The sequence below is a fragment of the Impatiens glandulifera genome, chromosome 3 (assembly GCF_907164915.1).
Source record: "Impatiens glandulifera chromosome 3, dImpGla2.1, whole genome shotgun sequence".
NCBI classification, from domain to species: Eukaryota; Viridiplantae; Streptophyta; class Magnoliopsida; order Ericales; family Balsaminaceae; genus Impatiens; species Impatiens glandulifera.
The window spans coordinates 60903065-61039861 of record NC_061864.1 but is presented as its reverse complement, the minus strand read 5'-3'; the positions used below and the strand labels follow the sequence as shown (position 1 = coordinate 61039861).

At 30.8% G+C, this 136797-nt stretch overlaps 10 protein-coding genes across 14 annotated transcripts; 6 read left to right on the top strand and 4 right to left on the bottom strand.

Annotated features, from left to right (window-relative positions):
• Positions 1 to 10366: 10366 nt before the first annotated feature.
• LOC124931136 lies at positions 10367 to 14322 on the bottom strand. Of its 3 annotated transcripts, none has more exons than XM_047471532.1 (5): positions 14141 to 14322; positions 11973 to 12229; positions 10997 to 11084; positions 10851 to 10917; positions 10367 to 10779 (listed from the first exon to the last, which is right to left on the bottom strand). In XM_047471532.1, exons 1-5 carry the CDS (start codon positions 14152 to 14154, stop codon positions 10726 to 10728), a joined length of 480 nt encoding a protein of 159 aa, XP_047327488.1. In that variant the 5' UTR covers positions 14155 to 14322; the 3' UTR covers positions 10367 to 10725. The 3 variants fall into 3 exon arrangements, with proteins under 3 accessions (XP_047327488.1, XP_047327487.1, XP_047327486.1); XM_047471531.1 differs by lacking the exon at positions 14141 to 14322 and adding an exon at positions 13754 to 13913 and having other exon boundaries at positions 11973 to 12234; XM_047471530.1 differs by lacking the exon at positions 14141 to 14322 and adding an exon at positions 13754 to 13913.
• Positions 14323 to 37099: 22777 nt separating this feature from the next.
• Positions 37100 to 39655, top strand: LOC124930879 (SPX domain-containing protein 2-like). The gene is made up of 3 exons (XM_047471247.1): positions 37100 to 37540; positions 37647 to 37773; positions 39121 to 39655. The coding sequence occupies exons 1-3, from the start codon at positions 37220 to 37222 to the stop codon at positions 39507 to 39509; spliced, it is 837 nt and encodes a 278-aa protein (XP_047327203.1). The 5' UTR covers positions 37100 to 37219; the 3' UTR covers positions 39510 to 39655.
• Positions 39656 to 41609: 1954 nt separating this feature from the next.
• Positions 41610 to 45864, top strand: LOC124929366 (DEAD-box ATP-dependent RNA helicase 15). Of its 2 annotated transcripts, XM_047469709.1 has the most exons (12): positions 41610 to 41729; positions 41833 to 41950; positions 42269 to 42369; positions 42717 to 42889; positions 42988 to 43219; positions 43595 to 43713; positions 44137 to 44193; positions 44423 to 44607; positions 44864 to 45008; positions 45096 to 45179; positions 45431 to 45494; positions 45671 to 45864. In XM_047469709.1, exons 2-12 carry the CDS (start codon positions 41835 to 41837, stop codon positions 45679 to 45681), a joined length of 1287 nt encoding a protein of 428 aa, XP_047325665.1. In that variant the 5' UTR covers positions 41610 to 41729; positions 41833 to 41834; the 3' UTR covers positions 45682 to 45864. The 2 variants fall into 2 exon arrangements, with proteins under 2 accessions (XP_047325665.1, XP_047325666.1); XM_047469710.1 differs by lacking the exon at positions 41610 to 41729 and having other exon boundaries at positions 41915 to 41950; positions 42608 to 42889.
• A 12296-nt stretch (positions 45865 to 58160) lies between these two features.
• LOC124932383 (adenine nucleotide transporter BT1, chloroplastic/mitochondrial) lies at positions 58161 to 61069 on the top strand. Its single transcript, XM_047473000.1, has 3 exons — positions 58161 to 59048; positions 60080 to 60241; positions 60430 to 61069. Exons 1-3 carry the CDS (start codon positions 58461 to 58463, stop codon positions 60907 to 60909), a joined length of 1230 nt encoding a protein of 409 aa, XP_047328956.1. The 5' UTR covers positions 58161 to 58460; the 3' UTR covers positions 60910 to 61069.
• A 308-nt stretch (positions 61070 to 61377) lies between these two features.
• LOC124931884 (uncharacterized protein At2g34160-like) lies at positions 61378 to 63049 on the bottom strand. Its single transcript, XM_047472463.1, has 5 exons — positions 62822 to 63049; positions 62683 to 62731; positions 62181 to 62243; positions 62028 to 62092; positions 61378 to 61629 (listed from the first exon to the last, which is right to left on the bottom strand). The coding sequence occupies exons 1-5, from the start codon at positions 62948 to 62950 to the stop codon at positions 61531 to 61533; spliced, it is 405 nt and encodes a 134-aa protein (XP_047328419.1). The 5' UTR covers positions 62951 to 63049; the 3' UTR covers positions 61378 to 61530.
• A 1761-nt stretch (positions 63050 to 64810) lies between these two features.
• Positions 64811 to 71110, bottom strand: LOC124929135 (cellulose synthase A catalytic subunit 1 [UDP-forming]). The gene is made up of 14 exons (XM_047469414.1): positions 70869 to 71110; positions 70426 to 70621; positions 70162 to 70343; positions 69309 to 69420; positions 69039 to 69225; positions 68630 to 68896; positions 68160 to 68505; positions 67937 to 68074; positions 67529 to 67654; positions 67242 to 67454; positions 66876 to 67143; positions 66354 to 66550; positions 65918 to 66268; positions 64811 to 65645 (listed from the first exon to the last, which is right to left on the bottom strand). The coding sequence occupies exons 1-14, from the start codon at positions 70947 to 70949 to the stop codon at positions 65058 to 65060; spliced, it is 3252 nt and encodes a 1083-aa protein (XP_047325370.1). The 5' UTR covers positions 70950 to 71110; the 3' UTR covers positions 64811 to 65057.
• Positions 71111 to 84486: 13376 nt separating this feature from the next.
• Positions 84487 to 86254, bottom strand: LOC124932569 (transcription initiation factor TFIID subunit 15b-like). Of its 2 annotated transcripts, none has more exons than XM_047473220.1 (4): positions 86150 to 86254; positions 85616 to 86077; positions 85412 to 85523; positions 84487 to 84750 (listed from the first exon to the last, which is right to left on the bottom strand). In XM_047473220.1, exons 2-3 carry the CDS (start codon positions 86062 to 86064, stop codon positions 85430 to 85432), a joined length of 543 nt encoding a protein of 180 aa, XP_047329176.1. In that variant the 5' UTR covers positions 86065 to 86077; positions 86150 to 86254; the 3' UTR covers positions 84487 to 84750; positions 85412 to 85429. The 2 variants fall into 2 exon arrangements, with proteins under 2 accessions (XP_047329176.1, XP_047329177.1); XM_047473221.1 differs by having other exon boundaries at positions 85616 to 86074; positions 86150 to 86167.
• Positions 86255 to 101011: 14757 nt separating this feature from the next.
• Positions 101012 to 104969, top strand: LOC124930560 (protein tesmin/TSO1-like CXC 2). The gene is made up of 10 exons (XM_047470892.1): positions 101012 to 101284; positions 102162 to 102304; positions 102400 to 102661; positions 103274 to 103667; positions 103758 to 103830; positions 103934 to 104002; positions 104081 to 104267; positions 104352 to 104453; positions 104564 to 104630; positions 104767 to 104969. The coding sequence occupies exons 1-10, from the start codon at positions 101177 to 101179 to the stop codon at positions 104967 to 104969; spliced, it is 1608 nt and encodes a 535-aa protein (XP_047326848.1). The 5' UTR covers positions 101012 to 101176.
• A 16697-nt stretch (positions 104970 to 121666) lies between these two features.
• On the top strand, positions 121667 to 125604 carry LOC124931435 (tRNA (cytosine(38)-C(5))-methyltransferase 2). The gene is made up of 10 exons (XM_047471894.1): positions 121667 to 121799; positions 121876 to 121986; positions 122398 to 122491; positions 122551 to 122669; positions 122754 to 122876; positions 124273 to 124540; positions 124629 to 124723; positions 124928 to 124996; positions 125073 to 125137; positions 125301 to 125604. Exons 1-10 carry the CDS (start codon positions 121725 to 121727, stop codon positions 125380 to 125382), a joined length of 1101 nt encoding a protein of 366 aa, XP_047327850.1. The 5' UTR covers positions 121667 to 121724; the 3' UTR covers positions 125383 to 125604.
• Positions 125605 to 131711: 6107 nt separating this feature from the next.
• On the top strand, positions 131712 to 133380 carry LOC124930558. The gene is made up of 3 exons (XM_047470891.1): positions 131712 to 131858; positions 131910 to 132527; positions 132709 to 133380. Exons 1-3 carry the CDS (start codon positions 131712 to 131714, stop codon positions 133378 to 133380), a joined length of 1437 nt encoding a protein of 478 aa, XP_047326847.1.
• Positions 133381 to 136797: the final 3417 nt, after the last annotated feature.

Genomic DNA, 136797 nt, shown 5'->3' with positions numbered 1-136797 from the left:
CAACCTACCGACAGTCTAGCCTTGATCAAACAAACGGCAACTGGTAGACACTCCTGAACTGAATCTCGAAGACAACAGTCAACATCCTCTGAGCCAAATATTGGTGGACCCTTCAGAACCTGTTCGAACTAGGGGTCAACTTCTGGAAGGCTATTTTAACTCTGCTTTTCTATCCAAGATTGAACCGAAAAGAATAGATGAAGCATTGTCAGATCCGGATTGGATCTTGGGAATGCAAGAAGAACTAAACCAGTTTGAGAGTAGTAAAGTCTGGTACTTAGTTCCCAGACCGAAAGATCAATCGGTCATAGGAACAAGATGGGTATTCAGAAACAAACTCAATGAGGACGGCTTGGTCACGAGGAACAAAGCCAGATTAGTGGTTCAAGGTTACAAACAGGAAGAAGGCATTGACTTTGAAGAGTCATTTGCTCCCGTAGCCAGAATAGAAGCCATTAGGATCTTTCTAGCTTTTGCGGCTTTCAAAAATTTTAAAGTCTTTCAAATGGATGTTAAAAGTGCATTTCTGAACGGTGATCTACGTGAAGAAGTGTACGTTGAACAACCACCCGGTTTCAAAAATGCTGCATTTCCAAATCATGTATACCGGCTGAACAAGGCTTTATACGGTCTAAAGCAAGCACCTAGGGCCTGGTATGATACACTAACTGCATTTCTATTAGAGCATGATTTCACCATCGGTTCGGTGGATAAAACTTTGTTCAAATTTGAAAAGAAGGAACATATCCTACTTGTTCAAATTTATGTAGATGATATCATTTTCGGCTCCACCGACTCCAAACTCTGTGACAAATTCTCGAAAATGATGACTGACAAATTTGCAATGAGTATGATGGGAGAACTAAGTTTCTTCCTAGGTCTTCAGGTTAAACAATTCAAGGAAGGAACATTCATAAGTCAACCGAAATATACCAAGGAGCTGCTAAAGAAATTCGGTATGGACACCTGCTCCTCGGCGGCTACTCCAATGAGCTCATCAATCAAACTGGACAGGGACGATGAAGGCCAATCAGTAGATCAGATTGCATACCGAGGCATGATCGGTTCCCTACTGTACCTGACAGCGAGTAGACCGGACATCCTGTTTGCAGTTGGTGTGTGTGGGAGATTTCAAGCAAATCCAAAGCAATCCCACTACACAGCCGCAAAGAGGATACTGAAGTATCTAAAAGGCACTCCTGATGTCGGTCTGTGGTATCCAAAGGACTCATCCTTTAATCTAACAAGCTACTCAGACGCAGATTATGCAGGGTGCAAGATCGATAGGAAGAGCACCAGTGGAACATGTCAGTTCCTAGGTGACCGACTGGTATCATGGCACAGCAAGAAGCAGACATCGGTGGCCACATCAACTGCGGAAGCTGAATACTTGGCGGCCGGAAGCTGCTGCTCTCAACTTCTCTGGATTCAACAGCAGCTGAAGGACTTCGGTATTATAGCCGAAGAATCCCCGATATTCTGTGACAACACAAGTGCCATTGCAATCACCTACAACCCGGTTCTCCACTCCAGAACCAAGCACATCGACATCAGACATCACTTCATCCGAGAGCATGTCACGCTGAAGCATATCCGGCTGGAGTACGTACCGACCGATCAGCAAGTAGCCGATATCTTCACGAAGCCGCTGCAGGAAGCTAAGTTTTCTCAATTTAGACTTACTCTCGGCTTAACCGATATTAGCCAAATCCTCCCAAAGGATACTTAAAAGGAAATCGGTTCAGACAGACAAACCGGTAATTCTTCCTAAGATGTTGAACCTTGAATCTTCGGGGTGTCTGTGGAAGAACCGCCCAGTTTATCAGATAGAGCAAACCGACCGGTCACTTGGTGCATGCACCACGTAACCGCATCGGGATGAACAACTGATAGCTGACCGGTTCGGAAGAAGGCTACCCCAGATTATTTGAAATTCAAACAAAAGAGGAATAGTTATCAGAGGTTAAAGGTCTCTGCTCTGCATCTTTGCCTTTTTAAACAAACCTGGTCGTGCCTAAAAAGACGTGAAGATCTTTTGATATCTTTCACAGTCCAGGCCTATGACCGACACCTAGACCTGCAAAGTTGCCTATTCTATGCAAAGATTCCTACCCTGCAGTTAATACACATCATCTCACTTAATGCCCGGACAATAGGCTAGCCCCGAAACCAGTATTTAAAGGGAGTACTCATTCACTCAAACACTCACAAAACAAAGCTAAGGCAAAACACTCTCTCCATCTCTAAGGCAAAATGTCTATCTTCACAAACATCCTACAAGTTAACTTTGAATCTTGCTCCGATACAGATCACTATGATCTGTATCGAATGATCAAACAACTGGAGGATACCGGCCTTCAGTACTTTCTGGATGATAATCAAACCATCTATCCTCAGTCTGTCGTGGAATTTTTCAACAATGCCAGGGTGTACCGGGGGACACCATATTTCCATACCCACATCCAATCGAAAGTTGGAGGTACTCTCTTTGACTTCACCGAGCAAGATTTTGCTCGGTGCTTCGGTCTGCCCAAACAAGGGCTCACGGACCTCCATCCTCCAGCCGACACTAAGGCTGAGGTCTCTCTCTCCCTCTCTCGATCTGATGAGCCCGTCGATGACCATGGCTCTAAATATCCCTTGAGGGCTGAATACCAGCTCCTCAACGACATCATAGGGAGGAGCATCCTCGGGAAAGATGTAACCAACACATATTGCACGGCAACGTTCAATATGATGGCGGCCATCATAACAAGGACGCCGGTCAACTGGTCCAGGGTGCTGTTCGATGTCCTTATTTGGATAATCGGCACCAGGTCAGTAGCACTCGTTCCCCAGATCAGCCGACTGCTTGAGGAGCTTGGGGTCCCAACCTGTCCAGGCGAAGATCTGGACCGCAGCCAAGTGTTCACCAAGGAAATCATCGACTCGTTCTACGATCGGGTTGAGGAAGAGTGGAGGAGGAACCGCTAAGTCACTCCTTCTTGCATCCGGTCATTTTGCTTCATGCACCGGATGTATTATTATTCAACTCAAATCTGACCATATCGGCTTCATCCATGTCCACTTCGGTTCTATTCGTGCTTTTCATTTCTGTATGACATATTTCGGCTTTATCTCTACCACTTTCGGTCTCTATCTAATCAATGTTGTTTATGTGATAAATGCACTTAATGAGATAATCTTATTTAATGAGATAACTCCCAACCACCTACATATTTAATTTCCAACTAATCTGGTCGCTTCCCAACTAATATTTACCTCGAGCCTTGCGATTTGCTCCTTCCCCATGCATCATTAAAAGGGAAAGATTCTCTTCCTTAATAAAACAAAACTAACCATCAATGCTCAGACTTTCCCTCCAAAACCAATTCTATATAAGGAGCCATCCTCCTTTCAATTACTCACATCCACAATCCACTATCTCTCTCTCTACATCATAATCATGCCAAGCCGAACTTTGGGAAATTTTCTAAGTGTTGACTTCGGCTCATGTTTGGCCGAATGGGACTATGACCATCCAAAGAAACACATGTTTGAAAGTCTCATTGTTACCGGTCTTCAATCCTTCCTTGACGAATCCGGTCCCATACTGACTGAGGATGTCAAGGAATTTTTCAGAAATGCCATCAATTGGGGAGATCGCATTGTAACCACTGTAAGGAATCATACCTTCCGGCTTGATGAAGCCGAATTTGCCACCCTCTTCAGTCTGCCCAAAGAAGGGTTCTCTGATTTTCCGGCCATGGAGGGACCTGATGAATACTATTATGGGTTCCGCTGCTCTACAACCTTCGATCCGGTGGAACCCCATGGGTTAAAAACCCGTCTCGGTCGTAGCACTCAGCTACTTCTTGAGATTGTCACTCGGTCCATTCTGTGCCAATCTGTAAATCAGCGGTATTCAAAGAATACCTACAATATCATGACCCACATCTACAACCACACGCCCATCAATTGGGCAGCGGTTCTCTTTCAAATCTTGAGGAAAATGGTGCGGACCAAGAAGGGTCTCGGCTTTGCACCCCACATCAGCAGGTTGATTCTCAAGTACCGGCCAGATTTTGGTCCGGGTACACCGGCACCCCCTTCAAACATTCTCGATAAAGATGCCGTGGTGGAAAAGTATTCCAAAATGGTGCTTACTGCTTAAACATCTTTACTTAAATGTCTTTCTTTCGTCCTATCGGTTCCCATTCTAATAAAATATCGTTTCAGTCTTGATGATCGCTTCTCTTTACTCTTTGTATCTATCTAACATAACCGGCTTAATATCGTTCGTATCCGGTATCATAAAATCTGCTATACACCGATCAATCAAAATATCTGAAACACTATTAGAAACCGATATATCATTCGGCCTCAAGGAAAAGATTGTGTCACCCATGACATAGACAAAATTTTGGAGGGAAATCTCCCGCTCAAAAATACCGCTCACTGTTTCGTACGTAACCGCCCATTGTTTGGCGTCTTTTCGTTTTGGAGGGAAAACTCCCGCCCATTCATGATGGGACGGTTTGGCTTCCAAACCGTGCCTATAAAAGGGGGCCTTCGTCATATTTTTCATTTTCACACAAATTCACTTTCTCTCTCTAAGCTACTAAATTCTTTGAAGCCGAATTCTCTCATTCTCAAACTCTTCAAACATGGGTCGTGATTCGGTATTATTCAAACTATACTCTCAAGTGGACTTTGAAGAGATTCGGCAGAATGGAACAACCGAGGCAAAGGAAGTCATTGACATGCTGATAAAAACCAGTCTGGAATATTTTCTAGATGGTCCTCACGTAATTTACAAGGACGCGGTCGAAGAGTTCTTCAAAACCGCAACCATCTCCTACGATAGGATCCTCGCAACAGTTTGCGGTTCCCAAGTTGAGATCACCGAAGCAGTGGTGGCCGAGAGTTTGCGTCTTCCAACTACCGGCATGGACGCAATGGCAGAGATGGACGATGATACTTTCAAAACCGCTTGCCGCATCTTATCGGCAACCAACAAGCCGGTTACCACATCCGGAAAGAAACAGATGCTGAAACCGGAGCTTATCCCGGCGTGTGACGTTTTTGCCAGGGCGATACTGGCAAGAGGAGGAAACTTCAGCAATCTGACCAGAGACAAAATCAAAATGATTTTTCGTCTGATGGAAGGAACAGAGGTGAACTGGGCAAGATCGGTATTCAGCAACCTCATGGACATGGTAAGATCAGATTCAGCCAGGTCATGGGGGTATGCCGTACAACTCGGTAAGATCTTCTTACACTTGAACATCAACGTCGGTCCCGGTGTTGGGATAATAAAACGTAGCATCATCCGATCAAGGCACTTTCTTCCAAGAACGCAGTCGACCTCCGGTTCCTCAGGTGGCCCGCAAAGAAAGAAGAAAGCCGCAAAGAAAAATGCCCCGGCAAAAGAAAACACCGGAGGGAAGAGAAAAGAAAAGATAATTTTCGAAGACCCACCTCAACAAACGGAAGATGAGGAGTGGGCCGATGAGGAAGCCGACACAGAGGGAACCGAGGATAGAACGGACCATGACGACGATCTTTCGGCTCGGAGTCCGAATAATACCGAACAAAGCGCTAATCCTGAGACTACCGAGGGTGAGGACGGGGTTGACACAGGTGCCAATGATGAAGGCCTCAACAGGGAAGAAGCCGATGAGGCCGAGGCCGAAAGACTAGCACATAATATCTTTTTCGGCATCAACAAGCGGGACGAGGACGTCATAGACTTATATCTGGAGTGGCATGAGTACCGGTTTAATACAAAGTATAAAGACATCCTATCGGACCTCTCGCAAGAAAATTGCATCGCCAGATTGGAGGAAGTCGAGAAGATGATCTTAAGCCTCACAAAATCCAATACCATTCATGAGGTACAATGCCGAACTTGCCTACTGATACCGAGAAGTCATCTTCGGAAGATAAGAAGGCGTATCAGAAAGATTAAGGAAGAATATGCCGAAGGGGGATCGGTGTCTACAGTAGCACCGCGAGTATTGGAAAAGCTTGAAAAGGGCAAACTGGAAATTCGGCAGGAAATAGAGCGGCTGGAAGCCATATGCAATCAGAAACAAGTTCCGGTATATACCGCTCCGGTCATCGACGAATTTCCAATAGACTGGACAACAACTTCAAGAGAGGACACTGAGACACCAAGGGACACTGAGACACCGATGCAGGAAAATGCTGAGATACCGACTTCAAAAACTGTTGAGGTACAAAGTTTAGAAAATGTCGAAGTACCAATCTCAGAAGTTGCGGTAACGAACTTGGAGGATGCGGTCACATTGGAACCTCCTAATGAGAATGCTGCACTGATAGATTCCAGTGAGAGAGCCGATCCTGATCCGACCGAGCAGTCCCCTCCCACTCCACCACCGGAAGCCACCGTTTCAGTTCCCCCTAAGGAATGGATTGAAGAACGGCTCCAAGAGTTTGAAGCATCCGTTTCGGGACGGATTGGTGAGCAACTCAAGAAATTTGAAGTGTCCACATCAGGGCAGATTGAAGACCGGCTTCAAAAGTTTAAGGCATCAATATCGGAGCAGATTGATGACCGTGTACTTGAACACGAGGTGTCCAAGTTTCAACCGTTCAAGGACTGTTGCAATAAAATATTTGATTCGGCCATGAAGTTCGCCGATGTGACAAAGAAGGTTGTGGATCAAAATCAAGCACACCTAGCAGAACTCAGCACCGGACTGTGGGAAGAAGCCGGTGAGCGTGAAAAATGTGCTCAGCAGACCGCGGCTCTGGAGGGCATCACTTTGGACTTAAAGAAGGACTTCGAAAGGGTCGACATGACAATTGACCGGGTGTCAGCGCTAGAAAAGACAAATGAGACTCTCGTGGCCGAGGTAAAGGCACTCAACGAACAGATGGCCGAAATTCTGAAAGCTAAGGAAAACGCGGATGCCGCGGCTATAGAGGCCGATGCTCTGGTTTCTAAGAGAGTCCAGGAAAGGCTGGACGCCGAAGTTAGCAAAGACAAAGAGGCGCCGCGAGCGACTCAGCTGACCGAGGAAGAAGTAGAGGCCGAAAGAATAAGAAGGGCCGAGCTTTTATATCCAGGATATGCTGAACAAGTGGCAAGACAGGCCGCAGCGGATGCCGAACGACTGGAAAGGGAATCTCGAAGGCTGGCGGGATTTGCAAAGGAACACGAGAAAAAGAAGAAGGCGGCCGCCTCCGATTCAGAACCAAAGAAAAGAAAGAAGCCAGCTCCTAAGAAAGTTCGGATTGTGGAGATGCTCAATACAATTTCTGACCCGGTCGAGACGGGTACTTCGCAGCAAGACGACCAAGTCGAGGATGAATTCGAAGATCAGCTGCGGTCCCGATCTAAACGACCACGACACTCCACGCAACCGCAACCGCAACCGCCACCGCAACCGAAGAGAAAGAAGAGTGCCTACGAATTCACGGACTCGGAATAGGGACTATCCTTCTTTTTCTTACTTGCCTTAGTATTTTTGCTTAGTCTTTTCCGGTTATCTATAAATATATAAAGTTATTTTTGAATACCGGCCTTATTTTGCATTTCTACATGATTTTGATAATTTTAAATAAAATAATCAAAAAGGGAGAAATTGTTAGATAAAAGATAGAGATTCTTCCAAAACTCCTCCCTGAAAATTTTTCAAAAATTCTCTAAGCCTTTTTCAAAATCGGCCAAACAAAACAACCGGCCTACGGTTGCAAACTTACATGATTTTGATAATTTTAAATAAAATAATCAAAAAGGGAGAAATTGTTAGATAAATTCATACCGGTTCGAATAAACCTAACTTAAACAAACTTCCCATGCAGGAACAAGAAACCGGACCGGATGAACAAAAGAAAACCAACTGAAGAAACCGAACCGGTCAAGCTACCAAACCGATCAAGAGTATTCGGCACATGACCGCACAAAGGAAGGATCGGCCAAAGCTCAAAACCGGAACCATCATACAGCCGATCAATCCATAAGGCAAGCATAACCGGAAGAAGTCCGGTTACTTCACTACCAAAAGATATTCGGCCAAGTCAAGAGGCCGACTAGTACAAGAAGACACTTTGGGTATCTGTTGAGAATGATACCAAAGGAACAGACTGAATACTTCCATATCCATGCAAGTCTGAGGAAAGCCTGTAGGCTGCAGAAGACAGTACTACCGGATCCTTCTACTTCGGGATAAACCAGAAAGGAAATCTTCAAAGTACAGACAACTGTCCAAGCAGACAGTGCCTATATCAAGTAAAAGACAAACCCAGCAGGTTTGCCTTACAGACCGGCAGGTCTGAAACAGGATACCAGGTCTGAGACGACCGGCAGGTCTGAGACACTAAATCACTGCATCTCTGATCAGCCAATCAGATTCAAGGCTTCGAAATATGACCGTTGGCATATTTCACCTATAAAAGGAGGCAGTTGCAGAAGAGTAAATGCAGTTACAAAGAGTTACTAAGCGGGACATTAAGTGAGACAAGTGAAGCGTTGAGAGCATTTACTACAAGTGATAACAGTGTGGTATTCTAAGAAAGCCTAAGTGCTAAATTCTAAGTGTGTGCTACAATTTCGGTGTGAATTGTAAGAGTGTTATCGAGCAGGAAATAAGTCTCGATCGAATTGTACTTGTATTCCTTAGTGAATATCCTTCTCGCGGTTTCGAGAGGAAGGGGTGACGTAGGAGTTTTATCTCCGAACATCCATAAAATCTGTTGTGTTATTTACTTTCTGTTGGCTTCATTACATAACCGACTAATCTATCCATACCGCTCCAAACCGACTCCATACCGACCATACCGAATATCCAGATAACCGAAACCGACCCACCATTCTTTAAATCTCCATCATCCGAAACCGATTCCGCCTATCATACACGTGTACCGCTTCAACTTGAAAGCAAACCTCTTCCGCGCTTGAACCTAGTTCAAGGGTTTGTGACAGGTTGTGTAGTATTGAAACCCCGGTGTTAATCTCTAACCGGATTAACCACCACCCTACGAGTGAGAACCGCCAACCCCCGGTCCAACCCCCGGTCCACCAGCGGCGACCTAGATCCTAACACCCCATAAATGGGTGATAATGGTTTTGGTGACTAAAATATTTTGTGATGTGAGAAAGATTTGGAAAAATTTGAAAAGATATAAATTTGTTTTTGATTTTGTAAAGCTTCAAAACGTTTTGTACGATTTATCAATGTGGATGCATATGTGTTTTAAATTGAATATTTGTTTTCACAATAAACACGTTTCAAACTATCAAATACAATTTTGATGTTTTAAATAATGTGAATAAATAAATAAATTATAAATGTGTAATTATTTTTTTTTAAAGGCAATAAAGAAAAACAGAATGTCAAGTAAGAAGTTTGTTTAAGACAAATATAATATTTTAAATTTTATATGACATAGAATTTTATTCAACTTAACAATAAAACAATAAAAAAAAATCGAATTTCAAGGAACAATTGACCAAGAATAAAAGTATGAATAAATCTTTAGCATTAACATTTAAAAGAAATGGTATTAAACTATATTTAGAAAATGTAGTTTCTCTAATTTTAGTTTTAACATAAAAAGTATTGGTTCCTGCTTTTGAAAATAAATAATATATATATATATACACACACGAGGATTAATGCTTATTAAATCTTGGTAGTTTATTAATAAATTAACTTGTCTCGTATAATATGTATTATAGGTCGGTCACATGCATGTGTAATATATATATTTATAATATTAAAAAAGTTAACATATATAATAATATTTCCTATTTCAACTTAAAACAAATAATGTAAAAATAATAAGAATGTAAATATTAACCTGACATACTAATTAAAATAAATAAACAATACTTAATAATTATGTCATTTGTTTTTAATTTTTCATTACATAAATAAGTTCCAATATTAGAAGCCTAAGGCTTGGTTTTAGGTAGGTTATTAAAAAAATGTTATTTTAGTAAAAAATGGTTAAATATAATTATATAATAAATAAATTAAATTAAATTAAAAACATATAATATTAAATATTTTAATTGAAGATTTCAATAATATGATAATAAATAATTTGTTCATTTATCCAATTCTAAAAAGTATTTTATTGGTTATATTTATTTATTTCATTGCAATAGTTACCTTCAAGGATTTTGTTTTCTATGTTGTGTATTTTAAACTAGCTAAGTTTGATTTTGATGACTACTTCTCAACTCGGTCCAATAGACCCATATTTTTTTTAGCCCCACTTCAACTCTAATCACTTTTAGTGGAAACGAATCTAGTTTCGAGTAAAAAAATTTTTTTCTCAAGTAAGTTAACCCCAAGGTGAAAATTGTCGACTTTTACAATTAGCAACAACATTATTAATACAAATGGTAAGATTTCAAAATAAATAAGATACTTCAACATGTAAATCAAGTGGAGTTGTTTCATCTTACAAGCATTTGCTCAATAAAACTATGGTTTTCTCACTTTTCCATTTTCACTAACCATAAAGTATTTGGTTAGAGAAAAGGGAAGGCCATATATATACACATACAGTTACCAATATTGACACACTAATATATGACCCCCAAAGTAAATTTGTTTTACAAACCATAAAATTAATGTTTACAACTCATCAACATTTTGACTTAGTTCTCAAATGCTAACAATCAAAATGCCTAATGAAAAACCTCATAAAATGTTTATGGTTTAGTAAAAGAGGAAGGGAAATAGTAGTTACTTGTTTTTGGCAGCCTCAATCATACAATCCTTCCTGTTCCCATGTATCAGACAGAAAATCTATCATTTCCTGTCATCAAAAACACGATGTATGCCCGTTAGCTATCATTTTTGACAAACACGAGGTTATCACAAACTTACAGGTAGCGGAATGGGAGTGGGAAATGGCTTGTTTGTTCCAAGAAGACTCTCATAAGATGCACTTGGACTGCGGAAACAACAGAATGAATGCATAATTGAAGTAGGTAAAAAAATGGCTAAAAGTGTTTGTTGGAAGAAATATATACCTTATCTTCTGCTCGTGAGCTTCTTTACGATTTTTGGAACTCTTTTTCGCTATCCACTGCTGCCTTATTTGATTCCAAAGAAGAAGACCTTCAAATGTGAAACTTAAAAGGTTAAATCATAATAGTCCATATTGTTGAAATCGAACTTGAGACATCAACCTGAAATTCAAGACTTACTACTTAAGCTATATTGGATGTGTGTTCATATAGTTGTCATAAATTATCTCAGTGACAAATTACCACTCTTTCTTAATATTTTTACCGAAAAAAATGACAGAATGATGTTAAGCAGAAAACATAAGGACATGGGTGCAGTGACAGGTATGAACAAAGAACCGCACCCAAATATAGGAAAATGCGATGATAATAATAATAATAATAGCATTCTAAACAAGAAGCTGGAATAACATAGAATGACATTAATGTGCCTATTTATTATATGTCCAAAAAATCTACAATTTGTTATGTTGGCCAAAAATCACATTCTGTATACCAAGTGAAACCAAAATTCACACTATAATCTGGTTCATGACCTAGAAAATAATATTTATACCAAAACAAAGTAAAAAAATCCCATTATAATCTGGCTCATGAGTAAGAACTGCAATCCCGAGAAATAAGATCTCTAATACAATATAGAATGCTTAAGCAAATGTAGATTTACTAGATATATGTTGTTTTTGGATGAATGAAAATGGAACTTCCAAATATCAAATCAGAAGCATCAATTTTTTGCTAAATTTAACTTCAAGAGTTACAGTTGTCACTTTCTGACATGTATCATCATGCTATAAAATATATCATCAATATGAGATGATATGTAGATCATTATCTATAGGTCGAAAAGAAATTAAAATCAATGTTTACAAGACCAATGCTAAAAAGGGAATTCTTTTTAATATGATTCCATCATGTTTCGTTATATTGATGGTTATCATTAAGCAGTTGTTAAATTGTAAAAAAGTATTGTACTTGCCGTGATTTACAAATTCAGTAGGGTGGTTTGAGCTTCCAGCCGAAGTGCTGACATCCTGTGGTGCATTTGATGTACTGATAGATGACATACTTCTTTGGGATTGGAATGTACTGTTATCCACCTCGCATGCACTAGTGCTCCAAAAATCCTCGGAAATGCTTGCTTTCTTCACCGTTCGACCTTGAATTTTGAGTCCGTTGGATGGTTCATCCACCGCGATTATCAGAGGGGGCTGAGAACAGCATCCAAGACAATTTCTGCTCTGTTGCAAATCAGGTTCATAACCATAATAATGATTAGTACGGAAAGAAAGAAAAAAACTTCTGAAGGAATAACAAATTAAAACTTAGATTCTATGTGTGAAAGAACAATTTATTGTATTCACACTCAAAAACTAGCTAAGTTCTTCCAGTTTATTTAAAACCTTGACGAAGAAATAAGGGCCATAACCAACTGTGACCTCACACGCAAGAATGGAATGAACATATGCTTATTAAGGGGAAGCTGACGATGGTTAGCAAAATGGTCAAGATGTGGAGTGATAGTACTGATGTCAATTACATTGACAAGCAATTGAGAAGATTGATAAAGTTATCTATAATGATGAAAGAAAAATAAATCTCGGGCTAGAAGGGAAGCTCACAAACTCCACAACAATGTAAACTACTATCGTAAAGGGGGAACGATATCTTAGTGGTGCACTAGACAAGGGAATTAATAAGTGTCTGATCTTGGCTAACACAAAATTTGGATCTCTTGTTTACTCACTTTGATGTTAGGTTTGATACCTTAGTGGTGCACTAGAAGGGAATTAATAAGTGTCGACCTATGAAACAAGCGATCTTCGCGGTATCATAGATCTGTAAAAAGAGTTACTTTTTCAACAACAAAAAAATTGTAACTTCTTCTGGTTAGATCAGACCAGGTATTTAAAACTCATCAAATCAATTGTCTTGAGTGCATTTACCTATTTACTCGAAGAGATTAACAATGGAAGAAGAAGAGGAGAATCATAAGCTGGCAACTTTACTCAATCAATCTCAACTAGACAAAAGGGATAAAATGTTATGAAACAACGTTGTTTTCACAACAAAAGATTGTTTCAAATCCTTCTAAAAAGTGAGCCGAATCATATATTCTCATGGATGGAGATATGAAGTAATGAACCCCCCACCAAACTTTCCTTCTTTGCATGGTTAACGATCAAAAACAAAGTGTTGACACAAGATATACTCAAGCGCAAAGGGTTCAAGCAATATGACGACTCAATCTATCTCTAGCATTTGCTTCTTTTTTGCCCCTTTCTAAAATTATACTACTAGTTGCTCTTTGGTGGATCATATGGAGTGGAAAAAAACAGACAAACATTTGAAGGAAAAGCTTAACAAGGATAGAATTGAAGGGATGTTTTCCTTTTCTGAAGGAAATATCCTAGACACTATGAGATTGATGAATCTCAGAGATGAGCTTCGGCTCTATTATCCATAAACAAACAAATCAATGAGGAGTTGATTTCTAGAGATGTGGCCTGACTATGCATCAATTGTTTCTACATAAGCTATTATGACACTTTGATCTCGCTTCATTGTTCTCCCTTGAATTCATGGTCACACGTGCTATACTTTCGCGTTTATTATGGTTCTGGAGAAATTCACATTCTCCAGAAAGATGTTCCTCTTTCAGAAGTTTACATAGGAGCTAACTAGCTTCTAGCAATATAACAACAACACAGTCGAATTACTTTTTTCCTATTTGAGTGAGGGAAAGACAAGCTCACTCACCCCATGCATGTGAATATATGACAGATCCAGGAAAGAACTGAAGAAGAGATTTGCATGTAATAACGAAAAATAAATCAGTATACAAAGATCACTCCCGCCAAAAAATTATTCGATGAATAATCTCACCAAAAGACGTGCAAATGAACAACTAAGTTTTGTGACAATAATCACAAAGATCAACTGAAAACAAAACGCACACTTCAACTAATAGCTGATGGAAGACAATCAAGGCAATCAAGCTACAAAATTACAATCTAAACCGCTAATTTTCCACTGGAGATGAACAACAGACATCGATAAGTCTAGAACTTAAGCGTTTCACTCGGATTTATAAACTAAGAGAATGATAACATGGAATTGATAATGAGAAAATACGAAAAGACAAACCTGAAGATGCGCATACTTGAGCTTAGCGGATTCAGATCAATTTCAGTTTGAAGAATCACAGATGAAGAAGTTTCGATCTCTGTTTAGCCAAGTCCGATCTGTAAGTGCTGTATGAGTATCGGCGAAAAGGTGTGAGAGAGAAGACGGCAGCAGTTGTAGTGAGAGAAAGTTAGGTTCCACAACCAACCAGAAAAATAAAGGAAAAATATTAAAGAAATATGAGATATTGAACCAGGACGTTTTGCTTTTTCAAAAGTACCAAAATACCCTTGCCAATATAATTAATTAATTATATGGAAACAAATTTTATTAAATTTAATTATTCGAATATATACTTCAAATATGAGTTTTTAAATTATTTATAGTTTTTAAATTATTTTTAATTTTTTTTAATAATTATTAAATAGTTTAATGGTTAGAGTGTTTATAATACATTACCAAATTTTGAACTAAATGAGCTATGTGACGTGAAAGGTTAGTAATATGACGAAGATGATTTTGTGTAATATTTTAAAGATATAATGTGGTATTTTTTTAAATACTTTTTATATCTTTAATTTAATAGGTTATTTCAAAAAAAATTTAAAGGAAGTGATTTGATATCATCAAACTAAAATATTGCCAAATGAGTGAGACATCGATATTAAGTAGGTGAGCTTCTTTTGTACAATGTTATAAACGATAAAAACCGCTAAACTTTTTCTAGGATCGAATGTGTCGCTTAAAAAATTTATTTTTTTTTGAAAATTGAAAAGCCTTACAAAAAAATAATTTAGATTTTATAGCATAGTTTTGAAATCCGGTCCGGTCATCAACCCGGTGAAGAGACTGAGTCACTAGATTATTGGTTCAACCAGTGAGTTTCATATAATAATAAAATAATACAAAAATAGGAAAAATTATCAAATTGTTTATATAATAATAGTAAAAGTATCCGAGGAAAGAAGTGATAAGAATGAAGTGGAGAACAGTGAAGAGGAAACTTTGAAAGTAAATCAAAATAAATATGACAAAAATGAAGTAAAGAATGTGAAGGTAATGTGAAATTCCTACAATATTGAAACATAATTCATTTTATCAAATTAATGATGACTCTTCTAAAACCAAATTGATTCAAGGGAATGAGGTTAATGCTCACAAACAATCATCATCAAATGCAACAATTTAATCACCAATAAAGAAGCATAGAGCCAAACAGGTGATTGGGCAAAGTAGATGGGTTGCGAGAGCAGCAGATTGAGATCCGAAAGTAGCGAAAATGATATTGGTTACATTGAACAAAAATGTTAAGTAGTATGACTGATATGTTTTAGTTGTCTGTAATATTTATTTTTTTGTTTGTTTCTAATAAGATATTTTAGGGTCGTTTGATTCTATTAATCAAATTTAGGGTTTGTCTAGCTTTGATAATTGACTATTTCTCCCTACTTTTGAATTTTTAATGAAATGACGTTAAGATATTTTCCCCAAAATAGTAAAAATAGATATCCAAATTCAAAATATTGTTTCGCGATTACAATCTGTTTATTGTCTCTATTAGGGACAACAAAATTAAATTAAACACAAACTCTTAAGTAATGGATTAATACAATTAAAATAAATATCAACAAAATTAATGATCAAACTACACATAAAAAGATAATCCAGAGACCTAACGTGAAGTATGAACCTCAAAATAATATCAAACTACTACTTCAACTATGTGAAGAATGAACCTCAAAATAAGCCAAATTTTGACAAAAAAAATTATGACAATAACTTAAAAGAAGTTGAAATAAAAGAGACTTAACTTGATTATGCGATTGACAATGCTTCAAATCTAACTACAACCTTCGATTTTTAGATAACTATGTTTTTATCTAGAGAAAAACTAGGTTTAAGTTATGACTTATAATGGCACCTTAAATTGTATTTTAGTCTGATAAAAGCGAAATCAACTAGTTCAAGTAGGAGGTGAGTTTTGAGGCGAATGAAAGAGTTTGTCGTTTTTAGTGTCTAGAACTAGAAATCGGTAATCGACCAACATGAAATTAGAAATAGGTAACTCAATAGGAACCAAAAAGTGGGGAGAGGGAATCTAAGAGAGTGATAAGTGAGAAAGAAAAGAAAAGATATTTTTTAAAAAGTGGAAGAGACAGGTTGGGAGAGGGAAGAAGAGGGGCCCTCATTCCTTCAAAAATAGGATAAACTCACTAGGTTAACCCGGGTTGTCGAGTTTTGGTCCAACCGACGGGTTGGCCAGGTTTAACTAGGTTGATTGCATTTCTGAATTTTTTATCAACCCAACCCGGTTTGACGACCAGTTCATTGGGTTTTCCGGTCCGACCGGCGGGTCGGGCTGGGTTTCAAAACTATGCTTTATTGTCAAACCCTATAACTTATCTTCCCGTTGAACCTAAACCGAAATTGAGAATTAATGATATGTTGACATAAGTCTCTTTTAATATTTTTCAATTTTTAGAATAAATCTCACGACAAAGAGAATATCTAGCTTGAGAAAAATCAAGTATTCCATAAGAATAATTATTGACGAATAATATATTCTTAGCATAAATCTCATCCAAAAGAGAAACATTTTAAAAAGAGAAAAATTAATATGATATTTCGAATAAGTTTTAAAAAACTAGAACAATCTCTACCATAAATAAATCTAGAAAAACGAGTAAAAAAGGAAAAGAAGAAGAAAAAGTGATAAAGTAACAAATAAAACTTAAAAAAGAAGATGGTTTTCTCACATAATGAAAATTTTGTGTTCAAACCTAGATCTCATCCAAAATAGAAACATTTTAAAAGATAGAAAAGTGAAAAATGAATATAATATTTCGAATAAATTTTAAAAACTAGAACAATCTCTACAATAAACAAATCTAGAAAAACAAATAAAAAAAGAAGAAGAAGAAAAAGTGAAAAAAATAGTAAATAAAACTTAAAAAATGAAGAGGGTTTCTCATAGAGGAAAAATTTTGTGTGAATTTTCCAAATGATTTACTCTTTTCTAATTTAAAATTTCTTAAAAGGAAAAAAGTTCACTTAGACATATGTACTTGTACAACTAGTTCATTTAGACGTATGTACTAATAAAAGATCATTTAAACGTATGTACTATAAAAAATGAGCTCATTTAGCATCTTTTAATAACCATGGTTAACTTTTATTTTTAAATTTATATATTTATTAATTAAATATTAATATATTTTCTCTCTCATTCTTTTTCATTTATGGCTAATAAATGAACCCTCTATTTTATCTTTTTTATAATTTTTTATTATTTCTATATGAGTATTTATTATTGATTATTTTAATTTAATTATATATATATATAGAAATAGATGAGTAAAATGGGAGTTTATGAGATTTCCCAAGTTGACATGCTTCACAAAAATATACTTTAGTGCCAAAATATGGTAACTCAAAAGTAGATAAAACACGGGAAACTCTTGCCCCAGAAGGATGGCCGAGCCGATGATGCCAAGTAGTAAGAGTAGTACGTTCTCCAGTGAGAGCAGTCCGGAGAGACGGTGAAGCTGGTGCAACATCAAGGCGATATAATCCATCATTAATTATTTTAACTTTATATTTTTTCTTCTTTTTTATATTTTTTTCTTATATTGACATTTCTTATTAATTATTTTAAAATTATTTGGTCTCAATGATTGAATATAACAATGAAAATCCTTTCAACAATGAAAATCCTTTTAACAATGAAAATCCTTAAACACAAAAATAAATTAATTAAGAATTAAAAATTAGATAATAATAAATACTCATTCATCAAACACCAAAAGAGTAATAATCAAATATTAGACAAAACAATGCACCTTACCACTACTATAAATCGTGAATAAAAATTAAATAAAAATTTATTAATTTTATTTTTGTTTATATTAAAATAAATATTACAATAAAACATAAAATTCATAAATAAGTTGTTAAATTTTTTAAAAATGAGAATTTAAGAAATATGAGAAATAAAAACTAATAAAAAAAGAAAGATGATATATAAAAGAGAAATTAATATTAAAATAATAAAAAAATAAAAAAATTAAGAATAAAATAAATTACCTGATTTAATTAATGAAAAAAAAGAAGAGAGAAAATATATTAATATTTAATTAATAAATATATAAATTTAAAAACAAAAGTTAATCATGGTTATTAAAAGAGGCTAAATGAGCCAATTTTTGATAGTACATAGATTTAAATGATCTTTTATTAGTACATACGTCTAAGTGAGCTAGTTATACAAGTACATACGTCTAAGTGAGTTTTTTTCCTTCTTAAAAACTATTTATTCAATTTTTAATCTATCTTAATAAGAAATTGTTAATAAGTTTAAAATAAATAAAAATTATCTTAATGAAAATTCAAACACGTTATTATATTATAAGAGTCCTTAATTAGTTTTAAAATATATATAGAATAAATTCACCTCCTTAATTAAAAAAAAATATGTAAAAAGATAGTATAGTAGTAAGAGTGGGTTTAAGAGACCAAGATGTCACATGTACGATTACATATGTAACAATGACGGTAGGGTGTCATACTTAGTTCTACTTAATTCAAACAAAATATTTAAAAAAAAATATTTTTTTAATAAAGACTTTTGAACTCCAAAGTCAATCAAAACTCAAGATTACACAATCAAGACTCAAGACCTCCAAAATTGAAATAAATTGAAGAACAAAATAGACAACTAAAAGATATGAAGAAACATGTAACCAAAAAATGTACAAATTATAAATCATCTTATGTGGAGAGTTTACACATGTACTCATAAATATATGTAAAACAAATAGTTAAGTCAATTATGGTTATGAAATATATAGGTTGGAAGATATGTAATGAAGATTCTTGATGAAAATATAAATTGAGGGTAAAGAGTTCATCAAGGAGTAGAATGAGCTTTCCATTCAAAACATTACACGGTATTACCTAAATCATAAAAACAATTAGACTAATTTGATAATAATATCAACAAATATGTTGTAAAAAACTACATACTTATACTTTTGGGAGATTAATATGGGAGCTCCATTTTTGTATACTATTTATTTCTAAATTTTTAATAACATGTAACCCACAAAATTTCAATTGAGTAAACACATATGTTTTAAAAAACTAAATACTTATACTTTTGGGGAGATTAATATGAGAGCTCCATTTTGTATGTTATTTTATTTCCAAATTTTTAATAACATGTAACCTACCAAATTTCAATTGTTTACCCAACCACTTTTTTTTAGTGAGATTAGGAGGTATTGACAATCCAAAGATAAAGATAAAGATAAAGGGAGTGATTTTATAATATCTAGGAAGCACGGATACGGGTGCGTGAGTGCGGGTGCGCAGTGCGAGGATACGCCGATTCGGCAAAATTTAAAAAACAAGGATTCGGGTGCGGGGATACGTCATATAAAATATAATTATATAATTATATAAATTATAAGTACACAAAGTTACAATCTGACTTCCATATTGCCAACAGTCTTAATCATCTTGTAAAAACATTGCTTCAAACTCCGGCTCATCTAGTGAAAGGCTAGATATTTCAAGTTTTTCGGCACCATCAAACGGATCAAATCGGTCACCTCCTACATCCCACAACCTTGATTGCCCTTGCTTGTAATGTTCATTCGTTCTTGAAAGAAGCCTAAAATTGTTGTGCACAAAAACTAAATCTTCCGCTCGTTTTGGTAGTATCTTATTCCTTCGAATTGAGTGAATAAAGGAATATGTGCTCCAATTTCGCTCACAACAAGAAGAAGAACAAGGTTGGCATAATAGTTTCAAAGCTATTTTTTGGAGATTTGGTGCTGAAGCTCCACGAATAATCCACCACATTCGTGGTTCCATAATGCCTCTTTCTTCCACGGAATCGGGACAACCAAAAATATCCATTTGCCCCGAAAAACGAGCAAATTCAATATTTACCGTTGTTCTTGCTTCACTTGATGAAAAGTATCGTTTGAGGCACTTATTTCTTTCTTCCGATAGCTTAATATCAAGATGAGGAGGAATACGATTCGGAGCGGCACTAAGTCATGTGTCACTATAATACCTAAACAAAAACAAGTAAATAAATTAAATTAAAGCTCAAAGATGACAAAAATGATCTTAAGAAGTATGGTATTATATTAGAAAATAAAAGTTCACCTCGAATTTAGTGAATGAGCCAAGCAATGAAGCGGTGAAGAGCTTTTAGTCCATCTATCTGTTAGTATTGCATAGACTACATCATAAAATTCAGAACCCTCTGTGAGTTCTTTCTCTTCATGCCTATATATGATATTTTTTACCTTCTCTATCATATCGTCCCACATATCATATATCAAATGAAGTGAAGGTCTATCGGTATCCGCAAAACGAAGCATATCATAAATAGGAGTAGTGAATTCTATAATATAATCAAGTTTATCCCACCATAAATCATCAAGCACCGTGCTCCTAATAGTTTGAGCTTTCGAGGGATCATATTCTCGGTAAGTACTCTACTCATTACAAAGAACCATTGATTCAAGTGCTCGTTTCACTAATTTAAATCTTTTGAGCATGACAAGTATCGAAGCAAATCTCGTTTGAGCAATAGAAATAAGTTTTAAAGGAGCAAATTGATTAAACATTGTTAAAACCATATTATGATTAAGAATATAATTCTTAATCATTAGTGCTTTGTCTCCAACCTCTGTAATCCTATAATCCAGTGACACTCAACATATACATCCTCATTAGACTCGATATTCTTAGCAGCACATATATTTTTCAAAGCCAAATTAAGTGTGTGCACAACACATGGAGTCCAAAATATATGAGAATACATAGTCTCAATGAGCATACCTGCTGCCTTGCAAATGGGTGCATTGTCCGTGATAACTTGAACTACATTTTGTGGTCCTACTTGCATTATAACTTCTTTAATTAAGCTGGATATATAGAACTTGTCTTTGTATTCACCCTCACAGTTCACTACCTTAAAAAACATAGGGCCACTCTCAGTAACAGCCATGAAATTAATCAACGGTCTTCTCTGACTGTCAGTCCAACCATCTGATACTACGGTCACCCCTTTCTCTTTCCAAGTCGTCTTGATTGGTTCCAATAATCTTTCAATATGTGCCCTCTCCTTTTCTAATAACGTAGTTCGTAGTGCATTATAACAAGGAGGAACATAGCTCGGAATGTTGTTGTTGGCAGCAAGTGTATACGACTTGATGTAGTGGGGATTTCTAGCAAAATGGAAAGGTAACCCCCTAAATAAAATGCTCTTGCAATTTCGCCATTCACTTATGCTATCACCTCCTGATTAAAAGCTTTATTTATAGGACTGTTCTTGTCAACTGCTCTTCTTTTGGAACCTTGTTTTGGCAGCATTTCAGCTCCTCCCTAGGCAAAATCTGATGAAGCATAACTCAATGGTGGGAGTGGAATCACAACCTGCCTTTTTCTTTCTTTTGCATATGCCATCTCCCTTCGAAGTTGCAACAAAATATCAGCAGTGACTCTGGGACACACTGAAACTCCTTCTCACTTGATCTGCAACAGGTGTGCTTTAACCCTTGAATACGAACCCGTAAATTCCAGATTACAGAAGTTGCATTTAATTTTCGTATTTCCACCTCTCTCTTTCATTTTCACTAATTTTGTCACATGTTTCCACAGCGGGTCCTTATCTACTGAACTTTGTTGGCTTGGAGTGGCTGTCGTACTTGGAGTGGCTGTCGTACTTGAAGCTGAGTTAGAGGAAGCCATTGATTCCATCTTCTATAATCTCTCTCTCTCACACAGAAGAAGAAGAACTAACCTGATAGTGGAAGAATGGTAGTGGAAGACATGCAGCCGAGAGAGAAGCACCGTAGAGATTATGTTTTTTAATTTGGGGGCTGGGGGCTCATAGTCATATTTAATATTTGGGGGGTTTTTTAATTTGGATTTTTTTTAATATTTTGGAACTCATATTTACTGAATATGCCATTCCCGCACCCCCCCGCACCCCTCACATTCGATTCTGGGATACGCCACGTGGCGCACCCCGTACGCACTCCCAGCCGCACCTCCGCACCCCCGAAGTACCCGGTGCGTAGTGCGCTACAGAAATGAAGCACCCATGCATCCTAGTATAATATCCAAAATTCAAGACATACATTCAAGTCTGAAAAATCAATTTTATCCAAAATTCATTCTGAAGCAGTCTTTCAACTCTATTTCTAGAAATATGTCGTAATCGCTTGTGTCATAAGGAACTTGAATTTTCATTATTTATTTAACGCTTAGTACCATCTGATTCAACATTCAAGGTTTCATTATAAGAAACAACTATTTCAAGAAAATAAAGATTATCATAAGCTATAAGTGAATCGGTTCCAACAACTTTAAAATTAATAGATAAAGTTAAATTTTCATTTTCAAATGAACAATGATATCTTAATTTATCCATACAAACAATATAAATCAAATTACGTCTAAATAACGGTACACCAAAAATTTCCATTAAATCCAAATAGTAACTAGTACTTAATAACAATCTAAAATGTCCTTCCACTTTTACTGATTTCCCATCTCCCACATAAATGTGTCTTTTAGCATCAATTGGTCTTCGGTAATTCAGACAATCCTGCAATGAAACACTTATATTAGCAATAGCACCAGAGTCTAACCACTAACTATTTATTGGTACTGAAGCTAAATTAACTTCAGAACAAACTAAATTATGAAATGTACATTTTTTAGCACGCCAAATACGGTACTCAGGACATTATTTCTTTTTATGTCCATCCTTCTTACAAAAGAAACAACTTTTATCAATTTTAAATTGAGTTTGAGCTTGAGTTCGTTTCTTTTGTGCTGAAAATTTATCTTTAGCAGCCTCATTTTTCCTCTTTATACCCCTTTCTTTAGAGGTGCTTGTCAAATAGCACTTTCAGTCTTATTTTGTTTCAATCTCTCTTCCTCTTGTACACAAAATGAAATGAGTTTATTAAGAGACAATTTCTCCCTCTGATAGTTATAAAATACATAAAATTGACTTAATTGAACAGGAAGAGATATAAGCACCAAGTGCACGAGTGAGTCTTCAGACATCTCGAGTTTGAGTGCTTTCAACTTAGAAGCAACATTAGACATCTCCATGATGTACTCTCTTATATTTTCCTTACCTTTAAACTCATTGAAATTAGTCTCTTTAAAAAAGTGCTAGTTCTACTTTATAACTTTTTCTCAAAGTACTTTTCAATTTTGGCAAGAAAATCTTTGGCATTGGTTATCTCATCAGATACCGCACCCCTAAAAGCCTCAGGTATGACACACTTTATGATTATAAGACTCAAACGATTAGAACGTTCTTACTTCTCATATATTCTCTTATCATGAGAGTTACTATCATCCGTAGTAGGAGTGAGCTCATCCATTCTAAACGAAAAGTCGATATTCATGCATCCGAGAACAATAAGAATGCTTTCTTTTCAATCCTTAAAATTACTTCTATTAAGTATTGGAACCGAATTAGCATTAACAGATACAGTAGCAACAACTGTACTCATAAACAAAAACAAAAATAATAAATTACAATAATAACATGTTCATGACTATAATATTAAGTAACAATTAAATTCAAATTATGATTTATCACATCTCAAAATACTTAACACGACATTAATATCAAGTTTTGGACTCATGACTATAATATTAAGTAACAATTAAATTCAAATTATGATTTATCACATCTCAAAATCCTTAACACGACATTAATATCAAGTTTTGGGCAGTAATATTAACTGCTAATAGTATTTTGTTGTAATGATCAAACATTAATAATAAGGCATTTCAAATAATTAAATATATTTTTAGATAGATTAATTATTCACATAAATATGACTTTATAATCATTACATTTACATGTTTATCATCACAAGTATTTATGTAATTCGGTCAATTAATTATAAATTTTTGGATCAAATAATATAATCACATGAATTACACAATACTAACATTCAAAATTTTATTTAATCAATTTCTACAAACATTGTCACTTTAGTGATTATTTATATCAATAAATACAATTCAAAAATGAACTATAATATCATTAATTTTGAATTTAAATGTCATATTATTGTATATAACCCAAATCAATAATATATAATTTTCCGAATAAACATGTAATTTTGTTTTTGATAAATGATAATTTTATTGTGAAATAAAATAAAATTATACATAATAAATTCTATATAAATATATACTCCTCAATTCTCTCTTAAATTTATAATATATTATGTTTATATCAATCATTAACACGAGAATTTAAATCTCCTTAAATTTAGAAATCTTTAATAATAACATTGAAATAGATAATTCCTTTTTAACAAGATTTTGAATAGCATCTTAATATCCTTAAATTTTATCAATCAAATACCAACAATTCCTCTATCCTAAAATGTTTTAACCATAAATCTTTATATTTTATACCAAATTTATTTGAAATTATTTCCTAATAACATGCTTTTATTATCAATTGCAATGCATATTAATTTCATGCATATATCTACACCACCGATATAATTTTCTCACATAATTAAATCTATATATTATATCTACACCCAGATATAATTTATCACATAATTAAATCTAAATCTGTATATTATTCTCACATAATTAAATTAGGATACCAATTGTTAAAATATGTGTGAGAAATTAAAACTTGTACTCATTTCTCTTTATTTAGAATTGAAATATTCTTTAATCTTCTATTCCTTTAGAAATTGGTCTTCCAATTACGTCAAATTGTTTTCTCTCTATGTTGATGGGACGTAAAGATAAAATTGATCGTACATCAATTAGAGATCATACCGAAATAACCATAATGTTAGTTATATTGATTTGAACATTTCTAATTTAACTTTTTATAAAATTAGAAAGTTTACTTAAGTATTCTCACTTTATATTAATGACAAATATACCCATAAATTTATTTTGACTTAATTAAAAGATAGTATTTGTATAATTATTTATTATAATAGTGACTCATAAATTATAACATTCATTTATATTTTCAATGACTTTTTTTCTATAACCTTTAAAATTCACTTAACAAAAATAAATAAATAAATAATAACGATTTCTTGCACGCTAGGAATGTCTCATAGATGTGTTCTACTATTCATGTGACTTTAAAGTTTCAACGCTGGCGTCCCATTGGCCGGTTCCTCCGTTTTTAATTCATTTTTTTTTCATATCACCTACAAAAACAAATAAAAAAATATCATTACTAAAAAATTAATTAATTTATATATTAATTTATTATTTCTTTTTTATATATTTTATCAAACACATATAAAAATAATAACGTATATTAATAATAGAGTAAATTATTTAAATTTCACCTGTATTTTATGTCACAATTTCTCTAAAAATAATTATTTATTTAAATAAATACAAAATAAATAATAATAGATTAAATTTTATTTTATAACTCAAAATTAATTATTTTTAGAATCTGATAAATAGAACTATCTCTACAAAAAATAAATATTTATTTAATAGTCCGTACAATAAGTCTGTATATGAATTTTATATTGACAATAAACATGAAATTTGTTTAAATATATAATTGAGAAATGAGAAATAAGTATCTTTAAGCATACAATTTAGGGATAATAATTTGAAACCGCTCCATTGAAACCGAGCCCAACCAATTTGTATGGTTTTTCTCCGTTTTGACCGGGGATCGAGGAAAACTCAAAATATGTTGATCGGGGTTCAGGGCGAAATATTATTTATACGCCGATTGATAAAATATAATAATTTCTTTTTAATGAAAATATATTATTTGATGAAATCATTATTTAATTTTAATGCAATTATTATTTTTTTCTTTTTCATTAAAAAAAACTATTTATCTTCCTTACCTTCATTATCTTTCCTTCACGTTATATTTCAATTATTTCTTTATTTTTTATCTCTTTATCTTCCTCATTACATTTTCTTTGTTACGGTAGAATTCATTATAATTTTAATTATATCTTCTCTTTTTTGCATACATATTTTCTTAACAACATTTTAGCTACATCTCCATATATTCTTGAGTCTTGAGGACAGGTTAAATGTTAGTTTAAATATATTCTAATATTGTTTTTTTATATTATTTTACTATTTTCTTACTAATTAATATAAACATTATTGTTATTGAAGGTTTTTTGTTTTAGTATTTAATATTTTAAAATTATTATTATTGAATGTTATTTTTCTTTAATTTATAACTCTAAATATATGAATTATTTTATTTTATTATTTATATTTTAAATTTAAATTGTTTTTTGGTTTTGGTGCACCGCGGGAAAATCCCGTCCACAAGGGGCGGGAATGGTTTATATTTAAAAACTATGTCGGGAATTGGGGCGGGGATCGGGGCGGGGTGGATAGATTCGGGACGGAAATTGTATTGTCATTCTCTGAACCGAACCACCATATTATCATCCTAATACATAAGAAGATGTTGCTAAAATCCACACAGCATATATCATACATGTGAAAAAAAATATATATACAAAATGGTCAAAAGACTTTTGTAAAAAGTTATGCACTTAATTCTTATACAAAATAAGAGAAATGATGTTATTTCCCTCTTGACGATGAAGCTTATCCCATAGACAACGAAATTATAACGACCGTCACATGTGTACGAGAGAGAAAATAATTTTTTTTTTCAGAAAAATGACCATGTACAGGAGAGATAGTTTTTTTTTGTTTTTTTCGAAAAAATAACCATGTTTGGGAGTTTTTCGTCCCGAACATGACAATGTTCAGGAGTTTTTTTATCCCAAACATTGTCATGTTCGAGATTTTTTGTATTGTTCTGAAAACCGTTTCGGTCATCAACCTAGTTTTTTGGGCGTACTTCGGTTTGACCAGCCCAACCGGTTGAACCACTAGTTGGACTAAATTTATTTTTATTTTAATAAATTTAAATATATTAGTACATAAATTGTATATATAATCATTTAGACTAAATGCTAATTAAACTCAATAATTTGCCAATTAAAATTAATATTTTACCAAATATTCATAATTCTTTCATCAAAATAACAACTACCCATAATTTTCAACAATCAAAATAATAATTTTACCAGGTTCATATCGTACATAGAGGTCATACATAATTAGTAACACATTCCCTTCTTCATCTGCACTCATTACCTTTTAATCTCATCAGCAACTCCTTCTCTACTTACAATCACTCCATACTTTTTCTTCATTTTCAATATGAGTTACCCCTTTAGCTCCAACCCTTTATATCATATCAACCAATTCATACATACAAAACTCACTATACTAGTAATTCACTTTACTAGTATCGAAAATACTAATAGTAGGATAATCGGAAACATGATAAATTTACCGAGAACCCGAGTTCCAACTGAAGAAGAGTTGTAGATCTGAAGAAGATCACGCACTACACACAAAGAGGAAGAGGAAGAGATTGTAGATTTATGGAGTTAAGGATGATAGATCTGAACTGTAAATATTATGGAACCGTAGATCTAAGTAGATATTAGCAAAAAGAATTTAAATCTCTTTATTCTTTCTTTTTTGCTGATAGCTGAACTTGCAGTGGATTTATCATATTTGTTGTCGTCACTCAGGCACGTTAATTGATGTTATTAGTTATACCCATATTTGTCTCTTTATTTCTTATGTCACACACATCTGAGTTGAGTAGAGCTTCTTATAATGTAACATTTCGAACTGGAAATATCCGATTTGATTTTTTGGTTGAACCGTCCTGTCGGACCGGATTTTGACCGGTTTGAAGGGTAATAACTGTATTGAAATTAAAATTCAGACCGCTCAATCAACAATTTCGCAGTTGGATTGTCAGTTATACCGCGTATTTTAAAATTTTAGTTTTTTGCATAGTTTTAAAATACGTGATTCGACCGGCGACCCAACCGATCCGATCATAAAATAGTTTATTGAGCGATTCGAATTTTGTCTTCAATATGGTTACCTTTTGAACCGGTCACCGGAAGATTCAACCAAAAAATCAAACCCCATATTTTTAGTTGAAAAGGTTACAATATATATTATTATTCTTTCCTTTAAAAGCTCTCAGATCTATTTAGTAAGTAAGAAAGAGACGAATATCTGAATATGGGACTGTCATATCTCTTTCTCAACTCCTCATGTCTACCTTTATCTCTTCCTCAACTCCTCAAATATACCTTTAACTCATCCTATCTACCTGAAATTAGTGTTTTAGTGAAGAAATGGTTTAGTGTGTATTTCCGATACAGAAACTCAATTTAAGGGAAACTCAATTTAAGGGAAAAAGGAATAAGTGATTGATCCAATAATGGAATTGGGTTTAGGGACTCTAAGTAATGAAGTTGAAAGAGATAGATTTACTGATGAGAATGAGATTAGGAAGAAAATAAGATGATGAAGGGAATGAATATGTATGAGTATGAGTGACCTGTTTGATTATGGATAATTGGTGTTATTTTTTTGTTTTGATTATAAAGAATTATAAATATTTGATGTGTTTGCTATTTTGATTATAAGGAATTATGGATATTTGTTATTTTGATCGTAAGGAATTATGATATTTGTTATAATATTAATTTAATTATCAAATTATTGAGTTTAATTAATATTTATTTGATGATTTTTTATATGATTAAATGATTATATATACAATTTATGTATCAATATATTTAAATTTATTTAAAATAAAAATAAATTCGGTCCAACTAGTGGTTTAACCGGTTGGATCAGTCGGACTAAAGTTCGTCCAAAAATCGGGTTGATGACCGGAATGATTTTCAGAACAATAGTTTTTATCCCGAACATAGCCATTATTTTTTAATTTATTACTTTTTTTAGTATAATTTTTTGTATTTCTCTTTCATGCACCAGTGGTAGGCCATGTCAAATTCTTGATCTTGTTACCGTTCACAACTTCGTTGTCCTATCATGACTCATAAAATAAATAAATCAAGCACGAAAATTTATATAAATAATGTTATATATTTTTTTGCAAACCATAAAAAAATTAAGTAAAATTTTTTATATTATTAGAAATTTTTTTACAATTTTTTATAAGTTTGTGATAGATTGGAGACATTTTATTTAAATAATTTTACATATTTTGTTCTAAAGCAAACCTTAAAATAAATTCCTAAGTTTTGAAGCTTCTATATTATTAGTTATATTGACACAAACCTTCAACAAATTTAAACTTTTGTAGAAAGAAAAATGCTTCACTAAATTTGTGGCATATTAATAAGTTGAAAAATTGGTTGCATAATTTTTAATTTTATACAATTAATTCTTTTGGTGTAAGATTCTCTTATAAATATATTTTTAAAAAATAAAATTATAAGATGTACTAATAACAATTTTAGGTTACAAAATTAGTTGCATGAATTTGTATCAAATTCTAGTTGAATTTGCAATAAAAAATTAACAATCTTAAACTATTGCAATAATAAATGCAACTCTTTTCTTTTCTTTTTTTCTTGAGAAATTAGGATGACACAATAATATGTCCAACAAGTTACAAATATATAATCAATATTTATAAGTTTTATACAAAAATGTATATTTTGTTATGAAACAACAAATAAGTGAATGTTAATTCTTCTCAACACATAGATACAAGATATATATGTGTCAATATGAAACAACAAACAAGTGAATGATAGTTTTTCTCAATACATAAATATATGTATGCATGTCACCTTTCATCCTTATAAATAGACTTTTTATAATGCATAAAAGATATATCTCTCAATTTTTTTTTTCAATATTTTTACTTTGTGTTTAATATTATTTTCCATCTATTTACTTGTTTTTAATGTTATCATTTTAGTTTTAGAATTATGTTGTTGTTTTAACATACTAAAATATGGTAAAAGTGATTCTAAAAGATAAAAATTATGAGTTCAATTTTCACTTAAAAAATTGTATATATCAAGGTGACTAATTTACTAAACTATCAAAGATAAAATATTACATTATATATATATATACTTCTATATATATATATATGCTTATATACTTATATATATATATATACTTATTCTGCTTGTCCCTTCATTTTAGGAGTCTTTTATCAGCGTTTTTAAATTAACTCAAGTAAGCCTTAGGTTGAGAAGATTTGTTACACATTTGTTCCTCCAAAAAGATAATAAGAGATTATTTGATATATATAATTAAGGGCTAAATTGGAAATTATGGCAAAAATGATTACATAGAGTATAAACATTACACTAAGAAAAGGGACCTTTAATCTACCTTTCCATTCCATAAAGAACACCATCATAAGCAAGTAAGCATATGATGCTTCTTTTTTCTACTTTTCCCAAATGATGAAATAGAAAGACGACCACAGTTGGACTAGCTTAAATTGCAAATACACATGTCTCATGTTGAAAGGATTACAACTTTTTAAGAATCCTTATGGTCTCTCAACATGTTTTTTTCCGACAATTTCCTATAAAATTAAGGTCTAATTATTCTAGACCGAACAAAAATTACAATAGAAATGACATGTATACCCTTTAGTTGTTATGTAAGTGTGATTTTATATGAGATTTGAATTACAATTATAAACAAAATATAGCGATATTGGATCTCCTTGTCGAAAGTCACCACGTGCATTATGGGTCGGAAAGATTATTTTGGATATAAATTTACAAAGTGATATACAAATATAGAGATAATTATCTAGGAGACATTGCATAAGTTAATTGCATAAACCCAAATAAAAAAAACTTAAGTTTATGACCTAATGTCTAAAACCCTTCAAATTTAGGAAGCCTCTAATTTGGCCTTATAACATGCCCTTGTAATTTAAGGATAATAAGGGAACATTATTTGATGCAACACAAATAAGGGTGTACTAAAAGTGATGCTTGAGAAAAGAGTTCCATCCAATAAGAGGCTAATTTTAATAAAATATGGATCTATTTATGTACATGAAATTGAAGATCCAAATTTGATAGAACCAAATTCTTTATCTTTCTGTCACCATAAAACATCTTACTTTAAAGATACCATGCTATGGATTGTTAACTCATTAAACTAAAAAAACAAAAATTATAGATATCATGAAAGTTTTTTTTCTTTTATCTTTATATTTTAAAGTTGTTTTCCATTTTCGTATTACTGTTTAATGAGTGCATCAATTATTTGTCTCATTGCTTTAATTTTAAGCACTTTCAGCTAGTCATCACCTACTTATTCTCAAAAGAAGATGCTAAATCTCTCCCATTTTATACATGCTCCTATTTTTTTTATTTGCTAAAACCGTTCACAAAAAAAAACTATTTTACCCTCCCTATGAAAGGGAACATGGGAGCAGACAAATAACGGGAGCAGTGGATCTCAAATGATGTTTTTTGGTTGATTCATAAAATTATCTAATTTTAGCAAATACAAAGTTATTAGTGGTAAACAATTATGTTATATATGTTTACATCGAAATGCATAAATAAATATTACATCGGTTCAGAGCCGGGCCCCGAGGTTTGGGCTCCCCCAGCCCCTCCTTAAAAAAAAAGTCGATATATTTTTTTGTTAACCTAGGTCAAGTTTAAAAAATTGATAAAAATAAACCATATAAAATTTAAGTTTATATGTTGAACCACTAAGCAAAACTATTTTACATTTAAAATTATACAATACATTTTAATAAATATCTTAATATTTTTAACAAGTGAGCTGCCCTGGAGAGTGAGCTGCCCTAGCCCGAGGGCTTTCCGGGCTTACCAGGGCCGGCCCTGCATCGGTTTGAGAAAATCTTAAAAATCTTAAATGATTGATTTCACATTGTGGTCGATTCATGTTTAGTTACTTATAAGATCGGTGTATTCGATTTCAACCCCCAAAAAAATCATTACTAAATATTAACAAGTATACTAAAAATATGATTTATTTATTTTTAAATAGCAGCAATTTTAAGAATAAAATACTGCAAATGAATTAATGTAACATTTTTTTCCTACTATTATTATTTTGTATTTTTGAACATTTCTTATAAATAAATGGTTGAAAAAAAAAATATCTATATGTTTATATATTTATTTTGAGATATATTTTTAAAATTTTAATCATGAATAATTGGTCGATTTAGTGGTTCGACCGCCGATAAATTGACGAACAATTGTTTCGGTTCAAGGATTTAAAAAACTACTAGTTAATTATTCAGTTATGATCAGTTCGGTTCATTTGAAGTTTGGGTAATTTTTTTCGGTTGATCAAATACAATATTTTATGAAGTATAGGTTTAATGAAAATGAGCTTGAATAAATTAGGTATATTATTCTACTCTATATATTGTAGATTGAAAACAAATAATATATTATTATGTTTTTCAGTTTTTCCTTCTCTTTACACTCTTTTATATTTTTATTTTAATAAATAGTATAATATTTTTAATTGAAAGTGAACTATGAAAAAAATAATAATAATATTTTTTTATAAGGATAAAGATTAGAATTTACTTAATGAAGATAATGATAATTTGTTATTAAGAATAATTTAATTCAACAAATATATATTATATAAAAAGAATGAAATATGTATTCCTTTAACAACAACACCAAAATAACATTTGTCTCAATATGTGTTATTGGAAAAATGCCAAGATCCATACTAAACTTCACTTTGTGTCTAAATAGTTGCCTTGAAAACACAAATTATGGACTTTTCACAAAATCAACCAAATTTTCATAAATTATATTTGTGTTTAAAAAAAAAATTATATTTCAATTAACTTTAACTCACTAAGATAACTTAAATTGTAAGAGTGGTTCTTAAGAAAGCAAAAATTACGATTCAATTTCTATCTATTTAAAATGTTTTAAATTGAATAAAAACCGTGACGTAGGTCAAGATAACTTCTATATCAAATAGAGAAAAAAAAATGTTTCAATTGAGTAAAGAAAATGCAATTTAATTATCTTCAATTTTATTATAACAATATTGGTACATAGTAAAATATATTTAAATTAACCACCATTAATAAGTAACTCGATCAATTAAAAATAACTTTTAAATCAATAATTTTCGATATTGATTCTTAATAAGAGTTTGGTCATTTAAAAACGATAAATGGATAGACTTCTCAATCAAACCAGAAGAAGGAGTGATAAGATGCCAAAGGCCAAAGTTAGTAGATTATTGTTGTGATAAAACTAACTTCAAATTAAATTCTCAAGAGTGAATTCATTACATTGCAAATGAAAAAGGCCATACACATTCCCTCAAAAATCAAGAGCATCATTATTGATACTAGATCTATGTTTTTATAATAAAATCCGATTCTCACATTATTGATTAGGTCAATGAGAATCAAACTCGAGAGATTTGATTTCCTAAGCAAGTCTCTTTCATATATTAGTGAATTCAAATGATCTTATATCGATATTAATTTTTCGTTGATCTTTAATCTAGTATAACTAAAAGATTAATTTTCGAATAGGCTAATCGAAATTTCATTGAAACTTTATAAATTTTATGCTGTTAGTATTAGATGCCATTTTGAGATGGGCATTCATCTCGTCCATCTGTTGGAATGTGGAACAGCCAATTGGAATATTTATTATAAGTCCAAATATTCCTTAAGATAAGTAATCCTTCTTAAGAATCTTTTGAAATAGATACATGTGTGGACTTATTTGAAAACATAATGATTCTATTTGTAAACAAAATTATGACTAAAATCATAATTATAATATATATAATTATATTTAAAAGTTGGATCTAGGACTAAGTCTAAATTTAGAAGATAAAATATTATAAAGTTTTTTAGTTATATTTTTTTCCAAGTATTTAATGTGAATTTCATTACTATTTTAAAACACTTATAAGTTAAATATAAATATGAGTTTTAACCGAAAAATGTCGAAAGATGAGTTTCGACATTTTTGGTTAAAACTCATATTTATATTTAACTTATAAGTGTTTTAAAATGGTAATGAAAAACTTGAATATTAATAAGTGAACTATGAGTTTACCTACAAACTATTATTTGTCATAATTGTTTATACTTTGATATTAATAAATTACTAATGTTAAAATTAACGGGATCTTTTATTTTTTTTATGGTATAAGATGTTTTTTTAATCATTATTTAAACTATATAATAATGAAAGTTGTCACATGATAAAAGGAACATATCCAAACCCTCTTTTTTTTTTCTAACCCACAATGGCAAAAAGGAAATCGAGAAAAAGTAAATTGAGATGCTTTTGCCCCGTGCTCCTTTCTCTAAGGGCTTGTTTGATTTTTAATTAAGAATAAAGATTAAATAGCCCATTAAACTTATATTAAAAGTTCAAATACCTCACCAAATATAGACATTATTTTCTCCATGCAATAAAATATATAGGAGCATAGATATTGTAAATTATATGTAACCTCACTCTATTCAATTTGGAACATACCTCCACATTTGACAACCTAAAAATCATTTTGCCATATTTATATGGACGAAAATCTAATTTCAAAGATTTCATATAAATTTCTATATGAACCGAGATAGTTATCCTTTACAAAATTCTAAGGAAATGACTATCCTATGCTTTATTTTTCTAAAGGTGAGAAAAAAGATAAAATTCATTATTAAGTTTGAAACTCACCCAAAACATGGAATAGATTCACGAGGAACCTTAGTTAAGAACTCGTAACCTTTTTAAAATTGAAGGGATTCATCTTATAGATACACAAGGAAGGTAATAAAAAAAATGAGTTATACAAATCGAAATTCCTAAAAACAATAATAAAGTAAGTTGCAAATGATAATAGGAGTTTATACTCTAGTTATCTATATATATAATGATGCTTAATTTTAAAAGTGTCCGAATTGCCGAGTCGAGAGCTGTGGTTAATTTGGATATATATGTGAGAGTAAATGGATACTTAGGTCGGATTCTGGGTTGACCCACCCATAAACTTAAAACGGTTAAAAATAAAAATAAAAATGCTATAAATATAGTTCGAACTTACAACCTAACAAAATAAATACAACCTTTTAACCAACTAAGCTAATAACACTTTATATTTAAAATTCAACACCAAATTTGATTAACGCGTTAGTTCATCAATAGTTTTTAATCATTCATAATTCTCTTTTGACTCTGCGCTATAGATTTCACTAATACTAGTAAGTTTTGTCTGGACTATTTTAATGGTAGTCTTTACATTTTCCTTTCACTCGTAATATGGGGAAGAAGTGGACTTTAGAGGTGAAACTAAATGAGTTGAATAATCAAACTGTATCAATTGTTTTAGAGATCGTTCTACAATGTGAGTAAATGGATACTTGAGTCAGATTGTGGGTTGACCCGCCCATAAACTAACAGTTAAAATTAAAATTAAAAATGCTATCACATTTTTACCGTAATATTTTTTTCACTGTTTTTTATATTATTACTCGTACAAATGCACGGGCTAAATAGAAGTTAGTCTTAATAGGCTGATGAATGAAAATTTTATACTCACATCAATCCTAATTTATTGTGCACCTTAATTAATTTAAGAAGAAGACTAACTTAATAAAATAGTGTAATGCCCTCTTACTTTAGTTTGTTATTTTAATTAAAATTGGAAAAGTCATCTAATCCATAATTATTGACACTTCAACTACTTAGAAGCTATTGAAGTTAAAGGCGCTCATGATATAGATAGTGTCGTCCTTTTATTAAGACATTTAATCCGATATATATATATAGAGGATTGTCATTTTATTAAGACCTTTAATTCGATCATATATAGAGGATTGTCGTTTTATTAAAACCTTTAATCCGATCATATATATATATATATGGCGGATTGAATGCATCACATATTGAGTCAATTTGATAATTTTTTAAATATCCAATTATATATATATCAAATTATTCATATTCATCTAGTTTATAAACTAATTTTATTTAATAAAAAAATTATAACAATAGATTCTACAACTTATTCAGAGTTTGACTAATTCCTGTCGATTAAGCACATATTTTTCGTACACTCTCAACAAATTTAACAAGACGGTATATCTAACGGGTTTAAACCACCAGGACCTCGGTATACCTAACGGGCTTCAACCACCAGGACCTCACCAGGACCTCAGGAGAGTTGGTGATGTCCACCTTTTAAGAGGGATAATTTTAATCAATTTTGATATTAATCAAATAAAATAAACTAAAAAATACCAAATATCAATTGGTATATCCGTAAAATTTATTTATCTATCATAACTTAAATTAATATATTTCGAGTATAAATTGAATTGGTTAAATATTTGGATATATTCTATATATATATATATATATTGTTATATAAAACCTATATTATATTGAATTAGATTTTTTGGTTCGAATACCGAATGATTTGAACTAAGCACAACAAAAATCAGAACAACCAGAATGAACAAGTTGGACAAGTTTAGTGTAATTTTTATAAATAAAAAACAAATTGTGTAAGAATAAGAGGGCTCAAATAATGATAATTATAAGGTAAAAATGACCTTTATTCCTGTTAAATTGTCCAATTAGATAATAAGTTATATAAAATAAGGTTTTATTTTATTAAGTTGACGTTTATAAATAAATAAAATATTAATATTATTAATTTAATTATTCAAATTTTAAAAAATTAAAAGTTTTGATCATAAATATTTTAAAATTTAATAATCAAAACTTTTAATTTCTTAAAATTTGATAGTTAAAATAGGAATATGAATTTATATATATATATTTATTTATAAATGTTAAAATAATAATAATAATAATAATAATAATAATAATAATAATAATAAGTTAACGGTAACAAAATTTGTTACCTCGTTTTTTTATAATTTTATCGTAAAAAATGAATAATTAAAATAATAAAAATCGAATTTTAACAAATTTTTATTTAATAGTTATATATATATAATATATATATATATATATTCTTTCTCTCTTTCTTTCTCCTCTGTTCTTCTCTAGAGTATCGAATACACTTTTTCTCCCCCATCACAGTTTCACACTCCCCCTTTCGTATCAGTGACGCAGTAGTGAATTTGAAAGTTGATCAAAGTTTTACCAGAAATCAAACATGAAATTCTGGAGGATTCTCAGCAAAATGATCGATGAGACGCTACCGGATTGGCGCGAGAATTTCTTATCTTACAAAGATCTGAAAAAGAAGCTCAAAATGATTTATCCTATCGCCGGTGAATCCGTTCAGAGTAACGCTACTTCTGCTGTTAGGTCTGACAAACGACCAAGATTGGCCGACGGAGAGATCTCCGTCGAAGGAGATCAGTTGGCAATGGGTGAAGAGGTAATCGATTTCGTTAGGTTATTGGAAGACGAAATCGAGAAGTTCAATTCCTTTTTTGTTGATAAAGAAGAAAGATATATTATCAAATTGAAGGTAACTATAACTAATTAACTGTTCATATTTATTCTTTTGTTGATTTGATTATACCGTTTATATAACATTCATGTTTTGGATGATCTTGAATTGAATTGAACTTCAGATGGTTCAGGATAAGGTTGCAGAGGTTCGTGATTCGGATGAAGAGTTGATGAGTATAGGCAGAGAAGTGGTTGACTTTCATGGAGAAATGGTTTTGCTGTTGAATTACAGTGCCCTAAATTACATAGGTAATATGTTTCCTCTTTTCTGTGATATAATTATCTTTAGTATAATTTTGCATTCATCAAGATCCCAATAAGTTTATACTGTGTTCAGAATGTTGTTTCAACTAAGCCTTTACAATCTAGTTCTTGCGAAAACTCTACTAATCCAAAAATTAGAAAGAATAGATCTACTCTTTGTGGTTAGTGAACCAAAAGAAAGAACAAGCAATCCTTGTGATAATCTTTCTGTTGTTGAAACTTTAATGCTTATACAAATTGAAAGATAGCAAATTGCGGTTTCAGTTCCATCATATTACTAGTTCTTCTCTAAATTGAGAAATTGAAGCATTGTCTTTAGCCATTTGGTTAATGATCCTCTTGTTCTTGTCAAGCCAAATATTCAATAAGATGCACATGAAAAACATCTTTTCATGAATTCCTCTTCCACCCTTTGAATTTTGCAATCAAATAAATCATTCAATGATGAAGATGTTATCCTTGTTATTGATCGAGTCAAATATTTCACAAGATGTACATGAAAAACATCATTTCACACGAATTCTTCTTCCACCCTTTGAATTTTGAAAATTGACAACCAAAACCCAAAGAAATTGTGCAATGATGAAGATGCTATCATTGTGATCGATAATGAAGAACAAATTTCATATGGGTGTTCAAGAAATGTAACATCCAGAACACTTTCTCTGTTTTTTTTTCTAATTATATGTCAGTTCCATTCAGAAGATGCCAAGTAGGACCTAGAAACAAAAAACAATAAAAAGGCGCAAAGGAAATGAACACAAAGCTAAATAACACACAAGAGGAAAGAACAAACAAAATCATGTTTTCACCACAGTTCATGTGAACAGGGGATTAATGAAAATTGTTTTAACCTTTCAAAAGAAACAAACAAAATCACTGTCCAAGTCCTTGTTTGATTTGGGGTATTTGAGATTATTTCCAAATACCCACTACCCAATCTACTGTCAAATATATTCTTACATTGAACAAGGTTATTTGAAAATAACCAATTGGTTATTCAAATAACCCAAGTAGGTTTCAATTTTATAACAGATAAGGTTGCAGAAACATTGTCAATGAAAGTGAGAATGCTAAGGAAATTGCTTTTCAATCTCTACAACAATCTTCCTTGCCTTCAAACAGTTGTAATCTAAATCAAGGGAAGAATCAAGATTTATGAAGATACCAGGTTCGCTCAAATAGAAAGAGTCTCATTCGATTTCCAAAGTGAGGATTGTGCTACCTTCCTTCATGGAAAACCTAGTTTTAAATAAAATAGGAATGATAATACTCATACTTGTGATATAATATTGTAGTCGACCCGCCAATTAAACTTTGATTCAATTGCAGGTTTAGTAAAAATACTAAAGAAATACGACAAGCGAAGTGGTGCTCTGATTCGTCTACCTTTCATCCAAAAGGTTCTAAAAGAACCCTTCTTCTCAACTGATGTACTTAATAAGCTTGTAAAGGAATGTGAAAAAATCCTTGAAAGGTTTTTCCCAGCAAAAGAACATTTGACTAAATACGAAACTTCTTCTGATGGTAATCATCAACCCGAGAATCCTTCGGCGAGCAACACAAAAGGCAAAGAAAGTATTAGTGTTCCCGATGAACTTTCTCAAATCAAAGATGTCGAAAACATGTACATGAAACAGACTGTGACTGCATTGCAAGTGCTGACTAAGATTCGAAGTGGGAGTTCGACTGTTGACATGTTCTCCTTGCCTCCAATGTAGAGCTGGGACGATAATAATGAATCATTTATAGGCATCGTTGAATGATTGTAATCCAAGATAAAATTTACGGGTTTTATGTTTAACTTCGGGGTGTAGAATCATTTTTGCTTCTTGTAATATATATTCCTAGCTTTTTTTATTATCTTGATTGAGGTTTTATTGATTAGGAGAGTTTTTTTCTTGCTTTTTTTAAATGTCACGATACATAAATTCTAACTCATTATCTTATTTGACATAGTTCTTATTATCTTATTTGACATGAGTTCTTGTATTCTGTCATCGATCTAAATGAGTTTTCATTCGAAGGAGTTTTCGAAAACATTCCTAAATTTAACTTCTTGTAATTTATTCTTAGCTTTTTTTATTATCCTAATTCACGTTTTTATAGATTATGACAGTTTTTTAGATACATGAATTTTTGTACTTTACATTTCAGAGACTATTTGAACAAGGTTTTTTTTTGTTTCTATATTGCAGTTCTCATACATCTATATATGTAAACTTTAACTTTATAACAAGAAAAAACCTTTAATTCACATAAGAAAAACACTTCTATAAACTGCAATAAAATGTTTTCACAGTATGTTTTTGTAAGTAATGGTTTTACAATCAGAAGTCATGTATGACATACTGGTTTACTCAATCAAAAGAGCTATATTACGATGTCTCAATAGTGATAATTGATCATTTAAATTATAGCGTTTTTAGCGATAAATGTGACACGATAACTTCGTTGTCATACTTAGCATTACTCTTGCCCAAATGAGATCTGCTGCATTAGTACTATACATTTTTCAGTAAAAAAAAAGTGTATAAGTGGTGGCTTTATGTCTTTGAGATTCTCCAAATAAAAACAATTTTTTTATTATTTGGATCTCCTTGATTATATAGGTTATATTAGCTCTACTCTTTTTTAAACATGGAACTTAATCATATTAATCATGCATCATTGTGATGTTTTACAAAAATAAGGTAAACTCTTCCAGGAACATGTTTTGGAACATAAAATATGGTAACATATTGTGTATGTAGTCTGAAAATTTAGAATTTATAAAAGAATAGTTGGATTTATGAGAAAGTATAATTAAAATTAGTTATAATTATTTCAGAGATTAAATGTCTTAAAATTCAATTTTTGTCTTACTTGAAAGAGTGTGAGCACTATTGTGTTTCAACCCCATTATATTATGAATATGAATAGGGCTTCTAGGCGGCGCGCTCGTAACGTAAACCTAGGAAGAAAAAAAGAAGATTGAGAACAGACCGACGAGATAAAGTTTTCCGTCAGAAATATGTATTAAGTTGAAATGAATGTCAATATTATAAATGTCTTATATTCGATTCTCACTTAAAAAACGTTTTAAATTAAAATAAAGTAAAAATACACCAGAGTTTGTTAAAATTTTGTAACAAAACAATAAATAAATTAAAATAAAAAATTGTAACTTTGACTACATATTAAAAACTATTGATTCCTAGACATTTTTTTTCTTTCATATTTGATACATTATAATAGGTGAAGTTGATCATAACTTCTTTGTTATGGGTATTTTAATTCACCTCACTTTGCTTCAATTGTTTGAAATGATCAATTGATGTGTGCATTTTTTTCATTTGTTAAATCAATCAAATCACAATCGTTCTAATCGCATATAAAGACTCAAACTTTTCACCATAAATATGAGAATTGCACCTTACCTCTACACTATTAATCTGTGGATTGATGCATTTAAAATCTCAAATTAATTTTTAAGCTTTACTATTTTAAATAAAGAAAATAGGTAGAAATAAGTAAATTCTTTAAATTAGGTTAAAATTTCAGGAAATTTTACGAAATGACCCTAAACACTTATGAATTTGCATCCGCGGTAACCCATTAATTTATATTGATTTGGTGGTTATTTTATTTTTTTAGACGAAAATGGCTTGGGGTTTAGGGTTTATAATTACATTTTTAAAATATTAATTTTATTTATATATATATTTAAATATGAGAAAAATGCTAAAAAAAAAAAAAATTAATGATGTAATTTTATTCCAACTACAAGGACATTTATGTAAAAAAATAACACAACTAGTCTTTCATCTTATCCTTTAAATATCGGTGAATCCTCAATATCACTTTCTCTCTCTTGGAGTTTTTTTTTTCTTGCAGCAGAACTTCTTCGTTTCCAAACTCAAAAACCTAAACCTAGCTCTACTTCCATTCCAGATCTAGAGGTGAGAAGCTTTTGCTACGATATTTTCAATCTCTTCATTCAGATTCTCGCTTCCTTCGATTGAATATCTTACAATCTAGGATCTCTTCTGTCGAATTTGTCAGAAATGGGCGAAACTAAAGATCACGATACTTACGAGGAGGAACTTCTTGATTACGACGAAGAAGAAGAGAAAGCTCCCGACTCTGTTACCGGCAAGGTCAACGGCGAATCCGCCAAAAAGTTAGTTCTTAATTTCCTTCATATTTCTATCCACGATATCTTCATCGTGTTTTTGTTTATTTTAGATTATGTTAAGTAAGTAGATTGTGATTATGATGTTATGTTCTACACTTTTTTTCTTGTGGTTTCAATTTGAGAAAAAAATGAGTTTATATCACGATCTAGATCTGTATTCTTGGACTCATTCCACTGTTGGTGTCACTGGAGCAAGAGTGCTTACTGCTTAGTCTTATGTGAATTGTTAACTTTTTTATGGAGGTTTTGTATAATTTGTGTTGATGTTTATGGTTTAGTGTTTTTTCTTTGATTTGTTTCTAGGGGATATGTTGGCATTCACAGCTCCGGGTTTAGAGATTTTCTATTGAAGCCAGAACTACTTCGAGCCATTGTGGACTCTGGTTTTGAACACCCTTCCGAAGGTACAAGTAGTGAATTTGCCAATTTTGCATTAGCCGCACAATTGTTCCCATGAAAGGATTGTTAATATTGTATTATTGACCTAATTGAATACTTCTTTATGTTGTACAACAAGATTTGTGTGGTTGGAGTTCCTCTGCAATTATGTGGCACATACTGCAGGGTGCCTCTCTGATGAGTTATAAACTCAACTGAAGTTTTTGACTAAGTTAAATTGTTTTTCATATTTGTTTTTCTCAGGTAAATCACTATTATCATTCTCTTGCGTTTGGGGAACTAAATCATATTGTAAGGATTTTATTTAAAACTGAGGGTTGCTTCGCTCGAATTTTCTTTGGTTCATCACCAGTGCAACATGAGTGTATCCCTCAAGCAATATTGGGTATGGATGTAATATGCCAAGCAAAATCCGGGATGGGAAAAACTGCTGTTTTCGTGCTGTCGTCACTACAGCAAATTGAGCCTGTTCCTGGCCAGATTGCTGCCCTTGTTCTCTGTCACACAAGGGAACTAGCTTATCAGGTATATGTTTATCTATGAAAAATCAATCATTCTCATGTTTATGTCTATGGATATGGTATTTTATTATACTTACATTTCCTTTTCCCCTCTGTTTGCAGATTTGCCATGAGTTTGAGAGATTCAGCACTTACTTGCCTGATATTAAAGTTGCTGTGTTCTATGGTGGTGTCAATATTAAGATCCACAGGGATTTGTTGAAGAATGAATGTCCCCATATTGTTGTGGGAACCCCAGGAAGAATTCTTGCCCTTGCTAGGGATAAAGATCTTAACTTGTTGAATGTAAGGCATTTCATTCTAGATGAATGTGACAAGATGCTGGAATCACTAGGTATGTGTTCTCAGTCAAATTATGTGGTGTTTGAAAAACAAAGACCATTTGACAAGTGTTACTTAAAATCATTTAATTCTCTAGATTCAGCATAAATGAAGCTACAAAACTAGCTTATTTTGATAGGCTATGAATGACTTAATTTGTAGTAACAACTTTAACCCTTGAGAATTAATTTAAATACATCAATATAAGGGTAAAATATTCTTTAAATACTTGCATTTCAAGTACTTCTAATTCAATTATTTTCATTTGGTTTATTCAACATTTAATTTGACTTATTCATCACTTAATTTTCAATTTAATTAAACACACTCTAAGTCTTCTATTATCTGCATTGTGTTATCGTCCTCATTCTTGGCTAATGTGATGCAGACATGAGAAGAGATGTACAAGAGATCTTCAAATTGACTCCCCATGACAAGCAAGTTATGATGTTCTCTGCAACACTCAGCAAGGAAATCCGCCCTGTTTGCAAGAAATTTATGCAAGATGTAATGTTTCATGGCCACTTGAATTTACAAGTCAACAACTTACTAAATGCGAGATCTCAGCAAATGCTATGTCACTAATAAGATATGAAGAGAGGGTGCTGCAATAGATGAAGAGCTGGTGGAGGCCTTCTTAGGATGTTAGATCTTAATTTAGTTTTTTATTTTATTTTTGATTAGGCTATCCTTTTTTTTTATACCCAAGTTATATTTTCTCAACGATTCTTGTTAGTTTAGCACTAGCTTGGATTGAGCAAGAAAAGGGGCTTGTGTTGATTTGTATAAAAGGGTATCGGCAAGGAGACCATGGGATGGAGTGGAAATCTCAATCTGCCGGACATTAATCCCTAATCATTACGTAGTTGATTCCACTAACTTCAAGAAGGCTCTCCTAACAAGCTTTAATGTGACATTTCTTCATTTCAGCCTATGGAAATTTATGTGGATGACGAAGCCAAGTTGACTCTTCATGGTCTTGTTCAGGTACTCCTTTTGTGTTTAAAAATATGTTTCTTATTTTTTTTAAAACAAAACATTGTTTGATGAAGAAGTGGATTGTTTGGTTAAATAACTGAAATATCCTTGGTATCTATTTTATAAAAATGTTATAAAAAGTAAATTAATGATATTTTTATATTTTAGTTGATGATTTGATTAATGATAAGATAATATGGTTATTTGGCCTAACTTTGATAAATTTGTATATGATTAGCACTATATCAAATTGAGTGAGCTGGAAAAAAACCGCAAGTTGAACGACCTCCTGGATGCATTGGATTTCAATCAAGTTGTTATTTTTGTGAAAAGTGTCAGCCGAGCAGCGGAGCTGAACAAATTGCTCGTGGATTGCAATTTTCCCTCAATCTGCATTCACTCTGGCATGTCCCAAGAAGAAAGGTCTGTTTTTACATCCGAGGAAGAATCCACTAATGAATTGGCATGTCAATTTGAACTTACTAAGTAGTAGTGTTGGTTTAATACAATAGGTCGATTCATTCTAATTCATTGATTTTATCCGGTATAAATATCAGAGGAAATGTCGTCTTCGTAAATATTAATACAAAACAGCCTATTAACTGGTTTCCTGAATTATATTGTAGATTTTCTATGAAAGAATTAGTGAAACAGTTTATTTTATTGTGTTTTAATTCAGGTTGACACGTTACAAGGGTTTCAAGGAGGGAAATAAGAGGATACTGGTGGCAACAGATCTAGTGGGAAGAGGAATCGACATTGAAAGAGTCAACATTGTGATAAATTACGATATGCCAGATTCTGCAGACACTTATCTGCACAGGGTTAGTATAGAGATCTTATGTGAACTCTTTCCTTTTGTTCATTTGATTGAATAGAATAGTCTTGTAATATTATTTTTTCTCTTATAGGTTGGCAGAGCTGGAAGATTCGGGACAAAAGGTCTTGCCATCACCTTTGTTTCATCTGCATCTGATTCTGAAGTTCTTAACCAGGTTGGTCTTTTACTACCTTTTCTTTATTTTATTTTCTCGTCGGTTTGATCTGAATCTACTGGCTTGTTTGTTCTAGAGGCGTGTTTGAAATCCTGTTATTTTAATCCTTGTTTGGTTTGGGTTTTGGAAAAATTAATTATTTGAGTAAAAACTTTTAGAAGGGTAATTTAATTGATCTCATTGCTGAGATGATGATGGATTATTTGAAAATAATCTCAAATAATGATCTTTCTGAAATATGTATTTTGCAGGTTCAGGAAAGGTTTGAAGTGGATATAAAAGAGCTCCCTGAGCAGATAGATACATCCACATACAGTAAGTATCACAATTTAACAAAAAAAAACAAATTTGATTTTAATCATAAAGTATATACATTTTATCAAATAATTTGTATCATGATTAAATACAAATCAATATTTTATAAAAACAACCCATGATAGGATTTTCCATTAAAAAATTGAAGTGATTTATTATGATTATGATTATTGCAGTGCCATCATAGGAGGAGACTTTGGAAAAGGAGGAATGTAAGAATTTTATTGCAGCCTTGGATTGTTAAAAGAAGAAAAAAGATTAGCTTGGCATTATTACACCAAATTGTTTTACTTTTTTACTGCTTTTTAAACTATTTTATTATGTATTAGTAACTCTTTAAACTACTTTGTGTTAATTTAGTTGATTAATCTATCCTTTCTTTGTTTTGATCTCTCTTTTGTTAGATAAAATATGATTTATTGATTTAGTTTAAGGAGAATTTGAAAAATTTAATATAAAAATTTGATATTTACTCCCATCATATCATATGTCGGTCAATATATAATTTTATATTTTTTTTATCCAGTCACTCTATATTTATTAATTTTAAGTTGGTTTTTCATTAATTGATACAATTACATTGATCAAAAGTAATTTTTAAAACAATCCTATAAAAACTGAGATTTTTTTAATACATAATATATTAGGTCAGTTATTTGGATGAACATAACTGACCATAATATATTAATTTTTTAATATATCAAAATCTTATATCATAATATTTCAATATATCAAAACATTATATTTGATTCTATAATATTTTATTAGAATTGATTGATTTAAAGATTGAAAGGTTTTATATCAATGTATATGCTATACCCTAGTTGTTGTATTCTGTTAGTAGATTTTTATAATAATATTAAATAGAAAGTATATTTGATTTATTTAATTTAAATAATTTAAAATAAGAAAAGATTAATCAAACAAGGTCTAGGTGAAGAATTCCAAATACTTATGTTAGCACTTAGAACATACATATATATTATATATATGTATTATAAAAATAGTGAAAACATGTTAATATCTCATATTAAATATTTTTATGTGTATAATAAATTATATATATATATATATATATTTTTAAATAGTTTAAAAATCTAGTTATGTTTTTTATATGATAATATATATTTTTAATATATATAAAAATTTCTTTGAAACAAGAAAGAAATAATTTTAGAAATATTATTATATATATTTTAAATTTTCAATAATTTATAATTTAAAAATATAAATATTAAAAAAATTCATTTTTATATTATATCTTCTACATTAGTTATAAAAAAGTAAATTTATTATTTACTTAACTTTTGTTCGACGTTATTATCAAAAATGAAAAAAAAAAAATGGGTTAAACATTTCAATATCTTAAAGCTGAGACACTCTTTCTCCTTCTGTGTGCTTATATAATCATCAGCACAAGTTTATTTTAAAATGATAATATATTTTTAATATAAAAGTTTTCTTTGAAAATAATGGAAATAATATTATATATATATATATATTTAAATTTATTTTTTTTACTAATGTATAATTAAAAATATAAATATTAAAAAAAATTATATTCCAATTTTATATTATATATTCACATTTTAATTATAAATTTTTTTATTATTTTCTTAACTAATAAAGGGTTTGACAATATTAAGAAAATGGCTTATGCTGAAATATTTCAACCGGTAATGTTACCGACCATCTTAAAGAATTTGTTCCAACGGTCTCACGTTAGCTTCAACCTTAGGCTGACAAACTCTTTTTTTCTTTTTAAATAAAAAATAAATAAATTATAATCATTGACACTTTCTTTTAAAATGATAATTTATATTTTATATAAAAATATTATATATATTTAAAATTTTCATTAATTTATAACTAAAAATGTAAATATTGAAAAATATATTTATTTTAATATTATATCTTCACATTTTAATTTCATTAATCTGCTGGACCGGATTCGGGCTTAAATATTTGAACTGCTAGTGTGATTTTCCCGTGACCATATTAATAAATTTGTTATTTTAGAAATAATATTTTATATATTTAAATATTTCATTAATTTATAATTAAATGTAAATATTAAAAAATGATTATATTTCAATTTTATGTTATATTAACATTTTAATTATAATTTTTCTATTATTGTTTACTTAACTAATAAAGAGTTCATCATTATTTGTCTCTCTCCATCTTTTCTAATTTTTTAAAAATATTTTTTAAGTAGTCAAATTATATAACAATAAAAGATTTATTTATCATGATCAACTTAAATGGGCCGAAAAAGAGATGGATCATTCTTCAACCTTAATTTATTTGGGCCGCATCAGAAGTTTGGGTCGTTCACATTGGTTGGTAGTTGTCCTTAACTGATGAGCTAAGCTCGGCTACGGGTTGGGCTGGGCTGGGCTTTCTTTCTGTGGCTGCAAAATGTTTTAAAAAGTAATTCCGATCAATTTGTTTGTTATTTCTTTTATAATTAATATATATATATATATATTAATTATTATGAATCACATAATAATAATAATTATTATATTATTATTATTATATATGGATAAGATATATATATTTTAATATATTTAGGCTATTTTATTTGATTTGTCCAATAATATAAGAAATGATGTCTATTTTAAACTAATTAATTATTTTAATCACGTCAATAAGTCTATATATATTTTTTTATAAATATTTGTTAACTTGAAATTGTTTAAAAGTATAAATTGTGCAGAAAGAATGAGTGTACAAATTTCTCTGTATTTTTTCTTTCAATATTCTTTCCTTTATTTAGAATGGTTAAGAATTGATAACATTTTATTATTGGAATAATTAATATTATTATTACATTATTGTGCTGTAGATTTTCTTATTCATAATTCCTTAAGTTTTAAGAATTTATTACTTGGAATGATTTAAGATTATTTTATAATGTTGATCAAAGTTTTAAAAATTAATATCTACAAAAATTTGAATATCAATTGTTGAATACTTCTTTTTGTAGCATTTTCTAGGTTAAAAAGAGCTTGTGATCCTGTCTTGACATTGTCTCATCAATCAAATGAAAAAATTTAGAATTGTTCAAGAATATTATATAATTATTCAATTTTATGTTTAATTTGATAAGCATTTGAGTTTAATGATATTATTATATTGAATAGAATTATGGATTTAGTGTAAAAAATACAAATTTATCGAATAAAAACAGTCACGCCCCAAACCAAAAAAACGAGGCGTGCAGTCGCCGGATATCATTGTACTTACATTAATAATAGACTAATACCTTCGTTCATCATCAAAAGTTTTCAAACTTACATAATTCTTTTATGAAATTCTTTTATGAAAGATTAAGACCTTCAACATTAGTTCAAAATAGATGATGACATATTAAACTTTTACAAAATTATATTTTTTTTGATTGCATACTCTCTATACATCTATGCTAATACAAAATAGAGAGTTAACTTCATTATCGGCTAGTCTAAATATATATTGTCTTCTTTCCAATCGTCCTCCTAACCAATCCTTATTCTTATGTGAAACGAATCTATTTCAATGGATAAGTTAAACACACCCAACAAGAAAATTATAAATTGATAGAAAACAAAATTCATAAATAGATATAGAATTTTTTTTTTTATCACAAAATCGTATATATACTTATAATAACTATGAGATCGAGATATTGACTGTAATATCATAATAACTTAATAATAAGTCATTTACCAAGACATGAAAGTCTTGTATAGACGCAATAGCCATCAATTAAGACTAGGGTATTGCATTGACGCAATAACCATCAACTAAGACATTAAAGTTTTGCGTTGACGCAATAGCCATAAACTAAGACATAAAAGTCACGCATTGACACATTAACAGGTATAAGCAGCACTCGAGGCACAAATAGTCCACTATTAGATAAACAAGTACAAGATCAAGTCCAGAGTAATAAAAATAATCCAATTGTCACAATTATGTAATCTTCATTTTCAAGTCCAAATATACCATTTTCAATTTTAATGTCGAAATAATAAGTCATATCAAATTACTTAAAAATCATTTATCACAAATCATCACAACAAATTCAAAATAATCTACCATAAACAATCCTTTTAACAAAAACTAATATCAAAATCCTCTATTATAAACCATCATTTTATAATTTAATTTTATTAATTTTTTTAGAACGATGAGTTCCACTTCTCTTTTGAAGTGCGACTAATCTCCGCGGGTTAAATACATATCCCGCAAACACACTTTACCAATTAACTTAATAATAAGTCATCTACCAAGATATGAAAATCTTGTATAAACGCAGTAGTCATCAATCAAGACCAGGGTCTTGTATTGACACAATAATCATCAACCAAGACATGAAAGTCTTGCGTTGACGCAATATCCATAATCAAGACATAAAGGTCATGCGTTGATGCATTAACAGGTCTAAGCGGCACTCGAGGCACAAATAGTCCACTATTAGATAAACAAGTACAAGATCAAAACTAGAGTAATAAAAATAGTCCAATCGTCATAATTATGTAATCTTCATTTTCAAGTCCAAATATACCATTTTCAATTTCAATGTAAAAATAATAAGTCATATCAAATTACTTAAAAATCATTTTTTCACAAATCATCGTAACAATTTCAAAATAATCTATCATAAACCATTATTTTATCAAAAACTAATCTCAAAATCCTCTATCATAAACCATCATTTTTTTTATTAATTTTTTTAGAACGCTGAGTTCCACGTATCATTTGGAGTGTGGGTTAAGTACATACCTCGTAAACACACTTACCAATTAACTTAATAATAAGTCATCTACCAAGACATGAAAGTCTTGAATAGACACAGTAAACATCAATCAAGTCTAAGGTCTTACATTGACGCAATAGTCATCAACTAAGACATAATAGTCCAATCGACATAATTATGTAATCTTCATTTTCAAGTCCAAATATAACATTTTCAATTTCAATATCAAAATAATAAGGCATATCAAATTACTTAAAAATCATTTTTCACAAATCATCACAACTATTTCAAAATAATCTATCATAAACCTCATTTTATAAAAAACTAATCTCAAAACCCTCTATCATAAACCATCATTTTTTATTTTATCTTATTATTTTTTTTAGAACGCTGAGTGCGACTAATCTCCGTGGGTTAAACACATATTCCGCAAACACACTTTACCAATTAACTAGGAGAGCGAAACTTGTTATATGACGGGTTCGAACCAAGACCTCAGGGAAGCTAGAGTTATCCATCTCCACTAAGCTAAAAGAGGGGATAATATGGAAATAATAAATATTTTGACTGTTTTAACACTTGGTGCAAGTAAAACTACTGATTATTCAAAAATAAATAAATAAAGTATAAGAGTGGTCGAATAAACTGAATTCGAATTTCATTTTTTGTTTTTGAATCGAATTTCAAACCAATTCAAATTTAAATACGGTTTTTAAATTAGTTTTTGAGTTGGGGTTTCAAATCGAAAACCAAAAATTGAATTTATTTTTTATTATTTATTTTATTATATAATTTATTATATGTAATATATAATAATTACTCCATCATTCTCTAAACCTAATTCAACATCCGTCCTCCTTATATATATTCTCTAAACTTAATTCATTTTTATTCTCTAATCTAATCAAATAATCTCTCTAGCCTCTCTCATCTTTATTCTCTTAAGTCTTAACTCATCATTCTTTTTAGCAATTACCTCCATCTTTCATCTCTATTCTCATATGAAAGATTTAGGTTTCAACTGCTTCTCTGAACTTCGACCTATCTAATCTCGCTATCTCTCAAACTTCTTCATTGTCAAGACACTTAAATCTTGATCTATCTACGTCGTTTAACACCTATTTCGAATTTAATATCTATCTTCGTAGTTCAACATTTATCTCCTCCGTTCAACATCTTAATTCAAATTTTGTTTCAATTTAGAATAATTTGAATTCAAGATTTGACAATAAAAGAAATAAGAAAATCGATTTTGGTTCGAGTTATTCAAAATTCGAACCAAATATAAAATTTAGTTTGATTTTATTAAAATTTATTCGAATTCGATTCGATTTTCTAATTGGTTTAAAAAATAATTCTAACAAACCGAACCGAAGAACTCGAATAACCTGAAACGGTGAACACCCTAACTATAATCTGTTATGGTCTCGAGAATTGGGATGACCCGACCCAATGTAGAAGGCCATCATTTTAGTTAAAGAATAATTATTAAAAAAATGTTTTTGATGAGATTTTGAATTTACTAAGTTACAAAATTTAATTTTTCATTCTAAAGTATTATGTTATGTTAAATTAGTTAAATGGACTTCTTAAGGAAGAGTTAGAGACCTCTCATTTTGTTATAAGATTCTTCTTAGTTGGCTTGTTGGGCTTATCCAAGATGATGTGAGTCATCTGACTACATTAATGTACTATAACTATAGAACGAAGTTTAATGTTATAGTAACTTTTATACTAAGTAAAACTTAATTTATTAAACTTTAATTACAACTATAAAATAAATAAATAAATAATTTGTAGAAGAAAGGAGACAAGTGTATAAATAGAGAAAATTATCATTTTATTCAACTTATTATTAAACAAAATAATTGTTTTCTCTTATAAAGAGAACTAAGTACATAAATATAATAATAAATCAATCATACATTTTCTTAATTAATATATTGTCACATTGATATTAAACAATTATAAGATTTTATTATAATCTTATAATATAATATATTTTAACCTTCAATCGAATTAACTAGTGGTCAAAATTTGATGAGAATAAACCAAAAACATGTATATATGTGTGATTCATCAATTCATAATCTAACTGATATTTAAGACAACTCAAATGGGAGAGATTATCATTTATTTTCAAAAAGAACTTTTAAATTAAATTTGTAATTGATGTTTAAGTTGATGGTTGATTTAATATACATGTTCAATTTAAAAGTGCACTAAGTGTATATAATATAGTTCAAGTTAAAAATTAAGTAACTTTTCAAGTTTTATATTTAAGGTATGTAATCATAAAATCAAATAATTAGGAAAAAATTAAGTGAAAGGTTAATTAGTGATCATATACAACATAATGTAATAAAATTCAACCATTAAGTCATGGCTACTTAATATTGAAGAGAGATGCAAAGTAGTAAAACATTAACTTCATCTTATTAATTGTTAGAGAAAAAAACATTCGCTATATTAATGACATTAATAAATACACATATGAAACAGTCCTCTTCCACGCCTATAAAAACAAGACAATGTCTATTTTATCGTCAAGATAACAATTTCACAACAAAAATAATCAAATAAAGAAACTATTAGAATTTACAAGTTGACATGAAAATGACCACTACCTTAATTCTTTTTCTCGGAAACATAATACTGATGTTAGTTGTCGCCACAACTTTTCCCGCAACCAATGCAGTTCCAATACCAGATTTTTCTAAGCTACCTACTCAATTGAAAGGATGCATGACAAAATCACGGAGAGAATGCGGTGAGATAATATTTCGAGAGATGTTCTTAAAAGATGGTGCCTTCACAAATGGCACATGTTGCAAAGTGGTGTTACAACTCGGAAAGACATGTCATGAAGGTCTCCTCACTTTCGTTGGCTTTCAACCCGCCTTCTATCCTAACGTCACACAAGCTTCCTCTCAAAGTGGAGTCATTTTAAAACGTTGTCTCATGGCCAAGTAAACCTGGTTATAAAAATAGATGAGTATAGAGGAAAGCCAAGTATAATTAATAATGTTATGCATAATAAATAATAAATGTGTTTTTGAATATTGTATGCATGCATACGTACACCCCTTCAATATTACTAATAAAATAAAATGATATCATGATCTAGTTTTTTATCCTTGTTTAAAGGTTTTATACAAATTATGTTCATTAATATTTAATTAGTGTAATTTAAATGATGAGAACATAGTCATTATAGACATGTTTGCATCAAAGCTACCAATTGAATTTGTACAAGATCGATCGAGCCGCAAGTGAGACAAGGTCTCGCGTTCTTCATGTTTGGTAGGTCTTTGCAGCTTTGATTCACAAAATATTTAATTACAGATATATTCACAATGAATAGAAAAATAACGATTCAAATATTATATTTAATGATTGAAAGATTAAGAAGTTTAGTCTCTCAAATTTTAGAATTTTGAAACTTTCATCTATGGATAAAATTATATTTAATGATTTAGAGGAAATTTTAATTATCACAAAGTTTTATGTTTTATGGAAAAATGAGTATGAATATTAGTATAGTATATATGGATTCATATTCAAACTTCCTAAACATATTAATCCTTGGGACAAAGATCAAAATTGAAAATCACGGTGCTTGCAAAAATTATGAATATGTAGAAAATTGTTAGGGGAGGTACTATGATGGTTCAGAGAGAGAAACTCAGAAAAAAATATTAAAAAATAAAGATAGTTTACTTAAAATGGTTAATTATGTGTAAATTTAATGGAAAAAAAAAATATTGGGGGAGAAAATTTGAGAGGAATGACTGGGTGATTCACTAAAAAAAAATGACAAAATTTTCTCTCTTCTAAGACTTTATCATTTTTTCATCAAAGTGACGTGATTACAAGTCATTCCTCCCTTATTACTCTCTATATATATAATTATAATGATGCTTATTTTTTAAAGTGTCTGAATTGTCGGGTCGAAAATTGTGGTTAATTTGAATATATATATGTGAGAGTAAATTGATACTTGGTCGGATTGTGGGTTGACCCGCCCATAAACTTAAAACGATTAAAAATAAAATAAAAAATGTTATACGTATGGTTCGAACTTGCAACCTAACAAAACAAATACAACCCTTCAACTAACTAGTCTAATAACACTTTGTATTTTAAATTCAACACCAAATTTGATGAACGCGGGACATTTTAACAATATAAGTTTAATTTTTTAACAAACTAATATATATATATATATATATATATATATATACATAATGATGCTTAATTTTTAAAGTGTATAGATTGTCGGGTCGAGAGCTGTGGTTAATTTGGATATATATGTGAGAGTAAATGGATATTTGAGTCGGATTGTGGGTTGATCCGTCCATAAACTTAAGACGGTTAAAAATAAAATTAAAAATGTTATAGGTATGGTTCGAACTTGCAACCTATGAAAATAAATATAACCTTTTAACCAATTAGGCTAATAACAATTTGTTTTTTAAATTAAACAAAAAATTTGATGAACGCAGAACATTTTAACAATATAAGTTCAACTTTTTAATTAACTAATTTATCTATATAATATATATATATAATGATGCTTAATTTTTAAAGTATCCAGTTGACCCGCCCATAAACTTACAACGCTTAAAAATAAAATTAAAAATGCTATAAGTATGGTTCAAACTTGCAACCTAACAAAACAAGTACAACCCTTTAACCAACTATACTAATAACAATTTATATTTTAAATTCAACACCAAAATCAATGAACGCGGGACATTTTAACAATATAAGTTAAACTTTTTAACTAACTAATCTATATATATATAATGATGCTTAATTTTTAAAGTGTCCGGATTGTCGGATCGAGAGTTGTGGTTAATTTGGATATATATTTATAGACTAAATGGATACTTGGGTCAGATTGTGGGTTGACCCGTCCATAAACTTAAAACGGTTAAAAATAAAATTTAAAATACCATAGGTATGTTTCGAACTTGCAACTTAACAAAAACAAGTACAACATCTTAACCAATTAGGCTAATAACACTTTATATTTTAAATTCAACACCAAAATCAATGAACACGGGACATTTTAACAATATAAGTTAAACTTTTTAACTAACTAATCTATATATATATATAATGATGCTTAATTTTTAAAGTGTCCGGATTGCCAGGTCGAGAGATGTGGTTAATTTGGATATAAATGTGAGAGTAAAGGATACTTGGGTCGGATTGTGGGTTGACCCGCCCATAAACTTTAAAACGGTTAAAAATAAAATTTTAAATACAAAATGCTTTTAATCGCTAAATGCATTAACATCCTAAATAGATGTTAAGATTGGATCTTATTTTCCGCAACATACATCTAATGAATGTCAACAACATGAGCATTAGTCAATCTGAATGACATCACCGCATATTCATAATGTCCATATATGGTATGAAAAGTTGTCTTGGCAATGTTGTCTGGCTTGATTCTTAGTTGATGATAATTTGATTGAAGACCAATCTTGTTAAACACTTGTGCTCCCTTCAATTGATTAAATAAATCATCAATTTTTGACAAAGGATATTTGTTATTAATAGTCACCTTGTTAAGCCCTCTATAGTCAATACAAAGACGCATTGTCTCATTTTTTTTCTTTTTCACAAATAGTACGCCATCTCCCCAAGCTGAAACAATTGGCTTGATATATCTCTTCTTCAACAATTCTTCTAATTGTTTGCGTAATTTTCTCAACTTTGTAGGTGCCATATAATACAGAGTCTTCGTTATCGCTGACGTTCTGGACATTACATCTATGACAAATTCTATTTCTCCCTACGGAGTCAATCCCAACAAATTGATAAAAAATACATTAAATAATTGACTTTTTAGTGATGATTTCTTAATCTTGTTGCATGTCTTTTGTTAAAATATATATATATATATATATATATATATATATATATATATATATATATATATATATATATATATATATATATATATATATATAATTGTTTCATTTATTTTTAAATGGTAAAATAATTTTAAAATATTTTAAAATATTCATTACTTTATAATTTTAAAATGTTAATATTAATATTAAAAAAGATTTTATTCTCTATATCTTCAAATTTTAATTAAAAAAAATCAATTTATTATTTACTCTTTTATTTTAATATATATATATATAAAAAAATTTAAAATAAATTATTAAATTTCACTATCTCTTATTAATTATTTTTATCTTTATCTAAAAAATTAAATATATTTATTTATATAAAGTTTTATTTGACTTTTACTATTTTATGTGAATATTGAAAATTTTAATAAGTAATTGATAATATATATATATATATATATATATATATATATATATATAATATTTTACTATCTTACATTAATTATTTTTATTTATATCTAATAAATTCACTATATTTTTTTATATATAGGTGTATGTGATTTTTACTTTCTAACATTAACTAATGAAATAGACTAAAAGAAGGTCAAATACATCATCTAAATGTTGCCACTTTTGTGATAGAAAAATATGCAATCTCTTTTTATATTTTTGTTTTAAATGATAATATTTTTCTAAACTCAACTTTTTTTTAAGTGCCATATAATAATAATAAGAATATTTATTTATATATCTCTTTTTTATTTTTTTATAACAAACAGTTAAAATTGTGATGCATATTCTTTTAAAATAAGAAAGAAACTTAGGATTTATTTATTGACTATTGTATAATGCATCTCATAACATGTCTAATATGGATTGTGAGAATTTTAAAATTATTTATTAATTATAATTTTGTAAAAATAATTACTTTTATCTTTGTCTAAAAACATAGGTATATTTATTTATACAAAGGTATCTAAGTTTTTACTTAGGTGGATATTCCATCAAGTATTAATACTTATATATATTTTTTTCTAATTTGAATATATTTAATTTAAAGAGTGACATACTACTTTACCTAAGATTTTGTTTGATCTAACTATGTGTTTTTGTTTACATGGTGGATGGCATTTTGAATCATTAAAGCCACGGTTTGTTAAAATAATTAGCCATTCGAAATATTTGGAACTTTGTTAAGAAAATCTCTTATTTCTATTTTCGATAAACCGATATTAGAACAAAAAAATCAATGAATTTAAACCTAACACATACATTTGAGTTCAATTTTGAAACAATTTTTATTATTATTATTAATGCAGTGGGCTAGCACCTTTTAAGTCGTGACATTCACTTTAATTTAAATCGTTTTAAATGAGAATCGAACTTATCTATTTATTTAATTCAAAATAACTGTTGTTACTTTAGTTATTAATGGATTAACAATTTATTATTATAAATTATAGATTGAATATAAATATTTTCATCAAAATTATACTATAATGAATGAAATTATATAATTTGTTGATCTTATATTTTTTTATTTGAATTAATTAATATAACAATTCAAGGGTTTAAATGGTCAAATCTCATTGTTACATCCTATGTTTGAAATTTTAAAAAAATAATTTTTTTATTTTTAATCTAATTTAACATAATTTTATTCTTATCTTATTCATTATATTATTAAATTTATTAATAAAAAAATAAAATATTATTTATTAAAAAATAATATTATTTTATTATTATTATATTATATATTATATATTAATACCCTTTAAATCTATTTAAAAAAATTACACTTTTATAAAATCATTTTCAATCAATATTTATTTTAGATAATCCAATATTAAACAAAAGGCCTAAAAAAGTTATAATGATTTTATTTTTATAATATTAAATAAAAAAATATATTTGATTAATTTAATTAAAATAATAAAAAATAAGATTTATGTAAATAAATATTCCAAACATGGCATAAGTCTTGATTCTGTCAGCACAGTTTGGACCCCCAAACCTAACAACCCACCATCTGCATATCCAAAGAGACTCCCACCAGCCTTTCTCCACTCTAATTTATATATAAGCAAAAACCCATCGTCAATTTACAGCAGCATATCTGTCTTGCGCCTCCCTCTCTCACTTTCCTCTCTTTCTCCGCTTCCTTTGAGGTCGGAGGAAGGCCAAGGGTCTCGCCTTTTTCCCCCTCTATCCCTTCTTTCTTCGACCTCTCAAGGATACCCATCTCTCCCAATATCGGATCGAGGAGTAATAGCAAATGGGTTCTGTCTAAATCATAAAAACGGGTCTGTTCTTAACTTCTTTTGATTTTTTGTTTTGTTTTCATTAATGGGTCGGAGTCAATTTCAAGTTCTGAAATCCAAGAATGATGGGTTCTTCTCTAATCCTGGATTCGGTTTGCAATGGAGTAACAACAACAACAACAACAACAACAAAGAAGGCTCCTTTCATCCCGGAGGTTTGTTCGCTAGTGTCGGCCAGGTTGGTAATACAGGGTTTGGTATATCACCCAATACCCCAAACCCTAAGGACAATAGTAATACTGGGTTAAAGGTACCTTATGCTGATCTATATGTGAAATATGTGAATTCCCCAAACCCTGAGGAATGTACAACTGTGAGTGTCCTAGATGAGGATGAGATTCAGGAAGGATTGAAAAAGAAGAAGGTGGCTAAGTTCAAGATTAAGGTTAAGAATCCATCTTTGAGGAGGCTGATAAGTGGTGCAATTGCTGGAGCATTTTCTAGGACTGCGGTTGCACCTTTGGAGACTATTAGGACTCATTTGATGGTAGGAAGTAGTGGGCATTCATCTACTGAGGTTTTTCATGATATAATGAAGCATGATGGATGGAAAGGATTGTTTAGAGGCAATTTTGTTAATGTTATTCGTGTAGCTCCAAGCAAAGCTATTGAGGTAAAACTTTAACCTAATTCTTCTTAACAGTTTTTAAATTTCAGTCTTTGTTTGTTTGTTCTATTTCTTTGTCTTATGAAATGAGATTTGGTAGTTTGGTTTATGTAATTGGCTATATATGAATTGACAAAGCATGTTTGGTTGTGTTTGTTAATTATGTTTTCTGTAAAACCCTAGACCCGCTTGTCATGGATATATCTTAGACAAGAAAACTTGATCATCACAAGTAATGGGGAATACTGATCACTTGAGAAGTTCTATGCGTTTTTTAGTGTTTGTGTTTAAGATATTGTTAGAATTATAGTTGAACTTTTCTTTAGTTTCTGCTGTATTGGAGATAAAGATTGTTTTGCTCTCCATTTCAAGTTCAAGTGGTAAACTATGCTGTTGGATTTTAATAAAATGGAGAAGGAAAAGCTAACTGTGATCCAACACTACAACCTAACACTTTCTTTAGATTTCTCTTTCCCTACAATTGGATTTTGTCAAATTTAAAGTTTGTATTAATTTGGAAAAACTAGAGTTTGTATTGATGTTCTGAATGAGACCTTAGAGCTTCTGAAATTTCCTAGATATATGCTATCTTATAAAGGTCTTCTCATTAAGATCATGTAAATACTATGATTAAATGTTTAGGCATGTGTAGCTAAATTAGTTTTATTGAGATTAAGGAATAAGATCATCCTGATTATAGGTAGGAGATGGATTCTATGATACTTTTAAAAAATGGTATTTGTTGAACACTTAATGTACCATGATGCATTTTTCATCTAAAAAAAATTGCAGGTTATTTATACACATCTATTTATTTGAATTTCTTGTATCCATATGTTTGTTACAAATGCATGTCTACAAACATCTCGTCATTCATGTTTCCTAGCATTGCTAACTTAGATCATCTGTCATGTGAAAATCAATTTATGATTTTTGGGTACACAATTCATCTTTGTAAGTGAGAATTAATGAAAAAAGTGATTTGTTTTTCAATTTTTCTATCGTGTCAAACTAACGCGACTCTCTACAACTTGTAGTTGTTCATTTATGACACTGTCAACAAGAACTTGTCGCCGAAACCTGACCAACAACAGAAACTACGGATACCTGCCTCATTTATTGCAGGAGCATGTGCTGGAGTTAGTTCCACTCTAATTACATATCCACTTGAATTGCTCAAGACAAGATTAACCATTCAGGTATATAAACCTCTGTTCGATTCTCACTGAAAATTTCCACTTTTAATCCTTTTTGTTGAAACTTTTAGAATTGAGATTTAAATTTCCATATGAATGTGGAGAAGTAAGTAATGTGGTATGAAGTTTGATTCCACTTAGATTTTGTGATAGCAAAGAACCGAACATTTAAAATTTCCATATGAATGCAGAGAGGTGTTTATGATGGCCTGTTCGATGCATTCGTAAAGATACTACAAGAGGGTGGACCTGGGGAGCTTTACCGTGGCCTAACTCCAAGTATTATCGGTGTGATCCCATATTCAGCAACGAATTATTTTGCATACGATACATTAAGGAAGGCTTATCGAAAGATTTTCAAAAAAGAAAAGATCGGAAATGTAGAGACACTTCTGATAGGATCGGCTGCAGGTGCAATCTCGAGCACAGCTACGTTCCCACTCGAGGTAGCGAGGAAACACATGCAAGTAGGAGCTCTTAGCGGAAGACAAGTGTATAAGAACGTGATCCACGCTTTGGCCAGCATTCTTGAACAGGAAGGAATCAATGGTTTGTATAAAGGTGTTGGTCCAAGTTGCATGAAGTTGGTTCCTGCTGCTGGGATTTCTTTTATGTGTTACGAAGCTTGCAAGAAGATTTTGGTGGAAGATGAAGATGATGATGAAACTTAAGAGAAGAAGAAATGAAGGGGATAAAACTAATAATAATAATTTGAGACTTTCAAGAGATTTTGGTTAAGATTTTAATTATTGTTTGAATTTTTTTTTAGCAGATTTTCATTTGATGGATATCTTTTTTTGGTTTGTGATAAAAGTACTTGGTTTTGATTATCTCTTGGTTTTATATTAGTTTTATTTTTATTCAAATTTAATCCTTTTTTTAAAACAGGTGTATATGGATTTAAAAGGATTCTAATTCATTAACAAATATTTTTTTCAGCAGACTAAATTCATGGTAATGGGGCTGAAATGAGATTGCTTGAAATTGAAATTGAAGTTTGAGCATAGTATCTTTTAATCTTGGTATATTATTGGATTCTGAAATAAAATGAATTTACATTTATAAATTTTAAAAAAAATATATTTGTTCAAATAATAAATAAACACACAAAATAGAATTCACTCATTTTAGAAACCCAAGTCACAAGAAAATATTTGAAATTTTATAAGTAATAATTGAGGTTGTAATCTCATAAAACATTAATAATAATAATACATCCTTATTATTTCTATTATAACAAATATCCAAGAGATTACTAGAAAGAAAAATAAAGAAGGAATGAATTAAATGAATCATGTTTCTTCTTGATCATCTCCAATTTCTCTTCTTCTCTCTACCTCAGCAGCAATCAATTCATCAAATTTGTCTGATTTCCCAAGAACTATTTCAATCTGAAACAAAACCCATATGTGAAGATGGAAGATCAAACAAATAAAGACCTATATGTAAGTTATGATTAAAGTCTTTCAGATTGAACTTTTAAGAGTTGTTTTGATGTGCGTTCATTTAGATCATATGATCCAGTGACAATTTTTCAATGTTATCGTGATTGTAACATAGATCGAAGTTAATGGTTTATTTGAATGATTGAAAAGACTATTTAATAATTCAATCGCCCTTTCAAACTACCTTAACCCACTCGGGGCAGCTCAAATGCCAAAGGGTCTTCCCTAAGGTGGGCTAAATGTCTTTAGGTTCAATTCTCACTAAGAACACTATTGATTTGAACATTTATGATAATTTGAAACTGACTTATTACATTGATATTATAACTTGTAATGAGGTTTACCTTAGCTTTTGGAATAGGTCTGGCATCTGGATTATCTCTCATGTCGACAGTCAATGTCTTGATTCCTGTAGGATACTCATGACAATGTTTAGATCCAAAGTATAAATGTATGAGCAGAGAAGCGCCTTATATGAAAGATGGAGAAGAACTCACTTTTTTCAATTGCAAACCCATTATTCTTCAGAATTTCAGCAACAGTTACCACTGAGTGAATAGCTACAGTTTGAAGTATTACGAGATAATCAATCAATTAACCAAAACAGAAATGACACAAATGAAGAAAAAGATGATAGCTTTTAAAAGAGACATATACTCTACTACTATTTCAGTTTAAGAATCAGAGGATCAATCAATAATATGCAAGCTTCACTAAGGATCAGATCAGACATTAAAGATTATTCATACATTCATCCAATCAAAAGTAAGCATTCATTCAAAAGATAAGATATGAATTAGGTCAGAATTTAATCAGATATATTTTAACAGAAACATATGCTCTACTTAAATTCAATTTTAAGAATCAGAGGATCTATAATATATGCAAGCTTCACTTAGGATCAGCCATTTTTAAAAGATAATTCATAGATTCACCATCCATTGTTTAAATAGCACGTATTCAAAAGAAAGAAGATAAGATTAAAGAGAAATAGTGTACCCATTCCAAGTGCAGATAATTCAACCTCATTGTATTGCTGCAAATACCTCTGCAAAAGACGAAATAAAAATGTTAATTTCGTACCAGGAACATATACAGAAGATATGAGATGCCATGGAGATTGATAGAAAAAGAAAACCTTGGAGAGATTGACGTAGAAGAAAAGAGGTTTTTTGGTGTTTGAAACCTGGACACGGTTTCTCTTGGGAGCAGTACCGTCGTCTTCAATGATGTTCAACTTATTCACTCCATCGGTTATCACTTCCATATCTCCCTCCCGTCTCTCTATTTCTCTCCCCAAAACTGAAACTCGAAACCCTAATTCTCTCTTTCTATTTCTCCTCGGAATAGGTCGTTATTACCGAGTTCGACTTATTTAACCATATATTATTTTTATATTTTATAAAAAAATTCCACAAATTCATACATTTACTTTATTAGATTAACTTAAATAAAAAATAATAATTTAATATAATTATATAAAAACATAAGTTAAAATTAAATTGAGTTAACAAAAATAAATTTAAATATAATTTTCAAGTTAAACTAAATTGGAGTCAAATTTTATATATGAGATTAACTTAATAACATATTTGGCTCAATTAAATTTATTTTAAAATAATAAAAATATTTTATGATGGAAAAAATTAATTTTATATTTAATAAAATAGAATACCAAGATGACATATATTAAATAATAATAATATTATATAATTATATTTTGATTTGATTTTCAAAAATAATAGTTTTATAATTAAATTAATATCATATCTATTTTCATATAAGTATTATATATATTTTAATTTATAAATATTATTTTCGAAATTTTGAAAATTTCATATTTTTATCTTACCAATAATTTCTTACATTTTTTTCGGTATACCGAAAAAATTAATATTTTTGATATATTACACTGCGATTTTTCAATATATCTATAATATCGGTACATTTTCTCACCCTTAATCTCTTCTGATTATCACATTTACCCTACCTTTATCGTTGTCTCCCTTCCCTTCTATCAACCGTAAAAAGGTTTTACGCCCACATGATCATCACAAATTTTAGCGAGAGAACAAGCAAGGAATAAAACTCTTTTGTCATTAAATCAATCAGTAAGTCTTGAAAATTAGTTTTTGCTTGAGTTTGAACTTGAAAATTTAATTTTAATTCAAGTTTTTCGGGTCGAGTTCGAGCTCAAATTTACAAACTCGTTCGAACTCGAACTGAGTCAATAAAAAGTGACTCGAATCGAGCTCGAGCTTAGGCTGACTTGAACTCGATGTGACTCATTTGCAACCCTACGGATAAATTCACTTCGCAAAACTAATGTGTCTCTTTACCGTCCTTAGTTCCGACTTATAAGTTGTTTTAATTTTGATTATTTCTTTCAAAAAAAATATTTGATAAAATGTAAATTAGGTAGGTTTTTAATTGATTTAATTACTAAAATACTTTTTTTTTTAAAATTTAATAAAAGCAAGATATTTTGTATTTTAATAGATAAAATAAGTGATTTAATGGTTAAAATAATAGTTATATGATAAAGTATTTTTTTATAAAATCTTATTAAAAATTGAAACATTAATGTTATATTCTAACTTAGTAGTAAGTCAAGTGATAAAAGTGGTTTATAAGAGAATAATGCGGTTTATAAGAAAATAATGCGTTCGATTTTTACTTAAAACGCCTTAAGTTAAGTAAATATCATGGTGGTTGAAATTAGGCTAACATTTATTATTATTATTATTATTAATTTAAAATATCAAATTATTATTAATTCAAAATATCAAATTTTTAAATGAGTATTATTTTAGATATGAAATTTTTTTCATTATCAATACTATAATTAATTTAAAATTTTATAAAACTAATTTTATTTGTTTTTGACATAGAAAACATAGAAAATGTAAAAATAAATTAATATAAAATATATAAATATAATTATAAATTAGATGGTAGATCTTTTAACTTATAATTTTAAGATTTTTGTGTCCTTTGTTTTATCGAAAATTATACCCAAAATAATAATTGATGTATTAAAATAACTCTTTCTTCATTCAAACATGATAACAAATAGCTCAATTAGTAATAATATTGTTCTCTTTTGATAAGAAAAGTCCATTCATTCCAAAATGACAAACCAAATGTCAAATATACTTGTAAGTTGTAACCATCCATCCAACACAATCAAGAAATTCGTCCATGTTTATAGTATACATATCCACCATAACAAAATAAATAAATCATAGTTTCCATTACAACCCCAACCCGACTCAATCGTCCCGTATACAAACAATAAACAAAAACATACAAGAGACATTAGTACAAAGGGCATAAGCACCACTAATAAATAGAACAACATATAATAGCCAATATTAACAATTAACCCCACATTGGCCCAAAGCCTTCGACTTCGCAGCATCGGATGTAAACGGATCGATTCTCACCCAAAGTAGAGAAAATATCGAAGCCAAAAGAACTGACCAGACAATAACAATTGTCGGGGTACGATTCTGTCGTCCCAACAGACCCTTAAGGAACGGGTAAAGATGAACAATGACCCAAATTGCGAAGAACAACCTTCCAAAGAGGGGTCCCCACGATTGGTAACCGCTGTTAATGGCGTAGGAAACTCCTGCCACTATTCCAACAATGTTCACGACAAGAATTGTTGTCGGGGGGATTAGAAGGGATGTCCATTTGAAAACGTAGAGTTCGGTAAATTCTCCATCTTCGTCCGAAGCCTTTGATGTGACGGTGAAATTGGTGTCGATTCCTGCTAGAACTTTGAGGAGACCTTGGAAGACAGCGAAGAGATGGGCTGATGTGCCTCCAATGACCCAAAACTGTTCATTTCTCCATAAATCCTCGAGACTAACGCCACTCCATCGAAGCTCGAGGATTCCAGTTGAGAAAATGGAGACGAACAAGAGAATGAACCAGATACTTGCGTAGTTGCTTATCTGTCGCCAAAAAAAGTATTGAGAATTCAAATAACAAAGAGCACAACTATAATCAATAATCAGACATCATTTTATCCCAATACTCAATCAAATCATTGACATATTTTCATGACTTACTCTCAACTTAATGCATTCTAAGTGAAATTTAAACGTGAATCTTATCCTTGAGCTACCCTAATAGACTATTTTATTATTATATATTAATATCATTTCAGATTTTTAAATACTGAACAAGCCCCTTGATCTTAATGAGTAAAAGAACGATAGTATACCTCAGGAACGATGAACTTTCCGGTGAGAAGACAGATAGCGGGAAGCGTGCAATAAGCGAGCAAAGGAATTGATGTGACGGGGTAAACAATAGTATTTATATAAGCCAATCTCTCCAAGAACTTAAGTCTTCCACTATAGCCATACCATATTGGACAATGCCTGCTCAAAAGAATCTCAATCGATCCCAATGCCCATCGAAGCACTTGATTCAAACGATCGGAAAGATTGATTGGAGCAGAACCCTTGAAGGCTGGGCGTGGTGGCATGCAGTAAATCGATATCCATCCTCGAGCATGCATCTTGAACCCGGTCAGAATATCTTCCGTTACAGATCCATAGATCCATCCAATCTGCAAAGAGTCAAGAAATGAAGAATTCAAAACCTTTTGTTTAATAACTGTCAGCGAAAACCTATATATGTGTAAAATCATATACCTCTTTTCCCCATTCACTCTTGTCCTCGTACCCGCAGCTAATAACATGGATTGCTTCTTTAAGAAGGGTTGCCGAATTGGTGGTTGGTGGGATGCCTCCTTGTTCCATAAACGTGGCGGCAATAAAAACCGGGGACTGACCGAACCGCTTTTCTAAACTCTTTTGGGAAACGAGTAACGATCTCTCATCTTCATACCCTGAAAATGGAAAAAACAAATCGAATCAAGAAAATGCAACCGGTTTGAGGTAGATTTTTTTAGATTAATCTTGTGAGTGTCAATGATGTATTATAAAAGTTAAGGTTTTATTTGAATCTTGTTCAGTTTAAGGTTATTTGAATAGTTTGAATTGTAATAAATATCGGTTAAATTATTATCAAAATAAAGAAATATATAATAGTAGTTTGGTTGATAAAAGAATATACTATTGATGGTCGAACTTTGAGTTATTTGAGATTAGATCCAAACCAGATTAAATCTAAATAACCCAAAATCAAAGACATAAGAAGAAATGCAAACGCACCTTCGACACCCTCTTCCATATCCTCCATATTGAAAATAGGAACCGAAGATTCGGTTCTCTTCATTGCTCGCTTTTTGTTGTCAATGTACTTCTTATTGATCCCCTTACTTTTCTTTCGCCCACCACAACAACTCTTGACGATGATATTTGGTTGCAAATCTTCCTCGGTTAAGACAGGGTCATAACCGTAAAGAGCCTGTCTATTGAAACAACAACCCGTACCCACATAAACCGGGCCTTGAATACCATCCAACCCTTTCAAGTTGATCTATAATAGAAAACATACTTAGTCAGCATAAAATTTGCATACAAAAGTATATCAAAGACATGGAAAAATGGTAAAACGGTAAAACGTGGTTAACTTACATCGAAGAAGACAATATTACGATTAGCATATCGATCGTGATGGTCAATACCATCGAACCGTTGAGGAAACTGTATGTAACATGTTTTCTTTCCTAGGGCTGGATCCATCATAAAGCACATTGCTTCTTTTAGAGCTTTACTGTTGTTGAAGTAGTGATCACAATCGACGTTTAGGAGATATGCACCGTTGGTTAGCACCGCAGATACTCGGATCTGATTGTCAAAATATTTAGGTTAAATGTCTAAATTATCGTTTATATAATAAAAGAGTAGTTAGAATCACAAACCAAAGCATTCATTGCACCGGCTTTCTTGTGATGTTGAAAACCAGGACGTTTCTCACGAGAAACATAAACTAGTCGAGGCAATTCATTACCGTCGGTATCAAGACCCCCACTATGTCCTAAGAAAACCTGCATCAATGAAAAAAGCCAGTTTACTAACAAATGATTTAGCAAAAAAATATGTTTACTAACAAATGAACAACAGAAAGTAGTCAATCTTTAAAACCTTAATCAATGCAAATACATCCATTATGATTTAAATTATACTTAATTTTTTTTCATTTGGTATAAAGATTTGTTTATCTCAATAACAATTAGATTCTTTTTAAGAACAATGTGTTTCTTGAGAAACATAACAAATATAGACTTTTCAGGTTCGGAAAAACAAAATTGTAAAAATGTAAACGTTACCTGGATCATTCCGGGATGATCTCTAGGGTTATTTCCTGGCCAGGGAGTTCCATCTTGCATTGTCCAACCTTCTTCCGGCATTTTTTGCGCTTTCGCAACAAGAGCATTAATTCTAACCTTAAATTCCTCATATTCCCTCTGTAAGAAAAACATTAACCGACAACAAACATTATTATACATAAATCATACATTTTTGATAAAACCGATCATATGATTTTTTTACCTTCATTGCCCTCCGCTCTTTCACGAAAGATGGTTGTATCTTATCTTTGAGATAATCTATCTTTTGAGCAAAATAAAATTCAGGCGCCCGAGGCTCGATGTTGTGTTTCTTGCAAAACGGGACCCATTTCTTAGCAAACTCCGCTGTCTCAGACATAGATTCAAACGTTAACATTGCCGACCCATCATCTGAAACGTAACAAGAGACTTTATCCACAGGGTAATCCACAGCTAGAATCGATAAAACCGTGTTGGCAGTAATAAGTGGAGGCTCTTTCAATGGATCCACAGTACTAACAAATATATCGATAGGTGCCAATTGCGAGGGCTCTCCTTCCCTATCAAATCTAAACGAAACAAAAAATGTAAACAATTAACATTTAATTCAGAACATTGGTCATGGTTGTAGGGTCGTGTTAGTTTTCTCAACAACATAAAAACAAAAGTATTTACGAGTTTAGCGAAACTAACCTCATAGCAAGTCTATCGAGATAAGTTTCACGGTTGATAGGCGACCATTTGGGGAACTGATCGAGCAGCCATGACAATGCAAACCAAACTTCGCAAATAACCGAAGTGAGCCACAATGGATAAGCATCTTTCACTGGATGAGTACATCGATATTGCAAGAAGAAGCCAAGGATAATTAATCGGAGTATGATAACTACACGGTAAGGGGTAAGGTGGGAAGACGAAATAGGAATGATACGGCTCATGGGTTGTCGAGCATCGTCAGCCCTGTTTGTTTTTGTTGTCAACGAGAAAAGATAGTTATAAACGATATAAAATAATTTATTTGTAAACTATCTGATTTCTTATCTATATCAAGATCTAAACACAAATCAAAAAAGTGTTTCAAATTGAACCTTTGGATACTCACATTTGAAGTTCTTCACCATTTGATCCGGTGCCTTCGATATCCCCCTTTCCTTCGGGATATCTATTGTTCATTTGAACAATGTTTTTCTCCTGCTTGAGCTTCCAACCTTCAACTCTTTCTTTCCAATCAACATTTCCAAGTCCATAAGAATTCAAGTCCTTAGAAGGATCAACAATTCTTACAGGAACTGCACAAACACATATAAATTATAAACTACTATTTAAGCAACCCATAATCGTTAAATTGAAGATGTTCAAAATGGATCGTTACCCGGCTGCCTCGGGTCGATATACGGAAGGGCCTTCTCTCCAGGGCCCAACGGACCTGACATAGTCCTTACCGATTGGTTGTCGGGCGTAACAATGGGAATTTCACCCGATACCTAAGACATTTCCAATCAAATAGCAAATTTCATTATGAACGCTGGTCTCATAACACAACTTATCACTTAATCTAAATAATTAAGTTCATATTTGAACAAAATTCATTTCATAATCACTTAATTCTTTAGATTCTTCTAAATTTATAAATGAGGTAATATAGTAAAAGTGTAAATAAGTTAAATTACGTTACAATAAGGGTAAAATAGTCTTTTAAGTACTTTCCCGACATTAGTTCTACATTTTTATCAAATGTAACCTAAATATATCAAGTACTTCAAATTCAAATATGTTCACTTGTTTGAATTGGGGTTATTTAACTTTTTCACACTTAACGAATTCACTTAATCTAAATAATTAAGTTCGTATTTGAACTAAATTCATTTCATAATCACATAATTCTTTAGATTCATCTAAATTTATAAATGACTTAACTATGTAATATAGTAAAAGTGTAAATTAGTTCACTTAATCTAAATAATTAAGTTCATATTTGAATTAAATCCATTTCATAATCACATAATTCTATAGATTCATCTAAAATTATAAATGACTTTACTAGGTAATGTAGTAAAAGTGTAAATTAGTTAAATTACGTTACTCTAAGGGTAAAAGAGTCTTTTAAGTACTCTCCCGACATTAGTCTTTTAAGTACTATCTCGACACTAGTTCTACATTTGATCATATCTAAGTACTTAAAATTCAGTATTCAAACACTTAACAGACGTGGAATTGATGAATACCGAGTGTCCATGAGTCAAAAGGGGTATCGGTTGAGATTCGTGTCTAGACGAAGCAGAAAGCTCGGAATCCTCTCCTTGCCATTGTCGTCTCGCATTGTTCTTCTTCCCTTGAGTGTAATTGAACTCATTTTCAAGATCATCCACATCATCTTCCTCCTCATCTCCTTCAACACGAGGACTCCCTACACTCGAACAAAAGAAACATTATCGATCTAATCAAACCCTAAAATTGATCATATGTATGATCAAATAGCGAAAACTCACCCTTTTGCCTCTTGTATCTAGTCTTGCACTGAGGACAACATCTGTTTCCATCTTTCCTTTCGTACTCATAACAAGGCCGACAAACGGGGAAAGCACATTCGTTACAAGCTACAAATGCATCGCCAGTTGAAGAGACACCGACGGTGTCACCACAAATCTGACATATCTGACCATTCATTTGCTTCAATGGCTTTGGCTGTTTATAATAATAAACAAAAGGAATGAATACACATTAATGTTTGTAGATCTTATGATTTGAAAATCAAACTTCAGTTGAATTGCTAGATCTAATGATTCAATAGTACTATGTATGTATTGGAGAAACATAAGAAACAAAAACCTAGGAAGATCTATCTATCAATCATTCAAAAGGTGTGCATTAATGGATCAGATCCTTAATAACATCAAAAAAGAAAAAGAAAAAGTTAAGTTAACAAACAAACCCCTCCATCAGAATCGTGACGAATGCGGACAAGTTCATTCCTCTTGTAAGATCCGGCGACGAGTCCGGCGTTGGCTTCCATTCCGGCGAGAAGAATTGAAAGAGAAATGTGAAGTTGAATCAGCTGATTTTGATTGATAGATAGATCAGATGACGGCGATGAACATGGTGAGATCTTTACTCATTCGATAACAGCTAGCATTGGTTCACTCTGGATTCTTCAATGGAGAAGATGAAGATCTACTACTACTTCAATGAGAAAAAAGCTTTTGTTACCGGATAAGCCGGTAACTCATCAGTACTCTCTCTCCTCTCTCTTACACAAACACACACGACAAGTAGACAAGTCGACGAAAACAGTAATCTAGTAGAGACTCTTTAAGATAGATAATAAACATGACGATTTGCCAGTAAATCATTTGTTTAGAAACTCCTATTTAGTAAAAATAATAATGGTTACATTTTTATTATGATATTTTTTTATTCTTTTACTAATAACATATCTATATAAAATCATAAAATTAAATTTGTTTGATTTTATTCTTTTTATATCTCATAATTAATTCACATTTATTTACCACATAGAAAGCTTGTATTACAATAAACATAATTTTCATTTAATTTAAAGAGTTTTAAATGTAATTAAATTTGTGACTTTTGATCTGAATTATTTTATTTCATTCAACTTATTCTAAAGTATTCATTTATCTTATCATTTTGTTAATTACTCCAAATTTGTTATAGTTCAACTTACTTTACTTTTTACAACTCAATTTAAGCAATATTATTTTTTATTATCACAAGTTTAATATATCATATTTTAATTCATATTTAAAATATATGTATTAAAGAAGATAGGTTTATGAAAGGAATTATTAAAATAAATCTCTTTTGAGAATGAATCCATTTGAATATTAGGTTAATTAGAAAATATTATATGATTTTAAGTTGGATTTGAGTTTAAATTAATTGAACTATTTTATTCAAATATTAATTTAAATTATATATTAATAGAATTTTTAATAAATTTTCATTCAAACTCAACTTATTTATGATTTTAAAGTATTTAAAATTATAATTTTAAATATAACTTAATTATATATATATATTATTAGTATTTATCAATAATAAACACCATTTATATTTACCTTAATAATAAGAATAATATATTAAAAACATGTGAGGTTATTCGTGGGTGTCGGTTACCCACTTCAAGTCAGCAACTTAAGCTGTTAACAGCTTGAAGTGACTGGCTATTGCCGGTCATACAACCCATTAAATAGCTGTCGGTGGACTGCCTTAGTTACTAATAAGTCCCAACTTCTTCTCTAAATTACATTCATGCCATTTCTTATATTTTTTTTTCACTTTTCAAATTTAATAATAAATTATATGCTCACTTAATTTATATAATCTGTGTTCATTTAATAAAAAACATTTTGAGAATTTTGAGTGAAAACATGTGTTACATGTCTTTTAAGCTTATCACTTGTATTACCAATTAAATTAATTTCATAAATTATTATTTAAGACAATTTATTCTTGATTTTGAAGATAAAAAAGTATATATATATATATATATATATATAAACTTAACAAAATTTTGTATCTATTTTATTCACCACTTAACTCATGTTTCAATATTTAATTTTTGATAAATGGTTACAAATTTTGTAATACAATCACGATTTCAATAAAATAAAATAGACATTTTTTTTTGTTTAAAATAATCAAACTCATTTCAATCATTAATTTAATTCTCAAGATCTAAGTAATAAAACCCATAAAAAAAAATAATACAAATTATGAAATATATCATAAATTAATAAGAACAGCTTATTCAGCATTCTAAAATGTTATTATAAGCTCATAATCATACATAGAAAAGGCATTATTCAAAAGACTGGTGAGTGAGGTAGTGAATAACGGAATAACGACTTTATTGTCGATACGTCATTCCGACTTTTATAGAACGTGGTTAACATGTATTTAAAGTTAAAGTTTGTACGCTTATTCTTTATTAGTTAACACTCATTTTGTCTTTTTAACAGTTCAACACATTCATCTAACACATTTAGATTCAACTCATAGTCAAGTCTTTCAAAATTTAACGTTATTGACCTTTTAATGTGTGCTATAAATTTATGTTTTTAAACTTTAGAGCATGTGTATCTCTTTGGTTTAATTTGTTAGGTTTTGAGCTATATGAGGTTGTTTAAGTCTTTTTATGAGTTTTGAAGTAACAAGTTTATGTTTTTATGACTTTTGATTTAGTTCTATCCCTACTACGAATTTATGTAGGATGTGCAAGAAAATAAATAAATAAATCACACCAAATTTACATATATCCCAACTTTATAAAAATAATAATTAATTATGTTATTTACCATATACCTTTGTAGAAATTGGTAGGGATTAGAGTAATAATTTATTTTTTTTATATCATATTTTGGGTTCGATTTTCTTTGCCTACTTTCAAGTTCCAACCAATAAAAACGTTGTAACATAAGATTATGGATAATTATTTTATAAAATATCTATAAAATGTATATGTTTCCCAAAAAGATTTAAGTATTTGTTGGTCAAATTTCTTCGTGTTATATATTGTGTTTATTATTTTATCATATTTATATCGTTTTGACTAAATATTTTTATGTGGTTCTCTCATTACGGTTTCATTAAAAACTATATTAGTTACAAGTGAATAAAAACATGTATATTTTTTTTTTTGTCATTATGAGTTCTAAACTCAAACATTTCTAAGTGATGTTCATAGTCTTCTACAATTATAATTTTTTATGATAAAAAAAATATATGTTAAGATTTTTATAATAATGCAGACGTTTCAAAACAAAAAATAATAAAAATGACAACTAAAATGAAGTCGGTTAAGACTAAAATTATGTGCCTATTTTCTAAGCATGTGAATAGTAGGATTAGTTAAATCCCAATTAAGACTAAGACTTTATTTAGAGCGTGACGTCCCAACTAATTGCGGATTATTTCTCATTAATAAATTAATATTTTGCAGATACCCTATCACATCACATTCCAACTATTTAACACATTCAAATATAATATTGTTGCATTAATAATATATATGAGTTTTTATTAAGTATTGATTTGAATATTTGATGATATAATAATATCTAAAATTATAACCTTTTTTTACTCGGGTTTATTAGTATAACTCCCTCTTTAAATGCGACATTTCTTTTAGTGATATTGTGACGACATGAGATCTTTTGATTTATCAATACCCGAGTGAAAAATGAACCCAAAATATTTGGTTTCTTAAGTAAAAGTCTAAGCTATCTAATAGATTTATAGCTTAATTAAACATAAATTTATATATGTTAATAACATTTTTTCATTTCATTTAATTCTAACATATATATATATATATATATATATATATATATATATAAATAATAAGCTCAAAAAATATAGAATAATATGAAATAATTGTATTCAAGTATTTGAGTTCAACACCAAAACTTTAATTCAAATCATTATTAAAGGGGACATTTTTTAACGGGGGGTTTTGAGAATATCTTCTTAGAAGTGACAATTGATTTCTCGGTGGCACAAATAAAACCATGGTTGTTTGATCCTTTCTTATCCATTATTGAAGCGGTTGGCATCGATAAACTCCTAGGACACGAGTTAATTGGTCGTGGCTCTTCGACTTTGATGTCAATCTCTTTGTAATCTCGGTCCACGACACTTTGACAATGCCGAAACTCAATTTGGTCCTTGTTTGGGACATGGTTCATGTTCTCTAACAACCAATGATCATCCCATACACAACCTGAGGAACCTTGTCTCCTAAATGACTTTGATGACCTTTCAAGGGTTGCTGGTGCCATTATAAGACTTCTAACCTTTGTATATGATATATATGAAATGGGTAAGGTTATTAATTTATACTTCTTTAAGATTTAGGAAGAAAGTAGAATGAGGAATATTGGTTCATTGGTAATGGTGATGGAAATTATGTTATGTCCATGTCTTTGTCTTGCTTGATATATATATTCTTTGCTCTAAAATAGGAATTAAAAATGATAAAAATAGCCCTTAAACTTTTACAAAATTATGTGATTTGTTTTTTTTTTAGGTTAATCTGAGATTATTTGCATCTTCATGTTTTACTTTTTGATATCAATAGTCTCAAACTCAACTATAAACTTATCTCAAACTCAACTATAAACTTATCGAGATCAAGAATTTTAGTCTAAAATGGGAGAATAAATTCTGGTAAAAAATAAGGAAACTTTTAAGTATGTAATATCATATGGGCTTATGTAAAACTATATGGGCTTGTGTAAGATTTATATAGGCAAGTAACTGATTTAGTTATTAATGGACCCAATAAACCTATTGGAATATAGTTTGTACTATATAAATACTAAAATTCTAAATAAATTTAATTACAAAAGTATATAAAAAATATATTGTAAGATTTGTTTCAATTAAATAATGAGTCCCAATATTTTTTTTTACATATTTAAATGCAAAATATTTATAAATATAGTTACAAAAACAAAGAACAAAATATTTATATGAAAATATGTTCATAAACAAGTTGTTCAAATAAAGTCGCAAAAATTAGTTGGGTGATTTAGACGAGTCCAACAAAATGAAGAACCTAATTCCTATTTAGATAAATGTATCTATCACGATTAAATAAAAAACTTTACACTAATTTGGTTTTATATTAATTGTTTAATAGTGTGCATGTTCATAACATTAATTACTTTGATAGTTTTATAAACTTTAGTTTTTACTTAAACATGCAATAATAGTTGGAGGACTCTTTTATATATTTAGTTTGATTAGTCATAAAAGCTAAATTGCAAATGATGTAATGATTTGATTAATAACAAGTTTAAGCATTTTGTTTACAAATCAAATTTAGGGTTCATACAATAATTTTGTTTAATTAATAAAGAAAAAAGTGATAAAATGAACAAACTAGTGGAAAATGCATCATTAGCGACGACTTAAACCATCGCTAAAAGTCATAATGTCGTCGCTAATAAATATTAGTGTCGGCAAACAAAACCGTCGCTTAAAAGTTCGTCGTTAAAAGACATTGGCTTTTGCCGACGTTGATAATTAAAATATAAGTGACGACGAATGGGGAATTTCGTTGCTAATAATTATAAATAATAGTGACGACATTATGATTACGCCGTCGATTATGTTTTGACTAATAGCGACGACATTGTGCTTACGTCGTTGCTTATGTATTGAATAATAATGACGACATTATGCCTACGTCATCGTTTATATTTTAATTAATAGCGACTACAATCCTCTTTCGCTGTCGCTGATAGTCCTTGCTCTCAGATTTTGACACATTTTTTATTCTCTTATTGTTAGTTATCAACGTCAACATTCCCATAATACCGTCGTTGATATTGTTAATTATGAACGTCGGCTTCCCCCTAACGAAGTTGCCGATAATCCTTGCTCTCAGATTTTTAGCACATTTTTTATTCTTATTAAACCTATTTCATATTTTGTTCTACTGCTATTAGCAAAAAAGATTATTCATAAATAAAAATCAATTATAAATTATAAAAATCTCAACTCGAATTTATACAAAATGTCAATCAATGTACTACTGATAGGGGGAGGAGGGGTCATCCTAGACATAAGCGCTTGTAGAGCCTCTTGTTGTGCGCGCATCTGCGCTTGTAGAGAGTCTCGTTGTGCGCGCATCTCCTACAATACACGTCCCTACTGCGCCACCTCGTCTTGGAGGGTCCTGTTTTCCTCGCGCAACGCTTGCGTCTCTTGATGTTGTGACACCCGTGCGCTATTGACGCTCGAGGACAATTTTCCCGTTGATCCGCTCTAAAGTGCATTAGACATACTTCAGATCCCATTCCGGTCACCCTCCCATGTCCATGTGCTCCAAAAGTAGACTTAGACATTTCAAACGACGACATATCAGGGTTTGCTTCAAGCCGTCCACACATCACAGTCTACAATCATTTACAATACTGTTAGTAATTTTAAACTTAGACATGCAAACTAAAATGATAAAAATGATTAGAACTTATGACGTACTGCTGAACATGCGGAGAAACCACGGGAGTCGGGTTATTGACGATCACTCTCTTGGTATGAGTATGTAGAAAGAATTATGCATAATTAGGGGGTGTCCAATATCCCTCTCCTGTAGAAATAACATACATACCATCTGTTAGATATTATGAAAATTTAATACTCTTACTAAAACTTACCATTTGTCGCTCCACTTGAAAAAATGTTCTACTGCAAGTGTGGTGGGTGTTAACGACTTTCTCTCTGTTATTGGAATTGCTCGTACTTTTTCTCTACAACTATAAGATAGTTATAGTTGTTAGTTAATAGTCGATTAAACATATAATGAATTAAAAATGACTATTATACCTGAATTGCAGTCGTGAAGTTGTGATTGTCAAGAAGATAATTCTAATTATCGTAGTCGAATTCAGGAAGAGGGTTTAATCTGATTATCTCCTCTTTGCCATCATGTGGTTAGATGTAGTCCATTTTGTTCATATATATCCACATATCCCATGTTTCCTTCACATGTGTCATCGTTCTATCTCTATAGGTGTCAATGTGATAGGGTAAAGACTCGAAAGAATCTTAAAAAATAACAACATATTTTAGGATTATGAAAGCTTCAAATTATAAGATAACACGTTAAAAAATATCAAACCCATAGAGATGGACTGCCATATATGGTCTAACTGGGCATGTGACACATCAGACCAATTTACTAAACGATGTGGCACCACCGTGGGATTCCAGACAATGGTGCCAATATGCCTCGACTAGTAGCTACCATTATCGCAAGTGGGCTTTCCATCCACCTTTCTGAACTCTAAGTGCATATTATGCCTACTTGATAATTTCCAAAGAATAATGTTTTTGTTCTTCCCCCGTCCCCTCTTCCTTGATGAAGACCCTGCAAAATAATAGTTAAACGATATTGGTTAAAATTTATATAATCAATTAAACATTATGGATAAGTTGTAATTAACTACTTGTAGTCTCGAGAACGAGAGAATCCTCCTCTAGGGTGACAGACACTTCGAGAATGGTGGAATCTGGATCATCCAGTCCCTCAATGTCCGGAAGTGATCCCATAAAGCTCATAGGATCATCGGACTATATGTCATCTGTACGAGCTCGGAGCTCGGAGCTTGTCTGAATGTCTCGATATGGATCGTTTTGTAGCTCGTTTAGGTGCCATGATATCGACAAGAAAATGAAGTTAAAATTTTAAAGAGGTCATCCTATATGACACAAATAAAACATGTTTAGATGTTTGAATAACGGTGATTTATCTTTGTGACAATTTTTCATCCATGTTTAGATGCCATATCTGTAGCGTAAAAAATTTATTGTGTTTGACTTCCCATTACAAACGGATCATGAATCTATGTTCTCAATGTCCTGTTTACATTAACACTTACAAACCCATCACTACAAGGAAATAGGACATTAGCGACGTATCTTTCCTACAGAATTTCCGACGAATATATAATCAGCGACAAATTTTCCATATAAATAATAAATGTCAGTATTTAGGTCGTCAGTAAATCTTCCGACAAATATTTAATTCGTCAGAAATATTTGTGACGGATTTTCCATGTCCGAAATTTACGAAGAATATTTTGACGTATTATTTTATTGAATATTTTCTATAGAAATATTCGTCGAAAAGTTTGAGATGTTTTGTCAAAATTTTTGAGATATTTCCGTAGGAATATTTGTCAGAAATTAATATATTTTTTTAAATTTTATTTTCCCTAATTATTTCTCATATTAGATTATATATTTGAAAACAATCTCATCCAATATCAAGACTCTCAACTGTATGAATTAAAACTTTAATAATAAAAATTAAAACAAATAATTAACTTAAAAGTATTAAGTTCAAATTTACTAAAAAAAAACATTAATTTAGAAACAAAATGTGTCACTATATAATTTCTATCAATAATTCTTTCACATCAGTAGTTCTTTTAAAAAGTGAAGGTTAACCACTACTACCATTTTAGTAGTATGCTCCAACTCATTTGCTCTCATCTATTCTCAACTATGCCTGAAAAATATAAATAATACATAATATTAAGCAACATCTCAAGTTTCAGACTATTCTGATAGAATCATGTTTTGAAATGTTTAGAGCATAAGCAAAAATAACATGGTAAATTAAAAGTTTGTTTAGATCCAAGTAAGATCATAAATATGATGACAATGTATGAAAACAACTAACCATTACGATATTGTGCTTATATAAGTTTTTGTAACTGATCCAATAATCTATACAATAAGTTACAAATAACATAAGACATTTGAAGAACAAGTGTAGATCTAATGTCCCATCTCACATGGTTCAACTCAACAAATATACTTTTATTGCCCTAACTTCATAAATAATACGCCTTTATGTATTTATTCAGCTACACCATTTATGTAGGGTAAAAAGTTAATTTACACTCACTTTAGATCAATCAAACATATATTTAGCCTGCAAATACAAACTAGACATTTTTTATTCAGTTAGTGATAGCAAAGGGGTTTCACAAAAATAAACATTAGATTTGTTATTCATGAAACATGTCCTTGCAAAGAGAGCAGGAAAATCAGTCAATGCACCAAGTCAGTCATCTTTATGTGTTATAATCGGTACTATATACATAATTCAACAATGTGGATGAAAGGTCCAGAAAATTAGGATCGATGATATTGATTTCTATTTCAGAAGATGGACACTTTAAACTAAGATTTATTGGAATAAAAAATCCAAGGGAAACTGGAGTATTTATTAGATAATTTTTCCTGCTAAAAAACAGATAATGGAACTAAAATGTCTTGGGGCTCATTTGCTAAATGTGGGTGTTCCTAAAAGAGTTATAGAACATGATAATTCCATTTTCAGGAAATATCCCCAGTTGCACTGAAGATATCTTTTAACTCGTCAATCAATGACAGTAGAAACACGTCAATCGAATCTCCGAGACTTTTTGGCCCGAGGATTAATATGGAAATAATGAAGTTATTTTTATCCATACAAATTGTAAGAGGGACGTTATAAGGGATAATAATAACATGCCAAATGCAATAAGAAGTCTTTCCATTTGCAAAGGTTTAGAATCCGTCACTTGCGAGAGAAAGTCTTACATTCCCAGGCTCGGGGGAGAAATTTAAAACTTTTCATCGAAGGACGTCCATATCATTGAATTAGCTGGATGCCTTAAGACTTTATCATTAACATTAATATTATCTTTATGCCAAGTCATCTGAGGAGCGGTTTTGAAGCACTTATACAACCTTTGCAGCCTCGGTGCAAGTGTGAAATATCTTAAAATTTTATTTGGAATTAACTTCTCATTCACCTTTTTCTGAAGCGTACCACTTGATTGATCTTCCATCTAGACACACAATAAACTTTACACTCTTCCAAATATTTATCTTCTTTACAGAAGAGCATAAAATCATTCTTACAAGCATCAATTTTGTCATACGTTAAATCAATATTTATAATAAATTTCTTACACTCATAATATAAACTTGGCAACTCAGAATTAGCTGATAATATTTATTCTTTAAATAATTTTAATAACAAATCAAATAACGTGTTGGTTCATTGACCAACATTTTTTATGTAAAGTAATTTAAGTAAAGTAGAGGCTTTTGAAATTCGGGATCCTTCGTAAAAGGAAGGTTTCGAATCATCCAACAACCGGTAGAATGTCTTAGTATCTTCAACATGACGTTCATTATTTGAGGCTTCAATGATTGGATACAAATCGTTGATAAGGTCTTCCATAAATTGATTATCTTGATCAATTTCTTCATTAATTTTATCATTAACGTCATTCTCTTCTACACTACCCTAATTTTCAATCTTAAGGTCATCTAATTCATCATCATCATCATTCCTTTCATTCGAAGATCTTGTTTCCCAATGAAAGTTCCAAAAATAAAAATTTTAACGGATCCAAAATGAAATTAGATGATCTCTAACCAATGTTTTATTCTCATAAGTTCGATTTGCACATTTTACACACGGATAAGCAATCAAATTTATGTTAGTAGACCTAATTGCGAAGTCTATGAACATTTCAACCCTTTGAATTATTCAACTTTATCGAGGACTTCCATTTTATCTAATTACAAAACTTAATTTATAGTTCCAAAAATATTCTATTAGCATACAAACAATTAACATCTACTTAGTTTAATTAATATCAACATATAAATAACTAATCAACATACTAACCTAATTTTTCAATAACCTATCAACAAACCTATCAAATAACCTAACTTTTCAACAACCTATTAGCAAGCCTATCAAATATACTAACAACAAACATTATTTGGAAATAGATTAAACAATCTATTAAATAACCTAATTTTCAATAACCTATTAACCTAAATCAATCCAAATATTCTAACATACTAAACAATATCCTGACATACTAAATATTCTAAATACTAAACCAAATATCATTGAAAGAATGTAATTACTTGGAGCGGAGAAGAGAGGAGCAGTGACTGATCGGAGAAGAGATGAGAAGCGACCGGAAAGAGCGACGACCGGAAAGGAGCGGAAGCGACGACCGGTGAGCGAGGAGACGAAGTGAGAGAGAGAATCATGTAGAAGAAGAAGAAAAAAGGAAGTGTAGAAAGTTTTATTTAATCATCAGCGACAATATTATCGTGTGTCGAACGTCGACTTTAGGGTAAAGCCGACGCTAATAATACAACATATTAGCATCAATGTTAGGTTAAATCAAATGCTAATACTCTTTTTTTTAAACGATTCAAATTTAGCAGAAACTCCTCTTTATTAGCGTCGGTTTTAGGGTAAAACCAACGTTAGTAATATAATGTATTAGCGTTAGCGTTAGGTTAAAGCCGACACTAATACTCTTTTCCAAAAACGTTTCGAATTCAGCAAAAACTCATCTTTATTAGTGTCGGCTTTAGGGTAAAACGAACACTAATAATATAATGTATTAGCATTGGCGTTAAGTTAAAACCGATGCTAGTTTTCTTTTCCAAAAACGTTTTGAATTCAACAGAAACTCCTCATTATTAGCGTCGGTTTTAGGGTAATTTTTCTTTATGATTTAAAATCTAAAATTATAACTTAGTTGAAACGCTAGTACTCTTTTCTATCGCACGTCCCTGTTGCCTCGCACATCTACTCCATCTGATTTCGCACATAATTTGATGTCATTTAATAAATTTCTTATAGCCACGAACACAAATGTGATGACTTATGAAGATCCATTAGAAACTCTTTCAGTTCTTGCAAGTAGTGAAGAAGAAGGGTCAAAAGAAACGGTGGTGATCCAAGCAGTGAATGAAGAGCTTTATATGTCGATAATAGTCAAGTAAATAAATCACATTGATGGACGACTTGAAGTCAATAAACCAAGACACTGAAGTGACTGTGGACTTGGTTTCTCATTGTCTTCTTCTTTAACCAATGTGCTTCTAACCAATATACAATTAGGTTCTTTTGAGAAATTTTAATCTTCATCTTCAATTTCCTTCTAACCAATAGACAACAGCAACACATTAAGTACAATTGTGATTGTCTATTGCAATCACAATTGTATTCAATGTGTTGTTGTTGCCTATAGGCTTTGGATTTTCTTTTATTCTTCTTAAGTTTAGAAATTGATGATCATTGAGAAGAGCCTGATTGGGTATTGGTTGAAAGGAAATCAGTAGTTTCACTTTTCACCACTAAAAGAAATCTCAAATTCCTAAAGGAGAAGCGAGAGAGGAGCGTGATATTTAACAGGCCATGAAACTTATTTGGCAAAGAATGTCAGTGACGACATTTTTCGGTACCGTCGCTGATATTATAGATTATCAGCGACGGTGATAGCATAATACCGTGACTAATAGTCTTTATAATATCAGCCACGACATTATGATATCGCCGTCCCTAATACTCTTTAGAATATCAGCGACGACGATAACATAATGTTGTGGCTGATAATGTATAATATCAGCCACGACATTACACTATCGTCGTAACTGATATTCTTTTAAAAAATGGAGGGAAAAGATGGAAAAACCTGAATTTTAACAATGACGTTGACAACGAAAACCGTGGCTGATAATAATTATCAACTATGGTGTAACTTCGCTGTCGCAAATATTTTTATCAACCACAGTTCTTTGATCACCGTCGCTAATAATAATTATCAACCACGGTGTAACTTCACCGTCGCCAAATTTCGTCGCTAATAACCATAATTATACTAGTGTTAAGTATATATAACAATAAACATTAACTATATAATAAGAAACTCTAAGCAAATTACACTAAGATAGCCAAAGTTTTTTTTTCCGTAGTTTAGACGGTTAACCAACATGTTAACTAATTGATTACGACAAATTAGATTCGATTTTGCAATTTTTCTTTTCCAAGTTACATGTAATATTCTAAATTAACCATTAGAGAACTAGTAAATAAATAATATCATTTTTAAAAGATTGAGATATAATTTGGTAGATAATAATTATTATTATTTAGTTTGATTTAAGTAATATATAACTCTTCTATACATTTGTCTATGTCTATTTAGGTATGGATTTACTTTAGTGGAACTAGACTTAATTCCAAAAAAAATATATTTTATTTTATTTGCTTTTTTTTTGTTAACGTGGAAAAAAGTTACATGATCTCATAATTTCTTGTTTTTTTTTAATTTAATTCACTAAATGTGTCTTCCATTCCTTAAAGAACTAGAGACTCAAATTCATACACTCGTTTTATCCGTAATTTTTTTATGATAAAATTTACTACAACTTTTTCAAGCCTACCATAACTATAATGTCTAGATCTATCATCATACAAAAGATGAACAAATAAGCTAAGGACATTAGTTTCGTGTTGATCTTGATTTATGTGTATGTGCGCAATGAGATTTTTTTATTTATTTTATCGTTTTTCATGGTGATAATTTTTATTTCATATTTTTTTTATCTTGATTTAACTCACAAGAATTTATGTCACTTATGATCAGTTCCACAAATACACTGCATAGGGTCTTGATTGCTTTTAATTTTCTCTATAGTTTGAACTTTGAATGAAACTTTGAAAAGCAAAATAATAAGTAATATTCTTGGAATCTCATAATTTAGTTGATGAGTTATTGCATTGGGTTTAACCAAAAGCTGGATGGTGCTCCATTAAACAACACTCATCTCCTTTATTGCTTTGCGGAATAAGAAATATCTCATCATTTATGTACTATATATAACACTTTACCACTTACAAAAAAAAAAATTAAAAAAAATCTTAAAAATATAGTTGCATGCATGCTTTTAAGCTTACGTCTTTTTATAACAAAATTATGTTTTCTTTACCATCAATTATTCTTTTAAATCAAACATGATAATATCATAAATTTTGAGGGATTGTTAAGAATATTAATTTATTTTCTTTCTTAGTTAACAAACACAATGTTTTGAATTAAATGAAAAAAATAAAAATAAAAAATTTCGATCAAGCTCAAATAGAGATTTGATGGACTCATTTAATCGAAAAAAAAAACAACAAACATTTATAAGAAGATAATAAAATGAATCCAACATTAATAATTAGAAACATAAACTCACAACAGAAGAACAAGATTAATAATTAAGGTTTCAAATTCTAATCTAATTTCATAATAATAATAATAATAAAGCTCAGGCTGACAAAGCTGAATTTGATAATGAAATAAATAAAGTGAAAACCTAAAAAAAGAAAAAGTGAAAGCTGGAGCCATTAATTGTTTTCATAGTGGAAGAAGCTCCTTTCTTGATTCTCTCTCCCATCACACCAATTGCTTCTTCCTTGCCTAAAAAAAAACAACAATTAATCTTTAGTCATTTATTCACTTTTTTTTTTCTTGAATTCTTAAGTCTATTTCAAAAATAATAATATTAATATAAGAAATCTAAAGCAAACAAGAGAAGCTATTTTTCTCAATTTAGATATAAAAAACCCCCCAAAAAACATGTCATTAAAAAAATAGGCATAAATTAATTATTATAGTTTAGTTGTTGAATTAAGTTATATAATTAATAATAAAATATATGAAAAAATGATGATTATTTTTTATTTAAATTTATCCATTTCTCTTAAGAGATTGAAATCATATTTCTATTAGACAAATAAAAATGTATATTTTTTTTATGAAAAAATATTAGTGAACTTAATGTAAAATAATAAAATATTAGGAAAAAGGTGGGTAAAGTTAGAATTTTACTATTAATATTGTTTTTAAGTGGTTTATTCATTTTAAGTAATTTAAAATCATTTTAATCTTATTTTGCTTTCCTTCGTATCAATAACATCACTTGTTTCATTAACTAAACCCTAAAATGCCATCTATTTAATACTTTTATCGAACAAACTTCACTTCCGATTATTTAAAAACCCATTACCGAATAAGGCCGCCTAAGACTATTATTATTATTAAAAGTAAAAAAATAAAGTTAAAAATAGAAATGAATTACCCAAAATTGTAGAAATTGTTAAAAATAGGAGGACATAGTGGTGGAGTCCCTTGGAGCATTGCATCTAAAGCATTCCATTCTGCTAGCAAAGTTATGTTCATTACAACCCAACCTGTCAAATTTCAATACTTTCAGTCATAAATTTCACACATTATATAAACCCAAGGACTAAATCAATATTATTATTATCATCACTTAAATTACCTAGTACAAATCCAATCACCGGATTTCCATCCAGAACGGCTACTATTCCCGGCGCCGGAGCTAGACCCAAAACCAAAACACTCAATTCCGGCCGATCTCCCACCGCCGTTATCAAAACCACCACCACCGCCGCCGGCGGATTGAGAATCGACGTCGAGTTTAAAAACGCCGCATTTGAAACAGCTTGAACGGCTAGCAAAATTATGGGCGCCGCAATTTCCAACCGCACAGTACCAGTCTCCTGGTCGGACGTCCGGTCCGATTGCGAATCCAAACGGAGAAGAAACGGCGGCGGCGGCGGCGTTACGGATTCCGATGAAGTTTGAACCGCCGTAATGATCGACGGCGATGGCGAGTTTTGGGTTGCCGCATCGTTGACATGATTCTCTTCTCTGAAAGTTTAGATGAAAACATGAACGGCAGTTCCAATCTCCTGGTCTGTTGTTCATGATTTTTTTACTTCTGCAATGAAATGAAAAGAAAGATTAGAATATTTTATAGAAAACAGATGAATTAAGATTAGGGTTTATTCACCTGAGGAAGATGAAACGATGAAGGTGGCGAGATGAAGAGGGTAAGGGATTGGCGGGTTTATATATAAGTAAGAAATTTGCTTTTGAGTTCTTGGGAATCGCGAAGATCTTTAAGAACCTCTCTCTATATTTCTTTATCTTTTTCAAGATTGAACTAAGCATATACAATTTTTTTTTTAATTAATGGTTAATAGCTTATTGATATGATTTTTTATTTTTTTTTATTTTTATCTTTCACTTCAACTTAAAACATTTTAGAGAGGAATCTTATAATATTATTCAATACTAATATATATAGAGCAAAGACTTGTTTTGAACCTTCTAATTTTCAAAATAACAGCGACGAAGGCACGACCCGACCAATTAAGACTAGGAACGCATCGCCGACATTAGAGTCAAGACGGGCCAATCGTCCCAACCCAAATATAATTACGAGATTTTTAACTACAACAACTTAAATATACGCTGTTGGAATTGGAATCACCACGAATATATACTAGCACTAGACTTACCTTCAATGAATCATCGTTAATGAAGTATTTAGATTATATTCATTCCAATTACAATACAAGACTTAAAGAGTCTGATATTATTATTTATTGTCACTACCTTCCTAAGTCAGAATTGAGTAATTTGCGCGTCTACTACTTTTATTGGATGTGATAGTTGTTTCTAAATTCTCTCTCCGGAATCGAAGTTTAATTCATCATCACACGTCACGACTATGGTATGTCACTATCCTATCATCGGATGTTAATAGGACACAAATTTAAATGATGTGTCGTCGGTACAAAGACTGTGCGATCCGTCGCCACACTGATGTATTCAACGAGTCTATAACATTTGTCGTCACTCGACAGGTCGGGTAAACTTTGAAATTTCATCATGACGATGATATATCATACATTGCAATTGTTGGTCTTCAACGGAAAATTCCTAATAAAGCTAGTCATCAACTCGTGTTAACTACGTCCATGCCCTTTATTCACATCTCTCATTGCTCATGAATGGTCCGATGAAGTGTTCAGATCGAGATGATGTTGACGATTTGCCGCACACAAAGTCGTGAGAAGTTCAATAAATCTGAAATACTTTACCACTTAAGTTATCTTAATGAGTTAAATAAAATATCTCGCTATTACATCACCATATATTTTTATTAATTAATGAGAACTAGCATGACACCTCTTAGTCACGATTCCCCGGTTCAACTCAAAATATTTCCAAATGAAATCGAACTCGTAACCTTTAGTCTATTAAGCTATTACATCATCATATTATAATCATTAAATTACTCATTTTATTAAATAAAATATTAAATATCCATATTTTATTTTTATTAAATTTAAATTTTAAATAAAAAAGAATATTTAAATAATTAAAAACAAAAAAAATATATTTTCCTTATCAAATAACTTTTTTTTAGACAAAATCCAATAAAGATCCCAGAAAACTATGATTGTTTGAGGGGAGTTATAAGAAGATTCTTTAATTAGGAAGTTAATTAGTCCACTTGTAATGGTTTTTATTTCAATTTATGATATTTTTATTGTTTATGAGAGTTTTGTACATATATAAAATTCTAAATTTTGTTTTATTTCAAGATTGAAGCATACACTTTTTTTTAATCAATTGTTAAATATTTTTAAAGATGTTTGATGTGTATTCTATAGAAGTTTGTTTGATATGATTTATTTTATTTTTTGGATTTTACCAATTTTTATAAATTCTTTCTCTATTAAATCACTAATTTTATTAACTAAAAATATTAAAATATCAATGTTTTATTTTTATTAAATTTATATTTTAAATATAAAAGAATATTTTAATAATTAAATCAAATAAAAACTCAAAGAACCAATTTTTTATTAACTAATATTTTTTAGACAAAATCTAATAAAGATCCAAAAAAAATCAAGATTGTTTGAGGGGAGTTATATGTAGATTTATAGTGTTATATAATTTGTTTTTGAAAAAAAAAAATAGGATGTTAATTAGTCTATTTCTAATTGTTAACTTTTTTAATTTATGATATTTTTATTGTGGAGGAGAGTGTTGTGTAAATATAAAATTATAATTTTTTTTTTTTGTTTTAAAGTAATGATAAGAATTAAATTATTTTATCCCACAATTATCCTTTCTTTTTGTATGAAGATAACATAGTAAATTTGTTTTTGATCCAACAATATATTATCTTTTCTTTTTATTGAAATTTGAATGATTTGAATGAGTTAAACAATTAAAAATGACATTATGTAATTAGAAAACAAATATTTGTTAAATATCCTCCAAAATTCAATTCATTATGATGAAATGATAGTGTTTCACAAGTTATCCTTAGTTTTGTTTCAAAATGCCTTCATCAAATTTACAAAATATATAAAAACAACATTTTAAACAATTTTTTTAATTGTAAATATAATGTATATACAATTTTAAATATAATTCAACAATTATAAATAATAAAATCAGATTCAAAGTAAAATTCATGTGTCACATCTTAAATGATTCATATCAATTATTGATAATTAAAGAGATTTATATGTGATGATAGTATATTGGAGGAGTTTAATTAATAACATAGTTGTAATTCTGATTAGTATTAATATGGTAAAATTATATATGTGGATGATGGTTTAAACACCATTGATTTTCGACCAGTTTAATTAACGATAATTATGTAAATTTAGATGTAGTTCAATTGTAGTAAGTACGTATGATAATTAATTGTTATTTTACGCGGCAAGAACATTTTTTTATCATGAATATTTCATCTTTTTATTGTCGTATTATACTAATTATTTCAATTTTTTTTTGTGATCATGAATAATATCAACGTTTAGGCTACATTTATATAGTTAACTTAATTTAGAAATGATTAATTAATAATAGTAATTAAGAACATGGGTGCCCCCACAAAAAAAAAAAGCACAATGCTGCAATCATCTCTAAACAAGACAATCTTTAATGATAATTTTTTTAAGATCTGATGTGTTGTGCTTTGTAGCCTTTTATGCAAACCCTTGACTGGATAATTGAGAATTCAACTTAACTCAATTTCTTTTAAATTGATATATGTGCTTAGATCTAATTAAAAATAGCCATGGGTTGAGGTTGTATTTCCTCTTTTATTGAGATTTATATTTAGATGAGAAAGAAATATTTTTTTTAAAAAATGAAACATAGTGAGCAAACGACGAATACTACCGAGTAAATCAAACAAATAATCGAGTATGTTTAAAACTAAAAGATATATACTATGGCAACAAAAGTATATGCAAAGCAAAATTAATGTGATATACTATTATGAGATTGAGAATTTTTCATCATCAATTTTCACTACTCCCAAAATGTAGATATCTTACAAAGTTGCATGGATAAGGAAGAACCCATGATTATAATATTAGGTTACCCCTTTATTCTTGATTGAATATTCTTTGAATTATAAAAATAATTTATTCTTTATGTCATGAAGACCCCCACAACTCACATTCATGTATATTCCTTCAATATAGAAGTCCCACTCCCACTTTTCAAAGAGTTCCTTGTGTCCCCACTCATAAACAATATTAATTATTACATTAGAATTTTTTTTTAAAATACTTTAAATTGAGAAGGATGTTCATTGAAGGAGTAAGAGCAATAACACCCTCTTTCTATTTATGAAATTACAATGAGCACAAAAGAAAAGAAATTTTAAAATCATTAAATCAAAGTTTTAAAGACTTTATAGATGAGTCAAATATGGAGGGAGATCGAAAAATAGTAAAACTCGATCATAACTGTAACATTGTAACACAATAGTTACAAAAGTTTAACATATTACTTAGGAGTTCTACATTTACTTAACTTAATTATGCTAATCGATCTATATTGATTTTATAGTTATGGCTAGGTTTGTATATGGTTAACACGACTTTTGTGTCAATTTTGAATGAGTAAAAAAAACTCACTTAAAAATAGATGAAATCTTCAAATTGTTCCTTTTGAACCAAAAAAATGTCATATGAACCAACACATAAATAAGAAATAATAATACAAGTAAAAAAGTACAAATTGTTTCAAGAAAAATCATTATGGTGTAAATTTCAAAGTAATAAGCTTTAAGCTATTTTCTTTTCTTTCCTTTTCTTACTTATTATAACTTGATTCGAAATAAAAATTGTGTCCAAACTTACTCCAAATATCTTGTTGGATTATTTTCATAGTAATTTTGCGATTTGTACAAAAATGTGAATTACTGAAATAATTTTATAGTTTGTGAAAAGAGAATAAGTAATAAATAATTTTTTTGTCTAATAATTTTCTTTTGTATTATAAACAAATATTTAATTAAACAAATATCTTTATTTAATTTTATAAAGTTAACCCAACTTCCGATAACCATCATCCACGCTCTAACTTAAAACTTTAGTGAGAATCGAACCTGAAATATTTGATCTCTTAAACAATATTCTCATTCAAACTACGATAGTAAATTTCAATATAGACCTCGAAACACCTAAAAGTAGAGTGAGATCTGAGTTTAAATAGACAAATATTATTAAATTAATTTATTTATTTATAATTAAAGCTTATATTCATAAAATATATATTTTTTTTGTCCAAACCCATATCCATCTCTTGGCGTTTTCAAATTTAGTCAATTTAATTAAACATATATAAATATATTCATACATTTATTTAAATTTTACAATTCAAACTGAAATTCAATAATTCAAAAAAAGTGTTTTGAAATGGATGAAAATGATTATATAAAAATATAATGTATGGTTGAAAAGCAAAGCTAAACTTGTATAGCCGAAGTTGTGTAAAGCAAAAACAAAGCAATTGCATGGCTGCAATTTCGAAGGACGTAGCTACCTAGCTAAACTCCTTTTTCTTTATCTCCACTTTTTATTCAACCAATTTATTTGATTCCTACTTTTTTCATTTCTCATTTCTCATTTTATTTATTTATTTTTCTGTTAATAAAAAAAAATATAAATACATGGGTTATCAGTGTATATAATTATATTAATGTGAATGAAGGGTTTTGAATGGGTAAATTGGATAATTCACTAATAGTAGAAAAATAGATTGTTATGAATCGAAAATTTACAATAGTGGTTAACATTTAGGTATTTACGATCGATGGTAGAAAAATATAGTCATTCATAGGATTAAAGGTTAAGTATCAATGCGATTTGTAAATCTTTTATGGTATTAACAAACGTTAAAGAACTATAGTCATTATAGGTAATTTAAACTATAAAATTTTATAAAAAGGTTATTTAAATGTATATACTTTATGAGAGGTGGTTTTTTTTAATAATCCATTCCTATTCTTGACTCATAAATTAACACCGATTACAAATAACTCAACCCATTAAAAAGCAATAAAATTTAATTTTTTTGATGAGAATAATATAATATAATTATTGAGATAAAATTTGAAAAATGGTAGAATATCGATAAAGAGAGTCGAAGCTAAGGTGATGTAAGAGAAATGATATGTTTTCGAGGTGTAAGTAATTTTGACCATCTTTTTTTTATTTTCTTCTATCAAACACTGGCTTGCCTTTTATCTGCTGTCAAATTTATTATATATCTTTTTATTAAATAATTGAATATTATTTCTTGGGTAGTGGTAAAGGAATTAAAATGTGACCGAAAAGAGAAAAGCTTATTAATTACTCTGAACTGATTCGATTCCCTTTGAGAAAAATACCACCATGCATTGCATTGCATGCATACCCGTACATTTTCCCCCAACGTATACCATCTTTTTTTTTCTTTCTCTTTTACAGTTAGGGCTTGTTTGTGAGTGTTTATTGGTTTTTTTTAAAAAAAAAAAAATTGTTTGATAAAAGAAATGTAATTTGTTTGATTTTTTAATTTATTGAATTAGTATAATTTTATTTAGAATTTAAGGTTAATTAATGTGAATGAAAAGATAGTTTAAAATCTCAAGAATTCCAGTAATTAATTGTATAAATTATTTCAATTTAAAAAATAATAAATGTGCATAATTGCATTTAACCATGTTTGTTCTTGTGTTACTATCTTTATGCCTCTCAAATTGGTTTCAATAATAAAAAAAATTATATAAATTTATCTAGTAATCATATGATGTTCATCAAAGTCGTCAAATCCATGACGCCGTGTTAATAGTTAATAAGTGCATTGACTCATCTAATTCAAGATGTAAAAAATGTGGTTTTGTCAAGTTAGACATAAAAAAAACTTATGATAATGTCAATTGAGAGTTTTTGTTTGATGTAATGCACAAAATGAGAATGAGTGCGAAATGAATTGGTTGTATTATATTTTGACTTTAATTTGACGGTTACATTTTATGTCATTTTAATGAGACTTCTCAGAGATTTTTCTAGAACTCTAGAGGGATCAAATATGGTGATCCGCTCTCTCCTTTTTTGTTTATCATTGTTATTGAAGCTCTTTACAACATGATAACTTTCGCATAAAATTAGTGACTCGTCTGTTGAGTGAGTTGTGGGTCAAGAAGATATTATTTTGCCATATCACATTTGTTTTTTTTGCTGATGACACGTTCTACATGATTCAGACTACCTATATGAATTTTAAACACTTTCGGGATATTCTATATTTTTCAGTGCATGTTCCAATTTTTGAGTTAATCTTAATAAGTCAGATATCTTTTTCTCATATTCTATTTCGAATAGAAGAACGATGATGTTGGAAAATGTGTTAGGGTTCAAAATTGGTAGTCTTCCGTTAACATATCTTGGTCTGTCATTGTATGTTAAATTATGATCCAAAGTATTTTGTGACCCGATTATCACTAAAATAAATGTAAATTGTCTAGATGGAAAATTAAAAATAATCTCGAAATGGAGTCCACTAATCCTCATTAAGAGTGTGTACGTTATCATCTATGTTCACATATATGATGTCGTTATTTATTCTCCCTAAAGTGTGGTGGTGAAAATGGAGAGAATGATGTGTAAATTTCTATAGGATCTTTTAGCTCATCGTTTTGCCATCTAGTTAGTTAGGATAAGATTAAATGCTGTAAAAATTAAGGAGGTTTGGATATTCGAGATCTTATTTATTTTAATAAGGCTATTGTATCAAAAGGTATAGTAGATTTGCAATGAAGCCGAATAGTCTTTGGACATCGATAATTAGATGTAAGTATGGTCATGATTGGTTTAGTTAGTTTACCAAAATATCTAATTATCCTATGGGGAGCATTTGGAGGGAATTTATTCTATGTGAGAAAGTTTTCGTGAGTAGTCTAAATTCATTGTGGGGGATGATTCTTCGATTAGTTTTTGGGACGACATTTTGTGTAGTGTCAAAAGTCTAACTACGACGTATCTTGAGCTTATTTCAATTGTTATAGGTAGAAATACCACAATTAAGGATATTTTGATCCTCGGTCTAGTGGTTTCGCTAACCAAATTAGATATAGAAGAAAATTAAACATTATAGAGACTTTGTCCCATAATATAGTTTAATTTTTGTAGGACGCAAACAAGTGTCCCCGTCTGAATAATACATTATGTGTTGGCAAGACATGAATAGTTTTCATGTAGGATTTTGCTACAAGTTATTCGCTAAGATGATTACATATAATTTTTGTTGAGAAAATTTTTGAAAGTCACAAATTCTATCCAAGATCTCGTTCTTTTGATTAAACGTTATTCACGGTAGAATTCTTACGGATGATATGTGCATGAAAAATATTGTATTATGGCTAGTCGTATGTGTCACGAAGATGTTGAATCGGCAACTCACTTACTTTTGTATTGTCGAGGGGTGACTAGTATTTGAAATCTTTTATGGAGTATTATCGGGATTCATTGGGTGATGCCCGAGTCTTTGGATAGTTGCTGAGAAGTTTGGATTGATGCGGCTGATATAACATGCCTACATATTTGGCTGATATGACATGCCTACAAGTTTCGAATTTTTAATGATTGTAGTCGTCCGTTGTGTATCATTTATAATGCTATTATTATAACGTTTTCCGATATTCGTTTAGAAAAGACAGTAGAGTATCCGAGAATTAATCATTTTTCTCGAGAATTTACGAGCTCGATTACTTATTGAGTACCCTATTTTCTTCTTCTTCTTATTTTTCTTCATATCTTGTTGTTGTGATTAAACGATTTTTTTTTCATTTAAAAATATATTTTCCTTCAATTATCCCTTTAGATCAATTTAGATAAGATAATGGTGTAAAACTTATCTTAATTATACATATATATAATTCAAACATTTAATAATTTTTTTAAAGTTAAAATCCAACTTCTTTCAAATAAGTTTTTTTTTTTATATAATTAAGGCTTGTATACATACATTTTAACATTGAATAACTTTTTTTTTTCTAATTTGAAACAAATAATATAATTAAAATTTGAATTTTTGTTTTTACGCTTGGCCTTTAAACTTTATTTTTCAAGGTTAATAGAGAAATTTTCTTTTATACAACTTTTTTTAATATAAAAATTAAAATAAAATAATTTTTGATATATTTTCAAACATAAGATTTGAATTGTAATTTAATATCAATTATAGTGGAACTAAAACTGAAATTTTAATTTCAGTTCCTATCCAAACATATTAAAAGTATCTACTATTGATAAACTGAGGGAAGAAATCAATGAAAAAAAAAGATGCAAGTTTTTGTAAAAATCAAGAAAAAAAATCAAAATAACTTTACATACTAACCATTGAATCACTTAATTAATCAAATATATTTATTTTATTTTGATTGAATATAATTTTTAAATATAAAAAAAAATATTTTAGTAATTCATCCTATAAAAATTTCAAATAACTTCTTTTTCTATCGAACAATACTTGGTCAGAATTTCCATAAAAATCCTAAAAGGCAAGATCAAACAACCTTTTGGACTTGATTTGATGTTGAATTATTTAAATTTTTACTAGAAAAAATATGTTATAATTTGATCAGTTAATTTGTTAAATTATAATATTGTTTTTATGTATTTAAAATTTAAATTTATAAAAATAAAGTAAAAATAATTTGATTGATCGAAAAGAAATAAGACGTACATAAAAATGTTTTCAGCATATAATTACCCAAAACAGCGTTATACAAGACCATTCTAATTTTCCAGTTTTTTTTGAAAAATTTGGGAATGTTTATTTTTTCAAATACATAAAGAAAATAAATTCATTTTACTTCCTCATATTGTCTTGTTATACAAAAGAAAAAATATATATCTATTAATCTATTCAAGACTCTATAATTTGAACTGTTTCTAAAATTAGTAAAATAAGTTCAAATTTTAAAGAAAAAAAAAGAATTAAAAAAAGTTTATGAAATAAAATATAACCTTTCAAACCTTATTTCCTAATCAAATGATAAAACAATAAAATTTAACTCAATAAAAAATAAATCGTGAACTCCTCAAATAAGTCGAGATTCTCAAACGAGTTGAAGCTGAATATATTTCGCAATGTGCCGTCTTAAATTTGAAAAAACAAAATAATAAACCATTGTAATAAGCATCAAAATATTTTAGTACAAGAGCAAATTGCAAAAGATGGATGTTGAAGGGATGAATCTCAAAATCATTCATAGTTTAAGGATGTATATATGGGTTATTGCTAACTATTAATATAATAAGCATTGCCTTGATTGATTATAAATAATAATCAACAATATAGTTTATAGAGTTTGTGAACTTTATTTTGGTCAAACTTTAAAACAGGTCAAATTTTGCCAACTCTTATATCCTTTGCAAATCTATTTATGTCCATAAAACAAATTTTATGGTAGACAATCCTTCTTTGTTAGATATTCTTTATGTTTTCTTAAAGAAGAATGTCTCCTTGTACTTCCTACATTTATAATTATGGGTTGTCTTGTCTGTCACCCTTTTACAACTTTTTTTTTAATACATGTATAGTTAATTAAATGAAAACATAATTATATGCTTGTTATGACCCTCTATTTTATTTTATATTAACTAGTTGAGACCTCCACAATTTGGTCTTTCGAGATTTTGGAACAACAAATGTGGTCTTTGCAGGTCTACTTCGAATGTTGGACATCATTCTCTACAAAAATTTTATACAAAATTCTCAAGTGTATCCTTATTTGTAAAAAGCTATAATTGAGAAATATATAGATAGAAAATAATAAAAGAACTCATGAAGGCAACTAGATTGATTTTAAGTTCCATATCCATGACATTATTGAAATTACATACATGCATGATTGCTATTTCTTATCTTTGAATTGTAGGTCTTGTTTGAAACACATCTCATCTAAATTAATATTGGAAGAAGATACTTGGTAAAAAAATAGTTTTAAACATATGTATATTTCTTTTTTGGTTCAAACTCCAGATTTGGTTGTTTGGTGTAAGGTATTAGTTTTGAATTTTAATTAGAAACTTCAATTTGGACGTTTTTAGTAAAGGATGAATCCAAAACTTTTGATTTTTAAACTAGACTGATCATTTCACTTGTATTAGAAATGATCTATATGTCTTTGAGAAATTAGTAGTTTTATTTTGAAATATAATATTATCATTTTTTATCTTTGAAACATTGAAGCACAAATATAGATTCCTTCATAATTAACAATCCTAAACTTCCATATTTATAATGTTTAATTAAGTATTTATAACACTAACTAGGATTTCGTGCATTTACATATTAAAAATATAAATAAAATATTAAAATTATCTCACATATTTAACTATCATTATCATTATTATTGGTGATCTATTCTTTAACCGATTTCTTATTCTTTTATTTCGGTCAATCAACCACTAATAAAAAAAGGTTTTTAACGACCAACATTAGCCACGACGAACATACGTCGTGATTAATACACTACTGGAAATTATACTATTAGCGACGAAAAATGTCGTCATTAAAAGCCCTAATGCCGACATTAATACTTATTAACGTCGGCTGCTAAAACTGTCACCCGTCGACGTTAATGATTTGGATGTTAATTTTTTTTTAATTTTTAATCACATCGATCTTTCCCTAAAACCGTGGTTAATAAATGATATTATTAACCACGACTTTAGGATAAAGTTGTGGTTAATAAAATGATATTATTAATCACGGCTTTATCCTAAATAAAAAAGACCATTCATAAAAATGATATTGTTTGGTTTCGAGTTTTTGGCTTTTTTTTGAATTTTATAAAACATGTTTCATAAATAAAAAAGACCATTCATAAATAAAAATCACCAAATTTCAAAAATCTCAAATCGTATTAGTATAAAAATCTTAAATATAAGTCAATCACTACTGATCGAGGGAGGAGAGTGCATCCTAGACATGAGTGTCCTTATAGACTCTTCTTGTGCAAACACAGTGCACGTATCTCTTCAATTTTACGTGTATGTTGTGCATCCGTTGTTACATGTGTTATTTTTGACACAATTAGAATCCCACATCGAAAGATGATGAGAGTGAGAGAAGTTTCTTAGTATATAAAAGAAACTTTCTTCACAATTATAATAGAATCCCACATCGGAAGATGTTGGGAGTGAGAGAAGTTTCTTAACTTATAAAAGAAACACCCCCCCTTTGGATTATTGTCCCAACATTTTCCGATGTGGGATTCTATTATAATTGTGAAGAGAGTTTCTTTTATATACTAAGAAACTTCTCTCATTCCCATAATCTTTCGATGTAGGATTCTAATTGTGTCAAAGATAACACATGCAACAACGGATGCACAACATACATGTGAAATTGAAGAGATGCGTGCACTGTGTTTGCACAACAAGAGTCTATAAGGACACTCATGTCTAGGATGCACTCTCCTCCCTCGATCAGTAGTATATTTAAGATTTTTATACTAATACTATTTGAGATGCTTTGAGATTTTTGAAATTTGGTGATTTTTATTTATGAATGGTCTTTTTTATTTATGAAACATGTTTTATAAAATTCAAAAAATAGTCAAAAACCCGAAACCAAATAATATCAACGTCGGCATTAGGAGGAGAATCGACGTTAATAATATCATTTTATTAACCACAACTTTATCCTAAAGTCGTGGTTAATAAAATGATATTATTAACCACAACTTTATGACAAAATCGTGGTTAATAATATAATTTATTAATCACGGTTTGAGGGGAAGATCGTTGTAGTTAAAAATCAAAAAATATTAACGTCCAAATCATTAACGTCGACGGACGACAGTTTTGGTAGCCGACATTAATAAGTATTAATGTCGGCATTAGGGCTTTTAACGACGTCATTTGTCGTCGCTAATAGTATAATTTCCAGTAGTGAACATATCATCTTAAACTTTTTTCTATCCACTTAGTCTTATCCCCTCTAGGGGATATTGTAGTGATAAAGAATTCTTAACCGACCTCTTACCATATCATTTCATTTCAGCCAACCAATATTTCATAGAATTTTTTTCTGATCCACTAGCCTTATCCCCTATAGAGATATTTTAGTGATAGGTTCTATAGGAACTAACGATCTTATTTGGTCAAATGTCTAGTCCTAGCAATCTCCTCCTTTACTGACCAACAAATCCCATTGTTTCACCCAACAATCTCCTCCTTAACCGCATTTAATTTCGGTCAACCAACATCTCATAGAAAATCTTTTTCCAATCCGCTTAACCTTATCCACCTTTAAGGGTATTTTAGTGATAATTCTATAGAATTTTTAACCGACCTCTTACCATTTTATTTCGACCAATCAACATCTCATAAAAAATCATTTTCGATGCGCTTAGCCTTATCCCCATATAGGGGTATTTTTTGTGATAGGTTCTATAGGTACTAGACGATCCTATTTGGTCAAATGCATGGTCTCAACCATCTCCTCCCCTCTTGTTTCACTCAACCATGTCCTCCTTAACCGACCTTTTACGGTTTTATCATTTCATTTCGGTCAACCAACATCTCATAGAAATTTTTTTCGATCTGTTTAGCTTTATCGCTCTCTAGGGGTATTTTAGTGATAGGTTATATATGATTCTTAACCGACCTCTTACCATTTCATTTCGACCAAATATCAAATAAAAAATAATTTTCAATCCGCCTAGCCTTATCCCCTATAGGGGTACTTTAGTGATATGTTCTACCATAATTGGACGATCCTATTTGGTCAAATGTTCGGCCTCAACCATCTCCTCCTTTACTGACCAACAAATCCCCTTGCTTACCGAACCATCTCCTCCTTAATCGACCTCTTACCATAAATTTTGACAAACCAACATCTCATATAAAACATTTTTCGATTCGCTTAGTCTTATGACTCTTATCCTCCTCTTAACCAATAATCTCCATGTGCATATTTATTCATCGTTACTCTTTCGTATAAAATTTTATAATTATTATATAAATTTCTTCTTTTTTTAATAAGAAAAAAAATTGCTATAACTTATACTTATATCCGTTAACTTAAGATCGAGTTTAATATTTAATTGAATCAAAAACCGATTCATTTTATCTAATAAAAATATCTAAATCACTCATAGCGCACGTCCTGCAATTTCTTACCAATCAAGACTTAAAGCATTATTAGATATATATAAATGGGCGTAATCAACAATATCAAATGTTCGAAGTTTATTAATGTTTAGACGTTTTTTCACTTTATTTAATATGTAAATACCTTTACATAATAAACCAGTTTCATAAAATATCAAGAGTGCATAAATGCAAATAAGCATATACATAAATAATTTTTGTAACAAGGTTTAGAACAAAATAACAATTATATAAGACAAGCCATTAGGCAAAAAAGATAAACTTTAAGTGCTTAATGCATGTGTAACAGGCTCCATTTCCTTCTTGCAAGTTAGCTTCATCTTTCCTCAATGTTCTTCATTTTTAATAGTCCATGTAAATATGTTATACACAAATGTGAATCACATCAGATTTGAAATATCTAAAGAAGAACCATCATATGAATTCTTATCCTTTAGTGACTCCAAGTAATCAATATATTGGTGTTACTATTTGGATTCAAGAATTCTAAGATGTAAGCAAGTAATATCAACAAATTAATATTCAAAGTGGTAAGATTTGGTCACTTTCATACTGTCCAAATTGTTTTATCAGAACAATCATGAACACAAGTAATAATGTTGGTCGATTTTTATAGGAATGTTCGGTTGAAGTTATTGAAATAATCGAACCCAATCAAAAATTATTTATCTCTTCTCCTATTCATCACATCATTTAAATCATTAATCAAAATACTAAAATATTTTTAATTTTAAATTACTTTTTATTTTTATTTTTATTTTTTATTATAAATTAATATCCTCTTAAGTCCAAAAAAAAGTCACCTTCTCAAGTTATTTGAAAAACTCGAATTCGAACTAGACGTTCCCTTAAACTGAACTTAATTAGCATTACTCAAGAAGACATTGATCGAGTTAAAAGAGTTTATTTAAAAATGTAGAAATTATGACTTAAAATTCTCAACAATATTCTCCAACTACTTTATAACCAACATATATAATACAACTTAAAACTAAAATAATGTCTTAGAACATTCCGATGTAACGACAAAAAGTAATTTTAACGTCGCATCTTGTCGTATTATTAATTAATGAATTGTATTATAAAATATCTTGATTTAATTCTTGAAATTTACCAATTATGCTTGAAATTTTAAAGTCTTTAATTAATAACTTTGGTTTATAAAAAAATATTGGGCTAATTAATCAATAGTTTAAGCCCATAATAGTATATGTATAATAGGCCTTAAATAAAAGAGCCCAAAAATTAAAAACCCTATTATATATATATAAATGTTCTTTCCCGCTCAATACTGTATAATTTAAAACCCGCCCTAAATTACCCTCAAACTTCTCATTTCTCTCCCAATTTCATTTCTCCGCCCCCACTTTCCAAAAAGATTTATCAGTTCCTTTCGATTTCAAAGGAATTTGTTACTGAAATCATCACGAAAAAGTCGGGAATCTGTTTATCGATCATATACAGAATTGAAGTAGATCAATTGGGAGAGAACAAGATGTTGAAACTAACACATACGGTTAGGGTTTCTGTTTCAAATTATGAAATCTCCCGGAAACGCTAGAGATTTTCACAAGTTCGCCGCAGCGGGAACCGCCACCGCCGCCGCCGCTGTTTCAGTTCGAAACTCAGATACTTTTTCAGTTAATGTATATTCTCTTTCATATCTAATCTCTCTTGCAAATTGATATGTGTATTTGATAGATAATCCACCAAATCCATGCAACTTTTATTTCTTTGTTTGTTTGTAGTGTATATGAATTTGGAGATTGAATTAAGATGCTAACTAGAAGAGGAGTTTTGATCTATTGTTCTTTAGGAATGAATGATCACCTCTTTTGTTTTCTTTAGATTTATTTAAGATTTGAGAATCGATCCAAACAGATAGATGTGTGTATCTTTGAACTCTCTTAAGATTGATGTAGAGATTCTGTAACCGCCAATCAAATATCTAATCTCTCTTGCAAATTGATATCTATATTTGATAGATAATCCACCAAATCCATGCAATTTGTGTTTGTTTGTTTGGAGATTGAATTAAGATGCTAACAAGAAGAGGAGTTTTGATCTCTTGCTATTTAGGAATGAATGATCACCTTTTTTGTTTTCTTCAGATTTATTTAAGATTTGAGAATCGATCCAAACGGATAGATGTATGTATCTTTGAACTCTCTTAAGATTGATGTAGAGATTCTGTAACTGCCAATCAAATGTCTTAACACGGTGGTGAATGAATTCTTTAATTATAAGTTACCAAAATGCGATCTCATTTACGAATGTTCTTATTTCAATACGATAGAAGAATTGTCAATGATAGTAATTAATTTGAGTAATCATTACCTTTAATAACTAACATAACACGACAAAAGAGCGAATATTGGAATTATAGGTTATTGATGAAGTGTTGTATCATGTGATATGAGAAAGGAACCCTAAATTGTAATTCAATTATCTCATATTTGTTTACTTTTTGAATATTTTTTATTATCTAACCATGCACTCTTTCATTGTCTCCTCCACCATCAGGATTGTGCTATTTTCGGTTGCCTTTCACCAATAAGGCCTGTGAATATATCTCCTGTTGAATCAGACTTCTCTGATTTTAGTTTTCCTCCAATATTCAGTTTGCCGCATCTTAATCCATTTCAACAAGTTAGTCAAATGAGAAGGTTTGATGTTGTTTATCTTGTTCAACAGTTCCTTCCAGATTAAAATACAGTATTTGACTGAAAAACTCACCAAAATACATTGTTTCTTTTCACAGATTAAATGATGAGTGTGTTCCTAATCCTAAAGGTTCACATAAAAGCGGCGCACCTTTAGTGAACTTGGTTAATACCTACTTGGTTAGTCCTGTACCAGCAAATGGTGAAAACCCATCCCGATTAGTCAATTCAATTTCAAATTATCCTGGTAGTGACTTGATACCAACACCATGTGATGATAAGAATGATCAATATGGCTTTGCCAATTGTATAGATATATCATCATCTGATAATTATCCAGTTGAACCAGATTCAAACGAGGTACGTGTTAGAAAGAAGAGATCAGCAGTGTACCTGCTTTGTCGATTTTTCTTGTTACTTTATGGAAAATGTTTGTTAGTATCTGAATGAGGAGGTGTTTGATGACATATCTTTTCACTTACTTGAAATAATTAAGTGCTTATTTGAATTAACTTTTGTTAATAGCTGTTATTTAAGATCACTTAATTATCTATATTTAAAAATCTTGCTTAGTTTGGTAAGACGTGAATGACTTAACTCGGTACTATGATAGGAGCATCGGAAACACAACTTTAACCCTTGAAATGAGTCAATATAATAGTAAAATAGTCTTTAAATACTTTCAAGGCATTATTCCACATTTTGTCAAATCAACTTTCATATAAAGTCTTTAAAATTTATATATTTTCATTTGGTTGATTCAATATTTTTCTTGATGTTGTTTCTGGATTAACTCATGACAAATCATGTCAAATTGTACCTAATTGTTTTTTTTTGTTTCATCAGTTTTATTTTCTATACACTTAACTATTTTGACCCTTGAAATATAGTATTCAATGCATCTTGTTCCTAGTACATACATCTATGTGCATGTGGGTTTTTTCCTGGTGCTTTATGCAAGAGTTCCTGTAGGTTTACCAAGAAGGTCATGGGCATACACGTCTTCGGTTTCCAAACGCTGATCATCCAATTCCCTATCATACATTCAACAAAAATATGAACAGTTCAAGCTCGCGGGCTAATCCTGCTGATCCAAAGGTGATAGAATCATCAAATACAGCACCAGCTGCAACTAACAGGTGTAGGAGTCCTGTATTTTCAACCGTCTCCAAGCCAACTGGTTTTGGCTTGCATCTGAACAGCCTTTGCAGTTCCATGACACCTAATCCTGGAGCAACTGTTAGAATGAAAACAACAGACAAAGATTGTTACAGCCTGCAGCCAAATAATAATCTTTTTATTCCAAGTTCTTCCGAGCCAGAAAAAATAGAGAGTAGCACACTAAATATTGTCAATCCAGTTTCAGGTAACAAAATAGTTTTTTATTGGTTATACATCCTAGACTCTCCTAATGTGGTCACTAATTCAAACAGTTCTTTTCTGTTTAAACAAATAGAATATGATTCAAGTGATCAGGGAAAGTCCCCATCAGAATTTTATATGAATCAAGTCAACCGCCCAAAGAAAAGGTTAAGCTTCTTCTTATTTTGCTAACAATATATTCTATTGATGTTTTTCCCTTCCATAATTTGGTAACCGATATATAATATACCTCATTTCTGCTTATTTTAGAAAGAGGGTTGCTGATGAAAATGATGGTTGCAAGCGATGCAACTGTAAGAAGACAAAATGTTTGAAACTGTAAGTAACTTGAAGGGTGATTTTTATAGAACCTTGACTTGCTATTTCGAGTTTACTCCAATTGAGATTATTTTGCAGTTATTGTGACTGTTTTGCTGCTGGGGTTTATTGCGCTGAAACTTGTACTTGCCAAGATTGTTTCAATAGACCTGGATATGAAGGGACAGTTATTGAGACTCGCCAACACATTGAATCCCGGAATCCGCTTGCATTTGCCCCGAAGGTTGTTCAGCAATATTCAAAATCACCTGCTGTTAGTAACAGGGTATGAATCCTTACAACAATCAATAGTTTATGATGTTATTTTATTTATTTAATAGATTTTAAGATGTTAGAAATATGTCTGCAGGAGGATGCCACCAATCTTTCAACTCCATCTTCAGCAAGGCACAAAAGAGGATGCAACTGCAAAAAGTCTATGTGTCTGAAGAAGTACTGTGAATGCTATCAGGTCTCCATTTCTTATTATTAACTATGCAGGAGGATTACCAATCATTTTCCTCACACTTTTCTTTACTTAGGGCTTATGTGGACTTTGTTTCAATTTTTCTTTTTATAAAGGCTAATGTTGGATGCTCGGATGGATGCCGATGTGAAGACTGTAAAAATAGCTTTGGTAAAAAAGAAGGTAAAGTTTCACATCACCCACCAATCTTTGGAAACTGAACTTAATCTCACACAAAGGCAATTTAGTTTGATTTATGATACATTGCATTTGTATTGGTAATTCATTACTCTGGTTCCTAAGAGTTAAACTTTTCCAGATTATGTGCTTACTGAAGATGTAGTTGCTGAGGGAACCATTAATGAGACATCTGGAAGTACACATGATCAAATAGCCTATCAGAATCGCATCTCTTGCAGTCCTTGCAACTCAACATCTTTGGCACCAGCATTTCTGGATACTGGGTATGATCTTTTTCAATGTGATTCAAATGGGAGCTTGTTTTATATAGGGTTATTTTGAAATAATTTTTTTAGGGGGGGTTATTAATTTTTGTAGGTCAAATATCCTTGATATTTCTAAATTGTTATAATAATTTTGGAAAATGATTAATACCTCATCAAACCATCCCTAGGTTAACCATGTTACATCTAGGGAAATGAAATCAAGGATAATTTCATAAATAGTTAGATTAAATCTCTAAGATATTTACTTATTTGATGTGCATTATTTTGAAATAAACTCGATTTTTTTTTTTCAAAAGATCTTGTTCAATGGAAAAGTCAGTCATTTAGGTCAAATTTTGGAAAAATGATTAATGATGGACTCATGAAACTATCCTTAGGTTAACCATGTTAAATCTAGGGAAATGAAATCAAGGATCATTTCATAAATTAAATCTTTAAGATATTGGCTTTTGTTTGATGTGGGTTATTTCGAAATAAGCTCGAATTGTTTTTCCATAAAGATCGTGTTTGAAAATGTGAGTTATTTAGGTCAAATTATCAAAATATTCTAAATCAAGTTATAAGTTTTGTTATCTTTTCATTTTAACTTTATTTGTTATTATTATATCATTATTTAGTATTCTTAATTATTGTATTTTCAATAATTAAAAAAAAGTTGATTCATACATTTTGTTTTTGTTTTAAGAACATTTAAAAGTTACATTTGATATATTATATTTTTTTTTTCTGTTTTTCTATAACTGGTTGAGCCTTTATGTATTTTCCAAAATATTGTTTCTGAACATTTAAAAACTTGGTTTTGTAGAAATGAATTTGCTACTACAGCACCAGCAGCACAATCTTTGGAGCAATTTGGCAGTTCCCAGTTCACTTCTTCACCACCTGCCCCACTAACAATGCCAGTTTTTGATAATCCAAACATCCTAATGTGTCCCGAGAATACCGGTTTTTCATCAACAGGTTCCACACAATGGCGTAGTTCTTCTATGACCCGTTTAACTCAGTTCTGTGGAATGAAAATTCTCAGGGAGGATGATTCAGATGACACTCCTGACATACTGAAAGACAATTATAATAACCACCATTCTTTGAATTCTACTAAAGTTAGGTCCCCAAATAAGAAGCGCGTGTCTCCTCCACAAATTAATCATGGATCTTCTTCTTTACCACCTCTGAGAAGTTCTCGTAAGTTCATATTGCAGTCAGTTCCTTCTTTTCCAACTTTAGTCCCATGCAACAAGCCTCGAGATGATGATGTTACAAGAAAATGAAAGAAAAGAAATACAGGTAACTTTTTTTAATCCTAAGATTAATAATAATAATGATGCTCTTTGCTCATTCTGTTTGTTGTTGTTGTTGTTGTTGTGTTTGCAGAAACACCTGGAATAAAGGGCTTGTTGTCGCATAAGATTGTCTCCAGGTCCATTATAGAACTGAAATTTTTATTTTTTTATCAGATGGTTCGGTTTGGAACCAGAACTACCTGATCCAATTGGTTTTTAGATCTTCTGACATTTTTTTATTGGGGTCTTTTCTAGTCAGTGTTGGATTCTTTTAATTGTTTTGGTGGGATGGAATATTCCTTATACTGGTTGAACCCAAAATGGATTATAAAGAAATTATCTGTTTCAATCTCTGGATACTAATAAAGCAAACTGTTATGTTTTCAGACATTATTTTTACCTTATTGTTTTTCTCCTTTCTAGATTTGGATAATTGTTATTGTTTTTGTTATTTTTTAACTTTAGGAACATTCAGTGTGAGATATTTGGTTCCACTTAAGTTTATGTTGTAATTGATATTCCTTCATTTAGAAATACTATATAGATTTTGCTCAAGGAATATGAACTATAGAATTGCTCTTCTGGCGTTGTAGAGGAAAGTAACACGACCCTAGAAAGTCGTGACCCTCCACTTTAACTTAAGTCGTTTTTGGTGGGTATCATTTATGAATGGTTAAAATTTGGGGAATATTAGGTTAATTGTATGTACTTTGTTTCTCATGGAGAAACTAATATAAATTTAGATAGAAACCATTTCTCTATAGTGAAAGCATTACCTTATTCAGCAATCATTAGGATTTAGGGATAGTTTATTTTTTGAAAGATAATATACCTTCAATTGTCATGCAGTACTAATATATACCTTCATTTGTCATGCACTCAAAACATTGATCATTTTGTAACATTGTATTTTATTTATTTGTGAAGAATGAGCCAAAATTTAGAGGGGAGTTTTAACCTAATATAAAAAAAATTAGGAGATTTGAACTTAATGTAAGAAAAAAAATTGCTTTAGAAAATTGAACCTATTTAGATTATATATTAATATTTTCTCTTTTAGGCTTTAAGGCGCTCCTCATCTTTTAGGCATTATCACTCTTTCCAATTGATTCATAGTTCAATTGAAAATGATGGGTTGAATTATCTTTTCTTTCGGATTATTTTATTAGGGTCTGTTTTCTCTCTTATTTATTTTGCAATTTTATGAAAGAAATATTATATATATATATATATATATATATTTTAATAGAGAATATGATATAATGGTGTTGAGAATTTTCCGAAATTGAATTGAGCATAGTAAAATAAAATTTCCAAGTAAAATAGGTGAGAATGGTAAATGTATTCCTTGCTTAATTGTCTTCCTTAGTGCTAATTATCTAAATTATAATAAAAAATGAATGGATAAGAATATATACAAAATATTATTTATTTATAAATATTTTAGACAAAATTAATATTATTCAAATATAATTAATAAGTTTAATCTAGACTTAATGTTAACGGCACTCACTTAACCCCTCATACGACCCTCTTCGACAAACCATCACCAATCTTAGTCGACATCAATTGATGACACACTTCTTATCTCTCGTCAAATTCAACTACTAACCCCTCAATTGACTATCATCTCGTAACTCACACTTTATCCCTCGACAAACTACTCATCATTCTTAGTTGATCTCTCTTTTATACTCACTTCAACAAATCAACAACCAATCTCAATTGATCACACACCTCTTATCACATCGTCAAAACTCAACAACTACCCCCAACTCACACTTTTTCACGCACTACCCTCCACTCAAACTTTTTCATGTTTTTGTATCCCCTCATATGCATCTTTATCCAATTGACAAACCATTCACCAATCTTAGTCGACCTCTCTTTTACTCCCATTTCAACAAATCAACAACCAATCACAATTGATCACATACCTCTTATTCAACGTCAAAGCTGGACAAACCACCACCACTCGACATCCATCTCGTGACCTCACACTTTCAAATGCTCGTCAAACCAACCACTAATTCCGACCTCACACTTTTAGATGCTTGTATCATTTTTTAATGCATTCTTGAAAATCTAAATTTACATGTATTGAGATTCGAACCCTGATTTTAAGCATAAAATGTGAACACTTTAACTGCTGGACCACTTGAAATTGTTGAAATAATTTTATTATTTTGTGTATGTTTATATATTTTGTATTTAATATTTATTACCAATTAATAAAAAAAAATTATACTTACAAATAAAATAGTATATATATGAGGCGGCGACCGAAGTAACGTCGACTGGAGAAGAGAAAAGATGAGATGGAGGCGGTGGTAGGTTTTGAGTGATTAGCAGCAGAATGACTAGATTTGAGTTTTAAGTTTCAACCGAAGAAATATATATATGTACTAGGGTTTTAGAATAAATAATATTTATAAAATTAAAATTAATAAAATGGTATATATATATATATATAATATATATATAATATATATATATATATATATAATTGAATATTAGCGAATACCGAATTGAATATCTTGATTTTGTATTCGTATTCGTTTATTAGTCGAATCGAATCGAAATTTTTATTCGAATTCGAATCACAAAATTACGAATACAAATATCAAAATTCGAATACGAATACCGAATCGAATCAAAAGTATTTGATTCATTTACAACTCTATATATATATATATGATGAGAGAAAAATTTATAAGATAAAATATTTTTTTATTTTTTTAATTTCTCTATCATATATATATATATAATTAATGATAGAGAAAATAATTAGAAAAAAAATAGTTATTATTATTTATCATTTATTAAAACTTTATATATATATTGATAATATAATATAATATATATATATATATATATATATATATATATATATATATATATATATATATATATATATATATATATATATATATGATACCATTATTTTTAGGATAAATAATAAATAAAATAGAGCTTATAGAGAATTTGGAGAAGGACAAATGTTTGTTTAGGATATATAGAAATGTCTATCAACCAATTATAATATTTAACTTTAATTTAAAGTTCCACAATGTTTAACGCGCCAAAACAGTGGTCAAATAGGACTAAACAGGAACACAAAATTAAAGTACAATTTTATAAAAGGGATCGGCACTTCATATCCATCCTTGATGTCCATTCAAACTTCTAAGATAAGTTATAATTATTTATTAATTACTTTTTTTATTTATTTTATTTTATTTTATGTTTTTTAGGTAGGGTAGTTAACCGACATGATCAACACATAATGAGATTAACCTATTAGGCTAAACATTAAAGCATAAAATTAAATACGTAGAAAGAATAGAAACGTACCCGGAACTGAAGGCTAAACACAACGAAATTCACACTTTTATTGATCAAACTTGAAATATATTACAAGAGAGTGATAGTGAGAGTGATAGATAGAGAGTACAATAGAGAGAGAGTACAATAGAGATTAGAGGGGTCGTTTTCGCCTCCCCTACCAACCGAAAATGAACAGCTATTTAAAGGAAAATATTTTACAAAAGTTAAAAATTGAACAGTGCATCCCGGGATTCCCGGAATAAGTTTTTCCGCATATTGCGGATCTTGTCCCTTTTTCCGCACATTGCGGATCTAGTCCCTTTCTTCCGCACATTGCGGATCTTGTTTCCCACTTAAATCTTAAATTGGTTGGATGATGGTGATCCAACTTCTTTCCTTAAAATTTTTTCAACCAAAGTCTTTGATTGCTTCGAAAATGTCTTCAATTCCGACATCACTTTGAGCGTCTTGTAGATAATCAGATGTCATAGTTGAATCTGATTTGTTTGATTTATTATCATCTTCGAATTTGGACATAAAAGTTTTTCTTCATTTCTTCAATGTATGCAGATATTATCTGCCCTTTTGATAAGTTCTCTGACCTCATTCAGAATTTTTTGGAGATATAATCAAAAGGGGACGGGCACTTCAGCTACTTGTCATTTTTTTTTATAAAGGCTTATTTGCTAGTGTAGGAGGTCCATTGTCTCTTTCCCGAATTGCTCACTCGTTTCCTAATCTATTCTCATCATTTTATCGCAAAATTTATAATGTGATGATCTAAATAGACAAGGAATGCCTGTTTTGGCATAACCAAATTCAGGTATCCATTTCTAAATCCAGGGAATGGAAAATTCTGTAGAAAAGAAACATGAAGCTATTCCTTCAATATATAAATTAGCTTCTTGTTTCTTCAGAAGTTGGGGGGAGATATCGCTCCATTTATCAAATAGGACCTTGATTTCTTCTAGTAAAACCTTTGGGCTATGACCAAAACAGTAAAACCAGTTTATGAACTAGTGGGGAATATCTCCTCTATAAACATTTGTGCATACATTGATGAACCAGAAATATTTATATTTATATTTATTATTTTCATAATTTAGTACCTTAGTGAAGGAATCACAGTAGTCCCAATAATTAAATTTGATTGTCGTTGTTTTATTAAACGACAATTCTCTTTCTTTCATTGGGGATATTCCCCAGTCTTCTAAAGATATTGTCTTCTTTATTATTATTTTTCTAAAATTATAAATTTCTTTATTTGCGCCAGAGAAATGTGATATTTCACATGATCCACTTTGAATAAGTATTTGTTCGTAAAACATTTGGGACTTATAAGTCCTCAATGGTGTGAATGTATTATCCCAATACCTTTGCATTATTGTCCATGGCTCACTTTTCCATTTGAGGTCTTTTTCTTCTAGGAGAAATATAATTTATTTATATTCATTTCTCATAAATCCAATATTATTAGATTTTGATTCATCATCGAAGTATTTTAGCGTACGTTGGATTGTCCTTTTGAGTGTCAGTATTTTGGGAGAGATCCATTGCCATCAGCTTTTGTTTACCATATTGAGATATGATTTCTTGTGTTCTGCCTCGACATCTTCCTCTGAGTGAGGAGGATCCCCTTCCTCTATTAGAGAAAGGTTCATAACCCCTTGCGCTCATTCTTGTAAATTTAAAAATTCACGGGTCAAGAAATCATGAAGATTATTATCTATCCCTTTTTTATATGCTATTTCAAAGTCAAATGGGGCTAAATGAGTTTGCCATCTGGCGAACATTTGTTTTGATACATCATGTTTAAAGTCTTTTTGGAACATAAATTTAGTTGCATTGCAGTCTGTTCGTATAATAAATTTTTGATTATATAAATCATCTTGGAATTTTAAAACACATTTGACTATGTCGAGAATTTCTTTGGCGACTGTCGCATAATTTTTTTGAGAATTGTTCCATTTTCTTGAATGGAATCTGACAAGATAGACTTGTTTTGTTTCTGGATCTAATTGAGTCAATATTCCACCGAATCCTATGTCAGAAGTGTCAGTCTCAATTACCTTTTCCCAATTTGGGTTACTTATCATTAAACAAGGAAGTACTTTTACTTTATTTTTAATTTTTTTTAATTGCATCTGTATGATGACTTGACCCTGGTTTTAGGTTTTTTTCAACCTATCATATAAGATTGATGTATCTTCTATTAAATTTTTATAGTACGGAGCCACATAATTGAGGCTGCCTAAAAATCTTTGTAACTGTGTTTTATCAGTGATTATATTCAGGAATTTTTCCGCAAATTCTATGTTTCTATTAATAGGAATAATGTTTCCCTTTTCAATGATATGACCTAAAAACCTTATTCTTGTTTTGAAAATATCCATTTTTGGCTTAAAAATTACTAATCCATTCTGAGTTATTATTGTTTTAAACATATTTAAATGTTTAAAGTGAGTTTCAATTGTTTTTTAATAGACTAGTATATCATCAATGTAAACAATTATAAATGTGTTATAAGGAATGAAGATATTATTCATAATTTTTTGAAATTCAGATGGAGTATTTTTTAATCCAAATGGCATCACATTCCATTCATAATGTCCTATAGGGACATTGAATGATGTTTTATATCTATCAGATTTTTCAATCTAAATTTGACAATATCCCGATTTCAAGTCAAACTTTGAGAATATTAAACTATCATATAGTCTATCTAATAGATCCTTTTTATTATGAATTGGATGCCTAATCCATTTTAATACCTTGTTGAGGGGTTTATAGTTGATTACTAACCTTGGTACGCCTCTTTCGATATCTGATGTTTATTTACATAGAAAGTCGTACATGACCAGGGTGATTGTGATGGACTTATTAACCCCTTCTGTAATAGAGTATCTATCTCCTTTTTGCATAATTCTAGATATTCTGAATTCATTTGGCAAGGTTTTGCCTTTGTAGGAATATTCTTTTCATTAAAAGATTCCTCATAGGGTAGTGAAACTATATGTTTCTTTCTATCCCAGAATGCATTAGGATGTTCATTACAAATATCTATTGAAAGTTGGTCTCTTAGTAGAGCTATTTTTTCTTGTAATTTGGGATTTTCTAGTTGTTCATATATTGTTATAAGACTTATTTCTTGTTTTAGAAAATATATTTGATCTTGTTTTGCTTTGATATTATCATATATACTATGTAACATTTTAGTAAGTGGCTCCACAATAAATTCTAGAAAAATATCGTGTTTCTAAAAAGTTCATGTAATACATTTATTATCAATCATCTTAATTGGGTAAATGGTGTTTAAAAATGGGGTTCCAAGTATGACCTGATTTGATATATCTTTAGCAAGTATACAACTTTGAGGAATGCACTTATTATCAGTACATAGGCTTTTAGAAGCTTATATTGGATTTGGAGTTTATCTCCACCTGCATGCCACATGGTATGGCTCGTTTTATAAAAATACCTAGTGGGAATTAGTCCTTCTTGAATAACATTTAAATCTGCTCTGCTATCAACAAGAGTAGTAAATGACCTTGTATAATGGTTATCTATTAGAAGAGATATTCTTCTGTGCCATTTTTGGGATTTAAACATTTCTATTGTGGATAAAAAAAATTTGAGAAGATATTTTCTTCAATTTCTGTTTTGTTGTCATTAGATTGATTATTTTCGTGCGGTTTATCTTCAAGCTAAGTTATTCTTGATTCTTGTATAATATTCTTCTTTTTTAATATCTTAATTTCTTCTTTTAAATTGTTAATTTCTTTGTAGAGATTTTTGAGAGTTGTATTCTTCTATTTGTTTTGAACTTTGTGTCTAAGTTGGTTAATTACTTCACTTATAGTATAAGATTTATTATAATTTAATTTCTTATCCTTTGCTTCTTCTTCTTTAGAAGATGAAGTTCATTCTTCAGAATTGAACTGATCTATAATCTGCATTCTTAATTCTGAGTCTCTAATAACTTTTAATAATTCAAAAGCATGATTAGAGGTTAAAACATTAACTTTCATATCTGAAAATTGAGATATGATTCTATATAATTTTGATTTGTCAATATTTTGATTTTGATCTAGGTTATTTGTTTCTTTTTTAGGACAATTTAATCATGATCGACAAGGCTCACATTCGGTGTCTTCTGAGCTTAATTTAGAAATGTTTTCATTATTTAGATCATCTATTTCAGAATTACTACTTATTGAATCTGAATCTGATTCTTCAGATTCTGAGTTTTGTAAAGTTTGAATTATTAATCTTTTTGTATCTCCTGGGATTTCAAGATTATTAATTTTTTTCTTTGCCTAACAATATTTTGATGTGTGTCCAAATTTTCCACAGTTGTGGCACTTCCTATTATTTTTGAAAATTTTTGACTTGATTTTAGATTTTTCTTCCCTCCTCTCATTTTTCATGTCTGGGTATTTTTGGGATGGTTTTCTATATTTATGAAACTTATTATATTTTACCCTTCTATCCTTTCTAAATGTTGGGTTATCTATACCAAATTGTTGGCAGAATTGACCTAATTGTTGTCTTTCGCTTTGAATTTGTCTTTTAATTTGTTGGTTTAGTCTTATCTCATTACATAAGGCTATCTCTTCTTATACACAAGTATCTATTAATACACCATGTATATAGGTTTCATATGGTATCATTGAATTACCTTTTTTGAGATTCCTTCTAACTCTTTCAGCAAACAGGCTAGCAAGGCCGTCAATAAATTTTGATTTCCAATGGACATTATTACATTTTGGGAGTTCCATAACTCTACTTAGAAAGATATTTTTATACCATCTAAAATCTGAAAGCATTTTACACATTAGATTTTGTAATAATGTTCTAATTGTATCACTATTATCATTGAACCTTCCCGTGAAGTGTTCAATAATATTTATCGCTAGTGTATAAACCGCATGTTCAGTTAGACCATTATTTTCTTATTTTACAGTGTTAAGAATAGAATTTCTATCATCTTGGGAAAAATAATTATCCCACCAACCTTTTAATTGGCCAGTAAACCCAACAACAATCATTGTTGCTATTGTTTTATCAGTATTTTTACTATTTTTACAAACTGTTGAGTACATTAACATTTTATGTACTGTATTATAAATTTGTTTGTTTGAATATCCATCAATATTCCATTCATATATTTTGTTTTCTGAATAACTAATATCAATTGTATTTGTATATTCTTCATGTAAAACATCCATTGGTGTTGGTCTGTTATAGTAAAATTTGCTTTGTATAGGTTTATTAGCCAATTTATTAATTTTATTAATCTGGTCTTTGTTTTCCTTCCACTGAAATTCTTTGTCTAAGATTTTGATACTTAGTTTGCTAAATTTTTCTTCAAGAATTTTTTCAAATTCTTGCATTGGCCTTAGTTTGAAGTCAAATATTATCGGAGGTGATTGGAAGCTTGGTGAAGCTTCTTTTTCTTTTGGGGTTATTTTTAATGCACCTCATTTAATTTCATTTATTAATTTTATTAATTTTTTAATTTTGTTTTCTATGGATTGTAATTGTTCTCCTAGAATATTTAGAAATAGACTTGTGTAATTTTGTTGTTCAAACATATTATTAATATGTTTGCAAGTTATTGAGAGTGTATCATTTTCAATTAATGTTTTGTATGGCGTGAAATTTATTATTTTTCCTCCCTTTTCAATATGAAAGGGTTGTTGAGGTGGATATGTTTCTAGATAGGTTTTTCCTGTTTCTAACCTAAAATTTCTTTCAATTACAGATATATAATTTTTTTACATAAATGCTTATGAACCATGAGGTGAAAGGGATTAAAGCATTTTTTCTTTGCAGAATTCATAAAATTATTTTTCAAATTGTTTTATTTCTGAAATGCGAAAACTTTCAAAAAAAACTATTTTCTGAATTGGGTATAACCTGGATTTTTGAATTCATTGGAAATTATTTTTCTGGTTGGAGAACCAGTATTGAAATCTATTTTGGGTGTACTATTCATTTAAATAGAAAAGTCCATTTCCGACATTGTCAGTTCTATTTCGTTTAGGGTTTGTGTATTATTTTCCCTAACAATATTTTGTCTGTTAATATATAATTTTTTTTTGTAATTGGAGTTGAACCTTCTAAAAGCGTTGTTTCTCTTATTTGAGAAGTGGATGCCCTTGAAGGGTATTCGACTTTGTAGTATAATGGTGAAATATATGATCTAACCGAGTTATGTCTTTGTGATATCTTTAGGCTCGTGTCAAATCTTACTTCGACACTTCCCTCATCATTTTGAGAAATATCTAATATATTATTATAATTTTGGACCTTTGATTGTACATGTACAACTTGTTATATTTTCCAGTTATCTGGAAATGATATTTCTTCCCATTTAATTGGTCTTCTTCTAGTAATGTTTGATTTATCAAAATTTGTTTGTATTAAAATTGTTTCATTATTGGGTTTATCTATTCTCCTACATAGTGGATTTAAAGTGAATAAGGGTTTATAGTATATTCTATAACAAACACACATTACTTTCGATCCAGGAGCATAATTATATCCATGTGTTTTAACATTTAATGTTAGGGAGTCAATTATATTAGCATCAGATAAAAATAATTGTAAGTTTGGGATTGTTAAAATAAACTAGTCCCTGAGCTAAAATAGATTGTATTATTCTCATTAGGGATTGTTTCCAATTTAGATTTCTTCTATCTCTTAAAGTTGTCATAAAGCTTTTTGGTAAACCCTCTAAGGTTAAAGGTTTAAATGCAACCTGTACTAGTCCTATATGTAGAAATTTATAGCTTTGTTTATAATATACTATATCCATATCCAATAGCAATTTTATTATCATATCACTATTATTTAGTGAAACTGACTCATTTACTACTTGTTTTAAACCTATTTTTTCAAATGTTCTTAGTTGATATATTAATCTAGGTTCTACTTTTAGAATTGTCCACTTATTTAGGAGATCTAAGTCTTTTGGAATATCATATTCCTTTTTTTTTAATATTCTTTATGTTATTCTTTTTTAAGATCATGTTCATTATATTCATAATTAGTATGGTGTGTTAATCACTTTTTTGAAATTATATTCTTTTTCTCTATATATATTTGTTATAGAGAAAAGAATATATAAGATATTTTTTTAATTTCTCTATCATCATATATCATCATATATGTAAATATATATTATATATAACTTTTTATTATATATAATTAATGAGAGAAAAATAATTATGAAAGAAAAATTAATTATTATTATTTGTAAAAATTATATATAGAGAGAGTAAAATGTTATTATAAGAGAATAAATATATATTAGAATAGAGAAAATAATTATTAGAAAAGAAAATTTACTTTATTTTTGTAATTTTTGTGGTGAGTTTAAATTTTAAGTATCGTTATTTATTTATATATATATATATATATATATATATATAATTTTTTTTAAATAATTTAGAAAAATAATTTTTCTTTTTTATTGTTGTAAAGATAAAATATTTTATTTTGTTTCATATATACTTATAATTTATTATTTTATCGAAATAAAATTTATAATTTATTTTAAATAATATTTTAAATTTTATTAAACTATTTTTTAATTTATAAAATAAAACAAATCACATCTAATTATAATAGTAATAACATTAGTTAAATTATAATAAACTTAAAAAAAATAAACTTACTTACACTAATAATATCAGTATACAAGCTAGCATGATGCATTTACGTTACAAGAATAAATAAAAATCACATTACAAAGTTGAAATAAACAATACTCACATATTTGTGGTCGTCATCATCATCATTGTTTTCATCGTCTCCATTATCTTCTTCATCGTCAATATCTATGATCTAATCATGAGAGAGTTTCAATGGTTTGGACATCCTAGTGATCGTCTTCCTCCTCTCATTCATCGATGTTTTCATTATTCATAAAAAAATGATAACAAATTTGATAAGAAGACATTCATTTAACTTTTTTATCATCAACACCAACCTCTTTCTCTTACTCTCATTTATCGGTTAACCAACAATATCATTTCTTACATAATAGACCTCTCATATTATTAATCTTGTTACCTCACTCTTGCACTTAACCATTTCAACGGTACCAACATCTTTACCATCACTTTTGGTAAACCAACCATCTGATTATATCACCAACCTTTTTACTCTCACTTCTTCGATAAACAAACAAATTCATTCATATATTTAAATACCAATATTTTTTATTCTCCAATGAACATCTCATTACTAATCTCGTGATCTCATTTCGAGTATTTTGTATCTCAATCATCTCATATCATTATCGAGACCTTGTTCCCTCACTTTAACAAACCAACCACAAATCTAATTGATCTTTCATCTTGTGACCTCACTTTTACACTTCAGTCAACCAACTATCTCAGTCATACATATAATCATTAATAATCTTTTTCTCAATATACAACTCTCATTACTAATATTTTGACCTCCCACACTTTTACACGAATCTTATCCCTCGCTAAACCAACCACCAAAATCTCAATTGACCTTTCAATCTCGTGACCTCACACTTTAGACGTCTCTAATTCTCTCGACAAGTCAACCATCAATCTCAATCAATCTTTAATATCGTGATCTTACATTTCGGTCTATCAATATCTCATTCATATATATTTTTAGCCATTAATCACAATCGACCTCTAATATCATGATCTTACGATCCTTTGTTACAAAGCTCTTATCCCTTAGTAAACCAACTATCAATTTCAATCTTATCAGTCTCTATCCCTCCGCAAACCATCCACTAATCTCATTAAACTTTTATCTTGTGACCTCATACTTTCACATGCTTTTAATTTCTCGATAAACCAACTACCAATCACAATTGACCTCAAATCGCGTGACCTTATGATCATTTGTTATCAGCTTTTTATCCATCGACAAACCAACCACTAACTCCAATTAACATTTCATCTCGCGACCTCAATATTTTCACACTTCTTTTATCTCTCGCCAAATCAACCACTAATTCCAATGAACCTCTTCCTCTCGTGACATCACACTTTTCACGCGCCTCTTATTCCTTGGCAAACCAACCATCAATCATAATCACACTTTCACACGTCTCTCTTATCTCTTGACAAACCAACCATCGACCTGAATCGATCTCTTATCGCTCGATAAACTAACCACTAATTCCAATGTTACCAGCCTCTTATTCATCAGTAAACAATTACCAATTCCCAATTAAGGATGGAAATTTGAAACTGTCCCGCAATTACCAAACTAAATTGCCATGTTTGAGGCTTTTTTCCCCGATTTGATCGGTAGTTGAACGGGGATGTGGCGGGGATGATATTTGTGTCTCCCACCCCGAACCATCACGATTTTATCCCAATTATGCCCCGAATACTAAAAACACAATTAAATATATAAAATCACCAACATATTTATTTTTTCATTATATTTTATAAGAGTTTTAAGTTTATTTTTTATAATAATATAATTTTTTTAATATATTACAATATAATTTTTTAATATATTACAATATATATTATATAAAAAAAATCTATTTATATAATTTGATTATATAAAAAAAATATTTATTTTTTAGAATATGGTATAAACAGTTCCCCGTGGGAAATCCCCAAGACCGAATGGGGCGGGGATGGTAGTAAAACAATCCCCGAAATAAAAACGGGACGGGAATGGTAAATGATTTCCCCGCCCCGAATCATCCCATTGTCATCCCTAATTCCAATCAGCCTCTTATCTTGTACCCTCACACTTTCACACTTACATGACTTTGATCCCTCAACAAATCAATAACCAATCACAATCGATCTCTAATCTCGTGACTTTATGATCTTTTGTTACTGACATCTTTATCCCTTGGCAAACTAACCACCAATCATAATGTTATCAGCCTATTATTCCTTGGTAAACCAACCACGAATCCAAATTACACTTTCACATGCCTTTTATCTCTCGACAACCCAACCACCAATCACATTCACACTTTCACATGCCTCTTATCCCTCGGTAAACCAACCACCAATCTCAATCGACCTGTAATCTCATTGTCTCATGACCCTTTGTTACTAGCCTCTTATCTTTTGGCAAACTACATTCCAATCACACTTTCATAAGTCTTTTATCCCTCAGCAAACCAATATTACTAGCCTTTTATCCATCGATAAACCAACCATCAATCTCAATCACACTTTTACACGCCTTTTATCCCTCGGTAAATTAACCACCAATTCCAATCATATTTCCACACGTCTCATATCCCTCGGCAAACCAACCACCAATCTCAATAATATTTTCACACATCTCTTATCCCTCGGAAAACCAACCACCAAATTCTTACGTCTCTTATTCCTCGACAAACTAACCACCAACTTCATACGTCTCTTATTTCTCAGCAAACTAACCACTAATCTCAATCAACCTCTAATTTTGTAATTTCACGATTCTTTGCTACCGGTCTCTTATCCCTCGACAAACACATCCCAATCACACTTTCACACGTCTCTTATCCTTAGAAAAATCAACTACCAATCTCAATCGAAATTTAACTTTGTGACCTCACACTTTGGTCAATCAAATATTTGATTCATATTTTTTAACCACTCTCATTTGTTACTGGTCTCTTATCCCTCATATAACCACATAACTATCACACTTTTAATTCATATTTTTAACCATTCTCATTTATTACTAACATCTTATCTTTCGCCTAATAATTAAATGATTATATTTGTTTTCGTTAAATTGCAAGTTCAAGAAACACTTATACTATTTTAAATTTTATTTTTAACCGCGATCCGACCAAGTTTCCATTACTCTTATATATATATATATATTTATATATTTTTATATATTGAACTTATAGGAATGCCGTACGATCCATAAAATTTTGTATTGAATTTAAAATATAAAATTTTATTAGCTTAGTTGATTAAATGGTTGTATTTTTTTTGTTAGGTCGTAAGTTCGACACATACATGTAACATTCTTAATTTGATCTGCTTAAAGTTTATGGACGTGTCAACTAGGGTTGTAAACGAATCGAATCGAAGCGAATATTACTGTATTCGTATTCGTGAAACTATTCGAATATTCATATTCGTATTCGAAATTTTTTCGAATAATTAATGTGATTCGTATTCGATTTGAATTTGATATTCGTATTATTTGATCCGATTCGAGTATTTGATTCGATTTTTTTTAATGTGGGTTTCAAGTTTTCAATCGAAGAAATGTATATATGTACTAGGGTTTTAGAATAAATAATATTTATAAAATTAAAATTAATAAAACGGTATATATATATATAATTGAATATTTAATCAAATATTAGCGAATACCGAATCGAATATCTTGATTTTGTATTCGTATTCGTTTATTAGTCGAATCGAATCGAATATTTTTATTCGAATTCGAATCACAAAATTACGAATACGAATATCAAAATTCGAATACAAATACCGAATCGAATCAAAAGTATTTGATTCATTTATAACCCTAGTGTCAACCCACCCGCATCCATATATATTCAAATTAAGCATAATTCTCGACTCATAAATAAGGAAATTAAAATTAAACATTATATATATATATGATTTTTTAATTTATTATTTTATTTTAATACAAATGTGATTTTAAAATTGTGTTAAATTTGTAAAAAGTGTGCTAAATTGTCCTTTTGAAAATATATCAAAAAAGTCAAATGTAATTAATCAAGACAAGCTCAAGAGTTTAAAAATGCACTAAAATTAAATGTACACGAAAATAGTTGAATAAATTTAATTTATCCAATAAATAATATTTAATTTGTACTAACCAATCCTTATAGTGAATAATACTAGTTGTGTAAGGAATTAATTAAATGTAATTTGTGCTTGAGCTAAATATTGAATTTACTCATTTATTCACTCCTAATTTTGGTTTGTTGATTAATTTATTAATTTTTTTAAATCAAGCCTACTTTAAAAATCTTCTTTGGTAAATATTTTATTCAAAAATTAAAAAAATATATTAATAATTTTAATAGCATTTTTTTTAATTTTAATTAAATATAATAATATTAAACAAATAAAATAAATAATAATTTATTCTCCCAATTGTTTGTCTATCTTCTTCAAAGTTGAAACCCTAAAGATGTTAACTTTGATTATTAAAAATTAATCTTTTCTGGTTCTCCGACTGAAATGGAAGAGACTCCGTTCAAACGACCAGTTGAGCCATGGAGGGTCCTTGAATTTTACAGCGGCATTGGCGGCATGGTATTTTTCTCTGATCCTAATTCTCTATCTATCTATCTTTCTTGTATTGCTTTATGGAGTTTAAGGTTTATGGCAGAGATATTCGCTTATGAAGGCTGGTGTTAATGCGAAAATAGTTGAAGCATTTGAGATTAATGATATTGCCAACGATGTCTACCAACATAATTTCGGCCATCGCCCTTACCAGGTATCTCATTCTTCTTCTATAACTTGAGAGAACTGTACCCAAAATGTTGTTTGAAGAGCAGGTTAGTTCTGTCAATTTGAGAACTAAGAAGAAAACTATAATCTAGTAAGTTTGTTTAGTAGGTTTTCACTCAACCTAAGAAACCATTGTCTTTAATATATATATTTTGAGTGTTCTATGAAGACAATTGAAAAATAAAATTTTGATACACTGTTTAGTCACATCAATATCAATTCTATTGTTTCTTCTCCACAAACACTTGTCATGTGTAGATGTGGACTCTCAAGTTCCTTTCTGAAAGTATTCTCTTCCATTTTTGGTTACTCAAAAACTTTAAATCGTCTCAATAGCTTATATCGCTTGTTACTATTCTTTCAATTGAAGTTTTATGTTCTTAATTGGCAAGAATAGGGAAATATCCAGACTTTGAGTGTAGCTGATCTTGACAGTTACAAAGCACATGCTTGGCTTCTTTCGCCACCTTGCCAACCTTATACTCGGCAAGGTAAATATTTATTGTTATTATTGTCATAAAGATGTTGTACTTAGATTATCGGTTTTTAGGCCTTCAGAAGGGCTCAGCTGATGCTCGGGCATCCTCTTTTCTCAATATTGTGGAACTTATACCTAGACTCTTGCAACCACCTCTTATGATATTTGTGGAAAATGTTGTGGGATTTGAGGTTTGTATTTCATATTTTGAGTAACTTAAGCTACTTTTAGTTGTTGTGGATTCTTACTCATATTCTATTCAAATCTATTTGTAGACATCTGACACACATAGAAGGATGATTGGAATGTTGGAAGATACTATGTTTGTTACACAAGAATTTATCTTAAGTCCCTTGCAATTTGGTGTGCCATATTCAAGGCCGAGATATTTCTGTCTGGTATCTCTCTCTCTCTCTCTCTCGACATTGAATGTGGCCTGATTTAATAATCAATGATCATTTCACTTATTGAAGGCTTGATGTAAACAATTTTACTCACTCACAGTAGCTCAAGTAGTATAGTCTTGAATTTAAGAGGTTGAAGTCTCGAGTTTGATTCCGACTGAAAGATCTTTAATTGAAGTAGGGTCATGCCAATAGGGTGTTGTGCTAGCCTCCACTGGAAAAATAAATCACGATCTCAAAAAGAGAAAAGAAAGCAAGTGTGTTTTGGTTGTAAGCTTTAATTTTTTGGTTCCCTTGTTGGTCATAAGGATTTCTGCACAAAGCCAAGTTCTAACTTTGGAGTAATTAACCATGTTTGCAACTTGTGGTGTTTCTACATTTCTTAACGGTAGAAGTTCATTTCACTTCATATTTGCATCAAAAGCTTGTTTTGCTTCCTCAATTTATGCCATACTCGTTTTGCTTTACTAATTTTTTTTTTAAATTTAGGAAGCTAGCACGATTCCTACCGTCATAGTCCTCACTTCAACTTAGGGCGTTTTTAGTCGAAATCGAACCCGAGACCTTTGGTTTCTTAGGAGAGACTCTTGCCACTTGAGCTACCCTAATGGGTTTTTGCTTTCAGAATTTTTTTAAATGGCTCAAATTACTCCTACAGTAAATTCTTGGTTAACTCTGTTAAGTACTTAAATCATCTAATACACATTAACGGAGTTAAGAAATAAAATGATGACAAGAGTAATTTAGTCATTTTTTGAGGAAGCAAAACCAGTCTTATGCAAGCTGAAGAAGCAAAACGAGCTTATTCCCCTTTCTTTAGTGATAGGAGTCGGATTCAAGTCCACTTTCTTAAACAACATACACCTTTTATTTCTCTACATATATAGTACCTGCTAATTAAGAATAAATTGTCCTGTTCCAGTAGTGGCAATATCTTTCTGCTGTTGCCTAATAAACCCTTTAAATTCTAAAGACCTATTTGTCAATCAAACCAAATATGTCATTTGATTTCCATACTGAGCAGTTAGTGAGAGATTCTAGAAGTGAAGAATTGGCCTCCCAAAAGAGAAGGGGGTCTAGAACTCAGAAATAGACTGGTAAATGATCTGGCTTATGAAACATCTTTGGGCTATTTTAAAAAGTAAGATTTTGTTTGGGTAATGTGGATTCATTGCTCCCATTTGGAAGCACATTTATTTGCCTGTTTCTCATCTGGATCCAGATCCAAAAACATAAAGTGTTTCAAAATAGACGCATAGTGTTGTTCTCTTTCTTGTTTGGCGATGCTTCTTGTTGGGCATTATCAATTTTGTACGTTCCATTTGGCTTCCTTGGGAATTCAATAAAGGTCATTTTATCTTATATAATTTGCGCTAATTAAAAACTGCAGGCGAAAAGGAAACCCTCTTTGTTTCAGAATCCACTCTTCGACAAACAGTTACTCCGCTTTCCAGGCCCCCTCTCTGTTGTGCACGATGATCCATCAACTGGTGAATGTAATGACAAGAGCCACGATGAGTTGCTTAATGCGTGTGAGCCAATAGATAATTTTCTCGAGTACAGGTGTAATAATAGTGATAACTCTGAATCCACGAATGCGTCTTTAAGTCAGTATTTGGTTCCGTCGAATCAAATTGAGAGATGGGGAGATGCAATGGGTAACTATATATCTTTATTATGTTCTTGAATATTATGCTCTCTTTTTGTGTGGAATGAAGAATGATTTCCCACCCTAAATTAATACAGATATTGTCTATCCTGATTCTAAACGATGCTGCTGTTTTACAAAGAGTTATTTTCGATATGTTAAAGGCACCGGTTCTCTTTTGGCAACCACCAGTGTAATTATGTCCTTCTCTTCTTCACATCTTATTTTTATCTTTCGAAAAGGAATTTTGAATGATCATAAGTTTTATCTGACAAACTAGCTTAATCAGCTAATATTGCTAACAACATGTGCATCTTGGATAACATCTGATCAGGATTCAATCCCCATTCTTGCACTTCTCATCTTATACTATCATTTGGTCCTTTGGATTATCCAGGCAAAATTAAAAGATAAAAAAGAAGCTTCTTTGGAGGATAAACAGCTCAGATATTTTACCCCGAGGGAGGTATGTAAACTGAAATGAAGTTCTTCAAAATCTATATTCTCTAGATATGTTCATCATCTTAAATGGTCTTTTTCAGGTTGCAAATTTTCATTCGTTTCCAGAGGAATTCAGTTTTCCTCCGCATGTGAGCCTGCGACAAAGGTTTGTGAATCGCGTTTACAGAGAGTATCGAATATTTAAATATTTATGTTACATTATCCAATGAGATCAAATTTTGTTTGATACGATTCTTGTTGGAACTCCGAAATTTATCAATTTTGGTTTTGTAGATTCAAAAAATCTTGTTGCTCTCTCTTTCTCGCAGGTATGCAATGTTGGGGAACAGTTTGAGCGTGGCTGTGGTTTCTCCATTACTCGGTTACCTGTTTGGCGAATCATCGGAATGAGGTTTGAGCAAAAACAGAAGAACAGAACCTTATGGATGTAACCTTCCAGGCTCCCACCAATTGGTTTCTAAGTAAAAGATTGAAATGTTCACTATTCTTTGTAGGTTTGTTATTGATAATGTATCAAAGTAAAAGTTGTTTTTTTTGGGTTTGACTTATTATAGATATGGTGTATTGTTTTTGACAATCTCTTCTTAATATAAATTTTAATATTTATAACCATTGGGAAATTTTGTGACAACAAACTTGGATTTAATGAGCTTTGATGATATCTTCATGTTTAGATTCATGTTTATTGAAAATATCATATTAATGTGAGAGGTGAAATTAAAGAGTTTAAATTTGTTAATTTTTAATTTTAAGATCTTTGTCAAATTGAAATGAGAAGTTACATCTGAGAAAGGAACAGATTGGGATGGAATGTATAAAAATTTATGTGTTTATGCTTAAGTATCATTTCCTATTGCATGATATTTAAAAAAATATATTTTAATTAAGATAATTAATTTATAATATAAATAGTTTAATATATTAAATATTTATTTTAATTCATAATATCTAAAAAAAACATATGAAACCTAATGGTGTGTTGTAATCCTTGATTCTTAAAGTACACAATATACATACAACCAATTAAATAAACAATCTTGTTAAAAATTGTATTTAAAAGAAATAGTAATCTTCAATTTTATTATGAAATAATAATCTATTTAAAGAACAAGTTTGAGATATTTACTTGATTTGAAAGAGTTTAATTTATTTTTAATTATATCTAAATCATTATACAATCTTCATGTACATAATAAAAAATAAAAATAAAAGACATTTCATTACCTATGTCAAACTATTAAAGGGTGAAAGCAAACAACTTAAAACTACCCTATATACTTAGAGCTTCTTTGATCTTTTGGATATTTGAGATTTTTATTAGGTTTTTGAAAAAAAAAATCTGATAGTTTTTTAAATTGACTTGATTGTTAGAATGCCTTTTTTCTTTTAATTTAAATTTTATAAAATAAAATAAAAATATTATTATATTTTAGTTGATAAATTTAGTATTAAATGATTAAAAAAATCTTTAAAACTCTAAAAGCTTTTGGACTACCGGTTATTCGAAGATTTTTTTTGGTTATTCTAAGCGTTTGTAATAAACAGCTTAACAAATTAGAAGTTTGAGATGTTAATCGTTTCATCGTTATATCGACCTAATTTGAACCAAAAAACATGTTATCTGTCGGTTATATAAATATATCCCACGTAATAAAATCGAACATAGAGTTTCTTAAAATAACTTAATCAATCTGTCCGTCCTCTCGTAACATATTAATTAATATTAAGAAATTTCATAAATATATAAACTTGATTTTATGTTTTAGTTTAATAAAGTATATAATTGATGTTTTATATGTTTTTACTTGATTTTATTAGATAGTAATTTTAAAATTAATTGTAAACATGTCAAATATTAATTATTAAATATTCAAACAATTATCATTTATATATCAAATAAACCCAATATAGGATTTTAATTTACTTAGTATAATTGAATTTAAATTTATCAAAACCCAACCCAATTCTGGATTACATTTCTGTGTATTTTTATGCTAGAGTTGATTTAAAATAAATGGAATATTTTGTGGATTTCATTAATTAATTAATTAATTAGATAAAGCCAACATCTTTTGGAAATAGATTAAGGATAAAAATTATTATTAAGTAGATACTTTAAATAATTAAGTTAAGATTATTTATAAATTAAAGTTTAATAATTTATTATTAGAAAAAAATGAAAAAATAAAGCCTAATTTAACCATTAAAATATGATTAGAATTTAAATAAAATAATTACTTTTATTTATAAATTATGTAGTGGAGAATTGAGTATGAATTTGTATTAAAAATATCAATAAATTTATATTATATTAAGTTATATTTTAAAATAAAAATTATGTTCAAGAAATTAATCAACATTTTGTTTTGTTTAAATCCAACTTAAATTAGATGTAGCTCTAAAAAAATGTTTTCTGAATTAAATTTCAATAAATAAAATATATTTATAAATTTATTTTAAAATATTTTATTTTTTTTACCTAAGATAATTTTTCGGAATATATTTTAATTATAATTTTTTTTTCATAAAAAAAAAAACCAAACCTTGAAAAATGTTGGGAAATTTGACGAAATGACCTTGCAAGTTGGTTTATTTGACCTGGTGGAATTTTATAATTTTTTTTGCGCTCGTGGTGTTATATTTTTTTTATACGATTTTGCCCTTGTCGCGAAACGCTAAGTCACTTAGCGTTTCGCGAAGTGGATCAGAGGTTTGTATAAATACCCAAATATTTTCATTTCACTAAATTTTTTTCTCTCTCTTCCTCCAATTCTCTCCTTCACTCACGGTGGCCGGCGGCGACGGCGCCCGGCGGCGACGACATCTCCGTTTCCTCCAATATTCATACAAATCAAACCCGATCAGAGCTCTTCTAACCTAACTAATTCATTTATGTTTATCTATTGCCGATTTCTAACCCTAGATCTATTTGCATGCAGGTTTCTTATACTAGGGTTTATGTGAGTTCTCCGATTCTAACTATTTGAACGGCGTCGAGGTAGATCTTCATTCTAACTGTTATGTTCTTGTTTACATTTTCTTCATTTCAAAAACTTTTTCATATTTCCTTTATGTCCATCATTTTCTCCGTTTTGGTTGATTCTTATTTCTTATATGGTTCATATTGGTTCATTGAGCATTTCGTTAGGTTTTTATTATTTGTTATCTGTTCATATTTGCAGAAAATCTGTCTGATAAGAGCGTATCTGTTTCCGTTTCAGATCTGCTTACCGTTTCGCTACGGACTTACCGTTTCGCTACGGACTTTCCGTTTCGCTACGGACTTACCGTTTCGCAAAGTATACCTCGCGATTCGCTAAGTATCAAGATTTTTTGTTATTTATAGTTAATCATGAACTTCATTTGACAAGGTATTTACATCACTTCATGGTTATGAAGAGAACATGTGTTAACAAAACAAACTTTCTAATTTTACATTGGAAACATTTAGATTCTTCAGAAAATGCCTTTGAAGAATCTATCATTGACCTCCAGATAAGCAAAGATTGGCTGACTTTGATTTCGTTAGTCGTTAAGCTAAAGAAATAAATTTCAAACAATTTTCTCTTATCTGGAGTTCAACGATCGCTTCTTCAAAGATTTTTTCTGAAGAATCTAAATGTTTCCATGTAAAATTATAGGGTTTGTTTTGCTAACACATGTTCTTTTCAAAACCATGACTTTGTTGTTGATACCTTGTCAAACGAGATAGATTACCTATGAAACCAATAAAAAAATTTGTACTTGACGATTCGCTAAGTACTACGAGCTCCAGCTAGGAGAATGGTTTGAATTCGATTTCGTTATTACAATATAGTAGCGAAAACGTATTCAAACCATCTTCTCTTAGCTGGAGCTCGTTGACCTCTCGATTCGCTAAGTCCCTCCCGATTCGCTAAGTCCCTCCCGATTCGCTAAGTCCCTCCCGATTCGCTAAGTCCCTCCCGATTCGCTAAGTCCCTCCCGTTTCGCTAAGTCCCTCCCGATTCGCTAAGTGCCTCTCGATTCGCTAAGTGCCTCCCGACTCGCTACGGAAGTTGAAGAGACGCGCGTACTCACACGCGCTAGACCTTATATATTCAAAAAATTCAGAACATTTCATTTCAACCGCCCGACTCTCTCTCTCTAACCCATTTTCTCTTCACTGAATCTTGTCAAGCCCGATCATTTCTGCTTTCTTCTCGTTCGTCATTAAGGTTAGTTCATTATCATTTTCTGCTTTTTTGTTCATTGGTGGTTCTTGCATGTTAGTGTAATGTTGTTAATGTTCAGTATATATTTTTTTGCCAGTAGGGTTTCATCAGGGTTTCGCGAGGTACCTTCCGATTCGGTAAGTACCTTCCGATTCGGTAAGGACCTAGCGATTCGCTAAATACCTAGTTGTGGTCGATCATTTTCTGGTTTTTTGCTTATGGATTTTGGTCTTTGCATGTTAAGTTTAAGTGTTTGTTTCAGATTTTTTGTTTAGGGTTTTTGCATGTTAAGTTTATTGTTTGTTTCTGATTAGTTTCGTATTGTTTCCGATTCGGTAATGCTGTCTTATGTTCAGTTAACGGTTTCGCTCGGTACCTCTCGATTCGCTATCTGCCTCCCGATTCGCTAAGTGCCTAGCGATTCGCTAAGTGCCTCCCGATTCGCGAAGTACTTAGCGAATCGGGAGGCACTTAGCGAATCGCTAGGTTCCTCCCGATTCGCTAAGTTCTTACGTTTGTATGTGTTTGTTCTAACATTTTTGATGATGTTGTTTCCTTTTGTAGATGGCAGAAACAACTGTTACTGAGTTTCCCGGTCGGATTTCGTGGAAAAGTGCCCTCACCCTGAAGAAGATTGTGAATAAGTTCGAGGAAATGGATCTTCTGGAGAGTGTGTACAATACCCAGTTCAGATCATTATTCACAGCCCCCCTCTTGCAGTTCTCAGGAAGTATTGTACATCAAATGTTGATGAGGAGGTTAAGCTCAAACTCCAAGGAGATAACTTTCATGGTGAATGGGCAAAAGCTTGTATTTGGTATGAAGGAGTATGCGTTAGTTACCGGCCTATGTTTCGGCGTTTATCCTGAGTTGGACCAAGAAAAATTGCGCTGTTGTCCACCTCTCTCGGTTAAATACTTTAAAGGGAGCATGAGTGTGAAAATGTGCGACTTCGAGAAGGCTTTTTTCAAATGCAAAGACAAGGAAGATGCATTCAAGATGGGGCTGGTAGTACTGATTTGCCAGTACCTATTCACATTTGACCCAAAAAGAGTTATATTTCCAAAAATACTCAACATGGTGGAAGACAAGGACACTTTCCTCAAATATCCATGGGGTAAGGTCACCTTTAGAGCCACCCTCAAGGGTTTAAACAAGAACATGAAACATCTATGTACCTCATTTTTTGACAAGAAGGAGAAGGCTGAACAACCTTATGCTCCTTTTGCATATAACATCTATGGGTTCGCATTGGCACTTCAAGTGTGGACGTATGAGGTCATCGAAAGCTTTATCCCTAAATTCGCCAGAAGGAATCAGATTAATGACCCTCTACGCCCAAGGTTGTTACTCTATCATTCCAACAGGAAAAACACATCGACGGAGGTAAAGACTGCCCTAGAGACCACGGATGTGACTGAGATGGAAGAGTCCTCCATGGAGAAGAGGTTATACAGTGGTGATGTATTTGAGCAAATCGACGAGACAGCTGATGATTTTTTTGAGGGATTTACTGATGGGAAGGTAATAAAAGATGATTTTGATGAAGATGATGAAAGTGAAGATGAACAAGTTACTCCGATTCCCCCCAAACCTGCCACGAGGAAGAGAAAGGCTGATGCTACTCTTAAAGAAGCAGCCAACTTGAAGAAGAAGCTTGCTTATGAATCGATTCCGGCCCGCATTCTTACTCCCCCATCCGCGACCTCAAGTCCTCGGGCTGACACACCTTCTCCTCGGGCTGACACACCTTCTCCTCGGGCTCCAACACCTACTGTTGGATGTGATTTTAATGAGATGAAGGAGGAGCTGAAAGTAGAGTTGAAAGAGGAGATGAAAAAGATGAAAACAGAGCTCATCAAAGAGCTGAAAATCACAATCCAAGAAACTCAACAAACTCACGTTGAGTCGTTCAAGAAGATGGTTTTTAATATGTCCACACAGTTGTTAGAAAAATCCAACAAAAGGATGTCCATATTATTAACCAGATTAGATGATATGGAGGATAATATAAAGAAGAAGAAGAGTAAGAAGAAGGATTCTAAGAAGGCTGTGAAGGTTGAAGAGGAAAAGACTACTGAGGTATGGAGATATTCAATTTTGCACTTTACATTTTACTTCGCCAAGTACATATCTGATCTAACCAGTACATATTTTGCAGGTTAAGGATTCTAAGAAGGATGTCGAAGTTGAGAAGAGCAAGGTTGAACAGGAGGAGGAGAAGAAAGAGGTATTCTGCGAACTTTTCGTTTCGCAAAGTAGTTTCCGTTTCGCTAAGTTAGTAGTTTCCGTTTCGCAAAGTAGTTTCCGTTTCGCTAAGTTAGTATTTTTCGTTTCGCAAAGTAGTTTCCGTTTCGCTAAGTTAGTAGTTTCCGTTTCGCTAAGTTAGTAGTTTCCGTTTCGCAAAGTAGTTTCCGTTTCGCTAAGTTAGCATTTTTCGTTTCGCAAAGTAGTTTCCGTTTCGCAAATTATTTGTTGTCGATTCGCTAAGTGTGAATTTTGTCTATTTTGTAGGAGATGATAGCGATGCAGGAGACTGTGGGGGATGAAAAGGTGAATGATGGGACTGATGGGAAAGACGATGTAATGGAGGACAATGAGAAGGTGGAGGATGAAAAAAAAGAGGACGTTGAGAAGGTGGAGGACGCACAGAAGGTGGAGACCGATGACAAGGTGGATGATGATGAAAAGATGGATGAGGATAAGGTGGAGAACGATGAGAAGGTGGATGATGATGAAAAGATGGATGAGGATAAGGTGGAGAACGATGAGAAGGTCGATGATGAAGAGAATGTGGAGGATGAAAGAAAAGAAAACGATGAGAAGGTAGATGATGATGAGAAGGCGGAGGATGAACGAAAAGACAACGATGCGAAGGTGGAGGACGTAAAGATAGAGGTTGAGGCTAAATTGGAGGACGGTGAGAAGCTGGATGGTGTGGCTAGGGTGGATGATGTGGAGGTTGATCTGAAACTGAAGGATTTGAAAGTGAAGGTGAAGGATGAGAAGACTGTGGGGGATGTGAAGGCAAATGATGACAATGATGACAATGACGATTTCCAGTTATACAATACTCCTCCTAAAGGAAATTATGGGAGGAGAGTGAGGAAGCCGAAAAAAGATGACTCGTACACCAACCCTTCCTTGTCAAAAATGCCCAAGACAAAGGATCCTATGAAAGTGAATCACCTTCAAAAATTTGATGATGAGCTACTTCATAAAGTAAAGGCGTGGTTGGATGATCGAAAAACCGATAATTCGACAACGGATTTACATACGGTTCAAGCAAAGAAGGAAGTGTTGGTTAGAGTTGTAACAAGGCTTACATGGATTGAAGACGAGGTAAGTCGTTCAAATCAATTCATTAATCTTCGTTTCGCAAAGTACTCTTCGTTTCGCAAAGTGCTTTTCGTTTCGCAAAGTACTCTTCGTTTCGCAAAGTACTCTTCGTTTCGCAAAGTACTTACTTAGTCAATGTTGTTTGATATGTACTCAATGTATGTTGTATGCTCCCATTGTGCAGGAAATCGATGCATTCTGCCATCTTCTGCGGAAAAGGATTTCCTGCTATCCCAAGACATATAAAAATACACATGCGGCAATTGGGGATTGCGTATTGTCGGATAGAATCAGGCGACTGCACAGGGATTTTATTAAGGATCCTGCCAAATTTCCAGTCGACGAATTCAAAGACTATTATATGGGCGCACCACATAGATATATGCCAGAGTGGTCAACAATTGACGACGTCTACATGCCAGTGAACATTAACCAGAAACACTGGATTTTATGTGTAGCACGTCTTCAAAAGTACCGCATTGACGTGTACGACTGTGACGCCTATCTTTATAAGAATCTGGATCCTTATTTGAAACCCTTCTGCGACATGATTCCAATTATATTCGCCAAAACAATCACTCCCGGTGAGAGGGTAAGGTATCCTAATTTCAACTTCGAAGGCCCCATCCAACCAATGACTTACAAACGGTTTCCACACCCCAAAGTGAAAACCACTGCTGCTAAGGTTGGAGAAGTCCCACGGGCAACAGAGAGCGGGGACTGTGGGGTCTTCACGCTAATGTACATGGAACACTTGACCGCTAATCAACCCGTGCACAATGTGACCTCAGAAAACATGGGGTTTTTTAGGCAGAAGATGGCGGTCAGGTTATTCCATCAGATTATGGAACCTTGAACATTATTTTGTGTAAAAGTGATAACTTATTTTGATGTCTTGTAAACCTTGATGAATATTTTGGAAGTTGGATGATGTATTGTAAATTATTTTGTGTAAATTGATGTATTGTAAATTGACCCTTCAACCTACAAAAAAGATAAGTTAGTAGCCTTCGTTTCGCCAAGTACCCTTCGTTTCGCTAAGTTAGCACTTTTCGTTTCGCCAAGTACCCTTCGTTTCGCTAAGGTAGCACTTTTCGATTCGCTAAGTCCCTTCCGTTTCGCTAAGTTAGCACTTTTCGATTCGCTAAGTCCCTTCCGTTTCGCTAAGTTAGCACTTTTCGATTCGCTAAGTCCCTCCCGATCCGCTAAGTTCCTCCCGTTTCGATAAATTAATACTCATCGTTTCCCTACTCATATACTACTACTAGAACATACAACATAAACATTAAACCTGAATTAACACATTAAACCTGAATTAACAACATACCAGTACCATACCAGTTCAATTAACAACATATATTACAACATAGTATCTATCAAGCTAAAGGTTCATATTGTTGAGATGATGAGTCATGCTGCTTAGATGATGAGTCATGCTGCTTAGATGATGAAGCTCGTGCAGTAGATGGTGCAGGCATAACTGCTTTGCATGTTGCCCTATTATGTCCAAGCCCACCACATGAGCTGCATCGTCTCGGGATCTTACGGACCTCACCCTGGGATGACCTACGCTTTGTTTGTGGTCTGCCTTTCTTAACCTTCACATTTGGTTTAAGACACGAACGTTGCTTGATATGTTCGGGAACATCCCAATTTTCTTCATCACCGGGAGGATAACATGTCTCGGCATATGAATTTATCCAACACTCAGTTGTGTAATACCTGTGTAACACAACAGAATTATTAATTGGTTAAACAGAATGAACACGTGAGCTAGATATTAATACCTTGAACAGAAGTCATAAGAAACCAAATTCCGACTACGGGCAGCAGCCATTGCATGCGTACAAGGAAGTCCCGAAACTTCGAATACTCTACAAGTGCAGTTCATGTCTTTCAAATTGACTTTGAAATGGGACTGATTGTCATGCACATAAAACTCGAATCGGTTAAGGGATTGGACTGTATAGAATCTGGCCTTCTCGAATCCCTCACGTAACACCTTCTCATAATTTGGAGATAAAACTTCTTCGTGATTAGACGCTCTTTCTCTTCTATCGTTAAACCATTGTTGTATTGTGAATCTTAAATACTCAGCCATTTCTGAAATGGGATACTTTCTGGCTTCCCTGCTCTGACTATTGAAACTCTCAGCATAATTGCTTGTCAGTTGATTGTATCGCTTACCGGGAAAAAATGCTCTACTCCATCTTGGGAACTCAATTTCTTCCAAATAGGCAGCAATCCGGTGATCTTTAACCTTGATTTTCTGAAACCAACGATTAAATTCGTGGACAGTGTATGCCCTTGAAGCCGAATCAAACTCCGCATGACACTTATCACTTTTGAATTTGGCCACAATATTCATCTTTATGTGATATGTGCACGCACCGTGGTCTGCTTCTGGGAAAACAGCACACAAGGCATTAGCGATGCTTGGGTGTCTGTCGGATACGAAGACGAGATCATCAACTAATCAAATTGCGTCTCTCAGTTTTTGCATGAAATAAGTCCAGGAGTTATTATTCTCTGAATCAACAACGCCGAATGCGACAGGATATAGTTGCTCATTCGCATCCAATGCAATAGCCACCAATAATTGACCACCCACCTTGTGCTTAAGAAAACTAGCATCAACACATAATACAGGACGGCAAAAGGACTTGAAACCCCTAATTGAGAGGCCTAGGGACATGAACATATACTTGAAGTGACCGAGCTCGTCTGTCTGTATGTCGGTTATGGTACCAGGATTACACTTCTCCAACATGTAAAGGTATGATGGAAGTATTCCATAAGAATCCTCTACCGTCCCTCGCACCGCTATTAAAGCATTTTCCCTTGCCCTCCATGCCTTATTATAAGTCAAAAATATCCCATAAGTTGTCTGCATGTCTTCAATTATTTTCTTAGGCAAGTGGTTATGATGATGGTCCATGTACTTGCTCTTCACGCACTGCCCAATAACCCATGCTGGTGTTTGCATTTTTTTCTTCGGCCTCGACAAAGTTGAGCATGAGTGTTGATGCTCAAATGTCCGGATCTCAAACATCTCAGAAAACTTACCTTTCACAGCCCGCAAACTCCACTTGCATGTCTCATCCAAACATTTGAGTTCCCAAAGATTTTTTCTTGACTTCTCCACTTTGAATTCAAAATGATTGGCCATCGCATATTTATATAGAGCAAGTTGAAGTTCTTTTTTATTTTCAAAGAACGAACCAACTTCCAATACGGTTTCACTAGTTAATGCCATCGCAAATGTGGGGTCTGGCGGTGATGTGTCTGTCGGGTCTGTCGATGGTGTACCCATTGAAGATCGTCTTGCACTAGATGGTGTACCCATTGATGATCTTCTTGCACTTGTTGGTGTACCATTTGATGCCTTTCTTGCACTAGTTGGTGTACCCAATGATGATCTTCTTGCACTTGGATGTATAGGTATTGATGCTTTTTCACCACTATTAACATGCAAGTCCTGAGTAAGTGGGATGTGAGGCAAAGAGGTTTCTCCGGCTTCATTTTGACTTTCAACAAAGAATTCCAAGGGTACAACAGGTGGAACAAATTTCTGAGTAAGTTGTGGTGGTAGTATACTTTCTTGAGTTGGGTATGTAAGTAGTGGTATCTTTTCTTTAGTAAACGCTGACTTCTCCACTACAGATACACACAATGGTGACACTGTTCGACCCAAAATCAAGCGTGATAGATATGTGTTCAAATCCCCATCATTATCAATAAAAACAGGTTTTGGATTTCTGATATTCGGAATATCATACTTCACTTGGAGCACTAAATCGTATGCTGATATCTGGAGATTAAGTCTATCGTAGAGTATATCAAGTAATTCAGCATAACGAGTATTTTGGGGTAGATCAAATGTTTTGATTGAAGATGCATCAAAAAACAGTATTCCATCAGCATCAAGTTTCCACTCTCCATTATAGAAAACGAAAACTTCAGCTGCAATATAAAAACATGATTTGATTAAGAAACGGATAATTAAGACTTCGCGAATCGCTATGAACTTAGCGAAACGGGAAGGCCTTCGCGAATCGTAAGGCACTTAGCGAAACGAGAAGTCCTTCGCGAATCTTAAGGCACTTAGCGAAACGGGAAGTAAACCCTAATCAATCTCAGAAAACGAACATCAATAAAACATGCTTCAAATAGACGTACCTATTGGAACAGTGCTCGTGCACGTCGTCGAGCTCATAGTGGATTTCGAACGAACTTCTCCGACGAGATCGCCGCCGCCGCCGCCGGAGTTTAG

Coding starts and splice junctions, on each gene's coding strand:
- LOC124930879 (XM_047471247.1), top strand. CDS start 37,220: ATGAAATTCTGGAGGATTCTCAGCAAAATGATCGATGAGACGCTACCG. Junction 37,541..37,646: donor GATATATTATCAAATTGAAG/GTAACTATAACT, acceptor ATTGAACTTCAG/ATGGTTCAGGATAAGGTTGC. Junction 37,774..39,120: donor CAGTGCCCTAAATTACATAG/GTAATATGTTTC, acceptor ATTCAATTGCAG/GTTTAGTAAAAATACTAAAG.
- LOC124932569 (XM_047473220.1), bottom strand. CDS start 86,064: ATGAACAACAGACCAGGAGATTGGAACTGCCGTTCATGTTTTCATCTA. Junction 85,524..85,615: donor GGTGATTGGATTTGTACTAG/GTAATTTAAGTG, acceptor GAAATTTGACAG/GTTGGGTTGTAATGAACATA.
- LOC124931136 (XM_047471530.1), bottom strand. CDS start 13,809: ATGCAAATCTCTTCTTCAGTTCTTTCCTGGATCTGTCATATATTCACA. Junction 10,918..10,996: donor GCTCACGAGCAGAAGATAAG/GTATATATTTCT, acceptor TTGTTTCCGCAG/TCCAAGTGCATCTTATGAGA. Junction 10,780..10,850: donor CCACTCCCATTCCGCTACCT/GTAAGTTTGTGA, acceptor TTTTGATGACAG/GAAATGATAGATTTTCTGTC.
- LOC124930558 (XM_047470891.1), top strand. CDS start 131,712: ATGCAGGAGACTGTGGGGGATGAAAAGGTGAATGATGGGACTGATGGG. Junction 131,859..131,909: donor AGGTGGAGACCGATGACAAG/GTGGATGATGAT, acceptor AACGATGAGAAG/GTGGATGATGATGAAAAGAT. Junction 132,528..132,708: donor TTACATGGATTGAAGACGAG/GTAAGTCGTTCA, acceptor CCCATTGTGCAG/GAAATCGATGCATTCTGCCA.
- LOC124931435 (XM_047471894.1), top strand. CDS start 121,725: ATGGAAGAGACTCCGTTCAAACGACCAGTTGAGCCATGGAGGGTCCTT. Junction 124,541..124,628: donor GAGATGGGGAGATGCAATGG/GTAACTATATAT, acceptor AAATTAATACAG/ATATTGTCTATCCTGATTCT. Junction 124,724..124,927: donor CTCTTTTGGCAACCACCAGT/GTAATTATGTCC, acceptor TGGATTATCCAG/GCAAAATTAAAAGATAAAAA.
- LOC124931884 (XM_047472463.1), bottom strand. CDS start 62,950: ATGGAAGTGATAACCGATGGAGTGAATAAGTTGAACATCATTGAAGAC. Junction 62,732..62,821: donor TCTACGTCAATCTCTCCAAG/GTTTTCTTTTTC, acceptor CGTCTTTTGCAG/AGGTATTTGCAGCAATACAA. Junction 62,093..62,180: donor TGGGTTTGCAATTGAAAAAA/GTGAGTTCTTCT, acceptor AGTATCCTACAG/GAATCAAGACATTGACTGTC.
- LOC124929366 (XM_047469709.1), top strand. CDS start 41,835: ATGGGCGAAACTAAAGATCACGATACTTACGAGGAGGAACTTCTTGAT. Junction 43,714..44,136: donor GCAAGAAATTTATGCAAGAT/GTAATGTTTCAT, acceptor TCTTCATTTCAG/CCTATGGAAATTTATGTGGA. Junction 45,009..45,095: donor CAGACACTTATCTGCACAGG/GTTAGTATAGAG, acceptor TTTCTCTTATAG/GTTGGCAGAGCTGGAAGATT.
- LOC124930560 (XM_047470892.1), top strand. CDS start 101,177: ATGAAATCTCCCGGAAACGCTAGAGATTTTCACAAGTTCGCCGCAGCG. Junction 102,305..102,399: donor CAAGTTAGTCAAATGAGAAG/GTTTGATGTTGT, acceptor TTCTTTTCACAG/ATTAAATGATGAGTGTGTTC. Junction 103,668..103,757: donor TATTGTCAATCCAGTTTCAG/GTAACAAAATAG, acceptor TTAAACAAATAG/AATATGATTCAAGTGATCAG.
- LOC124932383 (XM_047473000.1), top strand. CDS start 58,461: ATGGGTCGGAGTCAATTTCAAGTTCTGAAATCCAAGAATGATGGGTTC. Junction 59,049..60,079: donor CTCCAAGCAAAGCTATTGAG/GTAAAACTTTAA, acceptor TACAACTTGTAG/TTGTTCATTTATGACACTGT. Junction 60,242..60,429: donor AGACAAGATTAACCATTCAG/GTATATAAACCT, acceptor ATATGAATGCAG/AGAGGTGTTTATGATGGCCT.
- LOC124929135 (XM_047469414.1), bottom strand. CDS start 70,949: ATGGAAGCCAACGCCGGACTCGTCGCCGGATCTTACAAGAGGAATGAA. Junction 69,421..70,161: donor TTTTGACTCATGGACACTCG/GTATTCATCAAT, acceptor GAAATGTCTTAG/GTATCGGGTGAAATTCCCAT. Junction 67,144..67,241: donor GTAATATTGTCTTCTTCGAT/GTAAGTTAACCA, acceptor TTTCTATTATAG/ATCAACTTGAAAGGGTTGGA.